The sequence below is a fragment of the Salmo trutta genome, chromosome 21 (genome assembly GCF_901001165.1).
Source record: "Salmo trutta chromosome 21, fSalTru1.1, whole genome shotgun sequence".
Classification (NCBI taxonomy): Eukaryota; Metazoa; Chordata; class Actinopteri; order Salmoniformes; family Salmonidae; genus Salmo; species Salmo trutta.
The window spans coordinates 25,744,290-25,888,468 of record NC_042977.1 but is presented as its reverse complement, the minus strand read 5'-3'; the positions used below and the strand labels follow the sequence as shown (position 1 = coordinate 25,888,468).

At 42.0% G+C, this 144,179-nt stretch overlaps 3 protein-coding genes across 8 annotated transcripts in view; 1 reads left to right on the top strand and 2 right to left on the bottom strand.

The window, feature by feature from the left end:
• The window catches only part of dlgap1a (discs, large (Drosophila) homolog-associated protein 1a), a 112,339-nt gene extending 103,532 nt beyond the window's left edge, over nucleotides 1-8,807 (bottom strand). For all 4 annotated transcript variants that reach the window (XM_029704916.1, XM_029704919.1, XM_029704918.1 and 1 more), the window contains exon 1: nucleotides 8,643-8,807. The gene's annotated coding sequence lies outside the window, so the exon portion shown is untranslated. The remainder of the gene's footprint in view (nucleotides 1-8,642) is intronic.
• Nucleotides 8,808-15,699: 6,892 nt separating this feature from the next.
• Nucleotides 15,700-22,342, top strand: cahz (carbonic anhydrase). The gene is made up of 7 exons (XM_029704915.1): nucleotides 15,700-16,037; nucleotides 16,382-16,579; nucleotides 17,156-17,274; nucleotides 17,378-17,470; nucleotides 17,590-17,652; nucleotides 17,779-17,934; nucleotides 21,303-22,342. Exons 1-7 carry the CDS (start codon nucleotides 16,004-16,006, stop codon nucleotides 21,420-21,422), a joined length of 783 nt encoding a protein of 260 aa, XP_029560775.1. The 5' UTR covers nucleotides 15,700-16,003; the 3' UTR covers nucleotides 21,423-22,342.
• Nucleotides 22,343-56,949: 34,607 nt separating this feature from the next.
• On the bottom strand, nucleotides 56,950-136,874 carry cdh18a (cadherin 18, type 2a). 3 transcript variants are annotated; one of them, XM_029704913.1, is made up of 13 exons: nucleotides 136,716-136,874; nucleotides 115,167-115,269; nucleotides 94,553-95,070; nucleotides 79,481-79,775; nucleotides 78,944-79,063; nucleotides 67,717-67,884; nucleotides 67,037-67,224; nucleotides 66,444-66,697; nucleotides 66,137-66,273; nucleotides 64,727-64,848; nucleotides 63,254-63,368; nucleotides 58,087-58,362; nucleotides 56,950-57,727 (listed from the first exon to the last, which is right to left on the bottom strand). In XM_029704913.1, the coding sequence occupies exons 3-13, from the start codon at nucleotides 94,784-94,786 to the stop codon at nucleotides 57,201-57,203; spliced, it is 2,436 nt and encodes an 811-aa protein (XP_029560773.1). In that variant the 5' UTR covers nucleotides 94,787-95,070; nucleotides 115,167-115,269; nucleotides 136,716-136,874; the 3' UTR covers nucleotides 56,950-57,200. The 3 variants fall into 3 exon arrangements, with proteins under 3 accessions (XP_029560773.1, XP_029560774.1, XP_029560772.1); XM_029704914.1 differs by lacking the exon at nucleotides 115,167-115,269; XM_029704912.1 differs by lacking the exons at nucleotides 115,167-115,269; nucleotides 136,716-136,874 and adding an exon at nucleotides 115,328-115,439.
• Nucleotides 136,875-144,179: the final 7,305 nt, after the last annotated feature.

The window sequence follows — 144,179 nt, the reverse complement described above, 5'->3', positions numbered from 1 at the left end:
ATTAAAACGTCAAGCCATGGCGTAATTCTGTGACAGCTAAAATACGGCAACACATGTTGTAATTAAAACGTCAAGCCATGGCGTAATTCTGTTACTGAAGTTACACCACAGGTTGACGTTTTATTTGTAGATTGGGTTCCAGCTCCTCACATAGGCTACTGTTGTGTCACCACAGACGTCTTTAACCATCCCTACCCAGAGTAAAGTATTTAGTCACTTGGGTTCCTCAGCATGTCCTGTTGATTATGTGTGTCAGAGCACACAGTTCCCCAAGTCCTGATAAACAGGTTACAGTCACCACTGCTGAGGCTAAGAAAATGACAAAATGATCCAATCCCTCCACCTCCAGTGCTCTTTCTCTTTGTCTCTTTGGTTGGGGTCCTGGGGTTTACAGATACAAACCTGTGTTGTCTGTGTGACTCAAGACCATGATAGCCCACGGAGCTACAGTCGAGGCATGTCGCTCCGAGGCATGAGATGGGGGCTAGCATGAGTCTTCAGGTCTCAGGTAGGTTTACTCATCATGTTCACACAACCACCTCTGCCACAATTGCATGCTTTCTTTTCTGAAGAAAATTAGTTCCTGGTCAAAACATGTTTGGGGAGACGAAAATACTGTATGGGAAATGAGGCATGAAGAATTTCACAAAATAAAGTATACACATCATTTAACTAAAAGATAAAAAGCTATGACACATTTGAGTCAAGACAGTGAACCTCCTCTTCCTTATCACATGCTCCAAAACAGACAGATAATGGAATGTAAGTAGCCTTCTCACAATAACACCAAGTCGTTGGAAGAGTTAACATCCCCCGAGGTGACTTGACACAAAGCTGGAACAAATCAAATAAAACTCCAACTGGGTAAGGACACCTCCTCTAAGAATAGCAATGTTGATCCGAATGAGCATATTTTTCAAACAGATCCACAAGGTACAGTAGATGGATGTTATTGAACCATAAGCAGATTTGGCTCATTAATCAATACGGTCCAAATAATGATGTTCCATGCTTCTTTGAAAATATATATAATAATTGATCAAGCCTAATGTACAAGCAATACAAGACTCTATTATCTTGGTGGAAGATTATAATACGGTTTTAAATACCTAAATGGACTGTAAAGGAAATCACACTACAAACTATCACCCTCATGTACTTAAAGAAATCACGAATATTATGGATATAATGGAACTAGTGGATATATGGAGGCTTAAATATCCTGACCTAGTGACATATACATGTCGGAGGCTCAATCAAGTTACTCGTCTTGACTACTTTCTTATGTCATTGTCGTTGGCACCAAAAATACAAAAAAGTGTTGATAGGGGACAGAATGCGGTCGTACAATCAAATAATTGGCATATATGGCACCAGTCAAAAGTTTGGCAAATAGAAATCGAAACTGGATGGTGTTCAGAGATAGATGGGAATGGTTGAGTGGAGCTGAAGGACGTGAGATGTGCTGTGTCTGTAAACTATATATAGTGTGTATAGGCTGGAAGTGGAAGCCTAAGAGTAGTTGTCCATTAGTTTACTCCATTTAGGGGAGGGATGGTAGGGCTAGGGGAAAATAATAAAGGAAAATATATCAAAGAAATATATACAGTTAATTCGGAAAGTATTCAGACACTTTACTTTTTCCGCATTTTGTTATGTTACAGCCTTATCTAAAATGTATTATAGTTTTTTCCCCACATCAATCTACCTACAATACCCAACAAAGCAAAACCAGAATTTTTTTTTTTGCAAATGTATAAAAAATACAAAACTAAAAATAACATTTACATAAGTATTCAGACCCTTTACTCAGTACTTTGTTGAAGCACCTTTGGCAGCAATTACAGCCTCAAGTCTTCTTGGGTATGACGCTACAAGCTTGGCACACCTGTATTTGGGGAGTTTCTCCCATTTTTCTCTGCAGATCCTCTCAAGCTCTGTCAGGTTGGATGGGGAGTATTGCTGCACAGTTATTTTCAGGTCTCTCCAGAGATGTTCGATCAGGTTCAAGTCCTGGCTCAAGCTGGGCCACTCAAGGACATTCAGAGATTTGTCCAGAAGCCACTACTGCGTTGTCTTGGCTGTGTGCTTAAGGTCGTTGTCCTGTAGGTGAACCTTCACCCCAGTGTGAGGTCCTGAGCGCTCTGGTTTTCATCAAGGATCTCTCTGTACTTTGCTCCGTATATCTTTCCCTCGATCCTGACTAGTCTCCCAGTCCCTGCCGCTGAAAAACATCCCCACAGCATGATACTGCCTCCATCATGCTTCACTGTAGGGATGGTGCCAGGTTTCCTCCAGACGTGACACTTGGCATTCAGGCCAAAGAGTTCAATCTTGGTTTCATCAGACCAGAGAATCTTGTTTCTTATGGTCTGAGAGTCCTTTAGGTGCCTTTTGGCAAACTCCAAGTGGGCTGTCATGTGCGTTTTACTGAGGAGTGGCTTCTGTCTGGCCACTCTACCATAAAGGCCCGATTAGTGGAGTGCTGCAGAGATGGTTGTCCTTCTGGAAGGTTCTCCTATCTCCACAGAGGAACTCTGTAGCTCTGTCCTTGTGACTATCAGGTTCTTGGTCACCTCCCTGACCAAGGCCCTTTTCCCCCAATTACTCAGTTTGGCCAGGCAGTCAGCTCTAGGAAAAGTCTTGGTGGTTCCAAAACTTCTTCCATTTAAGAATGATGGAGGCCACCGTGTTCTTGGGTCCGCAATAAATGTTTTGGTACCCTTCCCCAGATCTGTGCCTCAACACAATCCTGTCTCGGAGCTCTACAGACAATTCCTTCAACCTCATGACTTGGTTTTTGCTCTGACATACACTGCCAACTGTGGGACCTTATACAGACAGGTGTGTGCCTTTCCAAAATCATGTCCAATCATTTGAATTTACCACCGGTGGACTCTAATCCGAGATGTTTAAACAACTTGGATTGGAGTCCATTGAAGGATGATCAATGGAAACAGGATGGGAAGGGGTCTGAATACTTTCCGAATGTACTGTATATTTACAAAAAAACATATGGTGAATTGGAAATGAGGCAGACAATTACATTGATGGGAGCCACAATCTATCTGCAATGTTAAAACTGATCTACACCCCCCCACACCCCACAAAAATAAAAGAATAGCGACATTCTAAAACATTAACAAGACACCTGATTGAGAAAGGCAACTTGGCAAGGTGCCAATGAACATTGTGAAGTCATACACTGGCGAAAGTCCAGCTATTAATGAAAAACAAAGCAAGCTCCAGCGGTAAGTCGGTTCCTGCCTGGCAGATCAACTAGTGTGGCGTGTAGGGACCACGGGAAGGATTCAGGCCATGCCTTTGGCACATCCAATTACAAAGTAAAGATGAAGGCATGCAGTGCAGTGGGGAAAGTCGTTTTACTAAGACACATTAATAAACTATGGTTCAGACATCTGGGCGTGAATAAATTATGACTCAAAACGTTTTTTTTTTATTAACGCAGGTTTTGGTCATTTCAATTCAAATTACATATTTATTAATGAGCCAAAAAATGATAAATTTGCTAAATATTGAAATTCCTTGAAATGATCATCACAATTGGTGCTGTGAAGTGTAATAACATATTTAGCATACTTTACATTATATTATAAACTGGGTGGTTCGAGCCCTGAATGTTGATTGGCTGAAAGCCGTGGTATATCAGACCGTATACCACGGGTTTGACAAAACAGTTCTTTCTGCTGTTCTAATTACGTTGGTAACCATTTTAAAATAGCAATAAGGCACCTCGGGGGTTGCGTAGCGTCGTGCATAAAAACAGCCTTTAACCGTGGTATATTGGCCATATACCACACCCCCTCGGGCCTTATTGCTTAAATATGTCATACTTAGGGGAGTGCCTTGAATAGATCTCTTCAGTGCAATATGACTCATCCATGTCTTTGAAAGCCACGCATTAGTGTGACTTAATACAGAGAAATGGTCATCAACATTTTCCATGCACAAGCAGATCCGTTTCATGATAGTAGATCCAGCTTGTTAAATGTGAAACATGACAAGGTGTTCAACTTCGATTCACTTCTTATGGGGTGAGATCCCGATGCAAAGCATGTTAGACAACATACCATGATGTTTTCCCTGATTCCCTCACAGCCCTATGGACCTTCTGCACTCAATGCAATAGTCTATTATTCCATTTCTATCCTATGGGATGCAAAGCTTGATATACCACAGCTTGCTATACCCCAGTGTTTCCCAAACTCAGTCCTAGGGGCCCCAAGGGGTGAACATTTAGTTTTTTTCCCCCTAGCACTAGACAGCTGATTCAAATAATCAACTAATCATCAACCTTTAATTATTTGAAATCAGCTGTGTAGTGCTAGAGCAAAAAACAATACCTGCACCCCTTGGGGTTCAGCGGACCGAGTTTGGGAAACACTGCTATACCACATATCATGATGTTTTCCCAGACTCCCTGGACCTTCTGCAATCAATGCAATGGTCTATTATGCCCACATAGGGTCAACAGTACGCCTGGTCACCGTGGAAACTGCACCACACACAAAAAGGTGCTATCTGGATACTAAAATGGTTCTTCGGCTGTCCCCATAGCAGAACCCTTTGAAGAACCCTTTTTGGTTCCACAGTGGTTCTACATGGAACCCAAAAGAGTTCTACCTGGAATCAAAAAGGGTTCTACCTGGAACCAAAAAGGTTTATCCTATGGGGACAGCCGAAGATCCCTTTTGGAGTGTACAGTGCAATGTGTAGAAACTCATTTGCATTCCCAGATAGACCATTGAATTTATAAACCAACCAATCTCACAATCAACATTCAAAATGGCTGAGGATTATGTAGGTATGTTGTAAAACGTTCTGGATGTATTTACATATTTTCTTAATCCTCAAGCAAATACTGTACGTCTCAATTTCAGCTATTTAGCCGGTTTGATGAATTTTCCACTTAAATCAAAGAATACTTTCACTTCAGGAACCTCTTTCCCAGTGTTAGATTAAAATGATTTTCTTTTTTTTGACACCGGCATTCCCCACATTTGTAAACATCATCACGTTTTAGTCTCTGTTAATCCAAAGTTATACCAACCAGACCACCAGGCCCAGCATTGATTAAAACACCATCCTCAGAGAAAACTGTGCCAAAGGTTCAGCAGCACAGAGTGAATGCCTCTGTGGGTGTATAGTCCAACACAAGCAGGGGGAAATCATTAATAATATTGAAAACACTTTACTACATGTTTTGCAGGTAAACTTTTCACAAAAACCTTTTATACTATTCCATACATGATTTGTATGTTGTTTGTTGTTACATACTTTATGAAAGAGTCAAATATTATGGGAAAGATGGCTCTTCTTCTATACAACCATTTCCTATTTATAGAGATGCACTCTATTGAAAGGTCAAATCTGGGACAGGTAAACAGACAACTTTGGGGGCAGTCAATCAAATACCCTTTTCGCACCCTTTTAGTGCAGATCTGAAACACTATGCTTGCTTGCTTATTTTCCTTTCACCTGGTTCTTTCCAGCAGGATTCCAGCAACTATGGTGGAGGGGTAACCAGGACAGCACAGCACAGCACAGCTTGCTTTGGCTTGGCTTGGATTAGAAGTGTGACAAGGGTCAAACTGTCCTGATAGATTGTGGCTTATACCTGACCTAATGTAGTATGATGCTCCCCAGTGGTTGAATGGTTTAGATGATAAGCCATTGGAAGGGCTCTCTGGGGACTAGTGGAGCAGGAGGACGTTTGAGAGGAATAGGCTGACAGATAAACCAAGGCTAGCTATCATGAGGTGGATATAAACCACTATTCTTACCTGTCTATTGAGTTTGTTCAAGAATCTACAAGGCAGTGATTGTTACAAGAATACACAACTGAGTGTGTACAGCAGTTTGTGTTCCAGGAGTGTTTGTCCTTTAGATCCATACAGAAATCTGTCTGGAAGACCACAGATCGTGTCAGTCAGTCCCAGACAAAGGTCTACCACAGAGTCGACTACAGAGTACCCAGCTTCCTACTAGCTATCACACCTCATTCCAATTGAACCTAAGCCTTACTAACAGCTTTAATCAGAGGAAATGTGTTGTCTCGATAACAAATTACAACATAAAACACCACACTGATTCAACTCCTGATTTGGACTCTCTTTTTCGTTTCTGCTCCAGCCCTATACAATAGAATCCCATGTATTTGATAGTGATAGAGACAGAGCTGGCTGCAGTTCTAAAAGCAAAGCCACGGCTGGAGTCTATTTCTGGCTGTGTGGAGCCGACGCTGTTCAGAGATGAAATGACATAGCGCCAGTTCACTTGACACAGTGGACTAGCTGTGCTCTAATGAATCTGATTATGCACCCTCCTCCGCAGTCGGACTGGCCTCTCTCCTCCCTCCTCCTCAGGACTCGGTTGTCATCTATCCCCACTGCATGATGATGACAAACCACTGGCTGAAACAAACTGACCAGCCTACACTGACAGGCATTAGGCAGCCAGACCAAATGTTAAGCCTCCTCTATCTTTTACCCACTGTGATGACGTCGGAGTACTAGTCAGACTAAATGTTAGCCTAAACCTCCTCTGCTTTGTACGCAACTGTGATGACATTAGAGAGAGTACAAGTCAGATGTGCTACACTTATAGATGTCAGATTTCCGTCAAGTTGTCACTATTAATCTACACGTCAGATTTCCTTCAAGTTTATCTGAATGAAACATCTAAGCATCTCATTTTCAGCAGTGGCAGTCTGCGGTAGGATGAAGAAACATCTAAAAGAGCGTATTGGTTGTGGGGGTAGAGTATGTACGTACATATGCTCTATCTTTTATATAGAAATGACATCTCTGTAATCCTGTTATAGTTCTGACACAGTGAGAGGGGGACTGTGATGTGGAGGATGCTTGGCACTTGACGATTGGTTCCACTGTGTGATACTGTGACACTGCAGCCCTTGATGTTAAGACACATTGACACTGCTACTTTATCTACAAACTATATAAAACTAATGTTTAGGAATACAAACAGTATATTTTTGGTCCTAACTCAATTGAAATACAATATCTATCTTCCCCCCAGAGTGTGTGGCATAACGAAGTTGACAACCAAATGTCTCTAAATTGATTAACCCAGTGTTTACTGCTGTTGCTGCCAAATAACGAGACATAAATGGGTATACTGATCCAGTGAAATTGATAAAGGGCTCAAAAGAGACCGAGGATGATAGTAGCCAAGCCTAACATATTTAAGGCCTTTCTTTCAACATAAAATAATTGTGACACCTTAGTAGATTTACAAACTATAAAGAAAATGGCAGAAAATGGCAGTCTGACAGAAGCCAGTTAAGTCAACATCGATATGAAGTATTTGTGTCTGGACCAATTTTGACCTTTAATCAGATTTAGTGCCTTTTGTCGCCTCTCAAACAAACACCAATCCAAGACTGGAAGAGGACCATCTCAGACAATACATTCCAGTTACTGTACGACAAATCTTGCTCCAATGCCTCTGAGAGAGAGAGCGAGAGAGAGTACATTTCTGAGCAAAGATAAAGGCACTGTGACATACAGACGATGAGAGAGATGCACAAATCACAATAGCCTACTTATTTTGTCCTGTCACAGTAAAAGGAGTGTAGGCTATTGCAGTGACAGTGCCAACTGTACCTATGATCCCAATAATATCAGCTTAGCTCCATGAAAACATCAGTAGTATTTAGTATTTAGGTACTAAATATTTAGGTAACCGCAGCAGTTAAGAGTGTTGGGCAAGTAACTGGAAAGTTGCTGGATTGAATCCCTGAGCTGACTAGGTGAAGAAATCGGCAGATATCTTTTTGAGCAAGGCACTTAACCCTAATTGCTCCTGTAAGTTGGATAAGAGTGACTACTAAAATGTAAAATGAGGAGGGCAAAAATCTCCCGATGCCTGCTTAGTTAAATAGGTACATCTGCAACACTGATGTTCTCTTCTCTCTCTGTCAGAATGATGATAAACGTCTATCTCTCTCTATAACACTGAACACAGCAGCGCACATTGAGCAACAGTATCCGTCTATGTAATACTACATTTGTCATATGAATGGTAGGTTATTTGATATGCGCTAATGGCAGAAACGGTCGTTTAATTGAAAGCACTACAATGACAATAGCTAAATCTGCTACAACTTGTTTGAACTTAGATGATTCACGATATATTGACCGCGTCATGCACTGCATTCCAACACCAGGAAATAATATAATACTGTATTAAGGAAAACATGAATGCATTCATCAATAGGTTTATCTCGAATAGCACAGAGACTATTCACGACATGTGAAAGAGCAGTAAGTAGGGATTGCCTTTTGTCTTCATCAAGCGTCCTATGGTGCGCTGCTGTGTGCAACTGATGTGGGCTGCTGTATCGGCGCTAGAATGATGGTATTTCATATCTAGTGTGATGCAAGTCTTTCTGAGACAACCGTCATCTTGGTGGTTACAATGTAGCCTCATTGAAAACAATGGCTTTTGGTCAACAAACAATTGTCAAATAAGGCAGATAATAGTAGGCTAATGATGTGGTTCATTCCTCAGCATCAGTATTGGAAAAATGTACCAATCAACCACTCGCTATTGCTATAGAGGAAAACATGCAGCTTATAGGGAAAATATTGAAAGCTTACCTTCAGTCTTCTCAAGTCAGAATTCATGAGTGGAGTGACATTCGATAAATCCTAAATGAAACGATATTTGTTTATGAGAAATAATAAGAAAGAGCGACTGGTGGTGGCTGTATAGCTGGGTATCAAACCGCACGAGCCTCTGTTCCATGCACATGACAGCTCGCTCTGTTGCTGCAGCGCAGAGAGGACGAAAACCCACATAGTGGAAAAATGAGGATGCCAATAAGACCCGGCATGGAGAAGGACTAAGGACAGGGAAACAAATTAAACTGCTGCTCTGTTGCAATAGAGACGATTGCGTTGGGAATATACAATAATTTTATAGAATAGAATTGAATAGAATATAGTTATATATTATAAATTAAAATATGTCATTATAAAATGTGCCTTTTCCTTCAGTGCATAACAAGAGACATAAAACAGACTTAATAACAATTATTTGCTCTGTCATATTTTCAACAAAACGTTATTTTTGAACTGGTAAAAAAAATGGCATTTGAAGTCAGAAATACAAATACTTGTGCCAAAAACAGGTTTATGTACAGCATACATATACACATAACAAATGCAATTGTGTACGGCTATTAATAGCCTAATTATTTAGCATTTCCTAGAGTTTTGGTCAACATGATCCCTAAAAAGCAACAGCAGATTGTTTCCCTTCATTGCCAATAAACCAGCATCACAGGAAGAGAGGAGCAGTATATCACGTGTTAGGGGCCCTTATAAAATAAAATAATTAGAAACAATTGTGTCCAATTTTTCGTATCAATATTCTAATTATCTCACACACAGTGTAGCTGTGTTAGTAACTAATGTGGCAATGATTGTGTTATTGAAAGTCATTTTAACATGCTACAGTGAAATGCTGAGGGATTACTTTCAGGACTATCAGGACTATTCAGGAATACTAAACTCAGTGTCCTCCAGCCCTAAATAGTACAGTATTGAAAGTAGAGAACTACTGACATAAAAGTATCATACAAACATTCTTTACTGTTAATGTACAATCTGTGCTATATCTTTACCTGTCTTATATCTCACACATTTTTATAAAGAAACATCACATACTATAACTTTACTATGCTCACACAGCTCAAACTACTGTGGGTTGGCCTATCATAGCACTACTAGACAGTAAGAGACTCTCCCATCCCATCCTGTGAGGTATTGTAGGGATTGTGCATGCAGAGTGGAGGAGAGGAAAATGCAGGTTATTCAGTGAAGATCAAATGAGAACTGGCATCTGCTTTGAAAACAGAGTGGTCTTGTCCACATCTGTGGCTCATTAGCTACGCTGCTGTCACTACAAACAGAGGGGGGACATGAAGAAAACCCATGACAGATGCAATTTAGTTTGCCAAAAAATTCTGCTGATCAGCCAAAACTGTGAGGAACGACAGCAAACTAGTTTGTGAAAATGATGTAATAAAGTTTTTAAGTTTGGGACTGAAGACAGTGAAATAAAATCTTGCTTTTTGGAGAGATGGGCTTTCATTTTGTATGAACTGACGGATTATGCTATTATACACTTTGGATCTAAATATTTCCTGATATAAAAAAAATGACATGGATCTTCAGTACCAGTCAAAAGTTTGGACACGCCTACTCATTCAAGGGTTTTTCTTTATTTTTACTATTTTCTACATTGTAAAATAATAGTGAAGACATCAAAACCATACAATAACACATATGGAATCATGTAGTAACCAAAAAAGTGTTAAACAAATCAAAATATATTTTAAATTTGAGATTCTTCAAAGTAGCCACCCTTTGCCTTGATGACAGCTTTGCACACTCTTGGCATTCTCTCAACCAGTTTCATGATGTAGTCACCTGGAATGCATTTCATTTAACAGGTGTGCCTTGTTAAAAGTTAGTTTGTGGAATTTCTTTCCTTCTAAATGTGTTTGAGCCAATCAGTTGTGTTGTGACAAGGTAGGGATGGTATACCAAAGATAGCCCTATTTGGTAAAAGATCAAGTCCATATTATGGCAAGGACAGCTAAAATAAGCAAAGAGAAATGACAGTCCATCATTACTTTAAGACATGAAGGTCAGTCAATGGGAAAATGTCAAGTTGAAAGTTTCTTCAAGTGCAGTCACAAAAACCATCAAGCGTTATGATGAAACTGGCTCTCATGAGGACCGCTACAGGAAAGGAAGACCCAGAGTTACCTCTGCTGCAGAGGATAAGTTCATTAGTTACCAGCATCAGAAATTGCAGCCCAAATAAATGCTTCACAGAGTTCAAGTAACAGACACATCTCAACATCAACTGTTCAGAGGAGACTGTGTGAATCAGGCCTTCATGGTCGAATTGCTGCTAAGAAACCACTACTAAAGGACACCAATAATAATAAGAGACTTGCTTGGGCCAAGAAACACAAGCAATGGACATTAGACCGGTGGAAATCTGTCCTTTGGTCTGATGAGTCCAAATTTGGGATTTTTGTTTCCAACCGCCGTGTCTTTGTTAGACGCAGAGTAGTTGCACAGATGATCTCTGCATGTGTGGTTCCCACCATTGAAGTATGGAGGAGGTGTGATGGCGTGGGGGTGCTTTTCTGGTGACACTGTCTGTGATTTATTTAGAATTCAAGGTACACTTAACCAGCATGGCTACCACAGCATTCTCCAGCGATACACCGTCCCATCTAGTTTGCGCTTAGTGGGACTATCATGTGTTTTTTAACCAAACAATGACCCAGCACACCTCCAGGATGTGTAAGCGCTATTTGACCAAGAAGGAGAGTGATGGAGTGCTGCATCAGGTGACCTGGCCTCCACAATCACCCGACCTCAACCCAATTGAGATTGTTTGGGATGAGTTGGACCATAGAGTGAGGAAAAGCAGCCAACAAGTGCTTAGTATATGTGGGAACTCCTTCAAGACTGTTGGAAAAGCATGTCTTGTGAAGCTAGTTGAGAGAATGCCAAGAGTGTGCAAAGCTGTCATCAAGGCAAAGGGTGGCTACTTTGAAGAATCTCAAATATAAAATATATTTTGATTTGTTTAACACTTTTTTGGTTACTACATGATTCCATATGTGTTATTTCATAGTTTTGATGTCTTCACTATTATTCTACAATGTAGAAAATAGTAAAAATAAAGAAAAACCCTTGAATGAGTAGGTGTGTCCAAACTTTTGACTGGAACTGTATTTATTTGGATCGTTGTAAAAAACTTAAAACATGAGAGGGAAAGCGTTTCACTTCGCTGTCTGTGAAGGTCAAACTGTTCATCTTTTGTTAAACTGCTGATGCCATTTCTTGCAATTCAGAGAAATCAGAGTAGGAATCAAGTATATCTGGAGGAAAACAGCTCACTTCTTACAACTCTACACATTTTGCCATGGGTCAGATAGCAAAATATTCTGCTAGTTTCTGTCAAGGTTGTGCGCTACTGGTGGAAAAGTCAGGTGCAGGAGAGCAGAGAGTTGTGAACAGGCGCACACTTTATTTAGGCAGAGGCAATAAAACAGACAGACGCCACTGCGTCAAAACCTTCAGCCAAAGGTAAAAAGTGCAAGGCGCGAAACAGTCACAAAAATAAGCAAATGTTTAACAATTAAACATCCTCGTGAAACACCATGGAATACAGGAGAAAGACCAGCCTGGCGCGTAACACGAAACACGTAACAAAAACATGGGGGGGAACAGAGGAATAAATACATGCAGTGTGATTAGGGAATGTAAACCAGGTAGGTGTGCAGGGAACAAGACAAAACAAATGGAACAATGAAAAAATGGAGCGGCGATGGCTAGAAAGCCAGTGACGTCGACCGCCGAACGTCGCCCGAACAAGGTGAGGAGCCGACTTCGGTGGAAGTCATGACAGTTTCCTTTAATTCTAAACATGTTGCCATGGCTTATGACACATTCCCATACTATCTAATAATAATAGCTTTATATTGGTTTGGGTATCCCTAAAGCTCACCACCCCACCCCGCCGTGCCTCCTGCTCCATTTCCCATAAACAGGCTTACTCTTCCATCTGAAACTGTGGACAAAAACACACATCTGGCATGAAAAGAGGCTAATTCACACCCCGGTCAGAGCTGACATTCTTCCTGAACGATTTTGTTCCTCAGATTAGGTGTTTTTTGGTAAGATCAAAAAAGAAGCATGCAGTAGCTGAATGGATGAAATGAAGATAAAAATGTATTTGATATCCTTAAAATGTAATCATGCTCATTCAGTGTAAGTAAAATCGTATCCTCAAATGGCTGCATGAAAAATGGAAAGAGAACTAGGCTAAATACTCACTACTGAATATTGGATTTGCAGTTATAGGTTATAGGTGCACTCATTCTGCAATGCCATTTTATGCCATTTTATTTTCATTCTATTCTACCTTAACTAGGTTTTGTTTACTATGTTGTCTTTACAGTCTATGGGCACCTGCATAGTAAGATCTTTGTCCCAGTCATCTGAAAATCATATTTTATTTTAGTTATCTGATTTATACGTGGTGCTACCCCATCCTCTCTCCCACTATAAAGCCAATAAGGCATTGTCATTTGACCCCTTGCTAATAGTTGTGAATACTTCCCTAAATCAATGTGGAGTCTATAATTCGAAATTAAGCCATTCTTTCTGTGGCCATTATGAGATCTCTTCTTTTCACTGAGACTTTGTCTAATAGTACTGAGTAGCTTTAGGCCACTTACTAAACTGGAGGGCTGAAGTGTGTGGAGGTCATATCAATACAAGTACAACTAATTACAGAGGAGAGCCTCTCTTGTATGTTAATGTATTCACTCAGCCTTTGTGTCACGTTCTGACCAGTAAAGGGGTTATTTGTTATTGTAGTTTGGTCAGGACGTGGCAGGGGGGTGTTTGTTTTATGGGGTTTGTTGTTATATGTGTTTATGTAGAGGGGTGTTTGTTTAGAGTATTCCGGGGTTTTGGTCTATGTTCTATGTTAGTGTATTTCTAGTCTATTTATTTCTATGTTTAGTTAATTGATTTGGTCTTCAATTGGAGGCAGCTGTTCTTCGTTGCTTCTGATTGAAGGTCCTATATAGAGGGGTGGTTTTTGTATGGGGTTTGTGGGAAGTTGTGGTTGCATAGCTGTGTTTAGCCTGTAATCCTGTTCGTGCGATTGTGTTCTTGTTTTGTGCTCAATAAAAGTCACTATGAGCACTCAACCCGCTGTATTTTGGTCCCCTCCATACGACGACCGTTACACTTTGACTATTGCTGCCTTTCTTAGGATGGAAGGTTAAGCCTTATGCAGGCCTTTTGTTTATTTGTTTGAATAAGATGAGTCACAGTATGATTTGCACTAATATGACTTAACGATGTACATGATACTGATTGTACAGTTAAAAATATCTACAATTGCTGAACCTTCTATCCCTCTGTGCCGCAATCCAACAGAAGTGTCTGTATTATGTGCACATTGCAGTGAAAAAAGTTTGGCAAACAAAAAAACAGTTAAAGAATATTGAAGCATAATTAAAATAGTATTTTCTTAAAAGAGACATTCTACTGCCTCCTTCCAAGATGTTCTGTACTGTGTGAATCATGGATCATCTCATCCAGCCTTTGCAAATCAAAATGCACAAAGGGATGTGTGGGCATTGAGTATGTGTGCCAGTGATGAAAAACGATATAAATGTTGAGAAGCAACTGTCAAATATGGGGATCCAATCAGGGCTTACATAAAATGTTGAGAAGCAACTGTCAAATATGGGATCCAATCAGGGCTTACATAAAACACATCAATGTGTTTATAAATAAAGAGCTAGCTGGGCAGATGTATGATTGTGTCAAAATATGATGAAAATGCTAATTTCCATTCACCACAAGTAAATTGGTTATTATTAAAATTATATGAAATGTTTTATTTATTTTCTGATTGAGTTTTTCTGGTATAGAAATGACACGGAGATGTACATCTCCAATCTATATGCTTACTGCACAACTGGTAAAATCCCAAACGTTATCCCATATAGCCTATTCATGACTATTTAATTAACCTGCACCGTCTTGTTAAAGTTTGGGAGGAATTATCTGAATCAAGAATCAATAACCAGCAACTGCCACATGGTGTAGTCATTTGTAGAAAATGGTATTAGAAAGAAAACGTCTGTGTTAGCTTTCATCATTGTACCAGTAGATGGAAGCAAATGGCTGTGTTAGCTTTCATCATTGTACCAGTAGATGGAAGCAAATGGCTGTGTTAGCTTTCATCATTGTACCAGTAGATGGAAGCAAATGGCTGTGTTAGCTTTCATCATTGTACCAGTAGATGGAAGCAAATGCACATAACATTTTCTTGGACTTGTAGCATTTTGCCATTATCCACATCCATTAATGAATTAAATATCCAAACCTTAAAAAATAGAATTTTAAGGAATATTTTGTATTACCAAAAACTATGCATTACATTACCAACAAAATGTAATCCGTAATTCATCAGCACATGTTTGATTTAAATCCACTCATTCCAAACCACATCTCTCATTAGCCTAAAGTGACCAATAAACTGGTCGGTACATAACAAGATTTTCCTATTTATTCATGCAATCTAGGCAAATCTAGTTAGCTGTACTACCCTACTGGTGACGAACAGCACAGTGCAGTCTATTGTCGTGGCCCCTTTAAAAGTACGCACTGGAGGGGAAGAGGCGATTGCGTTTAAAATATTAGGTTTTTACGCTGACGCAGGCTGCAAAGGGACATAGGCAATTCAAGGAAAAATATAGCCTACAATGCATCACGTTTTGATTTGCATCCTTGCTTTCCTTCTTGTTCATTCTGTTCTTAGAACATTTGCACATCTCATATGCTATACAGTAGCCTACTTCTACTACAGACGCAGGCTACGTTGGAAGAACCCAAGGTCAGTGAATCTGGCATGCCTTGCTCTCAGAAGAAAAAAACATATATTTCGGGATGTCACTATAAAACGTTAAAGGAGACACCGCACATAACATGTGTGTAATGTTAGTCTACGAACGCCAAATCGGCAAGGCTATATTTGGCAAGACTATATTGTCAGGAATGCACACGTTTTGAGTGTGAGCTCTCAACAGGGTCTGCTTCATTCTCACCATCCGATAGAAGGTCGACCGATAGAGCGATGCGCTCCACAGTGAATGAGACCAAATGAACATGGAGGTGTGACTCGGATCGTCTATTGATGGGTGCTTGATCACCTGCAGTGATGACTAGACTGCGCTAAAACCAAGAGGCCAAACCCACCCACTTGATTTAGGTCTACTGTCAGGAGGGGAAGTCTATATAAACCCTGACACTTGTTATTTCAAGGTTAGCACAAACTGGATCCTTGTATCTTGGTTTTACCATTGAAAGGGATTATATTCGCATAGGAACACAAGTCAATAATCATGTCTCACAGCTGGGGATATGGACCGTCTGATGGTGAGGCATTCTAGAATCTATTCTACATTGTCATCTGATGCTGACTCCACTTTTGGAACTACTAGTTGAAACTGTACATTTCAACAGTTCCATGATTTTGTTGCATGAGTAACTCAGTACATTTCTTATGGGAATAAAATAATTTTTGTAAATAAGTGTTAATATTTTCTGATATGTTACTGTTAATAAATCCATAATTAGCCCTACATTATTAGGTTATTATCATACATTTACACATGTATACGTGAGAACACAGATATCATCGGACTGTTTAGAATAGAGAGAATACGATACATTTGCGTTTTTCTTCTGTTTGACTCTGTCCCATGTTTTTTCCATCATAGGACCTGAGAAGTGGTGTGATGGCTTTCCCATCGCTAATGGACCCAGGCAGTCTCCTATTGATATTATTCCTGGTCAAACCTCCTACGATTCTACCTTGAAGCCACTCAAACTGAAGTATGACCCATCCAACTCCACAGAAATTCTGAACAATGGCCATTCCTTCCAAGTTGGCTTTGTGGATGATGTTGACAGTTCAAGTAAGCCTTTGAATTCATATATAATGATATACAGCTAATATGTCAATAAATTATTATCTCCATTTCTCACATGGGTTCTGAGGTGAGCATTTAGTAAGGTGAGGAGTGGAGTAGAAAGGGGGAAGCGGCAACAAGAGAACGAGTGTTGCGGCAAACTGGTTACATGTTAACTTCAGTGGATTTGCGTAAAACAAATATCAAACACAGTGGTGAATTCATTTCCTTGATGCACTGTCTTTGTCCATTGTGCACATAGGCTGCTGTACAGTTGATAACATTGATGATAGGTGACGTTAGAGCAGGCTGGCAGGTGTTCATTCTGAAGGTTTTAGTATCTTTGGGCTGAAGTACGCTAGTTGTCAGGTCGTTGTCTTTTGTTGTGGTGCTGGGAGCAAGCACATCAGTCTGCAGACTACATTGTTAAAAATGAATGTTTCCTACCCAACCCTATCATTGCGTGATGGCAGTAATCATGTCATTTGACTGCATTTGGACACACGCAGATGCTCATAAACATAGTTAATTTTGAAAAGCAACATTAAAAGTTTGTGTGTGCCTGTATGTTCCTATCCACAGCACTGACCGGAGGCCCCATCACCGGCACATACAGGCTGAAGCAGTTCCACTTCCACTGGGGCGCCAGTGACGACAGGGGCTCTGAGCACACCGTCAATGGAATCAAGTTCCCCTGTGAGGTAGGCAGTCCTAAACCTAGATTATACAACAGGACAAGCCATTTGGCTTCAGATCAGACTTTTCATTGGCGACCTGAGTTAAACCTGACTTTGTTTTTTCAAGCTCCATCTGGTGCACTGGAACACCAAGTACCCTAGCTTTGGTGAGGCCGCTAGTGAACCTGATGGACTCGCTGTGGTTGGTGTGTTTCTGAAGGTGCAGATCTAATACGGTTTATATGTTTGTTCATATACTGTTTATTTGTTTCCCTCTAAGTGCATTCTGAAAGTAGCATGATTCCCTTGGATGGCTGTGTGAATTCTTGTTTCTTATAGATTGGTGCTGCAAACCCCAGACTGCAGAAGGTTCTCGATGCTCTGGGGGCCATCAAATCAAAGGTGAAATCAAATTGATCTTAAATGGTATTTAGACATTTTGCCTCGAATGACTAGAATTGGTTGGGAATATTGAGTAAGACTTTGTTTAATCATTGTGTATTCAATCACAATTTGTGTATTCTTTAGGGAAAGCAAACTACATTTTCCAACTTTGACGCCAAAACTCTATTGCCTTGCTCACTGGACTACTGGACATATGATGGCTCCCTGACCACTCCCCCTCTGCTGGAGAGTGTCACCTGGATCGTCCTGAAGGAACCGATCAGTGTCAGCCCTACCCAGGTACAATCATTTTATACACTATCTTCATAACAAGGAAATGTGTTCTCCTTTCACTAATCAGCTTTATCAGCCCCAGTTAATTGAAAGAGGTCTGTTTGAGGTCAGACGTCATAGGACATCTTTTAGAAAATAATCAAATGTTTTATGAAGCTAGAAGTACTGTATGTGCAAGTACTAAAAATAAAATGCTTTCTTGGCAGTAGAATACAGTAGAAAGGACTTGTTTGTGGGTACAGTAGGTTTCTGCTTTCCATCTTGTCTTTGTGAGCATTGCTACAAAGTTTGTGTTTACCAAGAAAGTGTTTTAGTAGAAGTTTCAGCCATTCACTGAAAACAGGGAGGGTCAAGACTTTTGCCTGTCACTTTAGATTACATTATCTGAGTGGCCCACAACGCTTCTTTAGTAACTCCTGCTAGTATCATATTTGGGAAGCTTGCCTCTTCCAACGATAGCAGCCTACACCCACATTAACCTCTTTTGGATCCGCCCCTTTTTTTAAATTTTCGCCTAAAATGACATACCCAAATCCAGCTGCCTGTAGCTCAGGACCCGAAGCAAGGATATGCATATTCTTGATACCATTTGAAAGGAAACACTTTGCAGTTTGTGGAAATGTGAAATTAATGTAGGAGAATATAACACGTTAGATCTGGTAAAAGATAATACAAAAAAAATACATGATTTTTGTTGTTGTTGTACCATCATCTTTGAAATGCAAGAGAAAGGCTATAAGGTATTATTCCAGCCCAGGCGCAATTTAGATTTTGGCCACTAGATGGGAGCAGTGTATGTGCAACGTTTTAGACTGATCCAATTAACCATTGCATTTCTGTTCAAAACTTTTTTATCAAGACTGCCCAAATGTGCCTAATACATTTTCAAGTTCAGAATTGTGCACTCTCCTCAAACAATATCATGGTACGATTTCACTGTAATAGTTATTGTAAATTGGACAGTGCAGTTAGATTAACAAGAATTTAACATATCTGTCAATACCAGATATGTCTATGTCCTGAAAGTAACACTTTTCTTGTTACTTAAGTATAGTTCATGGACTAAATATGTTTTTATTTCTCTATGTTTTCTCAGAAGTTTCTGTGACTGTCTAAATAATTTACACAGAAAATGATTTGTCCTACCATAAAATAACAACCAAATGTACACAAATTACAGTACATAGCTATTGTAAGCTACTATAAACAGCTGACACATCCCCTTATTTTCCATGCTGAGCCTTTGGGGATATCAAATCCCCAAGTTCAATTTCACCAGCCAGCGTTTAAATGGGACCCCAAGGATGCTTGTTTAGTGAAAGCTGCAGTCGAAGGCACTGTCCCACATATGTCATGACGAAAAGAAAGTGTACATTTAGGGAGGGCTACCTCCAACCATATGCATTGTTAAGATAAGTTAAGCAGTAGTGCAAGGCAGCAATACAGTGGGTGGAGAGAGTTTACTGTTCTGACAGAGAACTGATGCAATGTTGTGTTGGAAAAGCCTTTCACCTACATGCAGTAGGACCCATGTCTAAATCTGTGAGTGTTAGCAACCGCAGAAAGCCTTTGTAGTTGATCTTTGCAGATTGTGAGATTATAGAATGAAGGAAATTAATGCACTTTCAGAAGTGTTTCAGTTCTCGCGGTAAATGAGAATAAGTTGAACAGTGTGTCAATTGATACTGTTGCTCTAAACCTATTTTGAACCTTGGAAATGAGACTGTACAGAGTCTTGAATGTCTAAAGGTCACTGAAATTATGGAGCCGGTCATGCATATTAATAGTCATTTAGAGAAGACATTTTTCATGCTTATAGCAACATTCATTTATACTCTCTATGCTTGCTTATGGCTGTCCATCGATGTTGATGGACAGCCGTTGCTCCCAATTGTGGGTATTGCAGGGGGTTGTTTTTATTTTTATTTATTTATTTCACCTTTATTTAACCAGGTAGGCTAGTTGAGAACAAGTTCTCATTTGCAACTGCGACCTGGCCAAGATAAAGCATAGCAATTCGACACATACAACAACACAGAGTTACACATGGAATAAACAAAACATACAGTCACATACAGTAAAACAAAGGAAAACAAAAAGTCTATATACAGTGAGTGCAAATGAGGTAAGTTAAGGCAATAAATAGGCCATGGTGGCGAAGTAATTACAATATAGCAATTAAACACTGGAATGGTAGATGGGCAGAAGATGAATGTGCAAGTAGAGATACTGGGGTGCAAAGGAGCAAGATAAATAAATAAATACAGTATGGGGATGAGGTAGGTAGATAGATGGGCTGTTTACAGATGGGCTATGTGCAGGTGAAGTGATCTGTGAGCTGCTTTGACAGCTGGTGCTTAAAGCTAAGCTAGTGAGGGAGATATGAGTCTCCAGCTTCAGAGATTTTTGCAGTTCGTTCCAGTCATTGGCAGCAAAGAACTGGAAGGAAAGGCGGCCAAAGGAGGAATTGGCTTTGGGGGTGACCAGTGAGATATACCTGCTGGAGCGCATGCTACGAGTGGGTGCTGCTATGGTGACCAGTGAGCTGAGATAAGGCGGGGCTTTACCTAGCAGAGACTTGTAGATGACCTGTAGCCAGTGGGTTTGGCGATGAGTATGAAGCGAGGGCCAACCAACGAGAGCGTACAGGTCGCAATGGTGGGTAGTGTATGGGGCTTTGGTGACAAAACGGATGGCACTGTGATAGACTGCATCCAGTTTGTTGAGTAGAGTGTTGGAGGCTATCGGTAGGATAGTGAGTTTTACGAGGGTGTGTTTGGCAGCATGAGTGTAGGATGCATTGTTGCGATATAGGAAGCCGATTCTAGATTTCATTTTGGATTGGAGATGCTTAATGTGTGTCTGGAAGGAGAGTTTACAGTCTAACCAGACACCCAGGTATTTGTAGTTGTCCACGTATTCTAAGTCAGAGCCATTGCATGTGGCTGTGCAGGACAATGCGAGACCCACATGGTTTACAACGAGGCTCAGGTGAATTTTTGACCAGAGAAAGATGCACCCGCTACACGCCGGTGTCGTTGCACACACCATTCGATTCTCCTGTACTCTCTATATTCATTCAAATAAATTTAAAACTTCACTCTACATTATGATCAGTTAGACCTCTATATTAACATTGGTACTAAATTGGTATTGTTTCAGGGATTACATTTCACATCCTGCTCATTGAGTGATCTAAATATGGGATGTAAATACTGGAACACAGTAAGCCACAGACACTCCTTTAACATGAGCCACAGACCACAGTTGCACCGAGACACTATGATTCTAACCAGTCTCTTTTTGGTCTCTTTCTCTCACTCTCTCTCTCTCTCTCTCTCTCTCTCTCTCTCTCTCTCTCTCTCTCCTGACAGATGGGTAAATTCCGCAGCTTAATGTTCAGTGGTGATGGAGAGGCACCTTGCTGCATGCAGGACAACTACCGGCCCCCTCAGCCTCTCAAGGGACGCAAGGTCCGCCGGTCCTTCAAGTAAACAGCTATGCATCACGCCATCCCCCATCCCACCATTGCCGATCCCCAACCTTTCCCCTAGATTATATATATATTGTGTGCCATTTTATATGCATTGCTATCAGAATCTGCAGATTGTTAACCCCATAGACAAAACAATCAGTAATCAGAAAACAGAAAGGAAACCTAAACCTAAACCAATGCAGTTTAATAACAAGAGCCAGTGTAGATGAGATTATTGCGCTGATATGGATGGACAGCACTTTATACGCCTGACCTGCCTGCCCCTCCTGTAATCCCTGACGATAAACCTCAGGATCACCCCAGATTAACGTAATTTAGCTGCCTGCCACTCTGCCTGCCACTCAGTCAGTCAGTCAGAGATAGAGGCCTTTTATATTATAATACTACTGGGCTTCTACTCTCAATAAGCACAAAGAGAGATGGAATCTTGAATTACATGCCTTCCATTTTTGGATTGTGTCTCTACATCGTCATCAGTGTTTTTACTTTAGATTACAGGTCAATACTGAAAAGAAGAGATCCAATTCAAGTGATAATTTCTTTTTAACGACTCATAACTTACTACCTACCTACTATCACCCCAGTGCATTATCATTGTGTCTTAAAATCATGAGAGTGAAAGATGTTGTGTGAGATGTCATATCATCCAAGTCCATCCATTGAAATGAAATCACTGACTGAAGGACTAGAGTAATGTGAGTTTTTTTGAGTTTTTTTTTTATATATAAATGTCATATTGAAAAATAGAATATTGAAGTATGTTTCAAATGTTTTTGGAAGTACCTGGAATGCCCTTTAAGCCTTGCCTATAATTATTGTTAAACCTTAAAATGGGAATGGAAGGTTTGTGTGATTCGTTCATGTCAAATTTGATGGATGGGAATTTGATCAGTGAAATAAATGGTATAACTGTACCTACATGTGCATCCTGTGTTTATTTGCAATATTTTAGATATATTGAATGACCACACTACAGAAATGTAAGCTGTGTGGGATCAACCTTACCCAGATAGGGAGCCAGAGACCCCACTGTTGATGGTCAGACATCCCCATTTTAAGTACAGATAGAAGGCCTCTTTTGCAGTCATGTGCCCTTAACATGGGACCATTTACCTTTGGTTCATCAATCAAGTTCTGTGGTACAAACAACATTCACTTCAAAAGAAATGCCTTTACGTCAATAAGAAACCTATATAATTAAAACAATATTTACTATTTCCTCAGTTCTTTGTATTTTATGTCAATACTGTCCCAATGAGGGTTATAGTCACACTCAAATTCGAAGGAAAGAAAAAAGGAAAACAAGTAAACACTTCTTTGTCTGCCACTGCCGCAGCGATGACAGAAGAGTTGGATGCCAGTTCACATCTCATTACTGCTTTGAGACATGGATGATTGCTTGTTGTCTATGTTCATGCTTATGTAAGCCGTTCTGTGTTTGTGGGTGCCTTTGCCAGGCAGGCACCCTTTGTCAGTGAATTTCTCTGGATCATTATAGGTACAGTCAGCTCATCGCCCCATCCATGCTCTGATGGAAGGTACAAAAGCCCACTTTAAGATTGTGGAGCTCTCGTAATACCATTTCTGTAAATCATTTTTGAGACCATATTTCAGGTTGATAATTCAATATCAGTTAGTATCTACAGTACCGGTCAAAAGTTTGGACACACCTACTCATTCAAGGGTTTTTATTTATTTTGACTATTTTCTACATTGTAGAATAATAGTGAAGACATCAAAACTATGAAATAACACATATGGAATCATGTAGTAACAAAAAAAGTGTTAAACAAATCAAAATATATTTTACATTTGAGATTCTTCAAAGTAGCCACCCTTTGCCTTGATGACAGCTTTGCACACTCTTGGAATTCTCTCAACGAGCTTCATGAGGTAGTCATCTAGAATGCATTTCAATTAACAGGTGTCCCTTGTTAAAAGTTAATTTGCGAAATGTTTACATTTACATTTACATTTGAGTCATTTAGCAGACGCTCTTATCCAGAGCGACTTACAGTAGTCTTTCCTTCTTAGTGCGTTTGAGCCAATCAATTGTGTTGTGACAAGGTAGGGTTGGTATACAGAAGATAGCCGATTTGGTAAAAGATCAAGTCCATATTATGTCAAGAACAGCTCAAATAACCAAAGAGAAATTACAGTCTATCATTACTTTAAGACATGAAGGTCAGTCAGTACGAAAAATGTCAAGAACTTTGAAAGTTTCTTCAAGTGCAGTCGCAAAACCATCAACGCTATGATGAAACTAGCTCTCATGAGGACCGCCACAGGAAAGGAAGACCTACAGTTACCTCTGCTGCAGAGGATAAGTTCATTAGAGTTACCAGCCTCAGAAATTGCAGCCCAAATTAATGCTTCACAGAGTTCAAGTAACAGACACATCTCAACATCAACTGTTCAGAGGAGACTGCGTGAATCAGGCTTTAATGGTCGAATTGCTGCAAAGAAACCACTACTAAAGGACACTAATAAAAAGAAGAGACTTTCTTGGGCCAAGAAATACGAGCAATGGACATTAGACTGGTGGAAATCTGTCCTTTGGTCTGGTGAGTCCAAATATAAGATTTTTGGTTCCAACCGCCGTGTCTTTGTGAGACGCAGAGTAGGTGAACGGATGATCTCTGCATGTGTGGTTCCCACCATGAAGCATGGAGGAGGAGGTGTGATGGTGTGGGGGTGCTTTGCTGGTGACACTCAGTGATTTATTTAGAATTCAAGGTACACTTAGCCAGCATGGCTACCACAGCATTCTGCAGCGATATGCCATCCTGTCTGGTTAGTGCTTAGTGGGACTATCTGTCACGACTCCTACCGAAGGTAGCTCCCCTTCCTGCTCAGGTGGTGCTCGGCAGGCGTCGTCACCGGCCTACTAGCTGCCACTGATTCCCTTTTTTCCCCTTTCTGTTTATTGGTTTCACCTGTTTTGTGTTAGGCTGATTAGTCGGGTTATTTTAGCCAGTAGGCCCTCCTGCTCTGTGTGCGGGATTGTTTGTGTGTCGCATCTGTGCACGCTCGTGTCTCAGGTGTTTCGGTCGTGGGTTTTCTCCGGACTGTTTCAGTCCCCAGTGTTTGGGGCATTTGTTTTGTGTGCTCCCTGAATCTTAGTGGGGTGGCTTATGTTCGCCGTCTGTGCAAATAAAGCACTACCCTGTACTCTCTGCTTCCTGCGCCTGACTTCGCACCCACTACACCCAGAGCCTTACACTATCATTTGTTTTTCAATCAGACAATGACCCAAGAAGGAGAGTGATGGAATGCTGCATCAGATGATCTGGCCTCAACAATCACCCGACCTCAACCCAATTGAGATGGTTTGGGATGAGTTGGACCGCAGAGTGAAGGAAAAGCAGCCAACAAGTGCTCAGTATATGTGGGAACTCCTTCAAGACTGTTGGAAAAGCATTCCGGGCGAAGCTGGAGAATGCCAAGATTGTGCAAAGCTGTCATCAAGGCAAATATGGTGGCTGCTTTGAAGAATCTCAAATATAAAATATATTTTGATTTATTGAACACTTTTTTGCTTAATACATGATTCCACATGTGGTATTTCATAGTTTTGATGTCGTCACTTTTATTTTACAATGTAGAAAATAGTAAAACTAAAGAAAAACCCTTGAATGAGTAAATGTGTCCAAATCTTTGACTGGTACTGTATGCATAACCAACCACAGCAAAATAATATATGCAATGAATATACAAATGTTTTTTGCCCATCCATAACAGAAATTATCTGTGTGCCCCAATTGCATCATGGTTGATTACTAGTAATATTCCTGTCTCCACACTGATTTGTTTACAACGTTAGAGCTGGTGAAATTAAATCTGTCTCTATGTAGAGGAATGAGGATGAGAATGCTTCCCAGAGAACAGAAATGTAGAGATAAGATGAGTGGTGTATGGGGAAGGGAGGAGAATGGGAGGGAATGGAGGGAATCGAGGAGAGAGAGTAAATGGAATCATTGAGAGCATGTACAGAGAGAATAAAGCATAGAGAATATATTTGAAATAAAGAGATGGAGGAGTGTCAGACAGTATGGATAAAATGAGAAAGTTGGGTATGTGTGAATGCAGAACTGAAAATAGGAATTGGCAGATAAAAAGAGATTTCAAGGTTTTCAAATCAAACATTATTTGTCACATGCGCCGAATACAAGAAGTTGTAGACCTTACCGTGAAGCCCTTAAAACTCTTAACCAACAGTGACTATGCATAGATAATAAACAGCGCGTAGCAGCAGTGTACATAACAAATAGGGGGGTCAATGTAATAGTCCAGTGGCCATTTGATTAATTGTTCAGCAGTCTTATGGCTTGGGGGTAGAAGCTGTTAAGGAGCCTTTTGGTCCTAAAGTGGCACTCTGGTACCGCTTGCCGTGCGGTAATCATTTAGGCAGGTTACCTTCGCTTCCTTGGGCACAGGGATTATGGTGGTCTGCTTGAAACATGTAGGTATTACAGACTCAGTCAGGGAGAGGTTGAAGATATCAGTGAAGACGTGCCAGTTGGTCCGCGCATGCTTTGAGTACATGTCCTGGTAACCCATCTGGCCTTGCGGCTTTGTGAAAGTTTAAAGGTCTTGCTCACATCGGCTACTGCGAGCATTATCACACAGTCATTCGGAATAGCTGGTGCTCTTGTGCATGCTTCAGTGTTGCTTGCCTCGAAGCGAGCATAAAAGGCATTTAGCTTGTCTGGTAGGCTCGTGTCACTGGGCAGCTCGCATCTGGGTTTCCCTTTGTAGTCCATAATAGTTTTCAAGCCCTGCCACATCCAAGCCCTGCCACACTTTGCTTGTTTAATGGTTCGTCTGAGGGCATAGCGAGATTTCTTATAAGCATCCGGATTAGTGTCCCGTTCCTTGAAAGCGGCAGTTATAGCCTTTAGCTCAATGCGGATGTTGCATGGCTTCTGGTTGGGAAATGTATGTACGTCACTGTGGGGACGACGTCGTCAATTTTATTTTCCAATGATTGCATGTTAGCAAGTAGGACGGATGGCAGTGGGAGTTTACTCGCTAGCCTACAGATTCTCAGAAGGCAGCCCGATCTGCATTCTCTTTTCCTTCTTTCTTTTCTTCATGCAAATGACGGGGATTTGGGCCTGTTCCCGGGAGAGCAGTATATCCTTCTCGTCGGACTTGTTAAAGAAAAAAGCTTCTTCCAGTTTGTGGTAAGTAATCGCTGTTCTGATGTCCAGAAGTTCTTTTCGGTCATAATAGACGGTAGCAGCAACATTATGTGCAAAATAAGTTCGAAAATAAATTACAAACAATGCTCAAAAACTAACAAAATAGCACAATTGGTTAGGAGCATGTAAAACGTCAGCCATCCTCTTTGGCGCCATCTTGACAATGCACCATCTTTTCCTCTACCCTGATTTCATGAGGGCAATATAGACAGAAACAGCTTGAGAGGAGGAATCTCTATACTGTCTTAACTTTCAGTGCTTACTACCCACAAATACCACATTTGAATTTAATTAATGTTAATAGTTGGATGTTCACTGTAGGTTTCTTTACAGTATGTGGCCATTCAGCAAATCAGTAATCAGCTGTATGAGATGCATTTTATAAGATTCACGGTGATCATTACACTGTATAAGGTTGAGTTTGATTAACACAGAAGTTGTAAAGCTAAAAGAAGATGAGATAGAGCCAAATAAGGTGAGTAAAATGTACAAATGAGCAAGACAACAGACTCTAAACTTGAGCTGCCAAGATACAAACTTGATTAAATAAAAAGTAGTCTGATTCAGGGCTTTTTTCTAGCAGTAGCCACTAGCCAGTGCCGAACAGACGTGCCGTTGAGTTCAGTAAGGGATTTAATTAAAGATAAAGATCAGATTCAGTTTCTTACAAGTAGATTGAAATTAACTAGAAGGAATTTATTCATCTTTATTAATCTTCACATGGCACATATGCCTACACTTATCTAGAAATGTTCATGCAAGTTTCCAAACTACAAACACATTGTCCAGATCAAAGGTGGCACCACCAACCTGGTCTCAGAGTATTTCATATTATTCTGTATGTAAATGTAAGACACCCCATTTAGTATGATATGTTATATTTTGAATCATATGTACTAATTTGTGGATGTCCATCACCCATTTCATATGATATTTTATAAATTACAATTCGTACGAATTTGCAAAACCTACAATATGTTATGAATTTGTAAAACATACAATATGTTTAGGATTTTTCAAAACATTTGCTATGTTACGAATTCCAGCATACCACCCCAACACGATCTGTCGTATATAACCATACCAAACGTAACATACGGGGCGGCAGGTAGCCTTGTGGTTAGAGCATTGGGCCTGTAACCAAAAGATTGCTAGATCGAATCCCCGAGCTGACAAGGTAAAAAACTGTTGTTCTGCCCCTGAACAAGGCAGTTAACCCACTGTTCCCTGGTAGGCTGTCATTGTAAATAAGAATTTGTTCTTAACTAACTTGCCTAGTTAAATTAGTACAGTATACATATATTTATTTTATTTAAGTGTCCCGGATTTATGATATGTCTAGTCTATGAGACCAGGCTGGCACCACAGGTCCCAAAGTGGTGGGGTGACTTTTTTTTCTTCTGGTGGTAACCAGGTAAAACTATGGAACCTAGCTGTAGCAGGGACCATAATAGTTGACCTACTGTCTGGTGCAAGTGAACTGAGCAATTTTACAACAAAATTGTAAAGAATTCCAGTGAGCCTAAAACTGATATTTTACACCCCCATTGTTTAAGTGTTTGTTTAAGACAGACAATTGTTTGACAGACAATTCATAGCATTTATGGCAGCCTGGCAAGTTGAGTCTGCTCTGTGGTTTCCCCATTAGGCAGGGGATTTTTGAAACTAAAAACATCCAAACTGCAAAGAATTCCAGTAGGCCAACATAAGAGCTACACTGGGCCGTTGCAAAACCAGTAGATTTTGTAACATGTGGCATTTTAGCTCACCCTATCACTTTCCTCACCTTAACCTAATTATCCTAATCTACTACGCTAATTCTCCTAACCTGCTACATAAAATCACTATTGACCGTAACTGTACTCCATCTACCCAAAACCCTGCAGCACGCCGATGAGAAGGACATAGGCTACTAATTGTGCGCAAGCTAACAAATCATGAGGCAAGACAAGTCAGTAAAAAAAACAGTACTTTGACTCTCTTTTTAATGTTTTTGTGACAATAAAATAAAAATAAAAAAACATCCCTGCTGAATAGTGCTGGGGCAAATGCCTGCTCGCCATACGTTTGCTGGCGGCCCTGGTCCAGATGTCTACTGCACAAATTGGTTACAGAAATCTTGCCGCTGCAGCCTGTTTCACCAGTCATCAGTGACCATATGTGGGATAAGTCAGAACACATTGACAATATATTACAGGTTTTCCTGTCTTAAGCTAATAAGCTTATTCAAGCTTCACCAATGTGCTGAGCGTGGAATACAAAGAATCCTTGGAGAAATTTTACAATATTGTGTGTCCTTGGATGAATGTCATCAACTTTGAAGGGAAGTAAAATGCAGCTCTAAAGGGGCCATATAAATTCCATATTTAGAAAATAAACAAATGCAGGACCTTACTGTTTTGTGTATAGCTGAAAGTGGCTTAGTCTCTTATTTAGAGGTCACAGTCACTGTCTTGAACACAGCCTCCTAAAGTCACATACTACATGTAACTGTTTCAACCAACAACTATTTCTGTGTGTGAGATGCATTAAAAAGTGACAACTCATGACTCGATAATCTAAGTTTAAGTTCATTGCTATTTCCTGACTACCTGAGGACATGCCTACCTCCATTCCCATGCAGAGTCAACAAGTGTACATTTTTGAAAAATTCAATACATGGTGAAGATGGCATCTCTCCTCCCCTGACCCTTTAGACTTGACCTCAGTCTGCCTGCCTGTCAGTCTATTAGGTCTGAATCAGAGGGTGGGGTCTCCTCTCTACTCTAATCTCCTCTCTGCCATGGTGTAGAGGGAGGTTCTCAGAACATTATTACAGAGAAGCCAGTGTTATCAGCTGACAGGGGGAGAGGGAGCATGGCTAGTGGGACTAGTACTTTAACTCCTCCAAATGGATTTGATGCAACTGGTTTGAATATCTTTTTAACAAAATGAACACGCTCTGATTTCATGTCAAAATGTTAGATTATCAGAAGTAACGACACTGAAACAGGCACATAGTTAGCCCATTGGAATGGAACTAACATTTCCTTTATTTACACTGTAACCGGGACTTCATGCATGCCCCTGAGAGAGAGGTGTGTTTGAAAAGCTGCCAAACACCACTTCACACCTGGTCCTGTACTCAAAATGAGCTTCTAATGAACCACAACATTTGTCTTATTTACCAATAAACATACCAAATCAACAACATAGACAACAAGCAAAAGACTGTGTTTTAGCTAATAAGCTTCCGTGGGGTTTGAAACGTAATTGTTTTGAACAGAAATCCCTCTGTGCCTGACACAGGGGAGGGTTATGTGATGTGTATTCTAAATGGTTGTGTAATGCATGTGCATGCATCATCATTACATTATCCTATACAACAGCACGCATTATTGTAGCACCGTCCAATAACATCATAAGGTATTACCCTAATAATACAAATGATGCATTATCTTAAAGATGATAGGGACCATTTGGAATAGCAAACCATTTGGAGTTTTGGTGGGGAGCTGAGAGAGTTCACTTGCTCTACAGTATGTGAATTATAGTCTCTCTCTCTTTAAACAGAGTTGGCAGGGTGCTCAGGAAGAATTTCCTTTGGATGGCCCAGAAGGAGAGGATCCCTCATTAGAAGAACACTGTGGTTGTGTGAGCCTTTGTCAGACAATAAAAGGAGCATTGATGGGGCCTCTGTCATTCTATCTGTCTGCCCTGCTCTCCAGGCCTGGCTGGCACTGGGATGCCCTGAGAGTGTCACTGTGAATCAACACACTTCACCACATTCAGCATGATGGATGGATGGATGGACAAGAGAGACCCCCGAGCAAGGCAGGCGAAAAATGCCCTCCATAACCCCTCCCCGCTGTGCTCTCGCTCTTTATCTCTCTTTCTCTCTCTCTCTCTCTCTCTCTCTCTCTCTCCCCTCTCTCGTTCTCTCTCTTTCTCTCTCTCGCTCTCATCTCTCTCTCTCTCTCTCTCGCTCTTTATCTCTCTCTCTCTCTCTCTCTCTCTCTCTCGCTCTTTATCTCTCTCTCTCTCTCTCTCTCTCTCTCTCTCTCGCTCTCTCCCCTCTTTCGCTCTCTCTCTCCTCTCTCTCTCTATCTATCAATCCCACACTTTCACCACCATGGCTCAGTGAAGATGGTAGCCATGGCAACTGCAGGTTCATATTTCATCATGAGTCAAAACTTTTCACAGGACCTGCAATAACAGGATTGTTGTTCTACTGTAATCAACAGATTTGTGGAGTAGCTTGCTAGTATAGCTGCAATGTCATTTATAAACTTAACACTGGTTTTGTAACCTAATTATACAGACATGTCTGTCCAATATCTAGTTATAATCAACCATTCATCATTATCAAGATCCCCAGTTGTGGACTAGTAATCACCCATTCCTCTCCTCATCATATTCCTGTGTTTCTCACCAATTCTTAGTGATTCCGTACATCTTTATGAATGCGCATGTTCATTTCTATCCATTCTACCTGCATTCTGGGATACATGACAGGCGTTCTCCAGAGGCATGGTTGTGACCTGGATTACAGATGACCAGTTTAAAGGCATGATTTAAATGGCTATACAGTACAACAGTTAGCTGGGACTATAGTAGGTCTGCTAGATAATAATACTATCATTTCTACAGCATCAGATCTCAGTTAAGGCAAGTAAATGTATTCTAATATGATCATCATTCACAGACCCATTGGACCTGGTTGCCAAGTAAACATACTGGGTAACGAAGACTTGAAGAGTACAGTTAGTCACAAACAGCCTGTGGTTTTGCATGTTTTTTTGTTTTTTTACAACTGACTGGCTGTTTACCTTGGATCCCAGTTGTCTCTTGCAGCTGTATTATACATTCTGTATTCTGTGCATGGTGGAACAGATGATCACTTCACAAAAAATGAATATTATCTACTTTAAACTTGATTAAGTGCTTTTTTGTTCTTTTCAACCATTTCCCAGTTCCTACTATATAGTCCTTTAAACCATTATCCTCTTGTGATTTCACAGGAAATTGTAGTGTTGTGCTGCAATCTCACAGTGCTCATGAATGTGACACTGGTGGCAGATGCTGCAGTGTGCAGCTGGGGGTGTGGTAGGGGTTTGATAGGGGTCAGGGTCCACACATGTGTTCCTGGTTAGGCCGCTCACCAGATCCCCAGACACGAATAGTACTCTGAGCCTATGCAGCTGGAGACTTCCTGTGATTTACTGCCTCTGGCCAGTGGTCACCCATAATGCTCCTTTCTATAGAACTCAATCGGCTTCAACATTCTACTCTATTCTGTCATCTTTACATGATGTAATTCCTACTATCAACAACCTTGACAGAATATAAACATTACCTCTTCCCACTATAAAAGCTTACGGGGCTAGTTCCAACATGCACCATAAACCATATTAATCATAGTTGTTCATGCAGATATTAATTGTGAAATTAATTAGGCTAGTCGAGTTGAACCCTACAACCTTGGGGAAATCATCACCTGCTCTGAGTGCTTTTGAAGGTGATGACATTAGCAGGTAACGACAATAAATCAGCCAATGTTAATACAAGAGGTCGATCCACTCACATGGTTGGGAAGATGACATACGCTACTGTACAAGACCAGAAATGGGAAAAGAGTGGTACAGGGTTGGATTGATCAGATACAGTGAATTACTGTGAAGTAATCTTTCTTATCTTTCACATCAAGTGATCCATCCATGCAGAAAAAGATGAAGAAGAAGCGTATCTGGTAATAGTTCTGATTTATCAACATAATAAGGCCTAAATTGGAGGCCATTATGTAAGATGGGGCTCACACTTAGAAGCCAAGTCATTTCTGTGTGATCATACTGTAATTGCACCATTTTCTGGGAAATGTATTCCCTTGGCTGTCCAGAGATGATATACTCCAGCTAAAACAATGTTCAGACATATTCTACCTCTCAATGACCTCTCAGTGACCTCACTGTTGTTCCAGACTGGCAGTTGATGGTTTACAATTGATCTCAACTACGTCCCCCTAGACCCAGTAGTGAGATCTGTAACTTTTACGATGTCGGAAATATAAACTGTTGTGAAAGCATCGCACTGACTGTAAGCACCTCCTCACCAAGGGAGCTAAAATACGCTGCAGTACAGTGAAAGCAGGGGAAGATCATCCGTCATTGTGAGAGGTCAGCTTTCCTATAGGAGTAGCTGTAATTTGGAATATACTGTAAGTGTGCTGTATCTAAAGTAGATGTGTTTTAGGGGTTCTCACGATGAAATTCATCAAAAGGTAATAGAGATTAATAGCATCTTCTACATATTACATAACCATGCAGCCTCTAAGAGGAAGTTAACGCAGCCGTTTTTATTTCAATATCAAATTAATAAAGTACCTTACTGTGTTTTCAATTAAAATGGTCAAAAAGAAACTAAAATAGCTTCCTAACAAAGAGGAATTTCTTAAACAAGAATTTTGCTAGGACTGTCTGGGAGTGGTCTGAGTGGGGAGGGGAAAACTGAAAACTAGCTGTTGTTGGCAGAGGTTTGGAACCGTGTTTCTTATTGGTCTATTAACTAATTTACCCCCTGATGATGTAACCAAGCAGGCCAAAAGTCCATCCCACCACAACAGACTGAAATGTTGGTCTTTCCAAGCAACTTTTACATTAAAGGGCATTAGCATAATTTTCTGAGGACGTCGGGAGATGACGTGGAAACCAGCCACTAGGGGCAACGGTGAGTGCTGTCACCTTCAGGTAGTTTACAGTTTTGCTAGGGCGTTGCGGACGGGGATGGTGGATGGACTTAACCATCTGCCTCTGATTCAAAAGGTTGCAATTTCGAAACGAGCGATATTAAGTCGTTATTTTAATTTTTGTTTTAAGCTTATCCCAAACCTTAACCCTTCGGAGTTACTGTTAACAGTCTGCCTCTGATTCAAAAGGCTGCAAGTTGAAATCAAGCGATAGAAAGTAGATGTTGAGATTTTTGTTTTAAACCTATCCCAAACCTTAACCCTTACCTTAACCATTCGGAGTTAATGCCTAACCTTAACGTTATACACTTTGAAATTTGATGTTTTCAACAACTTTGAAATGTGATGTTTGAGATACATATATGAACGTCTAATTCTGACATGAGTCTGTGAGAGCTAGTTGCATTTTCACGGTATTATTCCATAGTGTGGAAATATATATAAAACACAGCAAAATCATGTTTTTGACTGCACTGGGCCTTTAAAGAGGTTAGTTCTAGGTCTCAAGAGTATTATGTATTTTACTATCAGAAATGGAGTTAACAAAGGAGAGAGAGGTTACCTAAAATGACTTATCCAGTGTTCAAAGGTTTTACTTTTTCAAGATTAGTCGGGCATTTTACTTAACTTTGAATGTAAAATAAAGAGTCAATCTGATATGAACTCTAAGAAAATGCATTCATGTCCTATTTATTCCATAATATCTCTTCTTGCCAAGTGACACAATAATTTTAAGAGATACGCCAAATATATACTTATTGTTTCATTGTGACACCACTGCTCATGCCCCATGGGTGGCAACCCTGGATATGGGAGTGGGTTAACATTAGTATGTGAATTCAAGATAACGTTACATAAACTGATCCCATAGACAAGGCCACAAAGAGCAGGCCAGCAGACTGTGAGTTCAGGATACAGGGGCTACGTGTGGACTGTAAGGTTTCCCTCAGTCAGACAGACCACCACACACTCCCCACCCACTTCCCCCATGTTGGGTGTGTTATCCTGCAGTGGCCATGCAGACTACTGTAGCACTGTCACACTATCTATAGATCAAACATTATGGACTTGGGCCTTCGCTGTCTTTCTCTTCCTTACTCTCCTCTCTCTTTCACTTATCCCTCTCTTGCTCACACCGATACATGTCATCAATGAGGCATGCGCACCTGTCTGGTACACAAAGCATCCATTTTTAAGAGATATCCACTTACATACACACTACCTTTCAAAAGTTTGGGGTCACTTAGAAATGTCCTTGTTTTTGAAAGAAAAGCACATTTTTGAGTCCATTAAAATAACATCAAATTGATCAGAAATAAAGTGTAGACATTGTTAATGTTGTAAATGACTATTGTAGCTGTTAACGGCAGATTTTTTTATGGAATATCTACATAGGTGTACAGAGGCCCATTATCAGCAACCATCACTCCTGTGTTCCAGCGGCACGTTACCCGCAAAACACCAGTCTCAACATCAACAGTGAAGAGGTGACTCCGGGATGCTGGCCTTCTAGGCAGAGTTGCAAAGAAAAAGCCATAAGCCTCAGACTGGCCAATAAAAATAAAAGATTAAGATGGGCAAAAGAACACAGACACTGGACAGGAACTCTTCCTAGAAGGCCAGCATCCCAGAGTTGCCTCTTCACTGTTGATGTTGAGACTGGTGTTTTGTGGGTACTATTTAATGAAGCTGCCAGTTGAGGACTTGTGAGGGGTCTGTTTCTCAAACTAGACACTAATGTACTTGTCCTCTTGCTCAGTTGTGCACCGGGGCCTCCCACTCCTCTTTCTATTCTGGTTAGAGCCAGTTTGCGCTGTTCTGTGAAGGGAGTAGTACACAGCGTTGTACGAGATCTTCAGTTTCTTGGCAATTTCTCCGATGGAATATCCTTCATTTCTCAGAACAAGAATAGACTGACGAATTTCAGAGGAAAGTCTTTGTTTCTGGCCATTTTGAGCCTGAAATCGAACACACAAATTCTGATGCTCCAGATACTCAACTCGTCTAAAGAAGGCCAGTTTTATTGCTTCTTTAATCAGGACAACAGTTTTCAGCTGTGCTAACATAATTGCAAAAGGGTTTTCTAATGATGAATTAGCCTTTTAAAATGATAAACTTGGATTAGCTAACACAACGTGCCATTGGAACACAGGAGTGATGGTTGCTGATAATGGGCCTCTGTACGCCTATGTAGATATTCCATAAAAAATCAGCCGTTTCCAGCTACAATAGTCATTTACAACATTAACAATGTCTACACTGTATTTCTGATCAATTTGATGTTATTTTAATGGACCAAATATCTGCTTTTCTTTCAAAAACAAGGACATTTCTAAGTGACCCCACACTTTTGAACGGTAGTGTAGGACTGCACTTCTGTGTCCTTCCCCAGACAGTGCTCTTTCCCTTGTAAATTGTGCAAAGACTGTTGCTACAGTACATTTCTAATTGTGCAATCACAATATAAATAGGAGCAGAATACATTATTCACACAGATGTGGCCTCCCCATTGCTTAGCAACACCAACACTGCATTTGCAGGACCATGTTAGACTCCGATCTATACGCTACTTGAGTGATTCTGCAATTAGTATAATCACCTGGGAGAGAAAAGTCAATACCAAGATCTATGAAGTGTGTTATACATAATACAATATTCCTGTTTCTTGAATACTAATTATGCACCACCAGTAAATTAAAAGTTTATTTTCAAAACGCTGTATCTACCAATTTTTCACATTTGTGTTTTTTCATCAGAAATTATTGCTTATGCGTACCTTCATGTATGTGTAAAATATTACTGTTCTCAGATTTTTTATTCATAGATTTTAGATGTGTATCAAAATGTGTTTTTTTTGTTGCAAAATGCTGTACACTGAGTGTACAAAACATAAGGAACACCTTCCTAATATTGAGTTGCACCCCCTCAGAATAGCCTCAATTCGTTGGGGGGCATGGACTCAACAAGGTGTCGCAAGCGTTCCACAGGGATGCTGGCCCATGTTGACTCTTATGCTTCCCACAGTTGTGTCAAGTTGCCTGAGTGTCCTTTCTTGATACACACCATTCTTGATACACACGGGACACTGTTGAGCATGAAAAACCCAGCAGCGTTGCAGTTCTTGACCCACACAAACCGGTGCGCCTGGCACCTACTACCATACCCCGTTCAAAGGGACTTAAATCTTTTGTCTTGCCCATTCACCTTCTGAGTGGCACACATACGCAATCCATGTCTCTCAATTGTCTCAAGAAAATCCTTCTATAACCTGTCTCCTTCCCTTCATCTACGCTGATTGAAGTACATTTAACAAGTGACATCAATAAGGGATCAAAGCTTTCACCTGTATTCACCTGATCAGTCTTTGTCATGGAAAGAGCAGGTGTTCTTAATGTTTTGTGTAGTCAGTGTGTAGTCAGTGTGCTGTGGTACTATCTGGATGATTTCCTGCTGTTCACCAGATGATAGTGTAATACCTGGCACTGCTACTTATTTCTCAGAGAGTGATGCGGATGTGTAGCATTTTGCAAAAACATGATTATTTGACTCTCTGAAATGAAACCACCAAGTGATATGTTTCAAACAAACATATTTAACAACCCCATGCCATGATTACAGCAGATAGTGAAAAAACACACCAATCTTTTTAATAATTTCTTTAAACAATTAAAGTTAATTTACCAACATTTCAGAAAATTGATACAGAGCATTTTGGAATGAAACTCTTCAAATATATAGGCTATGCCATGTATCGCACAATAAGATTAGAGTATGTCTATGGTACAATATCACGAGGAAAGGTCACGTCAAGATAAAGAAAAATAACCTCACTGAAATGTTTACAGTACTAATATTGACAGTATGACAATCAGGTGCAGAAATACAAACAGGTTAAGGTATCACAAGATGCCAGACTTTAAGGTGAGAGCAGTCTTCAAATAAACCAATGCATAATTTTACATTTACATGCCACATTGTTCTTAAACCCCTATTTCAGGATTTTCTGAAATGGAGGGAACCAATGTTCAAATCTAAGGTAGTCAAGCCTTTAAAAATATTTTACTAAAGTGATATTATTAATAATTTTCTCACAATGTTATTTCCCTTCATTAAATTAGTTAACACCAATTTACACTTTGGATTTAGACTCACCAAATTATCAATGGAATCCTCAAATTGATGACATACTAAAATGATGACATACTAAATTATTGGCTAATAACATTCTTTAATGTAGACCCCTACCCCGATAACAGGTTGCCACTGCAGAGAATGCTCTATGTCCTTGTATATCTTTGTAATCAGTGATTTTCAAGCTGATAACACCAAAGCCATACAACTGAGGGTCACACATTATGCTAGTACATTTGTATTTATTTAAATAGCCTTTTTTGTTTTTACAATATACAGCGCCTTCGGAAAGTATTCAGACCCTTTGACTTTTTCCACATTTTGGTACAGTAGGTTACACCCTTATTCTAAAATTGTTTAAATAGTTTTTTTCCCCTCATCAATCTACACACAATACCCCATAATGACAAAGCAAAAACAGGATTTTAGAAATGCTAATTTATAAAATATAACTTTATATAATATCACTTTTATATAAGTATTCAGATCCTTTACTCAGTACTTTGTTGAAGCACCTTTGGCAGTGATTACAGCCTCGAGTCTTCTTGGGTATGACGCTACAAGCTTGGCACACCTGTATTTGGGGAGTTTCTCCCTTTCTTCTCTGCAGATCCTCACAAGCTCTGTCAGGTTGGATGGGGAGTGTTGCTGCACAGCTATTTTCTGGTCTCTCCAGAGATGTTCGATTGGGTTCGGGCCACTCATGGACATTCAGAGACTTGTCCCGAAGCCACTCCAGCATTGTCTTGGCTGTGTGCTTAGAGTCGTTGTGCTGTTGGAAGGTGAACCTTCACTGTGGAGCAGGTTTTCATCAAGGATCTCTCTGTACTTTGCTCCATTCATCTTTGCCACTATCCTGACTGGTCTTCCAGTCCCTGGTGCTGAAAAATATTTGCACAACATGATGCTGCCACCACGTGCTTCACCGTAGGGATGGTGCCAGGTTTCCTCCAGAAGTGATGCTTGGCATTCAGGCCAAAGGGTTCAGTCTTGGTTTCATCAGACCAGAGAATCTTGTTTGTCATGGTCTGAGAGTCCTTTAGGTGTCTATTGGCAAACTCCAAGCGAGTGGCTTATGTCTGGCCACTCTACCATAAAGGTCTGATTGGTGGAGTGCTGCAGAGATGGTTGTCCTTCTGTAAGGTTCTCCCATCTCCACAGAGGAACTCTGGAGCTCTGTCAGAGTGACCATCAGGTTCTTGGTCACCTCCCTGACCAAAGCTCTTCTTCCTTGGCCAACTCTAGGAAGAGTCTTGGTGGTTCCAAATTTCTTCCATTTAAGAATGATGGAGGCCACTGTGTTCTTGGGGACATTCAATGCTGTAGACATTTTTGGTTCCTTCCCCAGATCTGTGCCTCGACACAGTCCTGTCTCGGAGCTCTACAGACAATTCCTTCGACCTCATGGTTTGGTTTTTGCTCTGACATGCACTGTCAACTGTGGGACCTCATATAGACAGGTGTGTGCCTTTCTACATCATGTCCAATCAACTGAATTTACCATAGGTGGACTACATCAGGTTGTAGAAAAATCTCAGTGATGATCGATGGAAACAGGAAACACCTTAGCTCAATTTCAAGTCTGATAGCAAAGGGTCTGAATTTATTTGTAATAAATTTGCAAACATTTCTTAAAAACCTGTTTTTGCTTTGTCATTGTAGAGTATTGTGAGTAGATTGATGAGGATTTTAAAAAATTATCCATTTTAGAATAAAGCTGTAACACAAAATGTGGAAAAGGTTTTCAGTGAATTTATATAAATCAGGAAGCTCATCTGCATTTCCAGCAGTGAAGGAAAATTCTCAGCAACAAAATGTCAAATGAAGTACATCTGTACTTAAAACAATGTATAAACAAAGTTTTGCATTACAAAAGGACTTGCATTATGCTTCATGATTGATAAAGAATTCGATATAAACAAAAACATGTATGACGTTTAACTATTTGTCATTTTAGTGTGTGTTTCATGGTTGCAAAGGCAAGGAATGCAAATGCCACAACATTTCAAGAACGACCTGCCTACAATTCAGTCCAAAACTGTGAGATGTAGATGTTTTGTCCATACACCTGATTCTCCCATGTGTTGAGGCCATGGATGATGGTATCAAAATCTAAAACTGTATATTTTAATGTACACTTGTTTGACACTATGCTGTCAAACGTTTTGGACTGAGTCACCAATTTACATTTGACTTTTTATTGTATCTAATGTCCCCATCTTGTGGCTACTTTGTGCACTGGTTTTATGAGCATTTTGAAATCATCATGAAGCCCTCTGGTGTTCTCTTGTGGTTCAATTCTGACAACACAGTTTGGTTTTCTGCAGTTAAAGGGAGTTTTCCTTATGAGATTTCATGGTGAGGAAAAAAAACTCTTGGTCCTACTTATGACAATTCTGTGGAATAGGAAGCAGGATGCCAGAACTCTGTTCCAGAACAACATATTTCTCCACACACAGCCTGAAGTATTACACTGAACAAAAATATAAACGCAACATGCAACAATTTCAACAATTTGAACAAAATGTTCAGTTAATATAAGGAAATCAGTCAATTGAAATAAGTTCAATAGTAGGCCCTAATCTATGGATTTCACATGACTGGAAATACAGATATGCATAATTTATGTTGGTCACAGATACCAAAACAAAATTAGGGGCATAGATCAGAAAACCAGTATTTGGTGTGACCACCATTTGCCTCATGCAGCGCGACACATAGAGTTGATCAGGCTGTTGATTGTGGCCTGAGGAATTTGTGTTTCCCAAGTTGCTGGATATTGGCGGGAACTGGAACACGCTGTTGTACACATCGATCCAGAGCATCCCAAACATGTTCAATGGATGACATGTCTGGTGAGTATGCAGGCCATGGCAGAACTGAACATTTTCAGCTTCCAGGAATTGTATACAGATCCTTGTGACATGGGGCCGTGCATTATCATGCTGAAACATGAGGTGAAGGCGGTGGATGAATGGAAAAACAATGGGCCTCAGGATCTTGTCACGGTATCTCTGTGCATTAAAATTGCCATCTATAAAATGCAATTGTGTTCGTTGTCCGTAGCTTATGCCTGCTCATACCATAACCCTCCCTGTACCGGGCACTCTGTTCATAACGTTGACATCAGCAAACTGCTGGCCCGAACGATGCCACACACACTGACATCTGCCCGGTACAGCTGAAATTGTGAAAAGCACACTTCTCCAGCATTCCAGTGACCATCGAAGGTGAGCATTTTCCCTCTGAAGTTGGTTGTGATGCCGAACTGCAGTCAGGTCAAGACCCTGGTTAGTACGACATTGACACAGAAGAGCTTCCCATAGACAACTTATGACAGTTTGTGCAGAAATTCTTCGATTGTGGAAACCCACAATTTTGTCAGCTGTCCGGGTGGCTGGTCTCACACAATCCCGCAGTTGAGCCAGAAGTGGAGTTCCTGGGCTGGCGTGGTTACACATGGTCTGTGCATGTGAGGCCGGTTGGATGTACTTCCAAGTCCTCTAAAATTACATTGGAGGCGGCTTATGGTAAATGAAACGCTCATTACGGAAGTGGTCAGATGACCCGGATGCTACGGTACAGGACCATTTTGCTAGCACAGACTGGAATAAGTTCCAGGATTCATCCAAAGGCATTGAGGAGTACACCACCTCAGTCATTGGCTTCATCAATAAGTGCATTGACGACGTCATCCCCACAGTGACCGTGCGTACATATCCCAACCAGAAGCCATGGATTACAGGCAACATCCGCATCGAGCTAAAGGCTAAAGCTGTCGATTTCAAGGAGTGGGACACTAATCCGGACGCTTATAAGAAATCCCGCTATGCCCTCAGACAAACTATCAAACAAGCAAAGTGTCAATACAGGATTAAGATTGAATCCTACTACACCGGCTCTGACGCTCGTCGGATGTGGCAGAGCTTGAAAATTATTACGGACTACAAAGGGAAACCCAGATGCGAGCTGCCCAGTGACATGAGCCTACCAGACGAGCTAAATGCTTTTTATGCTCACTTCGAGGCAAGCAACACTGAAGCATGCATGAGAGCACCAGCTATTCTGTATTACTGTGTGATAACGCTCTCTGTAGCCAATGTGAATTAGACCTTTAAACAGGTCAACATTCACAAAGCAGCGAGGCCAGATGGATTACCAGGACGTGTACTCAAAGCATGCACGGACCAAGGGGTAAGTGTCTTCACTGACCTTTTCAACCTCTCCCTGACCGAGTCTGTAGTACCTACATGTACCAAGCAGACCACCATAGTCCCTGTGCCCAAGGAAGCGAAGGTAACCTGGCTAAATGACTACCCCCCTTAGCACTCACATGCTTTGAAAGGCTGGTCATGGCTCACATCAACAGCATCCTCCCAGAAACCCTAGACCCACTCCAATTCGCATATCGCCCCGACAGATTAACAGATGACCCAATCTCAATCGCACTCCACACTGCTCTTTCCCACCTGGACAAAAGGAACACCTATGTGAGAATGCTGTTCATTGACTACAGCTCAGCGTTCAACACCATAGTTCCCACAAAGCTCATGACTCAGCAAAGGACCCTGGGACTAAACACCTCCCTCTGCAACTGGATCCTGGACTTCCTGATGGGCCGCCCCCAGGTGGTAATGGTAGGCAACAACACGTCTGCCACGCTGCTCCTCAACACTAGGGCCCCTCAGGGGTATGTACTTAGTCCTCTCCTGTACTCCCTGTTCACCCACGACTGCGTGGCCAAACACGACTCCAACACCATCATTAAGTTTGCTGATGACACAACAGTGGTAGGCCTGATACCCGACAATAATGAAACAGCCTATAGCGAGAAATAAGCTTTTTGTGCGTATGGAACATTTCTGGGATATTTTATTTCAGCTCATGAAACATGGGACCAACACATTACATGCTGTGTTTATATTTTTGTTCAGTATATATACACTGCTCAAAAAAATAAAGGGAACACTTAAACAACACAATGTAACTCCAAGTCAATCACACTTCTGTGAAATCAAACTGCCCACTTAGGAAGCAACACTGATTGACAATACATTTCACATGCCGTTGTGCAAATGGAATAGACAACAGGTGGAAATTATAGGCAATAAGCAAGACACCCCCAATAAAGGAGTGGTTCTGCAGGTGGAGACCACAGACCGCTTCAGTTCCTATGCTTCCTGGCTGATGCTTTGGTCACTTGAATGCTGGCGGTGCTTTCACTCTAGTGGTAGCATGAGACGGAGTCTACAACCCACACAAGTGGCTCAGGTAGTGTAGGTCATCCAGGATGGCACATCAATGCGAGCTGTGGCAAGAAGGTTTGCTGTGTCTGTCAGCGTAGTGTCCAGAGCATGGAGGTACTACCAGGAGACAGGCCAGTACATCAGGAGATGTGGAGGAGGCCGTAGGAGGGCAACAACCCAGCAGCAGGACCGCTACCTCCGCCTTTCTGCCATTAGGTACCGAGATGAGATCCTCAGACCCTTTGTGAGACCATATGCTGGTGCGGTTGGCCCTGGGTTCCTCCTAATGCAAGACAATGCTAGACCTCATGTAGCTGGAGTGTGTCAGCAGTTCCTGCAAGAGGAAGGCATTGATGCTATGGACTGGCCCGCCCGTTCCCCAGACCTGAATCCAATAGAGCACATCTGGGACATGTTATGAACCGGCTCAGAGTTTGCAAGAAAAGGGAGACAACGTGGAGACAAGGAGTATCAAAAATATATATTTTATTAGATACCACAACTAGCACAACCAAAAACAACAAGGTGTCTGCATGGAGAGAGTCTCCCCAATGACTGTGGAAGAGGTCTGTTTATCCTGGGACACAGCCGGGCCCAGGTGCTTCCCATTTAGCTGACGACCCTTCCAACTCCGCCCACCGGCATCCTAATAAGGAACAAGAGCAAAGAAAATATGGCAGACAGAGTGGGAGGGTCGTCACACCCCCCCCCCCCCCATAATACCGGGGACCAACAAGGGCCCCGGAACAACGTACCAGCCTCTGCGTCCCAAATGGACACAGGCCTCTGCGTCCCAAATGGACACAGGCCTCTGCGTCCCAAATGGACACAGGTTACATGTTCACCTTCCACTTGCCCCAGCCAACCTCCTCAGACCTCAGCAACCTTTGAGCACAGGAAGCAACATTTAAGAGGAAAGAAGAACACAAGACCAGGAGGGAACAGACAGGAAAGTTAGAACATGACAAAACCAAACAATGGTCAGTCACATAACACTCAGGAACAGGGCACACAAGAGACCGTATCTACAAACGCAAACAACATCTCCCAACGATTCATAGTCACTCCAACAATTCATAGTCACTCCAACAATTCATAGTCACTCCAACAATTCATAGTCACTCCAACAATTCATAGTCACTCCAACAATTCATAGTCACTCCAACGATTCTGCAGAGCACACCAGACCACAACAAGAGAAAATACAATCACACCGGGCACCACAGAAAAGAGATGAGAAATGGAGCTTCCCCAAAACCTACAATAACTCAACCCTAGTCTTCATGCAGATTTGCGGTGGGTAATTATGCACTGTAGCCCGCTGGCAAGGAAGTAACCCCCCAGCACGCTGGTAGATTCCACCAAGCCACGGATGTGCCCCCGAGACAACTGCTCAGTCCACAGACACCACACAAAAATAACAAACATTAACAATGCCCAACATATTCCAAAATGAAACACGTCGCTAAGCCTATCAGGGGAAAAAGGCTATAGCTCCGGGTAGTAAGTTTCACTACCCTATCCAAATCTCCCACCGAGGTACACAGCTGATTGTACTCACCTCAGACCGATGTCCCAACAGCGAGTAGAACAAGCGTTTCCAGGCTAGGCAGGACCTGGAAACTAACCAATGTACTCTCTCCAACGCAGCACACAAACCAAACAAACAAAGGCAACCAGTACTGAGCACCAAACTCAAACTAACAAAATATACAAACAAAGCACCTACAGAATTTAACATACCTCCACGTTTTCTCCCAAACACAAGTTCAAGATCCCGGACGAGCTCCCACTTGTTATGAACCGGCTCAGAGTTCGCAAGAAAAGGGAGACAACGTGGAGACAAGGAGTATCAAAAATATATATTTTATTAGATACCACAACTAGCACAACCAAAAACAACAAGGTGTCTGCATGGAGAGAGTCTCCCCAATGACTGTGGAAGAGGTCTATTTATCCTGGGACACAGCCGGGCCCAGGTGCTTCCCATTTAGCTGACGACCCTTCCAACTCCGCCCACCGGCATCCTAATAAGGAACAAGAGCAAAGAAAGAAAATACGGCAGACAGAGTGGGAGGGTCGTCACAGACATCATGTCTCGCTCCATCCACCAACGCCACGTTGCACCACAGACTGTCCAGGAGTTGGCGGATGCTTTAGTCCAGGTCTGGGAGGAGATCCCTCAGGAGATCATCCGCCACCTCATCAGGAGCATGACCAGGCGTTGTAGGGAGGTCATACAGGCACGTGGAGGCCACACACACTACTGAGCCTCATTTTGACTTGTTTTAAGGACATTACATCAAAGTTGGATCAGCCTGTAGTGTGGTTTTCCACTTTAATTTTGAGTGTGACTCCAAATCCAGACCTCCATGGGTTGATAAATTGGATTTCCATTGATTATTTTTGTGTGATTTTGTTGTCAGCACATTCAACTATGTAAAGAAAAAAGTATTTAATAAGATTATTTCTTTCATTCAGATCTAGGACGTGTTGTTTAAGTGTTCCCTTTATTTTTTTGAGCAGTGTATATACACATTGTCATAATGCTTATTTGACAATGTGCTTATTGAAGTTATTGTATAGGCCAAATAACAAGCAACATATTTGTATCATAATATGTTGTTTCATGTAGTAATGTTATTCTAAATGTGTTCATAATTCAATAATTCATCGATTTTAATGTATTCACCCACTCATATCTTTTGATTGATTTTGACTGATTAGCCACACACAGTGCAAGCGTTCTATTGTACTAGAGTTTAATGAAAGAACTGGCATTCTGTCCTATACCTCACAGGGAGACTATATTCCCACAATTGTCAATTTCATGGTTGATGGATTATAATTACAAGGCAGGAGACAAAAAGTGAAAGATGATCTGAGCTGAGAGGGACACCTTTGGCCTCTAGGCCTGCCACTCACTGATTTGTCTGTGTGCTCTCCCCATCAGTGGTGTGATGGTATGATCTGGGTGACACTTGACACTTCAGACACGGGCATGCTCAGATGGTCCTGCTTGCAGAGTGTGAGAGCAGGGTCAAAAACAGTGTCCATAGATCGGCTTTGGATTCTCTGGATCGCTGTAAAAAATCACTCAATTGTAAAATGTGAGGGGTAGAACATGATTTCCAACAGATCACTGCCAATAGGAAATTCCACACCCAACCATCTTCACATAGTATATGGGCCTTGCACAGTGCGACAGAGGCATGACACTCATATGCAGTTGCTCCTAACATACACTAGATGGTGGAATCTTTCTGCTTAAGTATGTAGAGCAGGTGAGACCATGGCCCATATCCACAAACCTTCTCAGAGTAGGAGTGCTGACATAGGATCATGTTTTAAAATCGAATAGATATATCAGAGAATTTGTCATACAAGACATCTTTTAGTTTTACACAGTGGAGTAAATGATAGACTAACTTTTAACATCTCATTTCTAATATTTGGAAATCCATTTCAGTTTCTGATTGATTACACATAAAACCACTTGGATGAATCACACAATATAGTATTACACAAATGCAATATACAATATTCCGATCTGTTGTCTATGTTCCATTTATTGTAAACCTGTCTCCTGAGAACACAGTGTGGTGGCCTGCTGGTGGAGGTAGATAAGGTTTAGTATTCAGAGGGATTGGGGAGGCAGACTGAACAAGCTCTGCTGATCCATTGTGGAGATTGAATCAGGTGTTGGGATTTAACACAACACTTGAACATCAGTACAATCCTCCAGTGACGTCTTTAGACTGTGCGTTTCTGTATAATTGTGACACAAGTGTACTGCTTTTAACAAGTCTGTCTGGTGGCAGCTTCCTGAATGTCTTTCTTTAACAGGTTGAATAAATGGTTACTTCAATGTGCTAAAAGGATCCTGGACAATGCCTTTGATAAAGTTCCACTTTCATGTATGCTCAGTCATTGTAGTATGCTGGTGGTGTATTACAGTACACACAGTGCACACACAGTGAAAAAGGTAAAGCTACGACCACGAAACTAACCGCAAGGGAGTTTCTACAAACAACAGACAATTCTGTTCTTCATCGAAGTACCAAGTAGTATTCATGCATCCTCAGTTAAACTTTCATAAGCACCACAATGCAGATGACAAGGTGAGGGTCGATTCAATTTACATTCCTGTCAATTCAGAAAGTAAACAAAATTCCAATTCCACATTGAAGATAATTGGAATTTCTTATTACATTTGACATTTTTTCTCCCCAATTCCATGATATCCAGTTACAATTACAATCTTGTCTCATTGCTGAAACTCCTCAGCAGGCAAAGGCCGAGTCATGCGTCCTCCGAAAGATGACATGCTTCCACCGAAACACACCACAGTTCAACTGATGATCGAAGTGAGCCTCCCCACCACAAGGAGTCTCTAGAGCACAATGAGCTAAGTAAAGCCCCAGGCCAACTACCCAGGAAACGCTGGGACAATTGTGCACCGCCCTATGGGACTCCCAATTACAGCTGGTTGTGACACAGCCTGGGATTGAACCCAGGTCAGTAGAGACACCTCAAGCACTGCGATGCAGTGCCTTAGACCACTGCGCCACCGAGGAGGTCCCTGAAATTGGAATTTCAGTATATAGTTGTGGCCAAAAGTTTTGAGAATGCCACAAATATTCATTTTCACAAAGTCTGCTGCCTCAGTGTCTTTAGATATTTTTGTCAGATGTTACTATGGAATACTGAAGTATAATTACAAGCCTTTCATAAGTTTCAAAGGCTTTTATTGACAATTACATGAAGTTGATGCAAAGAGTCAATATTTGCAGTGTTGACCCTTCTTTTTCAAGACCTCTGCAATCCGCCCTGGCATGCTGTCAATTAACTTCTGGGCCTCATCCTGACTGATGGCAGCCCATTCTTGCATAATCAATGCTTGGAGTTTGTCAGAATTTGTGGGTTTTTGTTTGTCCACCCGCCTCTTGAGGATTGACCACAAGTTCTCAATGGGATTAAGGTCTGGGGAGTTTCCTGGCCATGGACCCAAAATATCGATGTTTTGTTCCCTGAGCCACTTAGTTATCACTTTTGTCTTATGGCAAGGTGCTCCATCATGCTGGAAAAGGCATTGTTTGTCACCAAACTGTTCCTGGAGGGTTGGGAGAAGTTGCTCTCGGAGGATGTGTTTATTCATGGCTGTGTTCTTAGGCAACATTGTGAGTGAGCCCACTCTCTTGGCTGAGAAGCAACCCCACACATGAATGGTCTCAGGATGCTTTACTGTTGGCATGACACAGGACTGATGGTAGCGCTCACCTTGTCTTCTCCAGACAAGCTTTTTTCTGGATGCCCCAAACAATCGGAAAGGGGATTCATCAGAGAAAATGACTTTACCCCAGTCCACAGCAGTCCAATCCCTGTACCTTTTGCAGAATATCAGTCTGTCTATGATGTTTTTCCTGGAGAGAAGTGGCTTCTTTGCTGCCCTTCTTGACACCAGGCCATCCTCCAAAAGTCTTCACCTCACTGTGCGTGCAGATGCACTCACACCTGCCTGCTGCCATTCCTGAGCAAGCTCTGTACTGGTGGTGCCCCGATCCCACAGCTGAATTAAGTTTAGGAGACGGTCCTGGTGCTTGCTGGACTTTCTTGGGTGCCCTGAAGCCTTCTTCACAACAATTGAACCGCTCTCCTTGAAATTCTTGATGATCTGATAAATGGTTGATTTAGGTGCAATCTTACTGGCAGCAATATCCTTGCCTGTGAAGCCTTGCCAATGATTCCAAGCACCACCCTCCTTTTGAAGCTTCCAGTCTTTTATTTGAATTCAATCAGCATGACAGAGTGATCTCCAGCCTTGTCCTCGTCAACACTCACACCTGTGTTAACGAGAGAATCACTGACATGATGTCAGCTGGTCCTTTTGTGGCAGGGCTGAAGTGCAGTGGAAATGTTTTGGGGGGATTCAGTTCATTTGCATGGCAAAGAGGGACTTTGCAGTTAATTGCATTTCATCTGATCGCTCTTCATAACATTCTGGCGTATATGCAAATTACCACCATACAAACTGAGGCAGCAGACTTTGTGAAAATTAATATTTGTATCATCCTCAAAACTTTTGGCCACGACTGTACTTCCTGAATTGACTGGAATTGAAATGGAATTGACCCCAACCCTTGTAGGAACCCTCTAAAAGAGGCTGTAGTTCCCTTGGGGATGTCACCTGCTGGGGAAACAAAGGGAACAATACTGCTGTGATGCATGTTTTACATCCACCTCTCTCTCTACATTCTTTAACCACACATTCAACATTTACCATTCTGGAAGAGACAGCTTAACGTTTGAACATAGACATACCACCAACTCCCAATGCCTTTACCATATCCCATATGCTCAGTACGTTGGGTAGTCTGTTATTTTTGATTGCCCTACTACAGCAAGCTGACACAAACTCCAAGATAGTGCACTGTACAGTGTAACGGTAACTAGATGTCAGATATTTTTACTGACATAGCTATCTGAAACAACTTCAACATAGTGGAAGGTTTATATTTTCCTTCTGCTAGGTTAGTTCACATTAGAAAAGAAAAAGTTAAAAGAACACTTTGGGTTTTATGTTTGATGAGGGAACTTTTTCTATTTAGGCTCTGATTAGCTGTATAATATAATATAATATAATCCAATTCCATTCCCAGACGTTCAGTTGGGGTGAAAAACTGCCTCGCTCCAAAATCTGCAGGCACTCACTGTCACTACACACCACACAGAACACCACTAGTAATATGACTTTGCCACCAGGAAATAACCCTGATGTGAAACTTTCTTCAGTCGTCCTTTAGGGCTAGTGGGGGCCCAATAATTAGTCATTAGCATTGAGACAGATAGCTGAGCGTGATGATAGTCTCACTCTCATTTCCCAATCGCAGAATCTGCCATGGAATTTAATTATGCCTACATGAGGCCTAATGGAGCTTCCGTCTGAGCACATACTGAAAGTAATTAAAATGTAACTGAGACATGCTTAAAAGTTAATCACAGATATCAGGACTTCATCCTAAATGTATCATGGATAAAAAAGCAAGTCACGGAAGGTGGGTCAGGTGTGGGGTGTCAGAAAGAGAATATTAAATTAGAGGAAGAAATGGTGCAGTCAACAGTGAACTTAGGCTATCCAATATCTGCACTACACCCATCCATCAAATCCTCAGGCCATATTCTCTCTGCTATGGGGTATATTGTGGATTTATGTTTCTTGTGAAAGTTGGTTATACTGAAAGTGTAGGTTCATAATATCATAATGAGGTTTCGTGAATTTACATTCTTTCCACCTCTTAACCTTATGAAATAACGTCTGAATGATTCCATGATACTGCCCCTTCACAGTCAGTGTGGATGCCAGAGTGGACAGCATTTGTATGCAAAGCAATAGATCCGGGTAGTCCCCTGTGGAGCATAACTGCTCATCTCATCTGTGAAAGTGTAAGTATTTCTATTGATCAGTGAAGGGAATTAAAATGCACCGCCTTCCAGTCTGCTACAGCACAGCAGCATGCGTGGCCCAGTGCAACGCAGACTCCTCCTGTGCTTAGCACTTGGAAGCTGGTTCTCTCTGCGGTATTTAATGCATTGAATGTATTTAATGCAGTATCAAACAATACCTACACCCTGCAGTATCTTAGCTCAACCTACATGTAGGTTACTGTAAGAAGCAGTGGAGGAGCAGGAAATACAAGACTGCATAGTAGCCTACACAGTGTTGCAGAGTACTGCTGGATCCGACCAGTCAATAATGAAGTCACAACAAAACTGCTCATTGTATAAAATTCAGGCACTTCATTATACATTGCCATTATACACTTTGGACTGTTGCTTCAGAGTGTATAAGTGCATCTACTTATACCATTTCCTTTAAAGACATGCAATCAAAAATATCCTAAGTGGAACATGAAAGCACATAGGCTACAAGAGTTAAGCGTTTGAGACTTTTAATGTGACTATCGCTCCATATAGTGTTCTTTCAGTGTCTCCAGATTTCCTGTGGAGACAGTGTAGGTGGTCATGGCAGGCTCCAATAGAACAACTGGCATTTGGAAGCCCCCTGATGTGCATATGATACAGTCAAGGATGAAATTGTTCATACTAATGGAACCGCTTTTTTTCCTTTTCTGGCGAAATGTTAATCATGTACAAAAGTGGTCCACTCTCTAAAATGTCAATCCAATACTTTCCATTACCTTCCATAATTAAGAACTTGTTATGGATTTTTCTATTCCCAGCACTCAAGATATCCCAGCTAAATTCTTCTTAGTGCAGTTAGTGTAGTTCATCATTTGGCTTCCTTCTGATATCGATTCAGACCTCTCTTGTTCCCTTAGGAGACTCATCAGTCCTCCTTAGACATAAGAGACAACAGGGGAAAAAATGTGTAAAGATAGCAAAAACAAAATCAGAATTTATACACTTACTGCACCACCTGTCAGAATTGATTTTGTAAAGTCTAGGTTCCTTTCATCAACTTTCAGGAAGTTACAGTAGTGAAGAGAGAGAGAGAGAGAGAGAGAGAGAGAGAGAGAGAGAGAGAGTGAAAGTTGTGCTTCTGAAAGTGTAAACTACAACACTTCCATGATAATGAGATCAATTATGTTGCTTCATTGCATTGCATCCTTCCGTTCCCCATCGATTCCTTAGACATTTCTCTTTGAAGTTGTTGCCGCTCAGTTTCCAGAGCCATTCTGGTATTTGTCCTTGACTTCACTGAGGTATGTACATGGTAAAAAAATCCCAGGGGTTGGAATGAAAACAAAATCTGGAATCCTTTGAAGGCTGTTTGAATCACATTTTTTGATTTTGCACAAAACTAAAATTATGATTTTTTTCTCCTTCTCTTTCCCTCCCATCTTCTTTTGTGTCAGACATACAATAGACTGGGAATGGCAATGGGTCTTTAAGTTTAGGTATTAGCAGGGAGCCACTATAATCCTGTATTAAAAGATAATTGATGTTTGTTATTTTCTGTTTATACAATGTTTAGACTAGAGCAGTCTGTGTAAACTATGTACAGGTAGAACTCAAATCATAATCAAAGTTTATTGGTCGAATACCCAGATTTGCAGATGTTATCGCAGGTGCAGTGAAATACTAGTGTCTAGCTAGTAGTATGTACACCCTGGTATCAATGAGCTCATATCAGTCAAAAGTACAGGTATCATCAATCTTTCCAGGCAATGGCCAAACAAAGCTTGAAGATTTGTATCAGATAGACAACATCTCATGTTAGAAACCTAGCCTTTGGCTATTTGTAGTCTGGTTTAGAACCATTTTACTTTACCCTTTGAAATTCCTGAGCCTGCTATTGTGATGTATCTCAGAGCCTGCTATTGTGATGTATCTCTGAGCCTGCTGTTGTGATGTATCTCTGAGCCTGCTATTGTGATGTATCCCTGAGCCTGCTATTGTGATGTATCTCTGAGCCTGCTATTGTGATGTATCTCTGAGCCTGCTATTGTGATGTATCTCTGAGCCTGCTATTGTGATGTATCTCTGAGCCTGCTATTGTGATGTATCTCTGAGCCTGCTATTGTGATGTATCCCTGAGCCTGCTATTGTGATGTATCTCTGAGCCTGCTATTGTGATGTATCTCTGAGCCTGCTATTGTGATGTATCTCTGAGTCTGCTATTGTGATGTATCTCTGAGCCTGCTATTGTGATGTATCTCTGAGCCTGCTATTGTGATGTATCTCTGAGCCTGCTATTGTGATGTATCTCTGAGCCTGCTATTGCGATGTATCTCTGAGCCTGCTATTGTGATGTATCTCTGAGCCTGCTATTGTGATGCATCTCTGAGTCTGCTATTGTGATGTATCCCTGAGCCTGCTATTGTGATGTATCTCTGAGCCTGCTATTGTGATGTATCTCTGAGCCTGCTATTGTGATGTATCCCTGAGCCTGCTATTGTGATGTATCTCTGAGCCTGCTATTGTGATATATACCTGAGCCTGCTATTGTGATGTATCTCTGAGCCTGCTATTGTGATGTATCTCTGAGCCTGCTATTGTGATGTATCTCTGAGCCTGCTATTGTGATGTATCTCTGAGTCTGCTATTGTGATGTATCCCTGAACCTGCTATTGTGATGTATCTCTGAGCCTGCTATTGTGATGTATCTCTGAGCCTGCTATTGTGATGTATCTCTGAGCCTGCTATTGTGATGTATCTCTGAGCCTGCTATTGTGATGTATCTCTGAGCCTGCTATTGTGATGTATCTCTGAGCCTGCTATTGTGATGTATCTCTGAGCCTGCTATTGTGATGTATCTCTGAGCCTGCTATTGCGATGTATCTCTGAGCATGCTATTGTGATGTATCTCTGAGCCTGCTATTGTGATGTATCCCATGTGATCTCTCCATTATTGATTTTTTTTTCAACATTTATTTATAAGAACTTTGCAGACACTCTTATCCAGAGCAACTTACAGTAGTGAGTCCATACATTTTCGTATTTGCTCGTACTGGTCCCCCACGGGTAGCTAACCCTAACCCTAACCCTAACCCTAACCCTAACCCTAACCCTAACCCTCATACTAATGGAACCATCCTGGCATTGTAAGTGCCATGCTCTACCAACTGAGCCACACAGGACTGGGGCTGGACAGGTGCTGTCTTCTTGTCATAGCGTCAGTCTCCATCAAAGACTCCAACAGCATTCTGTCTGAACCACCTGACTTGCTCCTGTGCCTGCCTCCCTCCCTCCCTCCCTCCCTCCCTCCCTCCCTCCCTCCCTCCCTCCCTCACCTAGTGTGGAGAAAAGCCAGAGAGTAATCCTTCTGATTCCTCCTCCAGATGCACCTGTGTCTGTCTGTGTTCAGGCCAAGCAGCAGGAAACCCTGCACAGTGCACTCGCTTCCATATCAAAGAGCCAAAGCCCCCTCAGAGAAGACTACTCCTACCTAAGGATTCCCTGTAATCAACAATGTGCAGATAATTTGAACTATTGCCCTCGCCTAGATCTGCAATAACTTCATTGGAGAAGTTGAGCATGAGACAATAGCACTAATATGATCCCTGACTGCACATGCTGCTGCAAAAATATTTAATTCTGTGGGATAAAATTGTGCACATCCCTTATAGTGCATCTTAGTGGCTCGTATCCTTTTCTGCACTTCTGTACATTCTACTTTGATCATTGAAAATATGTATACAGCAGAAACATCTTGCCCACCCAGATGGTGTTTATGGTATCGATAGATGTTTTCCTCGGCCAGGGTGCCTTAGGGATGTGTGAGGATTATGCAAAGGTTTACTGCGGTGTCAAACTTGTCAAGATCATGAGGTCCATTTGTGCTTCAAACAGCCCACCCCAGGGTATTCCATATGATGAGGAAAGGAATGTGGGTGTTGATGAATGGAATTCACAGATTGAGTATGACGGTTGGAATACAAACAATCCTGAAATGAATTACCTCGCTGAAGACTGATGGCATGGCAGAGTCAACATTTAACAGCAAAATATTTTGTCTGGAATGGTGGGCCAGACCCAATTATTTAATTTTGCATTTGTACATTTTAGTTATTTAGCAGACGGAACAGGAACAATTAGGGTTAAGTGCCTTGTTCAAGGGCACGTCGAAGGATTTTTCACCTAGTTAGACCAGCAACCTTTCAGTTACTGGCCCAACGCTCCCGCTAGGCTACCTGCCGCCTAGTTTCCACCACTGTATTCAGTTAGGAACACAATCATTCCACGTAAGTGTGTCTTATTAGATCATAGAAAGACATGATCATTATAAATGTTAATTTTCATGAATTATAGCTTAATATATCATATATTTTCAGGTGGTTCTGTCAGTTGTTCAACAAAATGATGGAGAAACACAACATTCCCCAAGACACAGTGACCACCCCTGTATCTCCAGAGAAGGATAGTGTTTCCCTCTCATCCATCAATAATGATGGCCAATTATGTAGTTCATTATGTCTGATACCAGCAGTCATGTCTATCAGAGCATGGAGAATGTCTATGCCTTAGCTCCTGCACCGCTGTTGCTGTCAAACGCAGCATGGGAGATTACAGCACACCGGCCCTGGTCTGTGTAGTAGAACAGCTCATCACTGTTTAATTCCCCCAACTATTTATGCAGAGGGGGATCAAACGCCATGTGACATTCTGCATTCGTTTACGGTCTACTTTTGTAGCTATTAGCACGTCTAATCAATTTTGCACAATAGGAGGGTGTGTAGCTACAGTGTACAGCGCAGTCTGAAAGAAAATGATAGAAATTCTTCATATTTTTTCAGCCAGACAGGATTCAGGAGCAACAGTAGCTAGTCTTATGAGAGAGAGGGAGGTAAAGTGACAGGTGCTGTAAAGCAGTGTACATTTCTAAATTCCCCTAGGTAAGCAAACTCAGAAACTCTGACTATTTTAAGCTTGTGGCAACAATGACAAGTTCTGTTCAATGCAGAAGTGAATTTCTATAGGATTTGTAACACCTTGCCTTTATCAAGCTAAACATTTGTTTTGGCTTAAGATTTTATTTTCTACATGAATTATTTAACAGTAGGCCTATTAAAATAATGGATACTTTTATACTGATTGGAGCTTATGAAACAGCCACTAGAGCTGTAGTATGGCAGGGAAGCTGGGTGAAAAAGAGCAAAAGTACATTCTTTCCTGCAATAATTATGTTTACTTCCTAAATGTCAGTATCTTGAATGCTAATTAAGATTAGCATTAGCATTGGTTGTTAAGTCCAAATCAAACAGTCTGCTTTCATGTTTTATGGAGAGAGGGTACAGTAGATGACTGGTATGGGGGCTTCATTCTACTATCTTCATTGGGATGGATGGACATACTGAAATAAAACATAGGTATGCTTTTTACATGTAGCAACTGGATTTGTTTTGTTTCTCCTCGATATTGAATGATAACACGCCAACATCCAATCGATGACAACTATTATGTAGTCTCTAACTGTAACAGCTGTATGTATTTTTAATGGCCAAATGAATACAATCATTAATTCATGAGGGAGTATATAGCATAAGATAACACTGAGATGCAGGATGTATTTGAATATATTCACTGGGACTTACCAGGATTTTCCTTTTATCATTGGCTCTGTTGATCCCACAACTTTAAAACCAAATTGTCATAACAGTTCATTGGGTGGGTTTCCTTTTTCCTTTGTGGGACGTAAGTAATCAAATTTGTTATGGTGGCCGCAGAGATGCTATTTACCCTCCATAGCCTTTAAACATCCTTCTCCGATAGAATGCAATTATATAGTAATGCATTATTCATCATTTCACCACCACTATGGCAACAGAATGATTATCTATGTTGGGGTCACAGTTGTTTTCAAAAAGGAATAAGTACACACACATCTCCCCTAATTACCTTGCTGTGAATAAGTGGCACAATAAGAATGTTTGCAATGCAGCATATGTTGTACGTGTATTATTGTAGGTGGGTGTGGAATGGTGTTCTGGACTGTATGGCTGTACTGTCATATTCAAAGACGTGATAGACGTGGGAGTCACACGTTATCATTTCAATAGGATATATAAGACATGGTGTGAGTAAATGGATGAGCTCTGAATTGATGATCATTCTTCCTGTTTCATGTGTATCATCAGAAAGTTTAACATTGATTAATATTGTCTGTAATTCAAATGAGATTCCCCTCATCGCCTGTTATTATAAAGACATTAAGGAACAGTTTATTGTTCCTTTATTTATGGAGCCGGGCTCTCGTGGGAATTCATCAAGTCTGAGCAGGAAACAAGACCGTTTCACAACTGGTTTATAAATCCCAGTGCCGAAATAAAAAGCTGTACACCAAAGCATTTGGATCCAATTATCATTCATAGAATTGTGTTGTTTCCCAATTAAAAGTTTATCTGCTCCTGTGATGTAGTTTTTCTTTTCGTACACAAATGTATATTGGTTAACTTAAGAATAAGTTGAAAGACCTTGGAAGGTTAGTGTAGTACTTGAAGACTGTGGGGTCAGCAAGCACAATGACAAGAACAGGGCCCGTATTCATAAAGCGTCTCAGAGTTGGAGTGCTGATCTAGAATCAGTTTTGCCTTTTAGATCATAATGACTACAATCATACGGACAGAGAGGACGTGATCAAAGATCAGCACTCCTGAGTTGGTTTATGAATACTGACCCAGATACTTACCACAACGGTACAAAGGAGACTCCTATGGGACCAGACACATTATACAATATGACACAAGACTTGCACATAAATTCAATTATCTGAAATCACTGCACTTTATTCATCAATAAAAATATACACTTGGGAAAATCATTTTTTTTGTTATACCAACTTCATGATTTGCTTTTCTAAAAATGTTTAAATAGTTTCCTCCACTCCACTTGACAGAGACCAGTGTTAAATGACAGTCAATTCCACACAAAAAAAGGAACAAGTTGTACAACTCAAATAGCTTTGTATCGCTAGGTTAACCTTAAACTGGTTAGAAGAGGAGAGATGTTTTACATTAGGGGGTTATGGTCTGTTCTGTCTCAGAGAGTTCTGTCCCAAACAGTCTGGCCTGCATGTGGCCCTCCGGCTCCCAGTCCTCCAGGTCACTGTAGCTGAGTTCAGGGGGCAGGACCTGGGCCAGCCCCAGAGAGCTGACTGACCCCGTGGGGGAGCCGCAGCCCTCATACGCGTACGTCTGGAGGGAGTCATAGGGCGGTCCGCTGGTGTCCTTGTCAGCGTCTACTACTCTCTGTCTGATGACGTGGTGCATGTCCTCTGTGTCGAGCAGCACAAGGGACGGGCTCTGGGGCCCGCAGGCCACCAGCCACCCCTCCTCCCCAGACCTTACCTCCCGCCGCAGCCTCCTCTGTTCTGCCCCGGCGGGGTTCCGCAGCGCTGCAATGTCAAACGCCTCCGTATCCTCCTCGCCCCCGCCCTCGTCATCGTAGGTGACCACGTTCTCCCGGATGTCCTCCTCAGAGATGATCAACGGCTCCTTCTTGCCCTTTTTGCTCCGCAGGAGGACAAATAGCACCACGATGGCTACAGTACAGGACATGTCAGAGGAGAGGGGACAAGACCACAGCAACTTACAATATGTCATTACACTGCACCAGTCTAAAGGTTCAAAACACACACCTGATTCTCTGATGGCAACGACCTGCAAAGTGATTTGAGAGTGGACTTGTGGCCTTCTGCTGCTGGAAACAAATCAGCCAGAGGTACTCCTTCAGCTGGTGTGAAGCCTTTCATTATTTCTACCTCAAGGCAAGATAGAGCTTCCTCTCACGGTCTCTGTCTCTCTCTTTCCCTTTCTCTCCCTCCCTCTCTTTCTCTCTCCTATCTCGTCTCCTCCACGTGCCCCCTACCTCCCACCTCCTTCCACTTCTCTTGTCTCTTACCCAGCAGGATGATGATGCAAAGCAGAATTGCGATAAAGGCCCCGGTGCTCAGGCCAGCTGTGGAGAGGAAGGCCGGGACCTGGCAGGCCCTCACCCTGTTGCTGCTGCTACTGCTGCTGCTACCTCCTCTCTGGCAGACACACACCCGGAGGGTCAGGGTGGAGGTGCTGCTCAGGACGGGCTCCCCCCCGTCCCTGACAACCACAGGAAGCTGGTAGAGATCCTGCTCCGCCTGGCTGAACTGACGCCTCCGTGCCACGATGCTGGCAGTATTGTCTGGAGTGGAATGACAAGAGGTTGAAAATACACTGGATGTATTGTATTGACAAAAAGCCACTATAAGACTTGATACAGACATGACTCCAAATGCAGAGTATTTTTCCGTTAAAGCCAAAGAACAACACAAACGGAGCACACATTTTCTTTAGATTCATTAAAGAAATTGGGTAATATGATACATTCTATTCCACACTGAGTGTACAGGACATTAAGAACACCTGCTCTTTCCATGACATAGACTGACCAGGTGAATCCAGGTGAAAGCTATGATCCCTTATTGATGTCACTTGTTAAATCCACTTCAATCAGTGTAGATGAAGAGGAGAAGACAGGTTAAAGAAGTATTTTTTAAGCCTTGAGACTTTTGAGACATGAATTGTGTATGTTTGCCATTCAGAGGGTGAGTGGGCAAGACACAAGATTGAACTGCCTTTGAACAGGGTATGGTAGTAGGTGCCAGGCGCACTAGTTTGTGTCAAGAACCGCAAGGCTGCTGGGTTTTTCACAGTTTCCTGTGTGTATCAAGAATGGTCCACCACCCAAAGGACATCTAGCCAACTTGACACAACTGTGGGAAGCATTGGAGTCAACATGAGCCAGCATCCCTGTGGAACAGTTTTGACACCTTGTAGAGTCCATGCCCCAACGAATTGAAGCTGTTCTGAGGGCAAAGGGGGGTGCAATTCAATATTCAGAAGGGGCTCCTAATGTTTGGTATACATTTGTATTTATTTAGGTTATCCTTTGATATACTTTCCCAAAATACACCATCTAAGGGAACTGACCATGACCTGTTTTTACTTCTGAAATCACATACGCAACAACAGAGAACAGAAAAATACAGAAAACCAGCACAACCTTTCCCTGAGATATGAGGAGTATTCTCCAACATTGCAGAGAATGCCCATAGTTCTCCACTCATTCCCGCTGCTATCTATAAGAAAGGACTGGGAACAGATAGCGAGTGCCTCTTCAGGCTTTATTAACACTTGCCAAAAGTACTCTATCCAGGCCAGCACAGCTGCTGCGACAGCATTTCTCATTCTGAAGAGGCTCCAGCAGATTTTCCATTTTCACGGCCCAGAGCCATGCATTTGTATGCACAATCACGGGCCGCGTTTTCACAATGCAGATTCATTTTCCCCCAGGAACACAGAGCCATGATAAAGCATGTCACTTGGGATGGTAAGAGACAGGAGAAGAGAGGTGGTGGGGGGGGTCAACCCTTGCATCATTCGGGATATCAACAAATGTATTCCAACAGAGCGAGCCCATGGGAAGGTGCATAGGAGGAAGCGTTCATTTACATAGGATTCCAATTAACATGCAGGGGCCCTGGCCCAAAGGCTTCAAGTCAAAATTCATTACTTTATCTCTTTGCCCACCGCAAGGAAACAGGTAAACAAGAAAGAGACAATATCTCTCATTCATCCTCCACTTGGGAGACAATAGAATATAAAGCCACCTCCAAGATTTTTTCTTCCTCCAAATTATTATGATTACAGCAGAGAAAATCAGAGATAATTATTTCTCTCTCTAACACAACCTCACTGGAGAGTAAGCTGCTGGATGTCTGTAAGATTCTACTGCATTCACAAGGCATTTCTGGCTAAATAAATAATGTCTATCAGCTGGTGAACGGCAGGAAATCGTCCAGATAGTATCACAGCACACCGAGTACACAAAACATTAAGAACATCTGCTCTTTCCATGACATAGACTGATCAGGTGAATACAGGTGAAAGCTATGATCCCTTATTTATTTATCTTGTTAAATCCACTTCAATCAATGGAGATGAAGAGGAAGAAACTGGTTAAAGGAGGAATTTTAAGTGTTGAGACTGTTGAAACATGGATTGTGTATGTTTGCCATTCAGAGGGTAAATGGGCAAGACAAAAGATTTAAGTGCCTTTGAATTGGGTATGGTAGTAGGTAACAGGTGCACCGGTTTGTGTCAAGAACTGCAACGCTGCTGGGTTTTTCATGCTCAACAGTTTCCTGTGTCTATCAAGAATGGTCCACCACCCAAAGGACATCCAACCAACTTGACACAACTGTGGGAAGCATTGGAGTCAACATGAGCCAACATCCTTGTGGAACGCTTTTGACAGCTTGTAGTCCATGCCCCAACGAATTGAGGTTGTTCTGAGGGCAAAGATTCCACACAGCCTGAGGGAGCTAATGTATCCTACTTCCACCCAATCAGTGCACTGGAGCAGCTGTGTTCCTTTTAGCTCTATCCGAGGAGTACTACCTGGTGCTCCTGTATGTGTAAACATAGGCCTCATGACACTTCAGTGGAAATGTGGTTTCACTGAACAAGCGCCTGAGGGAAAATAGAGCCATTTGGTGAGAAGATAAAAACCAAGTACTAGGCTACACCACCACAAAGAACGCAGAGCACTGATACAAAACTCAGTGGAAGCTCTCTTCCTCTGTCTGGCATCATCCTGATTGCTGTGATCCGTCTTGGAAGTCTACCTTAATCTCGACATTCTCCCTGATCTGCCAAAGGAGCAATTGGGTTTTCAGACAAGGAAAAAATAACATAACAGTGTTCTCTCTGAATTCAGCCAAGGAGCCTTAAGCTAAAATGAGGAAGAGATAAAAAAAACATTGGCTGTTACCAAGGCAACACAACTGCAGGTCCTTCCATTTGATATTAAAACGTCTCCAGGGAGGAGAAAGTGTAAATGGGGGTAACTGTTTGACAACAAACACCACTAGATATGATTGTGTTAGCAATGACAATCCAGAGTATCTGCCACAAATATCTGTCCACACACATACAGTGAGGGAAAAAAGTATTTGATCCCCTGCTGATTTTGTACATTTGCCCACTGACAAAGAAATTATCAGTCTATAATTTTAATGATAGGTTTATTTGAACAGTGAGAGATAGAATAACAACAACAAAAATCTAGAAAAACGCATGTCAAAAATGTTATAAATTGATTTGTATTTTAATGAGGGAAATAAGTATTTAACCCCTCTGCAAAACATGACTTAGTACTTGGTGGCAAAACCCTTTTTGGCAATCACAGAGGTCAGACGTTTCTTGTAGTTGGCCACCAGGTTTGCACACATCTCAGGAGGGATTTTGTCCCACTCCTCTTTGCAGATCTTCTCCAAGTCATTAAGGTTTCGAGGCTGACGTTTGGCAACTCGAACCTTCAGCTCCCTCCACAGATTTTCTATGGGATTAAGGTCTGGAGACTGGCTCGGCCAGAGAGTGTGGAGTGTGGCGGAACCAGGAAGGAATTCTGGGCCAACTCCCCGTGCTTATGGCAGGCAGCGCAGTACTGGTCAGGCACCGTGTTATGCGGTAAAGCGCACGGTGTCCCCAGTACGCGTTCATAGCCCGGTGCGCTATAGGCCAGCCCCCCGCAAGTGCCATGTGAGTGCAGGCATCGAGCCAGGACGGGTTGTGCCAGCTCAGCGCGTCTGGTCTCCAGTGCGCCTTTTCGGGCCAGGGTATCCTGCACCGGCTCTGCGCACTGTGTCTCCAGGGCGCTGGGAGGGTCCAGTTCACCCAATGCCTGCTCTCCGCCCGTGCCGGGCCAAAGTGGGCAGTCAGCCTGGAGTATGGGTAAAGAGCGTAAAGGCTAGAACTCCAGTGCTCCCCCACAGCCCGGTTTATCCTGTGCCTCCTCCTCGGACCAGGCCTCCAGTGGATCTCTCCAGCCTGGTCCGTCCTATGCCACCTCCCAGGACTAGGCCTCCAGTGGGTCTCCCCATCCTGGTCAGTCCTGTGCCTGCTCCACGGACCAGGTCTCCAGTGGGTCTCCCCATCCTGGTCCGTCCTGTGCCACCTCCCAGGACTAGGCCTCCAGTGGGTCTCCCCATCCTGGTCCGTCCTGTGCCACCTCCCAGGACCAGGCCTCCAGTGGGTCTCCCCATCCTGGTCAGTCCTGTGCCTGCTCCACGGACCAGGTCTCCAGTGGGTCTCCCCATCCTGGTCCGTCCTGTGCCACCTCCCAGGACTAGGCCTCCAGTGGGTCTCCCCATCCTGGTCCGTCCTGTGCCACTTCCCAGGACTAGGCCTCCAGTGGGTCTCGCCAGTCCGGAGCCGCCAGGGACGCCCGCCAGCCGGGCGCAGCCATCGCTGCCCGCCAGCCGGGCGCAGTCAGGGTCGCCCACCAGACCTTCGGCGCGGCCAGGTGCGCCACCTAAGAGGGCGACGCCAAAGGTGGAACAGAGGCCACGTCCCGCACCTGAGTCGCCGCCGTAAGAAGGCCCACCCGGACCCTCCCCTTCAGTGTCAGGTTTTGCGGCCCGGAGTCCGCACCTTGGGGGGGGGTACTGTAACGCCCTGGCCATAGAGAGGGGTTTTTGTTCTTTATTTTGGTTAGGCCAGGGTGTTACATTGGGTGGGCGTTCTATGTTCCTTTTTCTATGTTTTTGTATTTCTTTGTTTTGGGCCGTGTGTGGCTCCCAATCAGGCACAGCTGAAGCTCGTTGTTGCTGATTGGGAGTCACACATAAGGAGCATGTTTTTCCTTTGGGTTTTGTGGGTAATTGTTTCTGTTAGTGTTTGCACCTGACAGGACTGTTTGGCTGTCAGTTGTTTTGTTTTGTATAGTGTTCTCTCTGCTATTAAATATTCTATGATGAACACTAACTCCGCTGCACCTTGGTCTACTCTCTCTCACGACAGCCCTTACAGACATGCGTTTTTCTGGATATTTTTGTTGTTATTCTGTTTCTCACTGTTCAAATAAACCTACCATTAAAATGATAGACTGATCATTTCTTTGTCAGTGGGCAAACGTACAAAATCAGCAGGGGATCAAATACTTTTTTCCCTCACTGTATCCTTTGTGGCGGTTCAACAAAATGCTGTGTACATTTTTAAATTGCTACAGAAAGCCACAGTAACCAGCCTACCTTCGTTATCCTTCAAGGTGAAGTTAGGATTGACTGGAAGATCACTTGGCAGAGCAAAGGAGAAGCGTCCATTTGCAAAGTTATCCATGTCTGATGGTCTCACTGTCTGGATCACCTGTCAGAGAAGAGGGAGAGGAGTGAGGGGATGAGAGGGAGAGGAAAATGGGGGTGAAAAACGTTTTACGTCACATGTATGTATATACAGTATACAGTACATCATGTACTGCTTGTATAGAGGCCTTTTGCTCTATTAGGAGCTAAATATAATAGGAATAAGTCAAGAAAGTCACTGCCCATTATTATTATTATTGTTATTATATTATAGTAATGACTATCGATCAGTACATGTGTTTTTCCTCCTTCCCTTTCTGTTTGCCATTCCATGAGGACATGTGCCATTATTTCACATGCAGCCTTGTTCCAGCCAGAAGTGTAGATCAGAGGTGGTGGATATGACCTGTCTCCAAGAGGACTGTTCCTGATATTTTGTCAGCTCATTGAAGGAAGTTGACTTCTACCGGCTGTGAGTTAAAAATTCTCATATGGACAATGCACCAATTATAGTGGATCCTAACCTGGCTACCTACACACGCTCACGTGCTATAGCATTGTCAGTCTATAAGAGGCATTCCTGAACTTGTGGTAGCGTACAGTAATACGGGAATCCTTCGAAATACAGAATTTGCAGTCAAGAGGCTATATGAATATGAATCATTATATGTCTCCCTAACAAAACAACTAGTTCTAAACAAAATGATAATTTCTTTCCTTTCGATGAACATAACAGCACATTTTACTATAAATCAAGTCAAATTCTCCGAAAGATCATTGAAGTTACTGTAATTTGTGACAGTGTTTGAAAAAGCCCCTCGACATGTCATCTTAGCATGCATCATCTGTCGCCTTTAGCCAGCTAACTGATTATATGCTGCAGTCTGTCTAGTAATCTTCATTCAATGGGGGGAAATATGAAGAGAGAATGCTATTGCGATATGAATCTGAGCAGTCGTGGTTGGCTGGACACGGGCCAAATATGAATGAGAGATGATAAACATTTTCTGCAATCCGTCTCTGTTGCGCTTAATGCAGCTCCTATCTGCTTGTGGAGACATTGGTACATGCTGAATAATTTATAGGTTCAAGAGGCTGCAAAAGTCTGCAGCACCACAGATAAATCCATTCCTGATGGTGTCAAACACACAATAAAGGCAGAGAGGGTTTGTGTGTGTGTGTGTGTGTGTGTGTGTGTGTGTGTGTGTGTGTGTGTGTGTGTGTGTGTGCGTGCGTGCGTGCGTGCGTGCGTCTGTGGGAGAATGTGTGTGAGTGCATGCATGTGCGTGATAAGAGGTTTTAAAAGACAACATAGTTGAATAAGGGAGAATATCAGTTCATGGGAGAGAAGGTGGAAGAGAGAGGGAGTAAAGTGGAAAAGAGCGGGAAAGGGGGAGGGAGGTGAAAGTGAAAGATACTCACCTGTCCTGCCCTGGAGCTTTCACACACAATGATTTCATCGTCTCTTGCTATGTAGGGAGCATTGTCATTTACATCCAGCACCTGGATTGTTACAGGAACATGGCTGACGAGACTGGGATTGTCTGAGAATAACAAACAAACAAACAAACAAAGATCAACATGTATAAAACCATGGAATTAAATAGAACACTTTTATATTGTATATTTTAACCCCCTATGTCAATTACTGCCTTAATTGTTGCTGGACCCCAGGAAGAGTAGCTGCTGCCTTGGCACCAGCTAATGGGGATCCATAATAAATCCAAAAACAAATGTAAAAATAAGTAAACAATGTCCCAAGCCATGGCATGGCATTTTCAAGACATTGTTATAGGCCTATATATTGTTCTGTCCAGGGTTCATGCCAAGCACTCATAGTGATGTACTGTACATCCCTTTTTTCTCAGAGTATCTCTCCATCAATTAAGGTCACATCCCCACTGAGCCTCTATCCATTTGTATATCTCATGTTAGTCTGTCTCCTGAGGTTGGCCATGTTGCCAGGTGAAGTGTAAATTCTCTTTGAAAGGTGACCCGGTCACTCAACTAAACTTCTGCTGCCTGGCAGCACACTACACTCCCTGACGCTGCACAGAGAAATCATGTTCCTATTAAACGTGGGATACATAAATCATATTTTCCCATTTCACGCATCCATAAATTACAGCCACAACGACCACCAACCAACAACTAGAGTCATGACAGGAGACGTACTAACCCCAAGCTACAGCAGTAGGCAGAATGTAACAGAGACATGCTGTGTGGTTGCACAGTAGTTTGTCTCACTTAATATCCATATAGCTAGCACCCAGGACATTACAAGTGACCCTTTGCTAATATACACTATGTACTATATGTATAGTGTTTATGCATGTCATGAATCCCTCATTAACACACACCAATCTCCAGAAAGGTGCGGACTGGTTTTCCCATTAATTAAGGTGACTTAACACAATCAGCACAGTGTCGGCTGGCATTTATCGATGGCTAGTTCAGTCCATTAGCTGAACACTATTGTGCAGAAAAGGGTAAAGGAAAGAGTAATTGCTTAGATAAGCGTCAGTGGGAAAAGAGAGGGAGAAGAAGAATTGATTGACTCGACCACCTTCAGCATCACACTGGGATGTTACACATGCAGCCCCGCATCAATCCCACAAGGCACTGCTGGCTGTTCATTTTCGAGAGCCATGTGTTTAATGTTGATACATATGATTAAAGTGACATCGTTAAATGCATTCGTGCAGTGTCATAAGCATATTGTATCCTCCATGTTGAAAGGCATAATGAAGTCATCGTTATTTAAAAGCAAAATGATGTTAAGGTAAGATGACTCCTAGATAAGGATCCTCCGCTGTGTGTTATGTTACTTACCAACCTCTGATGCCATCACAGTGATGTTGTGCCAGGCCACATCCTCTCTGTCCAGACTCCGGGTGGTTTTGATCACCCCGTTATTCACACTAATGGTGAAATACACCTGCTCCTCTTCACTGTGGTCTACAAAATACCTACATGTAGGAGAGGGAACAATTCAAATAGAACGAATGAAATAAAGTTGTTTGAATTGAATTGAATATCCAAAAAACATCTGACTTTCAACATGCAAAGGTCGAAGCTTTGAATCTTGTGATGGTGTTTTGGAGTCCAACAAAATGGCCGCCCCACGCATGTCCTTTACCTTATAGGGCTTTTGGTACTGTCAGGGTCCTGAGCCGTCACTGTGCCGACCTCTGTTCCCACAGGGGAGTTCTCGTACACGTCCATGATGTAATAGTCCATGGAGAAGACAGGCGGCTCGTCCACGTCTCCAATGATGATCCGGAGAGTGGTGGTGTCTTTGAAGGGGCCCAGGTGGGAGAAGCGGGAATCCAGGTGAGTGTTCTCTCCCTCTATGTGAAGCGTGTGGACTTTCCTCTTCTCATAGTTCAAAGGCTGCGGAGGAAACCGACAATCAACCCTGTTTTTAAAGCCGTGCTTTGTTTCCGGTCCTGCTTCCGTTGGTATTTGAGAGAACAGCCTATGTGGTAACAATGGGTACTTACTCATAGTATTAACACAATTAGCATTAGTGTGGCCTAAGGGTATGTAATGGTATTACTTCTTTTAATTAATCCCAAATAAATAAAAAGCATATTTATTAGGTAATTAGTATGTATAATTATCATATTCCCTTGTGGTTTCTCAGTAAACACCAACAGAACTGTAACATAAAGCACAACCACAGATGGCTTCATTTTAGCTGGAAAATGAAGTTGCGCATCTCAACAGTACCTGTCTTAGTGATATGATGCCTTCCTTCTGGTCAGTGTCTGTAGTGATGGAGAACATGGCCTTCCCCTCTGCATTGGTTATGCTGTACCTCATCTCTGCATTGACGCCCAAATCTTCATCGGTGGCTTTGATTTTACCCACAGCTCTTCCAATCTGAGCAGACTCTGGAACATACAGCTGGTAGTTTTCTGTAATGGGATGAGCACATGAATAAGCAAGAACTTATTATCTTGGCATGAATGATAAAGCATTTATGAGTAGATGGAGAAGTAATTAGCCTACTGTTCATGCATACCATCAAGATGTAAATGTGAATAAATGGGTCAATTAATCACATTTCCTGTCTGCTTGCAACTCAACAACCATCCGCACACTACATCATACATCATGTTTGTATCGCTTACAGCCACCCCTGCATTAGCAAAACATCGACTATAAGATGCACCTTGTGGAGTTTTATTTAAAAGTAACATTTGTCTGTGCAGTACACAGAAATCACTGATTCTAAGATTCTATTTCTATGTTGCATTACTTACAGTACAAACATCGTAGTGTTATAAAACCTATATAGCATTTGATATAGTGCTGTTTAAATCCGATGTTTTATTACAGTAGAGAATGAATATCTAAGGACAAACAGTGAGGTAGAAAAACAAACAAACAGACGTCTGTGTACATACTCTGGGGGAATTTGGGAGGGTTGTCGTTGACGTCTGTCAGAGTGACATTGATGGTGGTGGAGCCTGACAACCCACCCACCGAGCCGGCCATGTCTTTGGCTTGGACCACCACAGAGTAGCGCTCCCTGGCCTCTCTGTCCATGTTAGATAGGGCTGTCCTGATGACCCCTGGGGATGGCAAGACAAGAAGGCTCCTTATATCACACTAATATCCATAAATAAATGTATGTTAGGAGAGCTACTGTATGTATTGACAATAGACAATCAGAGAGATTCCTCCTCCACAGCTTCAAACCAATCTTGGATGAGTTAGAGAGGCCAGTCACTTTTATTCACAGTACTGTATGTCACAAATGTGATAAGGATGAAGGCAGGAAAAGACTGCCTGACTTGTTGTATAGGAAGAGGAACATTGATTTCCTCAAAATGGGTTTCACGTACTTCACCTAAGGAAATCATTTATAAACGGTTGATAAATTCAGCCAGAATTACAACCAGCTTTCATACCATGTCTGCCAAACCCCCTCATGTCTTCATCATCATGCTTTCACCTACAGTGCATTCGGAAAGTATTCCGAACCCTTGACTTTTTCCACATTTTGTTACGTTACAGCATTATTCTAAAATGGATTAAATTGTTTTCTACACACAATACCCCATAATAACAAAGCAAAAACAGTTTAATTTTTCCCCCTAATTTATATAAAAAAAAACAACTGAAATATCACATTTACATAAGTATTCAGACCCTTTACTCAGTACTTTGTTGAAACACCTACAAGCTTGGTTCACCTGTATTTGGGGAGTTCTCCCATTCTTCCCTGCAGACCCTCTCAAGCTCTGTCAGGTTGGATGGGGAGCGTCACTGCACAGCTATTTTCAGGGTTCTCCAGGGATGTTCGATCGGGTTCAAGTCCGGGCTCTGGCTGGGCCACTCAAGGACATTCAGAGTCTTGTCCCAAAGCCACTCCTGCATTTTCTTGGCTGTGTGCTAAAGGTCGTTGTCCTGTTGGAAGGTGAAACTTCGCCCCAGTCTGAGGTCCTGAGCGCTCTGGAACAGGTTTTCAAGGATCTCTCTGTACTTTGCTCCGTTCATCTTTCCCTCGATCCTGACTAGTCTCCCAGTCCCTGCCACTGAAAAACATCCCCACAGCATGATGCTGCCACCACCATGCTTCACCATAGGGATGGTGACAGGTTTCCACTAAATGTGACGCTTAGCATTCAGGCCAAACAGTTCAATCTTGGTTTCATCAGACCAGAGAATCTTGTTTTCATGGTCAGAGTCCTTTAGGTGCCTTTTGGTAAACTACAAGTGGGCTGTCATGTGCCTGTCAGAGTGACCATCGGGTTCTTGGTCACCTCCCTGACCAAGGCCCTTCTCCCCCGATTGCTCAGCTCTAGGAAGTGTTGGTGGTTCCAAACTTCTTACATTTAAGAATGGTGGAGGCCACTGTGTTGGAGGCCACTGTGTTCTTCGGGACCTTCAATGCTGCAGAAATGTTTTGGTACCCTTCCCCAGATCTGTGCCTCGACACAAGCCTGTCTCTGAGCTCTATGGACAATTCCTTCGACCTCATGGCTTGTTTTTTGCTCCACTATCAACTGTGGGACCTTATATAGACAGATGTGTGCCTTTCCAAATCATGTCCAATCAATTGAATATACCACAGCTGGGCTCCAATCAAGTTGTAGAAACATCTCAAGGATGATCAGTGGAAACAGGATGCACCGAAGGTCAATTTCAAGTATCATAGCAAAGGGCCTGAATACTTATGTAAATAAGGTATTTCTGTTTTTTTTTTGTTAATACATTTGCAAAAATTTCAAAAAAGCTGTTTTATTTTTTTCCTTATGGGGTATGGTGTGTAAATTGATTAGGTTTTTACTTCTATTTAATCCATTTTAGAATAAGGCTGTAATGTAACAAAATGTGGAAAAAGGGAAGGGTCTGAATACTTTCCGAATGCACTGTATGTGCTTGTTCATTACCATATTTCAGAGATCATCAACTAGATTCAGCCGTGGGCAGTTTTTTTTTCTTGAGCGGCTGGTCGGGGGGCCGGAACAGACATGGTCGGCAGGTAGCCTAGCGGTTAAGAGCGTTGGGCCAGTAACTGGTCACTGGTTTGAATCCCCGAGCGGACTAGGTGAAAAGCTGTAGATGTGCCCTTGAGCAAGGCACTTAACCCTAATTGCTCATGTATGCCGCTCTAGATAAGAGTGCCTGCTAAATGACTAAAATGTGAACATAATTACAAATAATTTGTAGAATTCAAATTGACTGCAAGAAGCCCAAACAGATATAATGTTTGACTAAAACATTATTATTTCAAACCTTGCTTGCATTTGTATACGATCACGTGTCTCTCTATTATGCTTGGGAACAGATTTCTTAAATGAAAGTATCTTCGAGCTCATTTCCTTGTGTTTTTACAGTCTATTATGTCCAATAATGAAAAAAAAATTTGTTTTTTAAAATTCATCTTTTTAGAAAACTTGGTGGGCAGCCAGTTGGGGAAGCCTGCGCTATTTGATATACTAACACATAAGTACGCTTGCCCTGCCTTGCTCATCTCTGAACTTTAAGCACGCCACCCCCCTCCTTCTCTTTCCTCCTCTCCTCTCAGCTAGACCTAACCTAAACACCGTGCTCTGGCCAGAGGCTCTGCTATGCTGCATTACTCGCTTCACAGCATTACAAAGGAGAGTGCCATCTGCCCTAATCTTACCCTAAAGACCGAACAAGGGCTAGCAGGAAAACAGAACAGATTGACCATACTGTACATCATGCACCTGTACGAGAAGGAGGCCACGGGGAAAATAGCCAGGGCATAGCTCACTCAGTACTGTAAGCAAGACGTCCTTGGTGGAACATCGGCTGGAACAACCACCGCTAAATGGTGGAACACAGGGTCTGACATGCCACAGTTAACTCTGTGTGCTGTCACTCGGTGGGGGTTCAGGGGTTAGCTAGTTCTCCTGGAACACTCAGGTTTTCGTCGGTTATTGGGATCACATGGGTCACATAGATTGCAGTAAGACGACTCGTCTCAAAGAAGGTCATTTCCCAAGCTTTTGAGATGTGATAACAATAGGTGAAAACACAGTGACATTCAGTAAACAGACATAGTCTATGTTCAACCAACGAGCAGGATATGTATCCTAAGAACATTGTGTTTAAAAGGAGTGTGAGTTTTAGAGCAGCTGTATGGATGAACACACCTTAGAACTTATTTTATAGCTCTACACATATTGTAGCGGTTTCATCAGTCTGCTTTTTACCTTATGCATCCACACATTAAAAGACCGAGGTTAACCTAAATTTTTATTGATATTTCAAGTGCTTGTACAACCATGAAGGCACTGAAATACAGCCTCCCAAGGCCGCAGTTAAATTACTGTATAATGTAAAAAAAAAAAAAAAAAAAAAAAAAAAAACAGAAAACCTTGCCAATGCTGTTGTGTATCTTATGGGCAACAATCCACAGGGTTGCCGTTCAGAAACTAAAATACTCTGCCGCTGAATGCACAAGAAATGTCTTCATGTCCTTTAACAAATGAATGAATGTGAGAAAATGAGAGAAAGATAAAAATGCTAACAGATACCTCAACCTGCCAGAAGAAATGAATACAGAAGTGTTCAGCCCCAGAGAATGTTATAGAGATTGTACCAAACACATTGTGGCCACAAACCACCTGCCTGGACAAGTCAATTCAGCTGTAAACACACCAATAGCACAATAATGCTAAAAAGCCTCTTAGTATTCAGCCGGTTAAAGAAGAAAAAAAAATAGGCTGAACATGAATAAACTGAATTTAGCCCGACCAAATTACAGAATTCAGCAAATGGATTATAGTTCTCTGTCTCTCTCCCTTCTCATTCTGTCGAGGTTAAGGCCTGACCATGGAACCAATTCCTTCAGCTTCCATTCTCATTCTAGGGAAACAATGTAGTGCAACTGTGACAAGGAATAAAAGGCTGTTAGGCCCATGTTGTTGTGTTGCTTGCTTTCCTGTTGACCTTGGCATTCCCCAGTCATTCTCCCTCAGCTCTCAGGACCAGCCAAAGTGGGTGATGTGATGTGATGTCTTTGACTTTGCTCTTGACCCAGGGACTCTCAGAGGCACAGCCAATACTGTTGTCTCTTCTCCTCTCCTCTGAGGCACAGCCAAACTACTGTACAACAGTCCTTTCTACTCTGAAGAGTAGACAATGCATGCTCTGCTCATTTAGCCAAGGCCATCCAGAGTTCAGGCATGTTGCTCATTATACAGTAACAACAACACCAATGACTGATGCAAAGTTGACATTTGATAATGCATATTCTGGTGTAATCTGATAAAATAACGCAATATTACTGTCAGACATTTGCCCATTGTTTCTGTTACAGCATTTTATATAAAAAAAGAGTTAAAACATACAGTTTAGCACATTATGGCTGTATAATACTTGGTCAGATGGCTAGCTTCATTGGAGTGGGTGGTAAATGAACTACATTTAAATAAAAAGACTGACTGTCAATCTGTTAATATCAATTACGTCCAAAAGACAGCATGCACTTCCTTCAATTGATCAAAAGTGAAAGGTTTCATGATCCCTGCTCACATTAACATTGATATATCTGTGTCAGCCTTTCAGGCAATGGGAACGGACAATATCCCGTCACAAATAAAACGACAACTAGCCTCTTTAGTAGGTAAAGTAGAAATTTGGTTTCCTCATTACTGTCTACATAACTTCTAATGGAGGATATGGAGGAAACACCAGTAGCTTACTGTAGTTATGTTAGTCAGATAAGGGATGGGTAATCAATGCCATTAAATGCAGAGTCTTATCTTAAAATATTTCTCTGTGTCTTTTATTTACTGCAGTCACCAATATTTCCTGCCATACTTTTGTTGTTTATTGGAAGATACAGGTATACTGTTTACACTGTTTAAGTATCATATCCTCTCAGGCCTTTTATTTCAGCACCTAATCGATCTCAGATTGATTATGCTAACAATGGAGCGTTTTACAGTCGTATCAGGCTGGACTGGACAGACAAGATGCTTCATATTTAATGTCCAAAAATGCTCAATACGAGGGCCCCACAAGGGTGTGTGCTCAGCCACCCCCTGTACTCCCTGTTCCCCCATGACTTCATGGCCATGCAGGTCTCCAGCTCAATCATCAAGTTTGCTGACGACACACCAGTGGTAAGCCTGATTACCAACAATGATGAGACAGCCTACAGGAAGGAGGTGAGGGCCCTCGCGGAGTGGTGCCAGGAAAATAACCTCTCCCTCAATGTCAACAAAATGAAGGAGTTGATCGTGGACTTCAGGAGACAGCAGAGAGAGTACGCCCCCATCCACATTGGGTAAAAAGCTTTGAAATGGTCCACCCACACACTGGACTCTGACATTGCTCATACTGATATTTCTTAATTTCTTTCTTTTTATTTTTGGGATTTGTGTGTATTGTTTTTTATAGTTACGTATACTGCTCTGTTGGAGCTAGAAACATAAGCATTTCGCTGCACCTGCGATAACATCTGCTAAATATGTGTACGTGACAAATGAAATTGTATTTGATTTGAAAGTAACCTACACAACCCTGCATATGTGTGTGTGTGCATGTGTGTCTTTAGGGCATTCATGTGCGCGCGCGTGTGTAAGTGATGATCATTGGTCAGGAGCTGAACACCTCACTTCCTGATCACAGACACATGGCTGTAGTGTAGAGGCAACTGGTCTGACTGTGGGCTGACTGTGGGCTGAGTGACTGGGTCTCCTGGGCCAACCTGCTGATGGGGCCCCAATGAGTTGCTGGAGAGAGACAGGAACAGCTGGCATTACCTTGGCCATGGCCCAGGATCGGGATGCACTGCAGCTGGAACAGTCACAATCCAGCCAGGCTACTTCAAAGCTATGCCTCAAATCAAATCAGCACCACTCACTCAAGTAGCCAAGCAATGCAACATGGACCTTTATTAAATATACAGTATAATGACAGAACTGCACCCCCTACAGTTAAACCTATCCAGGTTTCAGCTACGCCTTAAATCAGGACCACTCTCTCAAGTAGCCAAGCAGTGCAACACAGACATCAATGAAATCTAATGTTAATATGATAAAATGACAAAACTTGACCCATCATAATGGCAATGCTGTTTCATGGTTGCATTCATGACATGTGGTCAATGTGTGTCAATAGCACTTCAGCATATGTGACCAGAACATGGCTAGGACCATCATCTTGAGTATTGACAGATGGTACATACTACAGTGTCACAATAGTCTTACTGCCAGATTCACTCTGCTTTCTTGAAACGCATTGACATACTGTTCAAGCAAAGACATCCACTTATCTCCATCTTTACACTTTGTTCTCGTTAGCTATATACAATGAACACAAATATAAAAGAAACATGTAAAGTGTTGGTGCCATGTTTCATGAACTGAAATAAAAGATCCCAGAAATGTTCCATACGCACAAAAAGCTTATTTTTCTGAAATGTGCACAAATTTGTTTACATCCCTGTTAGTGAGCATTTCTACTTTGCCAAGATAATCCATCCACCTGACAGGTGTGACATATCGAGAAGCTGATTAAACAGCATGATCATTACACTGGTGCACCTTGTGCGGGGGACAATAAAAGGCCACTCTAGAATGTGCAGTTTTGTCACACAACACAATGCCACAGGTGTCCCAAGTTTTGAGAGATCGTGCAATTGGCATACTGACTGCAGCAATGTCCACCAGAGCGGTTGCCAGATAATTTTTTGTTAATTCCTATTCCATAAGCCGCCTCCAACGTCGTTTTCGAGAATTTGACAGTACATCCAACTGGCCTCACAACCGCAGACTACGTGTAACCATGCCAGCCCAGGACCTCCACATCTGGCTTCACCTGTGGGATCGTCCGAGACCAGTCACCCGGACAGCTGATGAAACAACTGAAGATTTTCTTTGCAAACTGTCAGAAACCATCTCAGGGAAGCTCATCTGGGTGCTCGTTGTCCTCACCAGGGTCTTGACATGACTGCAATTCGGCGTTGTAACCAACATCAGTGGGCAAATTCTCACCTTCGCTGGCCACTTGCCCACTGGAGAAGTGTGCTCTTCATGGATTAATCCCTGTTTCAAATGCCAGCATGTATCGTGTCATGTGGGCGAGCGGTTTCTGACGTCAACGTTGTGAACAGAGTGCCCCATGGTGGCAGTGTGGTTATGGTATTGGAAGGCATAAGCTACGGACAACAAACATAATAGCATTTTATCGATGGCAATTTGAATGCACAGAGATATTGTGACGAGATCCTGAGGCCCATTTACGTGCCATTCATCCGCTGCCTTCACCTCATGTTTCAGCATGATAATGCACGATCCCATATCGCAAGGATCTTTACACAATTCCTGGAAGCCGAAATGTCCCAGTTCTTCCATGGCTTGCATACTCACCAGACATTTTAACCATTGAGCCCGTTTGGGATGCTCCGGAATGACGTGTACGACAGCATGTTCCAGTTCCCGCCAATATCCAGCAACTTAGCACAGCTATTAAAGAGGAGTGGGACAACATTCCACAGGCCACAATGAACAACTTGACAAACTCTATGCGAAGGAGATGTGTCACGCTGCAGATACTGACTGGTTTTCTGATCCACGCCCCTACTTTAAAAAATAATAATATTTCAATTGACTGCATTGACTGCATGTTTCAAATTGCATGTTTTCAAATTGCATATTTCAAATTGTTGCATGTTGCGTTTATATTTTTGTTAAGTGTATTTATACTGTATCGCTGTCACACACACGCAAGCACACACGCTTGCCCAGACACACACCACAGCCACAAACATTTTGTAATTTTTAAACTAACTCTATTGATATTGAGTCGAATCCTTTGAAAAGCACCCTCACAGAAAATGTATTTTGTCATGGGTGGATGTTTTAAAAGATTATTCTAGCCTTTTTTTTATTTCTCTTCAGTCTTCAATGCAAAGAACAAGATGTGTGAGGGCCTTTTTACAATGAGAGGATGGGGGATTAAGAATGCTAGACTCAGAACAGTGGGCAGGTATCCCTTTGATACTTGATACCTTTTTGATAAAACTCTTGAACGTTACTGCAAAATGTAGATTTCCACCTAAATAGACATACCCCAAATAATGTATATTTTCATGAGAGGGCCATAAACAATAACTAGTAATGCTGCATAGTTCTAGAAAGGTCTGGAACTCACCTTTTTGGTAAAAATATTTATGAATTGCTGAGGTGTTCTTACTTTTGAGGACACAAGCTCAAGTACATAGTACAATTATTATTAAAATAGTAAAAATCATATATCATAATTTTTCTATTCAACAAAAGTGGGGGAAGAGGGCTTGAAATTATTGAAATTATTTCTAAATATAGTAACAATCAAATAGTTAATGACTTACTATAAGATTTCACCTTTCTTATCACTGTAAAACAAATTTAATCATAGTACAAATTTGGAACCATTTCATATAACTGACGACAGAGTATTTTCTGCCAAGCCTCCTCTGAATCACGCAGAGACGCCATTCGAATGTCTGCAGACTTGTTACAACTTCAGCTTTGCGCAAAAAGTGATATAGTCCCTCAGGGACCAGAAGAACATGGTTTGGCTTAAATTTTACAAAATTATTTTGTATTTTTTCATGCTGCTCTAAATCTGTCTGAGAATATCACAGTGAGATGAACCCACGATTGCTGAAATCGCCGGACTGTAAACTTTAATATGCCGTGTCTCAAATTTAGGGTGTGAAAACTGACACTTCAAGTCAGGTCTGCTGACAGAGTGGTAGCAAAAAGCATATGGATGGGGGTTTCTGGCACTTTAAAGTACTGGATCCTGTGACGTTCACATAGCACTTTGTATACCAAAATATTGCCATGAAGGATTCTAGCTTTCAAGACAGGCATGCTGTTGCTGTGTTTTTCCCTCGACTTTGTCATTTATTGTGACCAATTCAAACCCGCAGCCATCTCTAAAACTAGACACAATTTGAGTTATTGCCTCTGTAATCAGCAGTGTCGTTAAACATCCTCATAATTTCAATAAGCATTTTTCTACAGCTGGCCATGCCTTCCACCTGGCTACCCCTACCCCGGCCAACATCTCAGCACCCCCTGCAGCAACTTGCACAAGCCCCCCCCCCCTCACCCAAATCCAGACAGCTGATGTTCTGAAGGAGCTGCAAAATCTGGATCCCTACAAATCAGCTGGGCTAGACAATCTGGACCCTCTCTTTCTAAAATTATCCCCTGAAATTGTTGCAACCCCTATTACTAGCCTATTCAATCTCTCTTTCTTATTGTTTGAGATCCGCAAAGATTGGAAAGCTGCCGCGACCATTCCCCCTCTTCAAAGGGGGAGACACTCTAGACCCAACCTACTATAGACCTATATCCATCCTGCCCTACCTTTCTAAAGTCTTCGAAAGCCAAGTTAACAAACAGATTACCGACCATTTTGATTTCCACCGTACCTTCTCCACTATGCAATCTGGTTTCTGAGCTGGTCATAGGTGCACCTCAACCACGCTCAAGGTCCTAAACGATATCATAACCGCCATCGATAAAAGACAGTACTGTGCACCCGTCTTCATCGACCTGGCCAAGGCTTTCGACTCTGTCAATCACCACATTCTTATCGGCAGACTCAACTGCCTTGGCTTCTCAAATGACTGCCTCACTTGGTTCACCAACTACTTCTCAAATAGAGTTCAGTGTGTCAAATCGGAGGGCCTGTTGTCTGGACCTCTGGCAGTCTCTATGGGGGTTCCACAGGATTCAATATACGGGCCGACTCTTTTCTCTATATATATCAATGATGTCGCTCTTGCTGCTGGTGATTCTCTGATCCACTTCTACGCAGACGACACCATTCTGTATACATCTGGCCCTCTTTGGACACTGTGCTAACAAACCTCCAAACGAGCTTCTATGCCATACAACACTCCTTCTGTAGCCTCCAATTGCTTTTAAATGCAAATCAAACTAAGTGCATGTTCTTCAACCGATTGCTACCCGCACCCTCCCGCCCGACTAGCATTACTATTCTGGACAGTTCTGAATATGTGGACAACTACAAATACCTAGGTGTCTGGTTAGACTTTAAACTCTCCCTTCCAGACTCACATTAAGCATCTCCAATCCAAAATTAAATCTAGAATCTGCTTCCTATTTTGCAACAAAGCCTCCTTCACTCATGCTGCCAAACATACCCTCGTAAAACTGACTATCCTACCGATCCTCGAATTCGGCGATGTCATTTACAAAATAGCTTCCAACACTCTACTCAGCAAACTGGATGTAGTCTATCACAGTGCCATCTGTTTTGTCACCAAAGCCCCATATACTACCCACCACTGCGACCTGTATGCTCTCGTTGGCTGGCCCTCACTACATAATCGGCGCCGAACCCACTGGCTCCAGGTCATCTATAAGTCTATGCTAGGTAAAGCCCCGCCTTACCTCAACTCACTGGTCACCATAGCAACACCCACCCGTAGCACGTGCTCCAGCAGGTATATTTCATTGGTCATCCCCAAAGCCAACACTTACTTTGGTCGCCTTTCCTTCCAGTTCTCTGCTGCCAATGACTGGAACGAATTGCAGAAATCACTAAAGCTGGAGTCTTATAGCTCCCTCTCTAACTTTAAGCATCAGCTGTCAGAAAAGCTTACCGATCATTGTACCTGTACACAGCCAATCTGTAAATAGCACACCCAACTACCTCATCCCCATATTGCTATTTATCCTCTTGCTCTTTTGCACCCCAGTATCTCTACTTGCACATCATCATCTGCACATCTATCACTCCAGTGTTAATGCTAAATTGTAATTATTTTGCATCTAAGATCTATTTATTGGCTTTCCTCCCAACTCTTCTACATTTGCACACACTGTACATAGATTTTTATATTGTGTTATTGACTGTACATTTGTTTATGTGTAACTCTGTGTTGTTGTTTTTGTCACACTGCTTTGCTTTATCTTGGCCAGGTCGCAGTTGTACATGAGAACTTGTTCTCAACTGGCCTACGTGGTTAAATAAAGGTGAAATAATAAAAAAAACAGCCTGATTTCAACTATCAACCAATAAAACATAATAGAACAAAGCTATTTTATCACTTGGCAGAAACAATTCACACATGCAGTGTTATATTGCAGTAAATATTAAGTAAAAGGCTGGTTGGCTCACCGGTTTTAGGATCCACAGAGAAGTAAGGCTGTCCCTGCAGTATGCTATAAACAATCTTGGCACTGTTCCCATAGGTGGGGTCGTCTGCGTCTGTGGCTGTGACCTGAAACACTGATGTGCCTGCATGGAAGGAAAGGATATATCAGTACTGCATTTCCACACAAAATCCATACAACTAAAGTACAATGTGTCATGATTACAGTACAAACCAAATTTACATACTGTAGCACAACTCACTATATTGTCAGGGTTTTCTTACTGTAAATCTATGTGCAAAAAAGCGTTTCTGTATTGCATAAAGTGCTGCAAAAATCCATGATTTCCCAATTAATCAAAATCCTGTATCGGGACCGTCAAAATCCATTTACAGAGTTGTGCATCAATGCCTGACTGCCTCTGTGATGCAGCAGGGATCTGCAACAATACTGATGACTCAGCTAATAGTGTGACTGGTCTCACAGTCAGGGTACAAAGCTGGCTGCCGCCAGTCAAGTGCACCCAGCGCATTAAAAGTATGTTCTCAGTATTCGACCTTACCAACGTCGGCCATCTCTGGAACAGCAGCAGCAAATGGACCATCTGGAAACTTGGGCGCGTTGTCATTGACATCCTGGACCTTGATAATGAATTCAGACTCTGGCTCTAGAGATCTGTTGGTGTAACGATCGATGGCCTGGGCATGTAAGACATACTGGCCCTTCTTCTCCCGGTCCAGGCTCTTGGTGGCATGGATGTCCCCTGTGACCTCATCGATGACAAATATAGTACCAGCCTCCTCTCCAGACAGCAGGTATCTGACTGAACCATCTCCTTTGTCTGAGTTGGAGTGCAGCTGGAAAGGAATATATGTTACAATACTCATGTGAACATAGAAAACAAAACACAGGTATAGTCACCTCACCATCAGGGTTGAGGTATATTCCAGGCTCGTCAATTTAGAGGAGGAACTAAAATTGTCCATAAGGATTTCAAATGGAAGTGACACAACCATCCTTTAAAGATGGTTTACCACAGAGGAATGTTACAGATTGTTAGTGAAGGCCTACAAGTAGTCTGGGACCTGACTATTTCTGCATTGAACAACACAGTTAAAGGAAACTTCAGATAGGTGTCACTGCATAGCATTTCAGTGGTTTTTCTGTTTGTGGTGTAGACATGACTAATTCATACAAGTATGTTATGGGGAATAACCTGCACATAATTGTTGTCTGACATCTCACATGCAGTCTACATTATTCAAAGACAATCCACACTCCTCAATTATTTGGTATTAGGATAATACATACACACATATATAAATGTACTTTGTTGACATGACGTCTAAGTATTTTGGCCTCGTGTCTTAAACACGAATGTGGGATGATAGGTTGTTTGAGACAGGTGTGAAACACCCCATTAGCTTTAAAATGGATCAGATGGAATATCATAAATATAGCAAACAAAATAGGACGTATATATACACTGCTCAAAAAAATAAAGGGAACACTAAAATAACACATCCTAGATCTGAATGAATGAAATAATCTTATTAAATACTTTTTTCTTTACATAGTTGAATGTGCTGACAACAAAATCACACAAAAATAATCAATGGAAATCCAATTTATCAACCCATGGAGGTCTGGATTTGGAGTCACACTCAAAATTAAAGTGGAAAACCACACTACAGGCTGACCCAACTTTGATGTAATGTCCTTAAAACAAGTCAAAATGAGGCTCAGTAGTGTGTGTGGCCTCCATGTGCCTGTATGACCTCCCTACAATGCCTGGGCATGCTCCTGATGAGGTGGCGGATGGTCTCCTGAGGGATCTCCTCCCAGGCCTGGACTAAAGCATCCGCCAATCCTGGACAGTCTGTGGTGCAACGTGGCGTTGGTGGATGGAGCGAGACATGATGTCCCAGATGTGCTCAATTGGATTCAGGTCTGGGGAACGGGCGGGCCAGTCCATAGCATCAATGCCTTCCTCTTGCAGGAACTGCTGACACACTCCAGCCACATGACGTCTAGCATTGTCTTGCATTAGGAGGAACCCAGGGCCAACCGCACCAGCATATGGTCTCACAAGGGGTCTGAGGATCTCATCTCGGTACCTAATGGCAGTCAGGCTACCTCTGGCGAGCACATGGAGGGCTGTGTGGCCCCCCAAAGAAATGCCACCCCACACCATGACTGACCCACCGCCAAACCGGTCATGCTGGAGGATGTTGCAGGCAGCAGAACGTTCTCCACGGCGTCTCCAGACTCTGTCACGTCTTTCACGTGCTCAGTGTGAACCTGCTTTCATCTGTGAAGAGCACAGGGCGCCAGTGGCGAATTTGCCAATCTTGGTGTTCTCTGGCAAATGCCAAACGTCCTGCACGGTGTTGGGCTGTATGCACAACCCCCACCTGTGGATGTCGAGCCCTCATACCACCCTCATGGAGTCTGTTTCTGACCGTTTGAGCAGACACATGCACATTTGTGGCCTGCTGGAGGTCATTTTGCAGGGCTCTGGCAGTGCTCCTCCTGCTCCTCCTTGCACAAAGGTGGAGGTAGCGGTCCTGCTGCTGGGTTGTTGCCCTCCTACGGCCTCCTCCACGTCTCCTGATGTACTGGCCAGTCTCCTGGTAGCGCCTCCATGCTCTGGACACTACGCTGACAGACACAGCAAACCTTCTTGCCACAGCTCGCATTGATGTGCCATCCTGGATGAGCTGCACTACCTGAGCCACTTGTGTGGGTTGTAGACTCAGTCTTATGCTACCACTAGAGTGAAAGCACCGCCAGCATTCAAAAGTGACCAAAATATCAGCCAGGAAGCATAGGAACTGAGAAGTGGTCTGTGGTCTCCACCTGCAGAACCACTCCTTTATTGGGGGTGTCTTGCTAATTGCCTATAATTTCCACCTGTTGTCTATTCCATTTGCACAACAGCATGTGAAATTTATTGTCAATCAGTGTTGCTTCCTAAGTGGACAGTTTGATTTCACAGAAGTGTGATTGACTTGGACTTACATTGTGTTGTTTAAGTGTTCCCTTTATTTTTTTGAGCAGTATATATAGCTTTTCTGACAGCTGATGCTTAAAGTTAGAGAGGGAGATAAAAGACTCCAGCTTCAGTGATTTTTGCAATTCGTTCCAGTCACTGGCAGCAGAGAACTGGAAGGAAATGCGACCAAAGGAAGTGTTGGCTTTGGGGATGACCAGTGAAATATATATATAATCTACAGTACCAGTCAAAAGTTTGGACATAAGTACTCATTCAAGGGTTTTTCTTTATTTTTACTATTTTATACATTGTAAAATAGTAGTGAAGACATCAAAACTATGAAATAACACATATGGAATCATGTAGCATACAAAAAAGGGTTAAATAAATTAAAACATATTTTGTATTTGAAATTGTTCAAACTAGCTTTCCTTTGCCTTGATGACAGCTTTGCACACTCTTGGCATTCTCTCAAACAGCTTCATGAGGTAGTCACCTACAATGCATTTCAATTAACAGGTGTGCCTTGTTAAAAGTTAATTTGTGGAATTTCTTTCCTTCTTAATGAGTTTGAGACAATCAGTTGTGTTGTGTCAAGATAGGATGGTATACAGAAAATATCCCTATTTGTTAAAAGACCAAGTCCATATTATGGCAAGAACAGCTCAAATTAGCAAAGAGAATCGACAGCCCATCATTACTTTAAGACATGAAGGTAAGTCAATGCGGAACATTTAAAGAACTTTAAAAGTTTCTTCAAGTGCAGTCGCAAAAACCATCAAGCGCTATGAGGAAACTGGCTCTCATTAGGACCGCCACAGGAAAAGAATACCCAGAGTTACCTCTGCGGCAGAGGATAAGTTCATTAGAGTTACCAGCCTCAGAAATTGCAGCCCAAATAAATGCATCATGAAGTTCAAATAAAAGACACATCTCAACATCAACTGTTCAGAGGAGTCTGCGTGAATCAGGCCTTCATGGTCGAATTGCTGCAAAGAAACCACTACTATAGGACACCAATAAAAAGAAAAGTCTTGCTTGGGCCAAGAAACATGAGCAATGGACATTAGACTGGTGGAAATCTGTCCTTTGGTCTGATGAGTCCAAATTTTAGATTTTTGTTTCCAACCACCGTGTCTTTGTGAGACGCAGAGTAGTTGAACGGATGACTTCCGCATTGCTGCGGTTCACACCGTGAAGCATGGAGGAGAAGGTGCGATGATGTGGGGGATGCTTTGCTGGTGACACTGTTGGTGATTTATTTTGAATTCAAGGCAAGGCTACCACAGCATTCTGCAGCGATACACCATCCCATCTGGTTTGCGCTTAGTGGGACTATGGAGTGATGGAGTGCTGCATCAGATGACCAGATGACCCGCTCAGCATATGTGGGAACTCCTTCTAGACTGTTGGAAAAGCATTCTTTATGAAGCTGGTTGAGAGAATGCCAATAGTGTGCAAAGCTGTCATTAAGGCAAAGGTTGGCTACTTTGAAGAATCTCAATTATAAAATTTTGATTAGTTTAACACTTTATTGGTTACTACATGATTCCTTGTGTAAAGAAAAACTCTGTTCTAGAACTTTCAAAAAAAGAGAAGAAGACAAGAAGCTGCCTTGACATTTTGGGGCTGATGCATTTCCCTTGGTAGCCTAGCAGAACAAAGTCAATGCAATGTGTAAAATATGAATAAAACACTGGGGGCGCGGAACACTTACTCATTCAAACAGGTTAATCCAGCTCTATCGGGATTAGTCGTGCTACACTGAGTTGCATCATTGCAAAATAAATCTGTTGTACTTTGTTGACATGTCGTCTAAGTATTTTGGCCTCGTGTCTGCCGTGTCTGGTAAATGTGTTTTTACAAACACTTAAACACTGAATGTGGGGTGATAGGTTGTTTGAGACAGGTGTGAAACACCCCATTAGCTTTAAAATGGATCAGATGGAATATCATAAATATAGCAAACAAAATAGGACGTCTCCATTCGTAACAATACACCACTGCTTAAGAACATGGGCTGCATCCCAATAATCTCCCCTTTCTCCCAAAGTGTGCACTTGTTCATTTCCCCTCAGAGATATGAAAGGAAATTAAGGGTATACAGAAACTTCCTCAAGCCCATGCCTTTACCAATCTAATGCTTTTATATTTGTGGGGCGTAGTGAACAAGTGCACACTTCAGGAGGAAGGAGAAATTATTGGGATGCACCTATAGCCTCCATGTTGTCAGACACCTGTGGTGCAGAAGCTGTAGGGGGTTCTGTAAGGAGGGAAGTGAATGATGGATAACAAACCATTAAAGAAAAACTGTGAATCCCTTGACAGCACCGAAGCTGTGGGAGCTGGCTTGCATAATCTGTATAAGAACACAACTGGCCAGCCAATTCAGTTGTCCTATCATGAATGCAAGTGTTTGCTCTTCGGCAGAATGCTATTTCTCTACAGACACTGAGGGAAAATGTTCTGAATGAAGAATGATGCCAGAAGCTGTTGGCAGTTACAATCCTAAAGCTGTATTTTATACATTCCTCAGTGTATTGGTTTTTGTTGCCTCCGCTTTCAACCCTTCACGCGCACACACGCACACACACACACACACACACACACACACACACACACACACACACACACACACACACACACACACACACACACACACAGGCTGCTCTTAATTCTTGGCAGCGAGTGTAATCCCTGAGCAGAGAGCAATTAGCTAAGACAGTGTTCACCTCCATGCCTCTTCCCATGCCTGAAGAGGGTACACACAGCAACCCTGTTTGCTACAGAATCACATGGAGAGTATCCAAGATATATTACTGCTGCAGATTCACATGAGAGAAGACCAATATAAACCAACAGAGGATCAAATTTACCACATGTAGGCCAAGTAGTTGTCTTTATTGTCTGTTTAGGACTCTCCAAAATACAGCGTACTAGGCTACTACACAGTAATAAACATTATTGCGTAGTACAAAGTAGGTTGAATGTACATATGAATCCAAGGCTGATGTTGTCATTTAGTGGAAGTGGGTGGAACTACTGTGATGTTCTCAGTATGGCTGATGTTGTCATTTAGTGGAAGTGGGTAGAACTACTGTGATGTTCTCAGTATGGCTGATGTTGTCATTTAGTGGAAGTGGGTGGAACTACTGTGATGTTCTCAGTATGGCTGATGTTGTCATTTAGTGGAAGTGGGTGGAACTACTGTGATGTTCTCAGTATGGCTGATGTTGTCATTTAGTGGAAGTGGGTAGAACTACTGTGATGTTCTCAGTATGGCTGATGTTGTCATTTAGTGGAAGTGGGTAGAACTACTGTGATGTTCTCAGTATGGCTGATGTTGTCATTTAGTGGAAGTGGGTGGAACTACTGTGATGTTCTCAGTATGGCTGATGTTGTCATTTAGTGGAAGTGGGTGGAACTACTGAGATGTTCTCAGTATGGCTGATGTTGTCATTTAGTGGAAGTGGGTGGAACTACTGTGATGTTCTCAGTATGGCTGATGTTGTCATTTAGTGGAAGTGGGTGGAACTACTGTGATGTTCTCAGTATGGCTGATGTTGTCATTTAGTGGAAGTGGGTGGAACTACTGTGATGTTCTCAGCAAGTTTGGGCCAAGGCAAGCATTTACACTGGCCCATGACACTACTTTCCCTCACAGAACATCCTGCCTGCAGTGACGGAGTAGCATTAGTTTATCTTTCGCTATGGTGCCTTTATTCACTAGCAGGGTAATGGGTTTACAGCTCATGACTGGTGCTTACCCTAGGCCCTGCGTTTTTAAAGAGATAAAATAACAAAACATTTCTCTGTCTGGGAGCTATGGGGGGAATAGATAGATCCATATATTTATGTAACTATCCACTGTGGTAATACATCACCAAGGGCCTGGTTGCAGAAGAGATGCAGAGCATGATATGATTTCATGATATGTGCAGGCTGTGTGTCTGCTGTCCACTTTTTCCATATGGTGCGTTTCATGTCTCTCTTTGTGTAAGAATTAGTTATTGTGCTTGGCATGCCTTTTCTTCATAACATTTCCTACGAGGGAAAATGCCATATCTATAGGAAAGAAGAATAGGCTCAAGTTGCTATACTGTAAGATCCTACTGTAAAATCCTACTACTACAACCAGTAACAGACTCTAACAGGCATAGATGCTTCCAGATTTAGAAGCAGTTTTAAAATAAGAAGCAAGTGTGCAGTATGCACAGAGGCAGTAGCCTTATTCGCAAAAAAAGACACTACATAGCCTGCACATTTATTTATTTATTTTTTTACCTCTTTTTCATGGTATCCAATTGGTAGTTACAGTCTTGTCCCATCGCTGCAACTCCCGTACGGACTCAGGAGAGGCAAAGGTCGAGAGCCGTGCGTTCTCTGAAACACGACCCAGCCAAGCCGCACTGCTTCTTGATACAATGCCCGCTTAACCCGGAAGCACCAATGTGTCGGAGGAAACACAATACAGCTGACAACCAAAGTCAGCTTGCATTGCGCCCAGCCCGCCACAGGACTCGCTAGAGCGCGATGGGACAAGGATATCCCAGCCGGCCAAACCCTCCCCTAACCCGGAAAAAGCTGGGCCAATTGTGCGCCGCCCCATGGGTCTCCCGGTGTCAGCCGGCTACGACAGAGCCTGGACTCGGATCTCTAGTGGCACAGCTAGCACAGCAATGCAGTGCCTTAGACCACTGCGCCTCTTGGGAGGCAGCCTACACATGTCTATCATGGGATTTGTTTGAATTTCAACCTGAGGACACTAATATTCATAATGATGCCATTTAGAATGCACTTAAATAATGACACGGAACTGTCTGCACATACACTGCCAAGTTCACTGGTAGAGGTTTGTACAGAGGCTGATAAACTGCCTACGCTCTAAGAACCCTCAGACTGATTAAATCAGGACCCTGCCCCCTCTGCTAACCACAAATTACATGAGGCACGATGATGGAAAGGTCAATTTTATGCTGCAGCAAGAGCTCACTGACAAGATTCTTTTATAAATTGGGGAGGTACACCAAGTTTTAGTAATTTGCCATTAGTGAACCAGGGTGAAGGGTTTGATGTAATCTTTGTCTCTGAGGTCCCTTATCAGATATTTTAATCATACAATCTCACACAGTGAGAGGTGACGGTATTAGCAGCTGCCTGAGAGACTTGGCAGTACTAACGCTACTCTGCTGTATCAAACTTCTCTGGCCTCTGCTGCACCAAACACACGTCACATCCATTGGTTGATAAGAGGTTGGGATGCCTGTGGACTGGGGTTGTAACCTGTAATCTAAATCAGAGGAAAGCAAGGGTGGTTTCAACAATCAGTGTGCAGTACATGTCTAGCCTATACAGGGAACAGCTAGCTACAATATACAGTGAGTGTACAAAACATAATACCTGCTCTTTCCATGACCAGGTGAATCCATGTGAAAGCTATGATCCCTTATTGATGTCACTTGTTAAATCCACTTCAATAAGTGTAGATGAAGGGGAGGAGACAGGTTAAAGAAGGATTTTTAAGCCTTGAGACAATTTAGACATGGATTGTGTATGTGTGCCATTCAGAGGGTGACTGGGCAACATGTAAGTCCCTTTGAACGGGGTATGGTAGTAGGTGCCAGGCGCACTGGTTTGAGTGTGTCAAGAACTGCAACGCTGCTGGGTTTTTCACACAAAACAGTTTCCCGTGTGTATCAAGAATGGTCCACCACCCAAAGGACATCCAGCCAACGTTAGGCCAGTGGTCGAAAATGGGTCATTGACGAAAGAGGACAAAGGAGGCTGACAGGAATTGCGCAGGACAACAGAAGGGCTACGGTTAGTCAACTAACAGTCAAGTACAACATTGGTGCCCAAAGACCCATAAAAGAATGCACAACTCGTCGTACCTTGACACGAATGGGGTATGGCAGCTGACAACTTTACAGAGTTCCACTTCTTTCAGCAAATAACAAGAAACTGCAGATGCAGTGGGCTAAGGAACAAAAACACTAGACACTGGAAAATTGGAAAAACATTGCCTGGTCTGATGAATCCCAGTTCCTGCTGTTTCACGCTGATGGGAGGACTAGGGTAAGGAGTAAACCACATGAGTGCATGCATCCATCATGCCTCATGTCAACATTGCAAACTGCTGGTGGTGTGATAGTGTGGGGTGTGTTTTCATGGCACACATTGGGCCCACTGATAAAAGTGGATCAATGTTTGAATGCCACAGGATATCTGAACATCATTGCCAATCAGCTGCATCCCTTCATGGCAGCAGTGTATCCATCTGAAAAACATCAGCAGGATAATGCCCCATGCCACAAGGCTAGGATTGTCCAGGAATGATTTCACAAACATGACAGTGAATTCAGCTTACTGCAATGTAATGCCCAGTCACCAGATCTCAATCCAAATGAGCATCTGTGGGATGAGATGGTACGTGCTATTTGGAGTAGAGGTCCACTACCAGCCAACTTGACACAACTTTGGAAAGCATTGGCGTCAATATAGGCCAGCATCCCTGTGGAACGCTTTCAAAACCTTGTAGAGTCCATGTCCTGACGAACTGAAACTGTTCTGAGGGTAAAAGGTGCAACTCAATATTAGGAAGGTGTTCCTAATGTTTTGTACACTCAGTGTCTACAGTAGCTGTGATGAAGGAGAAGGCTATATAGCTAACTAGTCATAGCAGAGCAGAGTTGGGATCGTTCAGATAAAAATATTTTTTTATCCATTCATCACTGACACATCTGAATCTGTAAAAAGTACAGTTTTCTAGGACAGGTCTGTCTGGGTCTGGACTGCACTCTTTGTACTCCATCCTGACTGAGCCTCTAAGGGGAGACAGGAGGCAGAGAAATGTCTGTGTGGACTTTGGAAAGGTGCAAAATATGCAGGATAGTGACAGTGTCAGCATCAGGAATAAATCCCCTTTATGTACACCTGTCCCAAAAGCAATTTAAAAATACATATTTACGTATTACACGGAAAGACTTTCAGTCTAAAAAATGGGGTCATAACAAAGTGTTGGCCAACATTTAAATACATCCCATTTTCTACTGATCATATTGATCTGTGGTGCCCACTGTAACTCGTCAAGCTGATACATGTAGGCATATGTGCTGTTGAAAATGGCTACATGATACTTCATTGCCTGATGTTTTCCTCATTGCCAAATCAACACCAAGAGAGTTGGAAGACGAAACCTCAACTGTCACAGCATCTTTGAGGAGAGTGACTTAAGCTCTCAGTCCACCCCCTCAGGGGATGTATGTGTGTGTCTGTGTGTGGATTATTCATTGGAGCCATCTCTTACCAGCCTTTCATCCCACATGTCCCACAAGCCCCAGTTTAACCCTCACCTTCGGTACATAGTGTCAATGTCATACAATGTCAGTGTCACAGTGGATTAGTTCACCTGCTATAACTTGTGCATTTCAAGAAGCCACTGTTAGACAATATCACTAGATGTGGCTCCTGTGGTAAGCTGTATAATAAGGCAGTTAGGTAACACTGCTTTCAGTCCCTAATGTTGGCATGTTTACGTATTCAATAAGGATTAATTACCCTGACCATGAACATACAAACAATTTATCCAATTTATCATAACAACAAAAATGTCCATTCATATTCATAGAGAAAATGATTTATTCATATACAGTACAGGTCAAAAGTTTGGACACACCTACTCATTCAAGGGTTTTTCTTTATTCATACAATTCTCTACACTGTAGAATAATAGTGAAAACATCAAAACTATGAAATAGCACATATTGAATCATGTAGTAACCCAAAAAGTGTTAAACAAATCAAAATATATTTTATATGTGAGATTCTTCAATGTAGCCACCCTTTGCCTTGATGATAGCTTTGCACACTGTTGTGTTATTTCATAGTTTTGATGTCTTCACTATTATTCTACAATGTAGAAAATAGTAAAAAATAAAGAAAAACCCTTGGAATGAGTCTGTGTGTCCAAACTTTTGACTGGTACTGTATATACAGTTGAAGTTGTAAGTTTACATACAGCTTAGCCAAATACATTTAAACTCACTTTTTCACAATTCCTGACATTTAATCCAAGTAAAAATTCACTGTTTTAGGTCAGTTAGGATCACCACTTATTTTAAGAATGTGAAATGTCAGAATAATAGTAGAGAGAATGATTTAATTCAGTTTTTATTTCTTTCATCACATTCCCAGTGGGTCAGAAGTTTACATACACTCAATTAGTATTTGGTAGCATTGCCTTTAAATTGTTTAACTTGGGTCAAATGTTTTGGGTAGCCTTCTTGGGTAGCCTTTTTGGGTAGCCTTTTGGGTAGCCTTTTTGGGTAGCCTTTTGGGTAGCCTTTTTGTCCTAGACTTGGCACTCCGGTACCGCTTGCCATGCAGTAGTAGAGAGAACAGTCTATGGTATGGCTGGGGTCTTTGACAATTTTTAGGGCCTTCCTCTGACACCGCCTGTTGTAGAGGTCCTGGATGGCAGGCAGCTTAGCCAGCACAGGAAAAAAATGTATGAAATGTATGCATTCACTACTGTAAGTCGCTCTGGATAAGAGCGTCTGCTAAATGACTAAAATGTAAAATGTAAAATGTAAGCTTAGCCCCAGCTATGTACTGGGCCGTACGCACTACCCTCTGTAGTGCCTTGCGGTCAGAGGCTGAGCAATTGCCGTACCAGGCAGTGATGCAACCAGTCAGGATGCTCTCGATGTTGCAGCTGTAGAACCTTTTGAGGATCTCAGGACCCATGCCAAATCTTTTTAGTTTCCTGAGGGGGAATTTGTCGTGCCCTCTTCACGACTGTCTTGGTGTGTTTGGACCATTCTAGTTTGTTGTTGATGTGGACACCAAGGAACTTGAAGCTCTCAACCTGCTCCACTACAGCCCCGTCGATGAGAATGGGGGCGTGCTCCTTAGTCTTGGTTACGTTGAGGGATAGGTTGTTATTCTGGCAACACCTGGCCAGGTCTCTGACCTCCTCCCTATAGGCTGTCTCGTCGTTGTCGGGGATCAGTCCTACCACTGTTGTGCCATCTCCAAACTTAATGATGGTGTTGGAGTCGTGCCTGGTCATGCAGTTGAGGGTGAACAGGGAGTACAGGAGGGGACTGAGCACGCACCCCTGTGGAGCTCCAGTGTTGAGGATCAGCGTGGCAGATGTGTTGCTACCTACCCTCAACACCTGGGGCGGCCTGTCAGGAAGACCAGGATCCAGTTGCAGAGGGAGGTGTTTAGTCTCAGGATCCTTAGCTTAGTGATGAGCTTTGAGGGCACTATGGTGTTGAACGCTGAGCTGTAGTCAATGAATAGCATTCTCACATAAGTGTTCCTTTTGTCCAGGTGGGAAAGGGCAGTGTGGAGTGCAATAGAGATTGCATCATCTGTGGATCTGTTGGGGCGGTATGCAAATTGGAGTGGGTCTAGGGTTTCTGGGATAATGGTGTTGATGTGAGCCATTACCAACCTTTCAAAGCACTTCATGGCTACAGACGTGAGTGCTACGGGTCTGTAGTCATTTAGGCAGGTTGCCTTTTTGTTTTTGGGTACAGGAACTATGGTGGTCTGCTTGAAACATGTTGGTATTACAGACTCAATCAGGGACATGTTGAAAATGTCAGTGAAGACACCTGCCAGTTGGTCAGCACATGCCCGGAGCCCACGTCCTGTTAATCCGTCTGGCCCCGCAGTCTTGTGTATATTGACCTGTTTAAAGGTCTTACCCACGTCGGCTACAGAGAGCGTGATCACACAGTCGTCCGGAACAGCTGATGCTCTCATGCATGCCTCAGTGTTGCTTGCCTCGAAGCGAGCATAGAAGTGATTTAGCTCATCTGGTAGGTTCGTGTCACTGGGCAGCTCGCAGCTGTGCTTCCCTTTCTAGTCTGTAATAGTTTGCAAGCCCTGCCACATAAGACGAGAGTCGGAGCCGGTGTAGTATGATTCAATCTTAGCCCTGTATTAACGATTTGCCTGTTTGATGGTTCGTCGCAGGGCATAGCAGGATTTCTTGTAAGCTTCCCGGTTAGAGTCCCGCACCTTGAAAGCGGCAGCTCTACCCTTTAGCTCAGTGCGAATGTTGCCTGTAATCCATGGCTTCTGGTTGGGGTATGTACGTACAGTCACTGTGGGGACGACGTCCTCAATGCACTTATTGATAAAGCCAGTGACTGATGAGGTACACTCCTCAATGCCATCCGAAGAATCCCGGAACATGTTCCAGTCTGATAGAAAACCGGCCTGTAGTTTAGCATCTGCTTCAACTGACCACATTTTTATAGACCGAGACACTGGTGGTTCTTGCTTTAATTTTTGGTTGTAAGCAGGAATCAGGAGAATAGAGTTGTGGTCGGATTTACCAAATGGAGGGCGAGGGAGAGCTTTGTACGTATCTCTGTGTGTGGAGTACAGGTGATCTAGAATTGTTTTCCATCTGGTTGCACATTTAACATGTTGATAGAAATTTGGTAGAACTGATTTAAGTTTCCCTGCATTAAACTCTCTGGCCACTAGGAGCGCCGCCTCTGGGTGAGTGGTTTCCTGTTTGCTTATTTCCTTATACAGCTGCCTGAGTGCGTTCTTAGTGCCAGCATCTGTCTGTGGTGTTAAATAAGCAGCCACGAAAAGTATAGCTGAAAACTCTCTAGGCAAGTAGTGTGGCCTGCAATTTATCACAATATACTCTACTTCAGGCGAGCAAAATCTAGAGACTTCCTTAGATTTCGTGCACCAGCTGTTGTCTACAAATATGCACAGACCACCCCCACCTCGTCTTACCAGAGTGTGCTGTTCTATCTTGCCGGTGCAGCGTATATCCATGTCGTCATTCAGCCACGATTCCGTGAAACATAGGATATTACAGTTTTTGATGTCCCATTGGTAGGATATTCGTGATTGTACCTAATTTATTGTCCAATGATTGCACGTTGGCGAGTAGTATTGACGATAACGGCAGCTTTCCCAGTCGCCTTCTCCGGGTCCTGACCAGGCATCTGGCTCTTTGTCCTCTGAACCTGCTCGCTTCCTCTTGCAAATAACGGGGATGTCGGCCCTGTGGGATGTTTGGGGAATGTCTTGTGCATCATCCTTGGTGTAGAAAAATCTTTGTCTAATCCAAGGTGAGTGATCGCTGTCCTGATATCCAGAAGCTTTTTTTTTGCCGTAAGATACGGTTGCAGAAACATTATGTACAAAATAAGTTACAAATAACGCAGAAAAAAAACACATAATAGCACAATTGGTTGGGCGCCGTAAAACTGCTGCCATTTTTTCCACCGGGATTTTATTTATTTTATCATGCAGCAAAGCACCCCCACAACATGAGGCTGCCACCCCCGTGCTTCCCGGTTGGGATCGTGTTCTTCGGCTTGCAAGCCTCCCCCTTTTTCCTCCAAACATAACGATGGTCATTATAGCCAAACAGTTGTATTTTTGTTTCATCAGACGAGAGGACATTTCTACAAAAAGTACGATCTTTGTCCCCATGTGCAGTTGGAAACCATAGTCTGGCTTTTTTATGGCGGTTTTGGAGTAGTGGCTTCTTCCTTGCTGAGCGGCCTTTCAGGTTATGTCGATTTGTTTTACTGTGGAGATAAATACTTTTGTACCTGTTTCCTTCAGCATCTTCACAAGGTTCTTTGCTGTTGTTCTGGGATTGATTTGCACTTTTCGCACCAAAGTACGTTCATCTCTAGGAGACAGAACACGTCTCCTTCCTGAGCGGTATGATGGCTGCGTGGTTCCATGGTGTTTATACTTGCGTACTATTGTTTGTACAGATGAACGTGGTACCTTCAGGCTTTTGGAAATTGCACCCAAGGATGAACCAGACTTGTGGAGGTCTACAATTTTCTTTCTGAGGTCTTGGCTGATTTCTTTTTGTTTTCCCATGATGTCAAGCAAAGAGGCACTGAGTTTGAAGGTAGGCCTTGAAATATATCCACAGGTAGACCTCCGATTGACTCAAATGATGTAAATTAGCCTATCAGAAGCTTCTAAAGCCATGACATAACATTCTGGAATTTTCCAAGCTGTTTAAACGCACAGTCAACTTAGTGTATGTAAACTTCTGACCACTGAAATTGTGATACAGTGAATTATAAGTGAAATAATCTGTCTGTAAACAATTGTTGTAAAAATGACTTGTGTCATGAACAAAGTAGATGTCCTAACCGACTTGCCAAAGCTATAGTTTTTTAACAAGAAATTTGTGGTGGTTGAAAAGCGAATTTTAATGACTCCAACCTAACTGTATGTAAACTTCCGACTTCAACTGTATATACAGTATATAAAAAATGTATTGTTGTATAATAAGCTTACTCATTTGAATTATTTATCATAGGGAGTAGAAATGTATATATGTTTGCTGAAAGTTAACAGAGATTAAAGCTATAAGCTCAAAATCTTTTCCAAAAGAAAGGAAATTGCTCTAAGCTTTCGTAAACGTACGTCTCACTTAACCTGGTGCAACATTGTTCCCAAACTGCTGTTATTACTGTGTGCACAACCAGGTACAGTTGCAATCATGGACTTTGCATTATGCAAAAACACCTACGGAGTGCAGTACGTAGGCCTACTGTTTTCCTCTTTGCATGAAAATCCCTCACATCAAAATAATGCCATTGAAGGAGACCATGAATAGCATACCTTTCCAACATGCTGAGCTTCTGGTCCAATATGTTCCTCTAAAACGAAGAACTGGTTCCATATCCAGCCCCTCTTGGGCCGGTGGTGCACGTCCTTCTCTCCGTCTGGGTGTTTGGTTTGGTTCCTGGGTGCTCTGACGTTGGGCCTGGGCTGGGACGTCCCATAGCTCCTCTGGACAAAGCACAGGCAGATCAGCAAAGGGCAGAGGCAGGCAGTGGTGGCAGGAATTCTCATGGTAGAGAATGTATGCTTCTCTAAGTCCTCCACTGTACCTTGGCAAACAGTGTACCAAGAGGCCACAACAGCGTCTCGACAGTAAGACAGTACTAGGTGCAGATCAGACCAGTCCAGAGATTTCCATGGTCCATGGTTTATTTCAGTCTGTCCACTAGGGATTAGAACCAAGGTTAATTTCCATGTTGGACAGAGGGGAAAAGAGCTGGTTGTTCATTTGCTCAGAGGATCCTCAGGAGATTTCATGAGTGGTCTGGTCTGAGCAGGTTGCCGTGTCGTTTCCCCTTGAAAAGATAAGAAGAAACGATATTAAGGAAACAGGAATAATGAGTCATGTTTTTCTTGCTGTGAAATCCCCTAATGCAATTTGATGGAATGACTACTCCGATATTACACTTTGACTCATTTATAGAAGCACAATATTCTTTTCCACAATGTTCTTTTCTCATTTTGACCTGATTTCTGAGAGTCAATTGAGTATTTCTGTCCACTTCGGATGCAAGCCAGAGGATTCAAAACTACATTGCTGAGTCTGAGCTGAAAAGGCTAAGTTGTCTCTGTCATACTTCACAACTGAAAGACATCCATTTTAACATGGCTTTTTGAAAGCAGGAGAGCCACAACTGTATCTCCATAGGCCATAATAGCATTTTGAGGACATTATTTTCTGCAGTCTTTGTCAGAGCATATTACAATAACAAGCTGCTTAAGAGCATTTGATTCTCACAATCTATGACACTGTTACAGAACATTTGTCACTTGGTAAACACCCTCACACAAGCAGAGATGTGGTTCTAACTTCCAGTTGCTGTTAATATTGTACTTTAAATACTTTTGAATGATTCAGTTATTTTTATATTTTGTGTGAGAAAACAATCTGGAACAAAAACGTATATCACTCTGTAAAAAAAAGTATATATGCAGCACATGTGACAAGACTTGTTATGCCTCTGCCACTCAGGAAAGCATTTTGTGATTTCCTTCCCTTAGGTTTTGATTTGTTACACAACTGTGCTATTTTCTGATGCATTTCCACAAACCTTCAATCAGTCCACCTGTCAGCAGAGTACCAGCCAAGCTTAGTCGAAAAACAGTCCAACAACAAACAATTTGCAAGTGATAAATGTTTGATGTGAGGCGGCACAGAGGCTTGTCCATGGATGCAATGGTTACGTCTTCTTTGTTTCTATGTCTGCATTGCAATAAGCCAAACTAACTCTGAGATGTCAAAGACCAATAACAACAGATTATATGTGAAGCACAGTTAATTGTGCAATGACAACATCAAGGATGTGTGTGACCATCCTTGAAATGATTCATGGCTTAATTTGTGTTATTTGTCAACCTATAGCATGGGCTTGTGTTGCATGTTTTCTTGAATTATGTGTTTGTGTGTTTTTCTACAATACCACCCACGCACCATGTACAGTATAGTATTGTAGATACAAATGAGGATTTCTCTGTGATGGGAAGTGGAGAGTGAAAAGCAGGTATACTGTAAGTGCACTGCTACTTAACATCCTTAGCCTTCACAAATGCATGATCCCATTCCCAATGCATATTCCAACAGCAGTCCATGTCTATGAAATTCCATGTTATAAAAGGGTGGCTGTCCTCATTCTAACTGAATATCACTAGTACTTACTGCAATTATAAAATCATTTAATTTGACCGTTCTGCCGCTCGTGCCTTGTCTTTACATTAGGCTCAATTTGAAGCTTAATTTGTCAAGTGAGCATGAAAAGAGCACTAGTGAGTCAGTGATAGTGCCTTTCCATGTTACCTGGATGTACTACACCATTCCAGTATTTGTGTATTGCAAAAACTGCATACATTCAGAAACAGATGTTTTATTTTCTAATCATTAACTACAGAAAACAATTCATTTAAACTGGTGACACCATTAGGGTGATGTTCACATCAATCAATAACTCTCCATGCGTGCGGCTACAGCTCAGCCTTCAACACCATAGTACCCTCCAAGCTGATCACTAAGCTCAGGTCCCTGAGTCTGAACCCTTCTCTGTGCAACTGGGTCCTGGACTTCCTGACACGCCGAACCCAAGGGGTGAAGGTAAGTAACAACATCTCTGCCACGCCGATCCTCAACATGGGGGCCTCACAGTGTTGCGTGCTCAGCCCCCTCTTGTACTCCCTGTTGACCTATGACTGCGGGGCTACTCACTTCTCCAACTCAATCATAAAGTTTGCTGACGACACAACAGTGGTAGGCCTGATTATCAACAACAATGAGACAGCCTACAAGGAGGTGGTGAGAGCCCTGGCAGAGTCGTTCCAGGAAAATAACCTCCCCCTCAATGTCAACAAATCAAAGGAACTGATTGTGGACTACAGGACACAGCAAAAAGAGCACTTGCCCATCCACATTGACAGGGCCACAGTGGGGAGGGTCAAAAGCTTCAAGATCCTTAGCGTGCACATCACTGACAAACTGAAATGGTCCCTATGCACAGACAACGTGGTAAAGGCACAGCAGTGCCTCTTCAATCTCAAGAGGCTGAAGAAATTTGGCTTGGCCCCTAAGACCCTCACAAACTTCTATAGATGCACCATTGAGAGCATCCTTTCGGGCTGTATCACCCCCTGGTATGGCAATTGCAACATCCACAAACGCAGGGCTCTCCAGAGGGTGGTGCAGTCAGCTCAACGCATCAACAGGGGCACACTGCCTGCCCTCCATGACATCTACAGCACCCGGTTTCACAGGAAGGTCAAGAAGATCATCAAAGACCTCAGCTACCCGAGCCATATCCTGTTCACCCTGTTACCATCTAGAAGGTGAACACAGTCCAGGTGCATTGAAGCTGGGTCTGAGAGACTGAGAAACAGCTTCTACCTCCAGGCCATCAGACTGTTAAATAGTCACCACTAGCCAACCCTGCTTTGAACCTTAATCACTGTTCTAGCCAGCTACCACCCGGTACTCTACCATGCACCATAGAGACAGCTGCCCTATGTATACTGAACATGTAAAATGTTGGTCCCATGTTCCATGAGCTGAAATAAAATAAAAAAAGGTTCCAGATGCACAAAAAGCTTATTTCTTCACATGTCTTTTAGTGAGCATTTCTCCTTTGCCAAGATAATCCATCTGCCTCACAGGTGTGGCATATCAAGAAGCTGATTAAACGGCATGATCATTACACATGTGCACTTTGTGCTGGGGACATGAAAAGGCCACTCTAAAATGTGCAGTTTTGTCACACAACACAATGCCACAGATGTCTCAAGTTTTGAAGGAGCGTGCAATTGACAAGCTGACTGCAGGGATGTCCACCAGAGCTGTTGTCAATGTTAATTTTCTCTGAGGCGGCTTCTGGTCGATGGCATTTTAGAGAATTTGTCAGTACATCCAATTGGCCTCACAACCACAGACCACGTGTAACCATGCCAGACCAGGACCTCCACATCCTACTTCTTCACCCAGGTCACTGAGACCAGTCACCCGGACAGCTGATTCAAAATTCTAAAGGCACTCTCACATCTGAGCTATCTGTGTTGCAGGTGCATGGTAACTGTTGAATAAGATGAGAAAAAAGAAGAAACTGCTCTTTCTAGTATCACTGCTCTTTAATAAGCTTTACGTATTGGCCCCAAGGCCTTTGTCAGAGCTTTTGTGCGTTTTTTCAATTAGCCCCCTTATGTAGACATAGCTCCACCCACATCTATTCAATGCATCCATGGAGCTATGTCTACAAAAGGGAGCTAATTAAAAAAACTCACAATGGGCTCTGACAAAGGCCTTGAGGCTGATATGTAAAGCTTATTAAAGAGCAGTGATACTAGCAAGAGCAGTGAGTCGGTTTCTTATTTTTTCTGATGAAGCTGTGGGTTTGCACAACCCAAGAATTAATGCACAAACTGTTTGAAACTGTCTCATGGAAGCTCATCTGTGTGGCCACTGGCACGCTGGAGAACTGTGCTCTTCATGGATGAAACCTGGTTTCAACTGTAGCAGGCAGATGGCAGACGGCGTGTATGGCATTGTGTGGGCGTGCGGTTTCTGATGTCAACGTTGTGAACAGAGTGCACATGGTGGCGATGTGGTTATGGTATGGGCAGGCATAAGGTATGAACAACGAACACAATTGCTTTTTATCGATGGGAATTTGAATGCACAGAGATAACGTCATGAGATCCTGAAGCCCATTGTCGTGCCATCACCTCATGTTTCAGCATGATAGTGCACGGCCCCATGTCACAAGGATCTGTACACAATTCCTGGAAGCTGAAAATGTCCCAGTTCTTCCATGGCTTGCATACTCACCAGACATGTCACCCAGACATGTTTGGGATGCTCTGGATTGACATTCCAGTTCCCGCCAATATCCAGCAACTTCGCACAGCCATTGAAGAGAAGTGGGACAACATTAGACAGGCCACAATCAACAGCCTGATCAAATCTATGCGAAGGAGATGTGTCGCGCTGCATGAGATACTGGCTGGTTTTCTGATCCACGCCCCTATCATTTTTGTAAGGTATCTGTGATCAACAGATGCATATCTTTATTCCCAATCATGTGAAATTAGATTAGGTCCTAATTAATTTTAATTGCCAGATTTCCTTATATGAACTGTAACTCAGTGAAATCTTTAAAATTGTTGCATGTTGCATTAATATTTTTGTTCAGTATACAGTACATGGAGTCATTGAACATTGCTCACTTTGATAATGTTCACATACTGTTTCACCCACTTTATAATATATATATATATATATATATATATATATATATATATATATATATATATATATATATATATATATATATATATAAAATGGACAGAAATAAATACAGTGCCTTCAGAAGTTTTCACACCCCTTGACTTTTTTTTCTCACATTTTGTTGTGATACAGCCTGAATTTAAAATTGATTAAATCTAGATTATTTGTCACTGGCCTACACACAATGCCCCATAATGTCAAAGTGGGATTATGTATTTCCAATTTTTAACAAATGAATTAACAATGAAAAGCTGAAATGTTGTGAGTCAATAAGTATTTAACCCCTTTGTTATGGCAAGCCTAAATAAGTTCAGGAGTAAACATTTTCTTAACAAGTCACATAATAAGTTACATGGACTCACTCTGTGTGCAATAATAGTTTTTAAAATTATTTTTGAATGACTACCTTATTTCTGTACCCCATACAATTAGCTGTACGGTCCCTCAGTCAAGCAATGAATTTCAAACACAGACTCAACCAGAAAGACCAGGGACCAATGACTCGCAAAGAAGGGCACCTATTGGCAATTGGGAAAATTTTAAAAAGCAGACATTGAATATCCCTTTGAGCATGCTGAAGTTATTAATTAGGCTTTGGATGGTGTATCAATACACCCAGTCACTACAAAGATACAGGCATCCTTCCTAACTCAGTTGCCAGAGAGGAAGGAAACCGCTCAGGGAATTCACCATGAGGCCAAAGGTGACTTTAAAACAGCGACAGAGTTTAATGGCTGTGATAGGAGAAAACTGAGGATGGATCAACAACATTGTAGTTACTCCACAATACTAACCTAATTGACAGAGAAAAAAGAAGGAAGCATATTTGTATTATACAAATATTTCAAAACATGCATCCTGTTTGCAACAAGGTACTAAAGTGATACTGCAAAAAATGCAATTAACTTTTTATCCTGAATACAAAATGTTATGTTTGGGGCAAATCCAATATACTGAGCAAAAGGATAAAAAAGAAACGCAATGGAGCTAAGCACAGGCAAATTCCTAGAGGAAAATATGGTTCAGTCTGCTTTCCACCAGACACTGAGATGAATTCACATTTCAGCAGGACAATAATCTAAAACACAAGGCCACATCTACACTGGAGTTGCTTACCAAGAAGACAGTGAATGTGAGTGGCCAAGTTACAATTTTGACTTAAATCTACTTGAAAATCTAAGGCAAGACCTAAAAATGGTTGTCTACCAATGATCAACAACCAATGTGACAAATCTTGAAGAATCTAAAGAATAAGGGGCAGATATTGCACAATCTAGGTGTGGAAAACTCTTAGAGACCTACCTAGAAAGACTGTAATCGCTGTCAAAGGCGCTTCTACAAAGTATTGTTGACTCAAGCTAAAAGGGACAGTCAACAAGATTGAAACCAAAGTGAATGGAAGTAAAAAGGAGAACACCGTTCTGAGAGAAGCCTTATTGGACATACAAACTAGAACCATGAGAGAGAATCTGGTACTTACAGGTATCCAGGAGAAAGAAGGGGAAGTTCCTGAATCTGTAGTTAGAGAGTTCCTCCTTACAGCGCTTCAAATCCCACGCAAAGCTATCGACAAAATCCAACTTGAATGTGTACACCGCTTCGGACAGAGGCCAAAAGTATGATAGCCCAATCGTTGCCAAATTTGCTTAATTTAAAGATAAAATAATGTTTAAAAGCCTGGGTAAAAGACTTGCTGGGACCAAAATTGTCATGAATGATCAGTTTCCGAAGGAAATTGCAGAACGGCGTAAAGTTCTGTATCCAATTTTCAAAGAAAAAAGATTAGAGAGGAAACGAGAAGCTCTCGTTGTTGATAAACTATATATTGACCAGTTGTTCAGAGACACAAAGACTACTCCATGGTTATTTTAAAAATTACAAAGTTCTCATAGATGAGGAAAATAATGAAACACAATTCAAGCCCGGTTATGGATTGTAACAATACAATAAAAAAAAATGTTTTTGTATATATCTTCAGATATAACTAATTGGAACACACAAGCACTAATTCAACATGGTGAAGATAAAAAGTAAGTAAACAGAAGGCACAGTATGTGTGGATGGTGGGTGTGTGTTTATCTTTTTATTTTATTTGTTATGTTTGGGAAAGTTGAGTGAGTGAGTGAGTAATGAAATGGTTGCATATCCCAGAACCAATGTATTGTTGTGAACTGGGGTATGAGAGGGCTTTCAATGTTGTTCAGATGATGGATATACTTTTAAAATGAATTATACGTCTTATTTGTTTATTTATTTATTGTCCTATCATGGTGGAACAGTTTTAAAATAAATTATACTTTATTTATTTATGATCCTAATTTAATGGAACGGTCCACAACCCTATACCCTAGACACCCACCTGAATGACCCAGATACTAAGGAGAAGTCCCTAACTGTTTTATGTGCCTGCTGTAAGCGGTCTCTATGCAGCAAAAATGCGTTCAGAGACCAAGAGCAGCACTGCCCCCTCAAGATTCTGAGCCCGCTTGGCAGGGTTGGTCCTGCAAAGCCAAAGCCCCCTAAAGGGAGAGCATACTACACATGGAAATTCTCTAAGCTGCTAATGAGAACCTTGACGACCTTGTACCTAGCCGGTGGGGATTCCAGTGGGGTGCCCCCACCCAGGCAGTGGCAGTGCTGGCAACACTAGCTGCAGTAACCCATGGGGAGGGGGTCACACTCGGACATTCAGAGAGGAGATATATTATTGTGACCCTGGTGGCACAAAATCAAAGTCTGACTGCATGGAGATGCTTGGGAATATGGTCAATACGGGTGACCGTATGGTGGATGTTTCAGGGAAAAGATGTACATTTGACCTCCATCAATGGTGACAATGGTTAATAAAATCTCTCAATTTCTGCCCATTTTTTGCACGGTCTTGCAGGCCTTCTAATGCAGCTGCAACTGTAAGTGCATTTGTAAATCAAGACCTTTCTTGAGTTGGGCTCTGGGATGGTGCAATTGTTGAGAATGTGGAGCTTATGGTTGTGTGGGGGGAAAGGGTTGAGTGTGTGTGGGTGTATGTGTGTATCCCACAACTGTTGCGAAGGAGTAAAAGATGTTAGGGACAATAGAGGATGATCCACAGCTATATATAATACAAATAGAGGTGAGGGCGATGGAAATGCATTTGGCAATTGATTTACTTCAGTTCGGTAAATGGCACTGTGTGCTCTTTTCCAAGGATGGATCCCAGTCTGTTCAGGGCTATGGAATATGGGGGATCGAGGGTGGTCTGCTGGGCATTGGGATGACAACCCAACTAGGGATGAGGAAGGATTTTAGCGGGTGGAATAGTAGGGACCAATTGGAGGTTTCCTTAGTAGCAATGCAAATATCATGGTACAGCTATATAGACACTCAATCATCATGTTACTTTTTAATGGTACGTTTACAAACATATATTTTCATAAATAGAATTTAAAGTTGTGTCTCATTATGGTAAGTGGTGAAATAAGTATAGCCAGTTATAATTGTAATGGCTTATCAGATAATAAGAAAAGACGATCAGTATTTACCTGGCTAAAAGAGAAGGAATATAATATCTATTGTTTACAGGAAACCCATTCAACAATTTTAGATGAAGTTTTGTGGGAAAAGAACTGGGGGGTGAAATACATTTCTCCCATGGGCAAAGAAATTCAAAAGGGGTGGTGTTTTAATTAACAGTCATTTGGATCCAAATGTGCAAATTGTCCAAACAGATTATCAAGGTAGATGGATTATTTTAAATATGTTATTGGACAAAAAACAGATATGGCTTATTAACCTACACTGTCCGAATAATGATGATCCAAGCTTCTTTGAAAATATATATAAGAATTTATCAACTCTACAAGCAACACTAGACTCTATTATTATGGTGGGAGATTTTAATACGGTCTTAAATACCTCTATGGACCGGAAAGGAAATCACACTACAAACTATCACCCTCAGGCACTTAAGGAAATCATGAATGTCATGGATATATTGGAATTAGTGGATATATGGAAACTTAAATACCCTGACCTAGTGAGATATACATGGCGGAGGCTTAATCAAGCAAGTCGTCTTGACTACTTTCTTATGCCATTCTCTTTGGCACCAAAAGTTTAAAAAGTGTTGATACGGGACAGAATGCAGTCGAATCATCACATAATTGGCATATATATTACTCTTACAGAATTTCCACATGGGCGAAGATATTGGAAATTTAATCAAAGCCTACTAGATGATAAATTGTTTAGAACTAGGACAGAAGAATTTAGAACTGACTTTTTCCAACATAACATAGGTACAGCAGATCCCCTTATTGTATGGGACACTTTTAAGTGTGCCTTTAGATGCCATGCAAATCAGTACTCATCTATAAAACAAAAGCAATTTAGATCAAAAGAGTCCATATTAACAAAGGAAATTGAACAGTACAGTTAGATAACAATAAAAACGGTACAGTACAGTCCATTTAAAAAATTGGAGACCTCTTACACTTCAGTGTTGTGATGCAAAACTCCTAGCAAAATGCTTGGCGCATAGAATTAAAAAAGTATTGTCAGATATTATTCATCCTAATCAGACATGGACGATACATTGGAGATTATATAAGACAAGTACTGGAAACAATAGAATACTATGAACTATCGGGGACACCAGGCCTGGTTTTCATAGCTGATTTTGAAAAGGCTTTTGATAAAGTACGACTGGAGTTTATATATAAATGCCTAGAATATTTCAATTTGGGGGAATCTCTTATAAAATGTGTTAAAGTTATGTATATATCCTCACATGGTCTCTCTTATAAAATGGGTTAAAGTTATGTATATATCCTCACATGGTCTCTCCTATCATTGCTACGCAGACGACACACAACTAATCTTCTCCTTTCCCCCTTCTGATAACCAGGTGGCAAATCGCATCTCTGCATGTCTGGCAGACATATCAGTGTGGATGACGGATCACCATCTCAAGCTGAACATCGGCAAGACGGAGCTGCTCTTCCTCCCGGGGAAGGACTGCCCGTTCCATGATCTCGCCATCACGGTTGACAACTCCATTGTGTCCTCCTCCCAGAGTGCTAAGAGCCTTGGCGTGACCCTGGACAACACCCTGTCGTTCTCCGCTAACATCAAGGCGGTGACCCGATCCTGTAGGTTCATGCTCTACAACATTCGCAGAGTACGACCCTGCCTCACACAGGAAGCGGCGCAGGTCCTAATCCAGGCACTTGTCATCTCCCGTCTGGATTACTGCAACTCGCTGTTGGCGGGGCTCCCTGCCTGCGCCATTAAACCCCTACAACTCATCCAGAACGCCGCAGCCCGTCTGGTGTTCAACCTTCCCAAGTTCTCTCACGTCACCCCGCTCCTCCGCACACTCCACTGGCTTCCAGTTGAAGCTCGCATCTGCTACAAGACCATGGTGCTTGCCTACGGAGCTGTGAGGGGAACGGCACCTCCGTACCTTCAGGCTCTGATCAGTCCCTACACCCAAAGAAGGGCACTGCGTTCATCCACCTCTGGCCTGCTGGCCCCCCTACCTCTGCGGAAGCACAGTTCCCGCTCAGCCCAGTCAAAACTGTTCGCTGCTCTGGCACTCCAATGGTGGAACAAGCTCCCTCACGACGCCAGGACAGCGGAGTCAATCACCACCTTCCGGAGACACCTGAAACCCCACCTCTTTAAGGAATACCTGGGATAGGATTAAGTAATCCTTCTAACCCCCCCCCCCCAAAAAAAAATATAGATGTACTATTGTAAAGTGGTTGTTCCACTGGATATCATAGGTGAATGCACCAATTTGTAAGTTGCTCTGGATAAGAGCGTCTACTAAATGACGTAAATGTAAATGTAAATGTAATGTATAGTAACCCTAGGTGTAAAATGGTAAATAATGGATACATCTCAGAAAGTTTTAAACTATCAAGGTTGTCCACTATCGGCATATCTATTTATTATTGCCATCGAAATGTTAGCTTTTAAGATTAGATCAAACAATAATATTAAGGGATTAGAAATCCGTGGCTTAAAAACTAAGGTGGCATTGTACGCCGATGATTCATGTTTTCTTTTAAAACCACAATTAGAGTCTCTCCACAGCCTCATAGAGGATCTAGATACTTTTGCTATCCTCTCTGGATTAAAACCAAATGTTGATAAGTATTGGATCACTAAAAAATGCAAATTTTACATTACCATGTAGTTTACCAATTAAATGGTCTAACGGAGATGTGGACATACTCGGTATACAAATCCCAAAAGAAAGAAATTATCTCACTCCAATAAATTTTTATAGAAAGTTAGCAAAAATAGATAAGATCTTGCTACCATGGAAAGGAAAATACCTGTCTATTTGTGGAACATTCACCCTGATTAACTCTTTAGTCATATCACAGTTTACCTATTTGCTTATGGTTTTGCCTACACCTAGTGACCTGCTTTTTAAATTATATGAACAAAAAATATTCAATTTTATTTGGAACAGCAAGCCAGATAAAATTAAAAGGGCCTATTTATATAACGAATATGAATTCGGTGGGCAGAAATTATTAAATATTAAAGCATTAGACCTCTCACTAAAGGCATCAGTCATACCAAAGTTATACTTAAATCCAAACTGGTTTTCTAGTAAATTGGTACGAATGTCTCATCCTATGTTCAAGAATGGCCTTTTCCCCTTTATTCAGATTACACCTGCCCACTTTTGGTTGTTTGAAAAGGAAATAATCTCCAAAATATCTTTCTTTTTTAAACAAGCCTTAGAAAGTTGGTTGCAATTTCAGTTTAATACACTTGAAAAGACAGAACAAATAATACAACAAATATTGTGGTTAAATTCAAATATAGTAATTGATAAAAAAAACTATTTTTCGAAGAAATGTTTAAAAAAGGTATACTTTTAGTGAATGATATTATAAATAGAACTGGTGGAGTGATGTCAAACATGCAGCTAACACAGGCATATGGAAATGTCTGCTCTACCCAAAAGAGGCAAGTAGATGGGGAAAAAAGTAAGGAACTTGTATGTCGGCCCTGTATTAAAGAACATAAATGGTTCAAGAAAAGTGTGATAAATAAAAACATATACCAATTTCATTTAAGGACCAAAAAACTGACAGCTGTGCCATATAAATGGCAAAATAGTTTCGATGTACCCATTCCATGGCACAAGGTTAATGAATTGATACGCAAAACAACGCCGGATTCAAAACTTCGAATTTTTCAATTGAAATTATTATACAAAATTCTCGCAACCAATAGAATGTTATATATATGGGGGATACAATCTTCCCAGCTCTGCAGATTTTGCTGTGAGGAGGCCGAGTCATTAGATCATTTATTTTGGTATTGTCCATATTTAGCTCGTTTTTGGTCACAGGTCCAGGAATGGCTGAAGAATTGCAACATTTGCCTAGAATTAATGCTGCAGATAGCAATACTGGGTGATTTGAAAAGCCATAGTCAATCAATCAATCAATCAATAATATTATAATTATTTTAGCAAAAATGTTTATTTTTAACTTACAATCTGTAGAAGCTATGAGAATAGAAAGGTTCAATTGTTTTGTGAAGCATCACAGCACAGTTGAAAAATATATGTCAAATAGAAATCCGAAACGGATGATGTTGAGAGATAGATGGGAAGGGTCTGTAAAATGTATATAGGTTCAGAACTTTTGTGAAATAGCACAGTTACAAATAGAAATCAAACTGGATGGACATCAGAAATAGAGGAAGGACTAAAAACAAACAAAAAATAACTATTGTAAAATAGACTGTGTCTGTAAAATGTGTATAAGATGAATAAATTGAAGGTAAAAGCCGAAGTGTTTATTAGTTTACTCCAATTGGGGGATCGGTGGTAGGGTTTGCGGGGAATAATAATAAAGGTATATTCTTTAAAAAAGTATGTGTGTCTATATAGGTATGTGTATGTATATATGTGTATATGTATGTATGTATGTATGTATGTATGTATGTATGTATGTATGTATGTATGCGTGTATGGATATATATATTTACACAAAAAATATGGGGGATTGGAAATGATGCAGACAATTAGATTGATGGAAGCAATATTCTTTCCACAATATTAAGCTGATCCACTCCTAAAATAAAAAGTACAAAAATAAATTTAAAAAGTATTGACTCAGGGGTGGGAATACTTATGTAAATTAGATATTTCTGTATTTCATTTTCAATACATTTGAAAAACAAATTGTACTCAGTTATTATGTCATGGCTTTAGAAGCTTCTGATAGGCTAATTGACATAATTTGAGTCAATTGGAGGTGTACCTGGGGATGTATTTCAAGGCCTACCTTCAAACTCACTGCCTCTTTGCTTGACATCATGGGAAAATCAAAAGAAATCAGCCAAGACCTCAGAAAAAAAATTGTAGACCACACAAGTCTGGTTCATCCTTGGGAGCAATTTCCAAACGTCTGAATGTACCACGTTCATCTGTACAAACAATAGTACGCAAGTATAAACACCATGGGACCACGCAGCCGTCTTACCGCTCAGAGATTAACATACTTTGGTGCAAAAAGTGCAAATCAATCCCAGAACAACAGTAAAGGACCTTGTGAAGATGCTGGAAGAAACAGGTACAAAAATATCTATATCCACAGTAAAACAAGTCCTATATCGACATAACCTGAAAGGCCACTCAGACTACATTTTGCAACTGCACATGGGCACAAAGATCGTACTTTTTGGAGAAATGTCCTCTGGTCTGATGAAACAAAAATAGAACTGTTTGGCCATAATGACCATTGTTATGTTTGAAGGAAAAAGGAGGAGGCTTGTAAGCTGTTAATTTTTTGTTTATCTGTCGGCCCCAGCCGCGAACTCAGGCTCTGTGTGTAGTTAACCGACCCTCTCTGCCCATTCATTGCCATTTTAGCTGTTGTTGTTTTAGCTGATCAGCTGTTGTTGTCTCACCCGTTGTTGTCTAGCTAGCTCTCCCAATCAACACCTGTAATTACTTTATGCCTCGCTGTATGTTTCTCTCAAATGTCAATATGCCTTGTATACTGTTGTTTAGGTTAGTTATCATTGTTTTAGTTTACAATGGAGCCCTTAGTTCCACTCATCATACCTCTGATACCTCCTTTGTCCCACCTCCCACACATGCGGTGACCTCACCCATTATAACCAGCATGTCCAGAGATACAACCTCTCTTAACATCACTCAATGCCTAGGCTTACCTCCGCTGTACCCGCACCCCACCATATCCCTGTCTGCACATTATGCCCTGAATCTATTCTACCACGCCCAGAAATATGCTCCTATATTCTTTGTCGGCAATGCTCTAGGCGACTAGTTTCAATAGCCTTTAGCCGTACCCTCATCCTACTCCTCCTCTGTTCCTCGGGTGATGTGGAGGTAAACCCAGGCCCTGCGTGTCCCCAGGCACCCTCATTTGTTGACTTCTGTGATCGAAAAAGCCTTGGATTCATGCATGTCAACATCAGAAGCCTCCTCCCTAAGTTTGTTTTACTCACTGCTTTAGCACACTCCGCCAACCCTGATGTCCTTGCCGTTTCTGAATCCTGGTTTAGGAAGGCCACCAAAATTTCTGAGATTTCCATACTCAACTACAACTTTTTCCGTCAAAATAGAACTGCCAAAGGGGGAGGAGTTGCAATCTACTGCAGAGATAGCCTGCAAAGTTCTGTCATACTTTCCAGGTCTAAACCCAAACAGTTCAAACTTCTAATTTTAAAAATGAATCTCTCCAGAAATAAGTCTCTCACTGTTGCCGCCTGCTATCAACCCCCCTCCGCACCCAGCAGTGCCCTGGACACCATTTGTGAATTGATCGCCCCCCATCTAGCCTCAGAGTTCGTTCTGTTAGGTGACCTAAACTGGGATATGCTTAACAGCCCGGCAGCCCTACAATCTAAGCTAGATGCCCTCAATCTCACACAAATCATCAAGGAACCCACCAGGTACAACCCCAAATCTGTAAACATGGGCACCCTCATAGAGATTATCCTGACCAACTTGCCCTCTAAATACACCTCTGCTGTTTTCAATCAGGATCTCAGCGATCACTGCCTCATTGCCTGTATCCGCTATGGGTCTGCGGTCAAACGACCACCCCTCATCACTGTCAAACGCTCCCTAAAAAACTTCTGCGAGCAGGCCTTTCTAATTGACCTGGCCCGGGTATCCTGTAAGAATATTGACCTCATCCCGTCAGTCGAGGATGCCTGGTCATTCTTTAAAAGTAATTTCCTCACCATCTTAGATAAGCATGCCCCGTTCAAAAAATGCAGAACTAAGAACAGATATAGCCCTTGGTTCACTCCAGACCTGACTGCCCTTGACCAGCACAAAAACATCCTGTGGCGGACTGCAATAGAATCGAAAAGTCCCCACGATATGCAACTGTTCAGGGAAGTCAGGAACCAAGACACGCAGTCAGTCAGGAAAGCAAAGGCTAGCTTTTTCAAGCAGAAATTTGCATCCTGTAGCTCTAACTCCAAAAAGTTTTGGGACACTGTAAAGTCCATGGAGAACAAGAGCACCTCCTCCCAGCTGCCCACTGCACTGAGGCTTGGTAACACAGTCACCACCAATAAATCCATGATAAATCCATGATAATTCCTCCTGGCTACTCCAACCCCGGCCAACAGCTCCGCAGCTACTCGCCCAAGCCTCCCCAGCTTCTCCTTCACCCAAATTCAGATAGCAGATGTTCTGAAAGAGCTGCAAAACCTGGACCTGTACAAATCAGCTGGGCTAGACAATCTGGACCCTCTCTTTCTAAAACTTTCCGCCGCCATTGTTGCAACCCCTATTACCAGCCTGTTCAACCTCTCTTTCATATTGTCCGAGATCCCTAAAGATCGGAAAGCTGCCGCGGTCATCTCCCTCTTCAAAGGGGGTGACACCCTAGACCCAAACTGTTACAGACCTATTTCCATCCTGCCCTGCCTATCTAAAGTTTTCGAAAGTCAAGTTAATAAACAGATCACTGACCATTTCGAATCCCACCGTACCTTCTCCACTGTGCAATCCGGTTTCCGAGCCGGTCACGGGTGCACCTCAGCCACGCTCAAGGTACTAAACGATATCATAACCTCCATTGATAAAAGACAGTACTGTGCAGCTGTCTTCCTCGACCTGGCCAAGGCTTTCGACTCTGTCAATCACCGTATTCTTATCGGCAGACTCAATAGCCTTGGTTTCTCTAATGACTGCCTCGCCCGGTACACCAACTACTTTGCAGACAGAGTTCAGTGTGTCAAATCGGAGGGCATGTTGTCCGGAACTCTGGCAGTCTCTATGGGGGTACCACAGGATTCAATTCTCGGGCCGACTCTTTTCTCTGTATATATCAATGATGTCGGTCTTGCTGCGGGCGATTCCCTGATCCACCTCTACGCAGACGACACCATTCTGTATACTTCTGGCCCTTCCTTGGACACTGTGCTAACAAACCTCCAAACGAGCTTCAATGCCATACAACACTCCTTCCGTGGCCTCCAACTATTCTTAAAAGCTAGTAAAACCAAATGCATGCTTTTCAACCGTTCGCTGCCCGCCCGACTAGCATCACCACCCTGGATGGTTCCGACCTAGAATATGTGGACAACTATAAATACCTAGGTGTCTGGCTAGACTGTAAACTCTCCTTCCGGACTCATATTAAATATCTCCAATCCAAAATCAAATCTAGAATTAGCTTTCTATTTCGCAACAAAGCCTCCTTCATTCATGCCACCAAACTTACCCTAGTAAAACTGACTATCCTACCGATCCTCGACTTCAGCGATGTCATCTACAAAATAGCTTCCAATACTCTACTCAGCAAACTGGATCCAGTCTATCACAGTGCCATCCATTTTGTTACCAAATCACCTTATACCACCCACCACTGCGACCTGTACGCTCTAGTCCGCTAGCCCTCGCTACATATTCATCGCAGACCCACTGGCTCCAGGTTATCTATAAATCTCTGCTAGGTAAAGCTCTGCATTATCTCAGCTCACTGGTCACGATAACAACACCCACCCGTAGCACACGTTCCAGCAGGTATATCTCACTGATCATCCCCAAAGCCAACACCCCATTTGGCCGCCTTTCCTTCCAGTTCTCTGCTGCCAGTGACTGGAACGAATTGCAAGAATTGCTGAAGTTGGAGACTTTTATTTCCCTCACCAACTTTAAACATCAGCTACCTGAGCTGCTAACCGATCGCTGCAGCTGTACATAGTCCAGCTGTAAATTGCCCACCCAATCTACCTACCTCTTCCCCATACTGTTTTTATTTACTTTTCTGCTCTTTTGCACACCAGTATTTCAACTTGCACATCATCATCTGCTCATTTATCACTCCTGTGTTAATCTGCTAAATTGTAATTATTCACTCCTGTGGCCTATTTATTGCCTACCTCCTCATGCCTTTTTGCACACACTGTATATAGACTTTCTATTTTCTACTGTGTCATTGACTTGTTTATTGTGTTATTGGCTTGTTTGTTGTTTATTCCATGTGTAACTCTGTGTTGTTGTCTGTGTCACACTGCTTTGCTTTATCTTGACCAGGTCGCAGTTGTAAATGAGAACTTGTTCTCAATAGACTACCTGGTGAAATATATATTTTTTAAATAAAAGCCGAAAGAACACGATCCCAACCGTGAAGCACGTGGGTGGAAGCATCATGTTGTGGGGGTGCTATGCTGCAGGAGGGACTGTTGCACGTCACAAAATAGATGGCAACATGAAGAATGAAAATTATGTGGATATATTGAAGCGACATCTCAAGACATCAGTCAGGAAGTTATAGCTTGTTAGCAAATGGGTCTTCCAAATGGACAATGACCCCAAGCATACTTCCAAAGTTGTGTCAAAATGGCTTAAGGACAACAAAGTCAAGGTATTGGAGTGGCCATCACAAAGCCCTGACCTCAATCCTATAGAAAATATGTGGGTAGAACTGAAAAGCCGTGTGTGAGCAAGGAGGCCTACAATCCTGTTTCAGTTACACAAACTCTGTCAGGAGAAATGGGCCAAAATTCACCCAACGTATTGTGGGAAGCTTGTTGAAGGCTACCCGAAACATTTGACCCAAGTTAAACAATTCAAATGCAATGCTACCAGACACTATTTGAGTGTATGTAAACTTCTGACCCACAGGGAATGTGGTGAAAGAAACAAAAGCTGAAATAATTAATTCTCTCTACTATTATTCTGACATTTCACATTCTTCAAATAAAGTGGTGATCCTAACTGACCTAAAACAGGGAATGTTTACTTGGATTAAATGTCAGGAATTGTGAAAAACTGAGTTTAAATGTAGTTGGCTAAGGTGTATGTAAACTTCCGACTTCAATTGTATTTAATCAAATTTGAATTCAAGCTGTAACACAACAAAAGGTGGAATAAGTCAAGGGGTATGTATACTTTCTGAAGGCACTGTAGCATGGGCAATTGTTGCTATAAGCATTAGGTTCACACAGGATATTCATTCTATTGCTACATCACTCAACATGGTTGTATTAAGAGTGTCAGCAGAACTACATGTAGCTACAGATAACTGTCATTGAGATATAGTGAATATCGCTCTGCAGGTTCTCTCTCTACGCTCCATTTCAGGAAATAGGAAACTTCTACCCTGAAAACACCCACATCTGTCTTTTGCAGTGTAGCTAAACATGATTCCAGGCTAACAGCATATGAATCAAATATCCAATATTTTCCACAAATATACCAGGAAAAATTTATAGAAAATAGTTAATTGATTGTCCTTGTATGCAATTCAAGGGTAAGGGTGTTGCAACTATTCATTCTGATTAGTTGAGGGCCACAAAACAGATTAGCAATTGATTAGATTCTAATGTTGCTAATTATGATGCTAATTGGAGAGAAATACTCTGTGGACCTTGAGACTACATCTGAGGCCGTGGCTTACATTATGACGAGTTGTGTACTGTAGCTTAGACCTATGCATATGCCTCCCCCTTTTCCCCTGCACTAAGTTCAAGAGTCATGTCGGACTCTAAGGATAATTATGATTTTAATTATACTTTGGCTTAGCTGTACAGCTAAGCCAATCTGTAGCTTACAGTTAACTAGCTAAATCAGCTACTAGCCTGAAACATAGATTTTACCTATCCCAAGCCAGCACTATACAATTAGATGTATGCTAGAGAAATACAATTACTGGTCACTTCACTACAGTATCTATGATTGAGAAGGCTGGCCTTGCACTTCAATATCAAGTCACTAGCTAACACAGCTCCGGGCATGTCAGGGCATTGCCCTCAACACTAGGCTACTGGGGGATACAGTAGCTAGCTGGGCTTAACCTCAAATACACAAGCTCAGCTTGCTACTTTTATGCTCAAAAGTTTGGACCCTTGCATTGCTGTAAGTGCAGCTTTATATTTGGAAGTTTATTCTGTAGGTCTTTTCAAGACCAAGGTCTGTTGTGTTTTGTTCATCTGGCCATTTGTTTACAAAATCTGCTAACAATTACACTCAGCAAAGACAAAATCTCTGAAATGCTACATCCTGCTTGTTGTTGGAAATTTGGCAACAATGACATTTTGAGATATTTCTGTAGACAACGCATGAACTATCTTCACTGACAACGCTGGTTATAGTGGGAGTAAGACATTACAGGACCAACAGGAATGCACCACATACTGGTCAAATGAGATTAGCACAGATATGTCTTTCACAAGACTCATCTCTCAGGGTTTGAGATCTATAAAACCTAGCAGGTGGTTTTTGCTCCCCACCAAGAATCTCACTTGACTTGGCTTCCAGTATCCTCTTCCCTCTGTGGAGACTGGAGGGCAAGGAAAGGAGGAAAGACCACCCATTGTGGAGTTTTAGTAAATCTCAGGAGAGGATGGTGAGAATGATTGCTCATTACAGGATTAGCAGTATACAGAGAATGACTCAAGGGAAAGCTTGACGTGGGTCTGGCACATTGAGTCATTGACTTCCCCACTGCATAAGGCATTAGTGAAGAGGTATCTACTACTGTAGCTAGCAGAGACAGACTGTCCCAGTGAGTCTTTTAAACCTTCCCTCCTCTGGATCAAATAGAACTCAGGAGAATTCCTTTGGCATTTCAATGGAGGGAATTATGCATACATTTAGCATGGATCTCTCTAATCATAAGGTAATGAGCCGCAGCTGACATATACACTACATGACATTTTAGAATAGCAGCCTACATACACCCTTATGTATTCTATACAAATCAGCAGCTGCAGAAAATCCAACCCTTCCTCTACACATTAGGTGGATATTTTTCAGCAGAACCATCACATATTTTCCTGTTCTTTAGCCAGTTACATATTTTGAGGCACTAACACAGCCAATTGCTAGACTGCAGTGAATTGATCATGGAGCAGTGAAATTATTCCACTGCTAATTATTCCACAGGAAATTATTCCACAGGATTTCACTCTCCTGTTTAGTTCCATCTGAGAGCTGGAGCTATGAGTGCCTATGAAAAGCACTATGGTAATTTGATATATACCTTGGTGATAATAAAAAGGACACCTCCAATAAAGCTCAAACAATTAAACCATTGAAAATATGGCAGCAGTGCTCTCACTCTTGCATTTCCCTGGCCGTAGAGAGGCTCTGAAGCAGCGCGAATAAAACATAAATGAACTCACACTTTTTCACAGCAGCAGCGCTCACCACAGGCAAAAGCAGCTTCAGAGGATCCAACAGCAGAGGCAGCAGCAGTAGCACGACAGACCATAGCAGATGTGAAAGCTATGACAACAGAGAGAGAGAGAGATGGATTGAAAGTGCCTGAACAATTTGCCCTTACCTTTCTTCTCCAAACAGATGATAAGGTATGTGAACAGTGAGCTGTGAACAGATTCTCCCCTATCTGTCTACTGCTGCTCCCAATCCACCTCAGTGGAGTCATCTCCCCAATCCGCCAGGTTGCTGCCTCACTTGCCTGCTGCAGCTCTGGAGTGGTGCTCTGATTGGCCGACTAACAACACACTGGTACACATAGACACACACGGATGCTCTCACACTCTTTCTCTCTCTTACGCACACATGCATGCACACACTGTCATCTCAGCATTTTCCTCACATTTTTTACTCTCTCCCACACACAAACACACATGCGCGCACGCTCGCACACACACACACACACACACACACACACACACACACACACACACACACACACACACACACACACACACACACACCACTCTTTCTTTCTCTACATCTGCTGCCTCAGGGACTGGGCTAAGGTGTAACAAGCTCAAAGCAAAGGGGTGAATTTGCTTTAAGGAGAGTGTCGCTCCTAAAGGAATCCTGGTGAATAATATAAGACTGAGAGGGAGGGGGAGGGAAGAGTTATGTGCAGCAAAGAGCGTGAAGCCCCACCAGACCACAGGACATTTTTAACTGAGATGACAGTGAATGTGTCAGCACATAAAACATAAATGTGAGGGAAGGTTGCACATAGTATTGTGGAAGCAAGCAGAGAGTCGAGAATGTGATAAAACAAAGGGCTTACGGGAGGAAGAAACGGTTTACCTACCAAAGCCCCAAAGTCATCAAACCTTCACAGTTGACTCCCATGCCATCCATCATCTTCCCCCCACATAGTCGAAGGATAGGGAGGTGATTTATCTTTTCAGCCTCATTTATTTATTTACCTCTGCCAACATTATCAGTGGCCCTGTTGGTGGGCCCCAGGTTGAGTTATGTAAAACCATAGGGAAGACTGGGGTTGGTTGTCACACTTTTTACTGTAGTGTGTATTTCTCAGCACCAGTATATCTTACACTGATCTTTTTAATATTGGGAGAAAGACCAAGGTCTTGGGTTGAAATTCCAGCACAGAGTTATAAGCTATCAAACACACTCTGTCCACTTGTGACAACCAGCCCCATATTTGATCAAATGATATTCATAACAAAATGTAGCATTTTATGCTGTGAGAATAACAGACTGTATGCAATTTTGAGTAAATGTGTGTGTGTGTGTGTATGCATGTCTTTGCACATGTATGTGTGTGTGGGGGGGTGTGTGACAGAAGAAATATGTGTGAGAAGATGGCTGATGTTTTATGTGCTCCGAACCAACTGTTTTCTTTTCATTTTTTGTTGTTGTTTGTAACTTATTTTAACTGATTTTGTACATAATGTTGCTGCTCTGTAATTACTTGTTCCTTTAATTATTTATTCTTATTCATATTTTTTTAAACTGCATTGTTGGTTAAGGGCTTGTAAGTAAGCATTTCACTGTAAGGTCTAAACTTGTTGTATTCGGCGCATGTGACTAATAAAATGTAATTTGAAGGGAGCTTTATAAAGCACAAGCACAAAAGAGCTTGGGATTCATTATAATGGAGTTGATGGCAGGGGCATACTAGGGTTGAATAGTGGGAATCCGGTTATCAAGATTTACCATGATTTACCGCCCAAAACCAATCCCTTTCCCAGAAACTGGTAAGTTCTAACAAATTATTTATATGAACAAAATGGGGTGAAATGGAACTGCTAAATTACAGTATATGCAATGTCTAAATCTGACTTCTCTACAACCTCTGCATGATGAATCAACGCTCAGGGTGGGGACAGACCCATTTCAGTATGGAGCACAGTTCACAATGCATGTAGAGCTATCATTTCATCATGGTACCTTCTTGTGACAGGTATGCCAACATTTGATGCAGCAAAGCCTATGCTACTGTAATATAAAGACCGAATGCGCGTCTAATTTACTCATCTCCATCTGGTTTTCGGGGGTCACCTTGTTTTTTAATTATACATTTAGCTAATGAATGATGGGTTATGCATAATAAGCTTCTAACTTTATAGCCTCTGTCTCTTGCGCAATACGCAAGCACCTGTGCTCCGCTGGCCTCTCCTTAAAAAAACGCTCCTTAGCTCTTGGAGTAGCAGCAGAAAAAGTGGCGTGTGTCTCTCTCCATCGCCTATTCTTCTGTTGTTGTCTCTGTGTCTTGTCTGGTGTGTCTCTCTCCATCGCCTATTCTTCTGTTGTTGTCTCTGTGTCTTATCTGGTGTGTCTCTCTCCATCGCCTATTCTTCTGTTGTTGTCTCTGTGTCTTGTCTGGTGTGTCTCTCTCCATCACCTATTCTTCTGTTGTTGTCTCTGTGTCTTGTCTGGTGTGTCTCTCTCCATCACCTATTCTTCTGTTGTTGTCTCTGTGTCTTATCTGGTGTGTCTCTCTCCATCACCTATTCTTCTGTTGTTGTCTCTGTGTCTTGTCTGGTGTGTCTCTCTCCATCACCTATTCTTCTGTTGTTGTCTCTGTGTCTTGTCTGGTGTGTCTCTCTCCATCACCTATTCTTCTGTTGTTGTCTCTGTGTCTTGTCTGGTGTGTCTCTCTCCATCACCTATTCTTCTGTTGTTGTCTCTGTGTCTTATCTGGTGTGTCTCTCTCCATCACCTATTCTTCTGTTGCTGTCTCTGTGTCTTATCTGGTGTGTCTCTCTCCATCACCTATTCTTCTGTTGCTGTCTCTGTGTCTTGTCTGGTGTGTCTCTTTAGTTTTGCAATTCAAAACGGCCAAAGGGATACTGGGGTAGCTTAACTTGTTTTGGGCCTGTGTCTGGGTCACCTAGCCATCCTCCTCCCTACAAGTTGCCCCTGGCTGCTGATGTTCTAAATGCTCCACTGGCCTGCTGTTCTCATCTGTCCTCATCCTTGTCTCATCTGCATGATTTAGTTTAAAGTTACTACCTGGGCAAACATGACAGATAAGAATCAACATAACCCCTAGGCTATATGAATAGACATAAGCCCCCCAAAAATACATGTAGAATGTAATAATTTATAAGACCACTAAGATTAATTTAATTTGATCAGTTCTACCAGCTAATGGTAGATTACATATCATTTGAGGACACATAGCTTAAGGCGTCTGTATTTTCAATATGTTGTTCACCTACAATCTAACCACAAAGCTGGCAATCTTTTCCCCTCTCTTTCTGGCTGCCCTCCCCGTCACTTCTATGTTCAAGTTCAAGTTTGTATATTTGTCATATACAGTGCATTCGGAAAGTATTCAGACCGCTTGAATTTTTCCAGATTTTGTTACGTTATAGCCTTATTGTAAAATGTATTAAATTGCCTCATCAATCTACACACAATACCCCATAATGACAAAGCAAAAACAGGTTTAAAGAAGAAAAAAAATTCTAGCTACAGAAATGAAACCCATCAAATACACTCGCTAATAGGTTATAAGACCTAACATCCTTGGCATGCTCATTCACTAAATATACTGTTAAATAACTCTAAGTGACACCCAATAGGTTAAAGATGCACTATGTAGAATTCGCTCTGCCATTTCCTGGTTGCTAAAATTCTAATAGTTCACCTAATTTCAGTTTATGTGACAAAACAAGTAAGTACAGGGTAGAGAATAGTTTTACCACCTAAATCACTGTGAAATATATTTTCCATAACCAAACATATTGTATTTTCAGCTGTTTGAAGTTGTAAAACCATAGGGAAGACTGGGGTTGGTTGTCACACTTTTTACTGTAGTGTGTATTTCTCAGCACCAGTATATCTTACACTGATCTTTTTAATAACCTCTTACATCTAGACGTTCCGCTAGCGGAACACCTGCTCCAATATCCAATGATAGGCGTGGCGCGAAATACAAACTCCTCGAAAATCCGAAAGTTCAATTTTTCAAACAGATGACTATTTTACACCATTTTAAAGACAAGACTCTCCTTTATCTAACCACACTGTCCGATTTCAAAAAGGCTTTACAGCGAAAGCAAAACATTAGATTATGTCAGCAGAGTACGCAGCCAGAAATAATCAGACACCCATTTTTCAAGCTAGCATATAATGTCACAAAAAACAAAACCACAGCTAAATGCAGCACTAACCTTTGATGATCTTCATCAGATGACACTCCTAGGACATTATGTTATACAATACATGCATGTTTTGTTCAATCAAGTTCATATTTATATCAAAAACCAGCTTTTTACATTAGCATGTGACGTTCAAAACTAGCATTCCCACCGAACACTTCCGGTGAATTTACTAAATTACTCACGATAAACGTTCACAAAAAACATAACAATTATTTTAAGAATTATAGATACAGAACTTCTTTATGCAATCGCGGTGTCCGATTTTAAAATAGCTTTTCGGTGAAAGCACATTTTGCAATATTCTGAGTAGATAGCCCGGCCATCATGGCTAGCTATTTTGACACCCACCAAGTTTGGTACTCACCAAACTCAGATTTACTATAAGAAAAATTGGATTACCTTTGCTGTTCTTCGTCAGAATGCACTCCCAGGACTTCTACTTCAATAACAAATGTTGGTTTGGTTCCAAATAATCCATAGTTATATCCAAATAGCGGCGTTTTGTTCGTGCGTTCAAGACACTATCCGAAGGGTAAATAAGGGTTACGCGCCCAACGCGTTTCGTGACAAAAAAATTCAAAATATTCCATTACCGTACTTCGAAGCATGTCAAACGCTGTTTAAAATCAATTTTTATGCGATTTTTCTCGTAAAAAAGCAATAATATTCCGACCGGGAAACCCTGTTTTCGTTCAAAGACTGAAAATAAAAACATGGAGTCGTCTTGTGCACGCACGCACCAGTCTCATTGTTCTCAGATCGACCACTTACCAAATGCGCTACTGTTTTTCAGCCATGGCCTGCAAAGTCATCATTCAACGTTCTGGCGCCTTCTGAGAGCCTATGGGAGCGTTAGAAAATGTCACGTTACAGCAGAGATCCCCTTTTTTGGATAGAGATGATCAAGAAGGCCAAGAAATGGTCAGAGAGGGCGCTTCCTGTTTGGAATCTTCTCAGGTTTTGGCCTGCCAAAGGAGTTCTGTTATACTCACAGGCACCATTCAAACAGTTTTAGAAACTTTGGAGTGTTTTCTATCCAAAGCTAATTTAATTATATGCATATTCTAGTATCTGGGCAGGAGTAATAATCAGATTAAATCGGGTACGTTTTTTATCCGGCCGTGAAAATACTGCCCCCTGGGAGAAAGACCAAGGTCTTGGGTTGAAATTCCAGCACAGAGTTATAAGCTATCAAACACACTCTGTCCACTTGTGACAGCCAGCCCCAGATTTGATCAAATGATATTCATAACAAAATTCTGCATTTTATGTCGTGAGAATAACAGACTGTATGCAATTTTGAGTAAATGTGTGTGTGTGTGTATGCATGTCTTTGCACATGAATGTGTGTGTGTGGGGGTGTGTGACAGAAAAAATATGTGTGTGAGAAAATGGCTGACGTTTTACGTGCTCCGAACCAACTGTTTTCTTTTCATTTTTTGTTGTTGTTTGTAACTTATTTTAACTGATTTTGTACATAATGTTGCTGCTCTTTAATTACTTGTTCCTTTAATTATTTATTCTTATTCATATTTTTTTAAACTGCATTGTTGGTTAGGGGCTTGTAAGTAAGCATTTCACTGTAAGGTCTAAACTTGTTGTATTCGGCGCATGTGACTAATAAAATGTAATTTGAAGGGAGCTTTATAAAGCACAAGCACAAAAGAGCTTGGGATTCATTATAATGGAGTTGATGGCAGGGGCATACTAGGGTTGAATAGCGGGAATCCGGTTACCAAGATGTTCTAAGTGCTCCACTATATAGCCTGCTGTTCTCATCTGTCCTCATCCTTGGCTGATCTGCATTATTTAGTTATTTAGTTTTCCAAAAGGAAAGTAAAAGATGCAAAAACGAAACTTAAGAACAGGAAGCATAGAAGTAGTCCACATAGAACCGATCTACTGCTTCATAGTTTTGCTTTCAATGAGAATGACAGATCTATAAAACACATTTCTATGTGCATTTAGTCAGGTCACCCAAAAAGTTACCAATTGCAGATTTAATTAAGGATGCAGAGCGCTAACACTGACTGATTATCTTTAGCCAACCCTTATGCTGAGCGAGAGTAGCTAGTTAGCTACCACCAACCCTGTACAAACCTGTGGCTAACTCCACTGCTGCTGCACTTTTACTTTCTGGCTGTTCTTTCCTCTGCACCTCATTCACTGCTGCCAGCTCAACCTGCTTGCTTTTTTCCCCTCTCTTTCGGGAGAAGTTCTGAATATTAATTTGCTCTGTGCTATGCTCCAGACTTGAGTGACGGGGATTTTGCTGAGTGATGACATTGACATCTAACAGGTGCTGTAGGAGTGGGATCAATGGACGTGAGTGGTCCTAAAGATTGTCTATTATATTGACAAGATATTGACGAGATAGTCAAGTGACCGCTCTAACAATACTTATCCTCAAAGATGGAAGGCAGTTGGGAAGAGGCGAGATGAGGTCGGACCTTTCTAGCCAATGAGAGGGATGAGACGCGTGTGAACAACAGAGATAGATAGAGGACTCATCTCTGTATCTGTGCCATTAATGTGTCTGTGACAGCATGGGGAGTGCCATTGAGTCGTCAGTTTTCTTCTTCTTCATTGGCTGATTGCTACCAACTCATATGAATCCCCACCCAGTTGACTACTTTAAAATGGTGGAAGCCCTCAATGACAATGTACATGCTAAAACAAGTTATATCCATGATGAGTCCTCTATCTATCTCTATGACAACAGACACAACTCTGATATAAAGTCATTTTATCTTGATTTTGATTAAATGCCACGTGCGTCCACTTATATTAGTGCATTCCAAACAACCTAACCATTACGAAACTTCTATTCGATCAAATAAGCCTCACGTAGCAAATTAGCAATTACATTTTTTGTTGACTTCCATGCAAAAATTCCTCACTCGTGGGCTTATTTTCGTGGAGAGATTTTGGGCCGAGTAAAACCTTTCGCTTCGGCTCTTCCTCTCTGGCAGTCCACTGCATTGTGAAATCTCGCCCAATCACAGCAGGCACCGTGTCGATCCTTGGGATGTCCCTACCCTGAACCCTACCTCTAACCTTAAACCATACCCTTGCCTAAACCTTAACCATAACCATAACCCCAACCTAACCTTAACCCTTACCTAAACCATTTTAAATTTGAACTTCAATGCGGTAGGGACGTCCCAAGGATTCTGGATAGCAAGGAACCTGCAGTGTCTGCTACTGCCTAGCGCAGTATATTGTATTGTTTTTGTCAATCATTTTATACTGCCTAGTGCAGGTTATGTGTGGTTATGGAAACTCATAACTGAAATCATTATAATTATTTATAAAATGTTTTAACATCTATATGTTCAGGGCTAATCGCCCGGGCCTAATGAGACCCCTGGGTGATTTCTTTCACCTATGAAAAACACAGAAATTCTCCTCAACTCGGTGTTTTGTCATACTGACATGAATTGACAAGGTGGATGAGTTCTACGAAAGAAGTCACACATTTTAACCTTAAAAATATTTCACAGTGCCATTTGGATTGGGAGTAATAACAAACAACCCGTGAGTCAATCAATCCTGGTCTTCCCTACACATAAAACAAAAAATGATAGCAAAGAGCACCTGTTGTACTGTGCCTGTCACGCTAGTTGATATTTGAAAGACAATGACGAGGCTTTAGGATATAACTGCAACATATAATTGAATGAGAGGGTTAGAATGTACTATTGGGAGGTCCTTTAAAAGCATTTTTCCAATGTATGGCAACTACATCAGCATGTCACATAGAATGATCGCTCATCAAATAAATCAACATTTAATGCAAACTTGTTTAACTAAACCCTTGAGACACAGTAATTCCTTAACAATGAGTGGACCTGACAAGGTCCCATTATCCACTATCAGCTTAGTTCGGCATTACTGTTACGTGCTGTCAGGGCATATTTAGAAGGAAAGAAGACATAAATTACACGACCTGACTTAAATAGGTAGGCCCAATCACAATTACATATCATTTAAGTATGAGAAGTCAAGATATGAAGAAGAGAGAGGATATGTAATATCTTCAAAGTGGAAAATTGGTATATTACGTGATATTAGCACTGTAGGGCCCCATAGTTTTACCTGGTCACATAGTCAGCAAAACTCCTGGCCTTTGTTATTATATGCAATATGCCTGTGTATCCAAATTATGATTCATGTATTATTTGTCTAAGCTTTCACAATGTCTTTTAGTAATTTAAATTAATAAATTGCAGTGGGTTTAGTGATGAAAGCTTTTCATCATGCACATGTTCCATGCTTTCCTTCCAGTCAGCTAGGCAGCTGGCAATTTAGAAGAGGGGGGCATGCACATGGTGGAGCCTTCTCTTATCTTTTGAAATTGTGTATAAATGTCACATTGAAATTCCACAGTTGGGCATTAGCCAAAGATAACGGATGGGCACTGCTACTGGTAATTTATTGTCATGGTTGAGGCAGTGGTGGTGTGTGACTGAGATTACAAAAGGGGTGTCAGAAAGCACAAGCTGGGGCCTGATATAAGGTCCAACAAGACAAAAACGATATGATAAGAAATCATATCTGTATTGACTTTATAGCATAGCACTGATAATCTTCATTTGAATGGCAAAGTTGTGCAGGGCAATACATGCATTATTGAAGGCAATCTTGGAACTGTCCTTTTTATTCTCTACAAAGTTGAAAGGAGTTCAATTTATTTTACTCTTCCTGTGTTAAGACACAAAAACAGCTCTGGATAAAGGTTTACTACAGTATCGTAGAACCCAACATATCTTAGATGTCATTGTAGTGTAAAAATTGGTCTAAATGTTCCAATTTACCCTTCCCAGAAGTAGGTTCAAATCCAAGATAATTTCCTGCCCCACTCTCTCTCTGTCTGTCTCTTTCAAGCTAAACTAGGAAACGGTATCAGCCATTTGATGGAAACTTCTTTTTAAGTTTTTGTCTTTCTTTCTTCTCCTCCCCTGGCTCAGAGCACTTGAGTGTGCCTCTTACATCATATAGAGTTCCCATCGTACGTTTCTCTCTTTCTTCTTCACTCAACTTCATATGCTTTGTACTTCTCTACACATAAAAGTGTACTCACTCTAGGTTTCTCCTCAGGAGCTGGCTACCCACTTATAACCCTTCTGACACCTTCCGAATCCCCCTTTTCCTCCAAACTGCTCTCAACATTTGGGGACTGTTAAAGTACTTCCAATTTCCTGTCACCCTACTTCGCTCATTCTCTAACACTGGGGTGTCAGATGAATTACAAATGGAGAAATGGGCCCTTACAGAGACTGGACAGTCTTTATCTCATGAGCGTGTTATTTCTGTGGCCAAAGTTGAATCGGTGTCTGGGATCACCGGTATAGGTCCATCAAATATTCCTGTGGACATTCTCAGTGACAGGGCGCCTTTCTGAGTAAGTGATAGAGTGGCTAAAGAGCAGATAACTGGCAAGTGTCATCAGCATCAATCTCTAGTTATTCTGACTGGTTGCTGGGGAAGCTGGGGAGGTAGTGGAGGTGCTGAAGCAAGAGAAGGTTGGTTTTCTTGATGCTCTATTATTCTCAATATGCTCTCACAGAATGACATGATGTGTTTTTTTTTACAGTTTGTTTTTGAATTTGATTGGTAGCTGTGTAAGTTTTGTTAGACCTGTCTAAAACATGAGTGCTAATCAACATCATTCTAGTAGAAAATCATTCTAGTAGATGTGTCAAGATGTGCCATAGGGAGATGAGTCATAGTTTTGGGACTATGTGAATGAATATAATCATGCATACCTCTATACACCTGTACTTCCATGAATCTGTTCTTGAGTTATTTATCTCTTGAAGCAGCCAAGGTGCATATGGCACAGTATTTATTCTTACACCACACCACTGATGGTTTCTCCTAGGGAATGGGAAAGGTGTGTTAAGCAAAACCCAATTTTAATTGTGGCTGAAATGACAAGATTTATTTGGGATTGGCTTTTGTAAATGTTCCCTGTGGATATTCTATATTTTGCTGAGCACACTACTGGTAGGCCATAATTGCCTGGAATACTCTGGAGTTCATCCCTTACTATAGAAATGCCAGTGGAGCTGCCAATGCTGGACAAAAGAGGGGGCCACAGTAAGAGGTCATATACCAACTACAGCAGTACAATACCTTATACAGAGGACAGAATTGTACATATCTGTCAATATCAAGATGGTCTAACGCTTTAGGTAACGTATCCCATAACAGCACTTTATAGTTATCCACTGTATGGCATACCTCTCATGTTATGACTGATGTGTTGCCATAGCCTGTATGTTAGTATTGTCCTTTAAAGTTATTTTGGTTTGCTGTCTCTTTTTTGTCTCCTTTATTTTTGTTGTTGTAGTTCCATCCCCCTTATTGCTCACCATGGCAACCAGCACACTTGGGAGCTACCACACCTGAGCCTGATGAGCTTAAAGAGGCATGGGCAACATTTAAAAAGGAGCACCCAGCTCACTTCCTTGATTCTGGTTACTCACAGATCCTGTTGTTGATCTAGCCTTGGTAGACAAAAGGAAAGATTGGTCATAAGTCCATAATATAGGGAAACTGGTTGACAATTACATTGGTAGAAGTTGTTATGCTTTATTACCGCTTTTCACAGATGGATCCAAGGACCCTGAATGTGATGTGCAGATATGTAGAAGACTAACAGATGAACTGTCAGTAAACTCAGTTTAACTTTTTGCGATAATAGTTGCCCTCCAATGGGTGGAGGACACATAACCTGTCAGAATTATAGTATGCTTAGATTCTGAAGGAAATTATAGACCAGTTAGCCAAAAGAGCTTTGAAATTAGATATTGGTATTAATGTTCGACTGGGTGGAGGTGAGGCAACATGTAAGCTCAGAGCCATTTTGATAGATGTGTGGCAGAAGAGATGGGACTCTGAGCCCAAGGGACGGTATTTATATGCCCTCCACAGGAAGGTTGATGGACCAAATTCAAAGGTCAGATTAGGAAGGGAGAGGTGGTGATTGCGTTTAGGACATTGTACATTGAACTTGTCATTACATCTGATTGGCAAGCATGTGAATGGTTTGTGTTTGGTCAATGACACGGTGTAACATTGTTTTTAAATATGTTGATGAAGGAAAGTTTGAAGTGTAGGGTCATTGAGGTTGGGGGGGGGGTTGAAAGGGATATTGGGGAGGGTCTGTTAGTAGGGCTGTTTTTTTTTCTTCTTTTTTTTCTCAGAAGTACTCAGTTACGTAGGAGGATTTAGAAATGTTGTAAAGTGTGATTATCACACACTCCAGCACAGTAGGTGGTGGCATGCACTGTTAACTTTGGTTTGCGAAATTCCATTATATCATAGAAGAATTTCTCCCTTCTGCTGCTGGTGAGAACATGACTGGGTATGAGTTCGCCACCGCTGCCATGGTATGTTCCACAACCAAACCTTGTTGCCACCTGGACAGAGCTGAACGATGAGTGCTTCGATATACAACGTCTGCTATTGACCAGATTAGGGGCAGTCACTGAGTGAGTGACTGCTTGTTTCTGAGAATGCTGACACTTGCTCTGTTCTTCCCCCTGTGCCAGTGGCGAGGCAACATGTGCCAACAACGGACCTATAAGCGACTGGATGGAAACATACTGTTGGGCATCCTACCGGGGGTGGTGGCCGTCTTGCTCACCAGTAGCTAGGACTTAAGTCTGGGGACTGTGTTGTGTTTTAAATGTCAACCCCAACTTATTAATAAAGACTGTCTGTCAATTAACCACAGGTCATGATGTTGACATTATGAAAGAGTCTAGCAATTATCCCAACTTCCTTTGGTCATTAGGGTTTAGGGCTTGAGTACATTGCCAGTCTGAGCCACATCACACAGTCAGTACTCAACTGCAGACCCTGATGACAGTACTGTAAGGATGCATGTCTGCATATCAACATACTGTAATATTAAGATTTCCTCTTTTGTGGAAGGGCTTTAGACTGCCCTCTGCTGAAGGACGGCTTCTGAGCTACACTGTGGGTTAAATGACGGTGAAACTATAAACATTTAAAATAGATGTATATCAAGACGGCTGCTTGATGGGTTCTGGATAGAAGGGACTGTTTGAGACCTACATAAAATGTTGCTAATCTGCAAAACTAGTTAATGGTGGGTATTTCTCTGCTCTGTCAGTCAGTTGGTTGCATTCCCCATCAGATGTCAGAGATTTACATTAAACCGGCATGCTGAAATGCTGCAACTGAAGTCAAATCAACACAAGATCAAACCCACAGTACTTATAATGAAGGCTACCCATTGGGCACAGATGTCATTTCAATGTCTGTTCCACATTGGTTCACGTAAGTGAATAGAAATCATGTGGGAAAAAGATTGATTCAACCAGTTTGTGCCCAGTGGGTGACTTCATTAATGTCAGGCCAGAGAATCATCACTCGAGGCTGGTTTGAGTGAGGTGTTGGACTGTTCTACATCTTCATCCCAAACAGCACCCTATTAGCTATATAGTGCACTACTTGGGGGCAAAAGTAGTGCACTATATAGGGAATAGGGTGCTACTTTGGACACCACCCAATCTCTCACCTTCTACCTATAACAGGACTGAGTAAGAACATTACAGATGAAGTGATTTCCCTGCACATCCTCTACATTCACATGTCATTTGAGATTCTGTTGTCTGTCTGAGGTATACTGCCTGAGGCAGTGTGAAAAGCCATTCACAAGCCCACTGTCAGTGCTGGTGCATCCAATTCAACAACATCAACAGACAGAGGAGCACTCCATACCTGTTTAGAATAGAGGTTATTGATGTCCCAATGAGTCATACCTGGCTGCACCATTACCACTTAGGCTACACTTTACTCCACAGTGGCTGAGGTATATTCCACAGTAGCTGAGGTATTTTTTATTTTTTTTACAGTAGACAAGGTATAATTCCAGCAAGACATTGCTGAGAAACCAAGTCTGCATAATTAAATGTTGCCTAGTCCCAATGGTTGGTGCAATATGTACTAGGGATGAATATTTTCCCGAAAATATACCAAGTCTCAATACCGGGCATAATTCATATTTATCACGAGAGTCCTGGGAAATTCTGCAAAAGTCGAAAGTGCCCATTTAAAGCGTTTAAAACTATGTGCCACTGTGTAAAGATTTCAGAGCAACTTAAACAGATATTTAGTCATATGTTCCTCAATTAATTCAGCGCATTTCAGCAGTAGGCTATCTCGACACAGAACGTGCTCAGAGTGCACCCCGAGCATAGCGTTGTCGAATCACACAAACTTTGAAACGGCAGTCAAACAAAAGTAAAATGACCAAAGTTGCTAAGCTTGCTAGATAATCTCCTTCAACGAACGACAGAATATATCCTATATTTGGCAAAATTGCGTTGATGATTATACAGATAGCAGATAAGCTCATGAATAACAGGGAGATGAAGAATGAAAAAAGCTTAAATATCAAGGTACTGTATCTTAACGGGGACCAACTCTGTTTTAAAAATATCCATATCTACTCTCATACTGTTTGTTGAACACACATTCTTTACCGAAGAGCTCATATGGGCAGCAAGTACAAGACGTAGGAATTGTTATAGGGTATTTTGACATGCTGCCATAGCTTCGAATAGTCCCGCGATATGCAACTGTTCAGGGAAGTCAGGAACCAATACACGCAGTCAGTCAGGAAAGCAAAGGCTAGCTTTTTCAAGCAGAAATTTGCATCCTGTAGCTCTAACTCCAAAAAGTTTTGTGACACTGTAAAGTCCATGGAGAACAAGAGCACCTCCTCCCAGCTACCCACTGCACTGAGGCTAGGTAACACGGTCACCACCGATAAATCCATGATAATCGAAAATTTCAATAAGCATGTCTCTACGCGCGGCTGGCCATGCTTTCCTCCTGGCTACTCCAACCCCGGCCAACAGCCCCCCCCCCCCCGCCCCCCCGCAGCTACTCGCCCAAGCCTCCCCAGCTTCTCCTTCACCCAAATCCAGATAGCAGATGTTCTGAAAGAGCTGCAAAACCTGGACCCGTACAAATCAGCTGGGCTAGACAATCTGGACCCTCTCTTTCTAAAACTATCCGCCGCCATTGTTGCAACCCCTATTACCAGCCTGTTCAACCTCTCTTTCGTATCGTCCGAGATCCCTAAAGATTGGAAAGCTGCCGCGGTCATCCCACTCTTCAAAGGGGGTGACACCCTAGACCCAAACTGTTACAGACCTTTATCCATCCTGCCTATCTAAAATCTTCGAAAACCAAGTTAATAAACAGATCACTGACCATTTAGAATCCCACCGTACCTTCTCCGCTGTGCAGTCCGGTTTCCGAGCCGGTCACGGGTGCACCTCAGCCAATCTCAAGGTACTAAACAATATCATAACCGCCATTGATAAAAGACAGTACTGTGCAGCCGTCTTCATCGACCTGGCCAAGGCTTTCGACTCTGTCAATCACCGTATTCTTATAGCCTTTGTTTCTCTAATGACTGCCTCGCCTGGTTCACCAACTACTTTGCAGACAGAGTTCAGTGTGTCAAATCGGAGGGCATGTTGTCCGGACCTCTGGCAGTCTCTATGGGGGTACCACAGGGCTCAATTCTCGGGCCGACTCTTTTCTCTGTATATATCAATGATGTCGCTCTTGCTGCGGGCGATTCCCTGATCCACCTCTACGCAGACGACACCATTCTGTATATTTCTGGCCCCTCTTTGGACACTGTGCTAACTAACCTCCAAATGAGCTTCAATGCCATACAACACTCCTTCCGTGGCCTCCAACTGCTCTTAAACCCTAGTAAAATCAAATGCATGCTTTTCAACTGTTCGCTGCCCGCCCGACTAGCATCACCACCCTGGATGGTTCCGACCTAGAATATGTGGACAACTATAAATACCTAGGTGTCTGGCTAGACTGTAAACTCTCCTTCCAGACTCATATTAAACATCTCCAATCCAAAATCAAATCTAGAATCGGCTTTCTATTCGCAACAAAGCCTCCTTTACTCATGCCGCCAAACTTAGCCTAGTAAAACTGACTAACCTACCGATCCTCGACTTCGGCGATGTCATCTACAAAATAGCTTCCAATACTCTATTCAGCAAACTGGATCCAGTCTATCACAGTGCCATCCGTTTTGTTACCAAATAACCTTATACCACCCACCACTGCAACCTGTACGCTCTAGTCGGCTGGCCCTCGCTACATATTCGTTGCCAAACCCACTGGCTCCAGGTTATCTATAAGTCTCTGCTAGGTAAAGCTCCGCCTTATCTCAGCTCACTGGTCAAGATAACAACACCAGCCCTTAGCACACGTTCCAGCAGGTATATCTCACTGATCATCCCCAAAGCCAACACCCCATTTGGCCGCCTTTCCTTCCAGTTCTCTGCTGCCAGTGACTGGAACGAATTGCAAAAATCGCTGAAGTTAGAGACTTTTATTTCCCTCACCAAATTTAAACATCAGCTATCTGAGCAGCTAACCGATTGCTGCAGCTGTACATAGTCCATCTGTAAATAGCCCACCCAATCTACCTACCTCATCCCCATACTGTTTTTATTTACTTTTCTGCTCTTTTGCACACCAGTATCTCTACTTGCACATTATCATCTGCTCATTTATCACTCCAATGTTAATCTGCTAAATTGTAATTATTGGCCACTATGGCCTATTTATTGCTTACCTCCTCATGCCTTTTTCACACACTGTATATAGACTTTCTTTTTTTGCTACTGTGTCATTGACTTGTTTATTGTGTTATTGGCTTGTTTGTTGTTTATTCCACGTGTAACTCTGTGTTCTTGTCTGTGTCACACTGCTTTGCTTTATCTTGGCCTGGTCGCAGTTGTAAATGAGAACTTGTTCTCAACTAGCCTACCTGGTTAAATAAAGGTGAAATAAAATAAATAAAAAATAAATGCATAGGTGAGAGACGTGCTTTGATAATGTAACCTATGGATTACATAATAAAGTTAGGAATTTGCATGCGAGACAGGAGTCAGGGATTGGAACTGGATAAGAAAATAGCCTAGGTCGTAGGACAGGACTGCTTATTTGTGACAGAGACGTCAGTGATCTTCAGGTCGGAAAGTCAGAGCTCTAGGAATAGGCCCGAGTTCCCGAGTTGGATGACCGTTCAAACCGATTTTTCCCAGTTGGAGCTAGTTTTTTTCTGAGTTTCCAATTGTTTTTAACACGGCAAAACTGTTGTCCATTTCTCTCCAACCCTGTTCCTGGAGAGCTACTGTAACAGTGTAGGTTCCGTCCCTCTCTTCGCCCCAACCCGGGCTCGAACCAGGGACCCTTGCACACATCAACAACTGACACTCACCGAAGCATCATTACCCATCGCGCCACAAAAGCCGCGGCCCTTGACACGCAAGGGGAAACCCTACTTCAAGTCTCAGAGCGAGTGACGTCACTGATTGAAATGCTATTAGCGCGCACCACCGCTAACTAACTAGCCATTTCACATCGGTTACACTCACCCCCCCTTTGACCTCCTTTTCCGCAGCAACCATTGATCCGGGTCAACAGCATCAATGTAACAGTGTAGGTTCCGTCCCTCTCTTCGCCCCAACCCGGGCTCGAACCAGGAACCCTTGCACACATCAACAACTGACACCCCACGAAGCAACGTTACCCATCGCGCCACAAAAGCCGCGGCCCTTGCAACGCAAGGGGAAACCCTACTTCAAGTCTCAGAGCGAGTGACGTCACTGATTGAAATGCTATTAGCGCGCACCACCGCTAACTAACTAGCCATTTCACATCGGTTACACTACCCTCACGTAGACTTTGCTCCAAACCAAGTTGTAACTAACCAGATTCAGTGGATCAACCAGCTAATTATTAGAATCAGGTGCGCTAAATTAGGGTTGGAGTGAAAACCTACAGGATGGCTGCTCTCCAGAAACAGGGTTGGAGAACCCTATTGTAGGGGTTTCCTCTAGAGTTTATTAAATGTATTCGGGTCACGTGTGCAGTCCGGCAGTGCCAATTATGTGTGTGCTTTGAATTGATGGTGACTTTGTGTGAAGTAAATAAGCTAGGCTAAAGGCTTCCATGCGACAACCTGTTTTGATAATGTTGCATAACATTTTTTTGCTAATCTGCTGCTGCGCATGTTGTGTATTTTGTTGAATTTTATTAGTGCGACATTGGGGACATGTTTTATAATTTCCCGGTTCTTGTCATTGTATTTTTTCGGGAAATGTGAAGTGTTCCCGGAGAGTGAACCCAGTTATGTTAATCACTAATATGTATTTAATGAATGTAAGCAATAACGAATATTCACCAATTATTTTGTGTATTCACACTGTGAATGAAGATGCCCTTCTATTTAAATACGCACATGCATACAACATAATGAAATACCCTGCCAATATACACACATGCCTGCTCTCAAGCATTTACGCACGCTCGCACGCATGGACGCGCACACACACACACACACACACACACACACACACACACACACACACACACACACACACACACACACACACACACACACACACACACACACACACACACACACATACCTATCAGTAGCCTCAAAACCTTGACGTTATCCAGCCATGCAAACTGAAATTGAATAATGTGAGCTGTCTGCTTTTTAGCCTCTGATGTTTGGTTGTTGATGTGCGCTTCACTAGTCTGTCAGTTCATGGATTTATACTCTAAATGGCTGCTTTCACTTGAATTGCTTCATCACAAAAGCCCCTCATTTTGCAGAGATTGTACACAGGGCTGCAAAAATACCTTTTACTGTGTCTGCTGAATTTCTCCCTTACGTGGTAAGGGTTTGATATTGTCTCTGTCTTCTCTATAGAGATCCTATTAAATTACTAGAGGGATTTGTCATAAACTCTCAAAGTACCATAATGGGGGCGAAAATGGCAGACATCTTGGTCAGGGAGAAATCCAAAACCAGTTTAATTGGAATGGATGGCAGTTGAGGCATAGATTATGAATTTTCTGCTTTTTACTTATGCAGAAAAATAAAAGTAAGGCATGTGATGTATCAGAAAATGTGCAATGGAATTATAGTCAACGTAAAATATTGTCATATATACTGCTGAAAAAAATGAAGGGAACACTTAAACAACACATCCTAGATCTGAATGAAAGAAATAATCTTATTAAATACTTTTTTCTTTACATAGTTGAATGTGCTGACAACAAAATCACACAAAAATAATCAATGGAAATCCAATTTATCAACCCATGGAGGTCTGGATTTGGAGTCACACTCAAAATTAAAGTGGAAAACCACACTACAGGCTGATCCAACTTTGATGTAATGTCCTTAAAACAAGTCAAAATGAGGCTCAGTAGTGTGTGTGGCCTCCACGTGCCTGTATGACCTCCCTACAATGCCTGGGCATGCTCCTGATGAGGTGGCGGATGGTCTCCTGAGGGATCTCCTCCCAGACCTGGACTAAAGCATCCGCCAACTCCTGGACAGTCTGTGGTGCAACGTGGTGTTGGTGGATGGAGCGAGACATGATGTCCCAGATGTGCTCAATTGGATTCAGGTCTGGGGAACGGGTGGGCCAGTCCATAGCATCAATGCCTTCCTCTTGCAGGAACTGCTGACACACTCCAGCCACATGAGGTCTAGCATTGTCTTGCATTAGGAGGAACCCAGGGCCAACCGCACCAGCATATGGTCTCACAAGGGGTCTGAGGATCTCTTCTCGGTACCTAATGGCAGTCAGGCTACCTCTGGCGAGCACATGGAGGGCTGTGAGGCCCCCCAAAGAAATGCCACCCCACACCATGACTGACCCACCGCCAAAGCGGTCATGCTGGAGGATGTTGCAGGCAGCAGAACGTTCTCCACGGTGTCTCCAGACTCTGTCACGTCTGTCACGTGCTCAGTGTGAACCTGCTTTCATCTGTGAAGAGCACAGGGCACCAGTGGCGAATTTGCCAATCTTGGTGTTCTCTGGCAAATGCCAAATGTCCTGCACGGTGTTGGGCTGTAAGCACAACCCCGACCTGTGGACGTCGGGCCCTCTTAACACCCTCATGGAGTCTGTTTCTGACCGTTTGAGCAGACACATGCACATTTGTGGCCTGCTGGAGGTCATTTTGCAGGGCTCTGGGAGTGCTCCTCCTGCTCCTCCTTGCACAAAGGTGGAGGTAGCGGTCCTGCTGCTGGGTTATTGCCCTCCTACGACCTCCTCCACGTCTCCTGATGTACTGGCCTGTCTCCTGGTAGTGCCTCCATGCTCTGGACACAACGCTGACAGACACAGCAAACCTTCTTGCCACAGCTCGCATTGATGTGCCATCCTGGATGAGCTGCACTACCTGAGCCACTTGTGTGGGTTGTAGACTCTGTCTCATGCTACCACTAGAGTGAAAGCACCGCCAGCATTCAAAAGTGACCAAAACATCAGCCAGGAAGCATAGGAACTGAGAAGTGGTCTGTGGTCCCCACCTGCAGAACCACTCCTTTATTGGGGGTGTCTTGCTAATTGCCTATAATTTCCACCTGTTGTCTATTCCATTTGCACAACAGCATGTGAAATGTATTGTCAATCAGTGTTGCTTCCTAAGTGGACAGTTTGATTTCACAGAAGTGTGATTGACTTGGAGTTACATTGTCTTGTTTAAGTGTTCTCTTTATTTTTTTGAGCAGCGTAATTATGCAGACAGTTTATAAAGGTTTTTATACCAATTTTCTGTATAAATGGCCTTTAAAATATATGTAAACAGACCATAAATGTCTCAGATTTGATTCCTGGAAAGCTGTGAGTGCTAGTATATGATATAATATCAGTACTTACACAACAGGTGGTTCTAATCCTGAATGCTGATTGGTTAAAACTGCATTCCAGCCGGTGTCTATTCCACAAGTTACCACCAGCTAAATCTACAGTATGATGTTAAAATGGCTTTTTACTTTGTCCCATCTGACTGTGCAATCCACTGGCTCATCGGCCCAGACAGGCAATTTATACATTTGATCAACACTATAAAAAGCATCTCGACATTATCTCACATTTCTTTTAGACTAACATTTAGTTTTCAACAGCGGAGATTTGTATAAACCTTGCCGTCTGTTTCTCCTACATTTGCAACATTGTTTCAATATTCAAATTCAGCATCATTTCATGAATATAGACAAAGAAATGTCAATTGAAAAAAGGTCAAACGGAAGTGCAGTATTTCCTGCTTCAGTTTGAAGTGATTGTGTTAGCTGTGTTGTTGGCTAGCTTCTCTGAACAACAATGTCTTGACGAGAGAGAGCCCATTTTCTATGCCAAGCGATATCAGGCCTCATTAGCTCATTGTTATGGATGTATCCAAATACATGTCACTAGAAAACAGCTTAAACAAATGCAAATGCAGCTACTTTGTTGTTATTCTGGCTGCACTGTTTGACGTGAATGTACAGTAAGTTAGCAGTAGTTGGCTAGCTAGCAAGCAAGGGATAGGAACGTTGCCAGCCAGTATGGCAATGGAACATTTAGAACAAAAGATTTGTTTGTGTCCGTAGATGCAGAACAAAAACACTGATCAACTGTCTCGCGTCTCTGGCAATCAAATTGATAGAATGAACAACCAGCTTGGGTAGCAACCCTAGATTTGTGTTGGGACTATATCATGTGGAAGGATGAAATAGTATGAATAAAATCATCAAAATAACGTTTTCTATGAAAATATGTCAACCATTATTGGAATATGTTGGTAACCCGTAGTATAAAAGTGATAATGCACTCGAAGTCGGTGTTTGTAGGATATATTGACAAGGATATATTGACTTCGTCTCCGGCCTAACAACACCCGTGCCAATATATCCTACAAACACCGTCTTCTCTGGCATTATCACTTAATTGTTGCATTTACGACTTGTCTAAGTTCTATCATCAACTGATTTGAGCCAGTGTATGACTAGGGATTGACTGCACTGTTAGAATGGAATGTTGGCATATTTACAGTTCATTTTTATAATTAATGGAATACTTTCTCTAAAACTGTCTGGCCAGCTAGCTAACACACATACAGTTCAGATTTTATTTTCACATTCATTGTTTTAAACATTATCTTATCACAGCACTGGGAAACCATGGTTGACCAACTCCCTGACCAACATGGCTGACCTTTTGACTGTCATAAGAAGGTTCATGTCCATTCTAGTCTCCTACACCACATCCTCTGAACATTCTCTCAAAATCTCTCATTAGACAACACAACAAAATGCTTCCCTTATGAGTGAAAATTCCCTAAGCCGGAAATGGCTCTCTTTAAAATCACACACAAAGCGTTCTTTAAAAAGCAACTGAAAACAACATTTTCTATCAACTAGAACATCTCAGAAGTGTTCCATCCTACCTGTTTCACTTTCAGTTAAATCTCAGGGCTCCATTCTCAGGGCTCCATCTCAAAGCCACGTGGATCAGGTAAAGAAACCACATGCAGAGGGGAATGCAATGCATACGCTCAATTCCAGATGGCGTAAAGAATGAACAACTCCAGATCCAGTCACCCACGAGACCTAGGGATGTGCATTGTCCTCATTTCAGCACCGTTGAGAACAGCTCCAAGGAAAAAAATGTCCATTACAAGAAAAAAGATAGAGAAAAAGCTGGGGGAAAGGAGAGAATGCCAGCTCAATACTCTCTCACTCTATCTTTATCTCTTTCTCGGTCCCCCTCTCTCCACTCTCTCGATCGCTCTATTTCTCTCTCCCCCCTCTCTCTCTCTCTCACACTTTCTCTCTCTCTCTCACACACACACACACACACACACACACACACACACACACACACACACACACACACACACACCCACACCCACCCACACCCACCCACACCCACCCACCCACACACACACACACACACACACACACACACACACACACACACACACACACACACACACACACACACACACTCTTCTGTGCTCTTGCTCTCACAGCTGTGTAATCAATTGGGTCTGATAGAAAATAATGGCACTCGATTTAACAGGACAATCAATACGATGTATTGTATCCGCCTGACTCTACCCCAGGCTGCTGCGACTGTACTGAATGGATTACAACACACCAATTAGACATTTGGCAGAGTGCAACAGACACACTATATTCCAAAAGAAAAAATGAATACATCTGCAGCATTGTAACATCGGGAACACTCAAATTGATGCAAAGTATGAGCTAATAGAACATTACATTTTAAATCCAAAGGGTGGGAAGGGGACTGACTGGCACCTTCCTTAGGGAATACTGTAGTACTCCTTGGGGAAAATAGTCTTTACAATTTTCACTGTTTGATAAACGTAATGGAACTCCCCACTGTGTGTCTTCTGGTCAAGTAGAAATGCAGCTAAGTATAATAATAAACACAGGCTAACATTGATGCGCCGTACCCCTTGACTTTTTCCACATTTTGTTATGTTGCAGCCTTATTCTAAAATTGATTAAATAGCTTTTTCCCTCATCAATCTACACACAATATCCCATAATGACAAAGCAAAAACTGTTTTTTAGATTTTTTTGCAAATGTATTAAAAATAAAAAACGTATCATTTACATGAGAATTCAGACCCTTTACTCAGTACTTTGTTGATTACAGTCTCAAGTCTCCTTGTGTATGAAGCTACAAGCTTGGCACAAATGTATTTTTGGAGTTTCTCTCATTCTTCTCTGCAGATCCTCTCAAGCTCTGTCAGGTTGGATGGGGAGCGTCGCTGTACAGCTATTTTTTGGTCTCTCCAGAGATGTTCGATCTGGTTCAAGTCCGGGCTCTGGCTGGGCCACTCAAGGACATTCAGAGACTTGTCCCGAAGACACTCCTACATTGTCTTGGCTGTGTGCTTAGGGACGTTGTCCTGTTGGAAGGGGAACTTTAGCCCGAGTCTGAGGTCCTGAGCATTCTGGAGCAGGATTTCATCAAGGATCTCTCTGTACTTTGCTTGGTTCATATTTCCCTCGATCCGGACTAGTCTCCCAGTCCCTGCCTCTAAAAACATCCCTACAGCATGATGCTGCCACCACCATGCTTCACCATTAGGATGGTGACAGGGTTCCTCCAGACGTGACTCTTGGCTTTCAGACGAAAGAGTTCAATTTTGGTTTCATCAGACCAGAGAATCTTGTTTCTCATGGTCTGAGAGTCCTTTAGGTGCCTTTTGGCAAACTCCAAGTGGGCTGTCATGTGCCTTTTACTGAGAAGTGGCTTCCATCTGGCCACTACCATAAAGGCCTGATTGGTGGAGTGCTGCAGAGATTGTTGTCCTTCTGGAAGGTTCTCCCATCTCCACAGAGGAACTCTAGAGCTCTGTCAGAGTGACCGTTGGGTTCTTGGTCATCTCCCTTTCCAAGGCCCTTTTCCCCCGATTACTCAGTTTGGCTGAGTGGCCAGCTCTATGAAGAGTCTTGGTGGTTCCAAACTTCTTCCATTTAAGAATGATGGAGGCCATTGTGTTCTTGGCAACCTTCAATGCTGCAGAAATGTTTTGGTACCCTTCCCCAGATCTGTCCCTCGACACAATCCTGTCTCAGTGCTCTACGGACAATTCCTTCGACCTCATGGTTTGGTTTTTGCTCTGACATGCACTGCCAACTGTGGGACCTTATTCACTGCTCAAAAAAATAAAGGGAACACTAAAATAACACATCCTAGATCTGAATGAATGAAATAATCTTATTAAATACCTTTTTCTTTATATAGTTGAATGTGCTGACAACAAAATCACACTAAAATAATCAATGGAAATCCAATTTATCAACCCATGGAGGTCTGGATTTGGAGTCACACTCGAAATTAAATTGGAAAACCACACTACAGGCTGATCCAACTTTGTCCTTAAAACAAGTCAAAATGAGGCTCAGTAGTGTGTGTGGCCTCCACGTGCCTGTATGACCTCCCTACAACGCCTGGGCATGCTTCTGATGAGGTGGCGGATGGTCTCCTAAGGGATCTCCTCCCAGACCTGGACTAAAGCATCCGCCAACTCCTGGACAGTCTGTGGTGCAACGTGGCGTTGGTGGATGGAGCGAGACATGATGTCCCAGATGTGCTCAATTGGATTCAGGTCTGGGGAACGGGTGGGCCACTCCATAGCATCAATGCCTTCCTCTTGCAGGAACTGCTGACACACTCCAGCCATATGAGGTCTAGCATTGTCTTGCATTAGGAGGAACCCAGGGCCAACCGCACCAGCATACGGTCTCACAAGGGGTCTGAGGATCTCATCTCGGTATCTAATGGCAGTCAGGCTACCTCTGGCGAGCACATGGAGGGCTGTGCGGCCCCCCAAAGAAATGCCACCCCACACCATGACTGACCCACCGCCAAACCGGTCATGCTGGAGGATGTTGCAGGCAGCAGAACGTTCTCCACGGCGTCTCCAGGCTCTGTCACGTCTGTCACGTGCTCAGTGTGAACCTGCTTTCATCCGTGAAGAGCACAGGGCGCCAGTGGCGAATTTGCCAATCTTGGTGTTCTCTGGCAAATGCCAAACGTCCTGCACGGTGTTGTGCTGTAAGCACAACCCCCACCTGTGGACGTCGGGCCCTCATACCACCCTCATGGAGTCTGTTTCTGACCGTTTGAGCAGACACATGCACATTTGTGGCCTGCTGGAGGTCATTTTGCAGGGCTCTGGCAGTGCTCCTCCTTGCGCAAAGGCGGAGGTAGCGGTCCTGCTGCTGGGTTGTTGCCCTCCTATGACCTCCTCCACGTCTCCTGCAGTACTGACCTGTCTCCTGGTAGCGCCTCCATGCTCTGGACACTACGCTGACAGACACAGCAAACCTTCTTGCCACAGCTCGCATTGATGTGCCATCCTGGATGAGCTGCACTACCTGAGCCACTTCTGTGGGTTGTAGACTCCGTCTCATGCTACCACTAGAGTGAAAGCACCGCCAGCATTCAAAGTGACCAAAACATCAGCCAGGAAGCATAGGAACTGAGAAGTGGTCTGTGGTCCCCACCTGCAGAACCACTCCTTTATTGGGGGTGTCTTGCTAATTGCCTATAATTTCCACCTGTTGTCTATTCCATTTGCACAACAGCATGTGGAATTTATTGTCAATCAGTGTTGCTTCCTAAGTGGACAGTTTGATTTCACAGAAGTGTAATTGACTTGGAGTTACATTGTGTTGTTTAAGTGTTCCCTTAATTTTTTTGAGCAGTATATAAACAGGTGTGTGGCTTTTTTCAAATCATGACTCCAATCAAGTTGTAGAAACATCTCAAGGAGGATCAATGGAAACAGGATGCACTTGAGCTCAATTTCGGGTTTCATAGGAAAGGGTCTGAATTTCTTTTGTAAATAAAGTATTTCTGTTTTCATTTGTAATACATTTTCTACAATTTCTAAAAAAACTGTTTTTGCTTTGTCATTATAGGGTATTGTGTGTAGATTGATGAGGGAAAAAAGCAATTTAATCAACTTTAGAATAAGGCTGTAACTTAACAAAATGTGGAAAAAGTCAAGGGGTCTGAATCCATTCCGAATGCACTATACAGTAGGCTAATGTACTGTGTATGTGTACTGTAGCATATGCACATCCAAAAGCACTCAATAAATGTCTTGTCTAGGTTATTATTTTTGTTCATTCAGAGGACAGGATTTGACCTGAATGTAATCATACTTCAAATCTCTGAAAATAACTTTCAGTTTATAAATCAAATTCATCAAATTAGAGTATCTTAAAGAAAACCTCAGATGTAAAGTATTATAATTGGCTGTATCATATTAAAAATTGCCATATGTTAGAGACAGAGAAACAAATAGGTTCTTCTAGGAATTATCATGGAGTACTGATGCGTTCTTCAGTTTATAATGGACTACCATTAACAATTAAAAATCCTTATAGCACTAAGATATTAAGCAACTGTTAATATAAGGCCACATTATTTAAGATACTTTATCGGATGGTGAATCATCCATGTGAAGATTAAAGTCGCACTCCAGTCTCCTTTTCACCTCCTTTATGAGCTGATTTACTTAACCATTTATTGAGATGTGCCTTTTGTTAAGGTATCCTCATGACATGGCACAAGTACGGGGGTGGGCCTTTCCTCTTCTGTTCTCTATTGTTCCTCTATTGTTCCTGCAAGCAAGGCGGGAGGCCGATGACATCAGAGGGCACCATAAGACCTACTCCTTATTCATTTGGCCTACTCCTTGAAGTTTGCAAAAAACTACTTTGCTCAAACATATTTTTGTTCCCCGTAAGTGTGTGTACAGTACCGTATTCATACGTGGGATATTGTTTCTCAACAGGAAAAGTACAAAAATAGCTGGAGTGCGTCTTTAAAGAGAAATCTAAAAACATGTTTTACTTCATATTCATCATCTCCAGCACCACTTCAACATCAACATATACTACCATTCAAAAGTTTGGGGTCACTTAGAAATGTCATTGTTTTTGAAAGAAAAGCCTTTTTTTTGTCCATGAAAATAACATCAAATTGATCAGAAATACAGTAGAGACGTTGTAAATGTTGTAAATTACTATTTTAGCTGGAAACCACAGATTTTTTATGGAATACCTACATAGGCGTACAGAGGCCCATTATCAGCAACCATCACTCCTCTGTTCCAATGGCACGTTGTGTTAGCTAATCCAAGTTTATAATTTTAAAAGGCTAATTGATCATTAGAAAACCCTTTTGCAATTATGTTAGCACAGCTGAAAACTGTTGTTCTGATTTAAGAAGCAATAAAATTGGCCTTCTTTAGACTAGTTGAGTATCTGGAGCATCGGCATTTGTGGGTTCGATTACAGGCTCAAAATGGGCAGAAAAAAAGACCTTTCTCCGGAAACTCGTCAGTATATTCTTGTTCTGAGAAATGAAGGCTATTCCATCTAAGCCATATCTCAGACTGGCAAATAAAAGATTAAGATGGGAAAAAGAGCACAGACACTGGACAGAGGAAGATTGGAAAATAGTGTTATGGACAGAAAAATCTAAGTTTGAGGTGTTCGGATCACAAAGAAGAACATTCGTGAGACAAAGAAAAAATTAAAAGATGCTGGAGGAGTGCTTGACGCCATCTGTCAAGCATTGGGGAGGCAATGTGATGGTCTGTGGGTGCTTTGGTGGTGGTAAAGTGGGAGATTTGTACAGGGTAAATGGAATCTTGAAGAAGGAAGGTCATCACTCTATTTTGCAACGCCATGCCATACCCTGTGGACGGTGCTTAATTGGAGTAAAAAAAAAAAAACATTATTTATACTCTTGTCAACTTCTTGACTATATTTCCTATTCATTTTGCAACTCATTTCATGTATGTTTTCATGGAAAGGACATTTCTAAGTGACCCCAAACTTTTGCGCCGTAGTGAATATATAAAAAATTGCGTGTTTTCATGTTTTGCACTAAAAAAGATGGAGGAAGATAAGCGTATCCAATGACATCATTAACCAATTAGTAGACAATGACGACTCATAATTGGTTAAAATCATACAATGCACATCGATGATGTCATATCTTGCTCTATCTTTTTTACTACAAAACATAGAAATGGGCAGTGTTCACATATGTTGATGTTGGGGTGGTGCTGAAGATAATGAATATGAAGTTGAACAATTTAGAAATTTCCCTTTAAAGCTGCAATATTTAACTTTTTGGGTGACCTGACGAAATTCACATAGAAATGTGAGTTATATATCGGTCATTCTCATTGAAAGCAAATCTGTTCTATGTGCGCTGTATCTATGCTTCCTGTTCTGAAGTTTAGATTTTTTACGTTTTTTACTTTCAGTTTTGTACACCAGCTTCAAACAGCTGAAAATACAATATTTATGGAAAATATATTTCACAGCGGTTTAGATGGTACAATGATTCTCTACTCTATAGTTGCTTGTTTTGTCACAAAACTATTATAATTTTAGTGGAGTGATTTGATCAGTCCCTAGAATGTGTGGCCCTGGTGGAGACATGGATCACCCCAGAGAACACTGCTACTCCAGCTGCTCTTTCTTCATCTGACTATGTGTTCTCTTATAGTCCGAGAGCATCTGTCATCGAGGTGGTGGCACAGGGCTACTTATTTCTCCTAAGTGGAGATTTTCTTTTTCTCCCTCACTCTCCTGTTCACCTCCTCATCTGAATTCCATGCTGTCACTGTTACTTGTCCACTTAACCTCAGTAGGGTAGGGGGCACTATTTTCACCTCCGGATGAAAAGTATGCCCAAAGTAAACTGCATGCTACTCAGGCCCAGAAGCTAGGATATGCATATATTAGTAGATTTGGATAGAAAACACTCCAAAGTTTCTAAAACTGTTAAAATAATTTCTGTGTGTATAACAGAACTGAAATGGCATGCAAAAACCTGAGGAAAACCCATTCAGAAACTGCCATTATTTTGAAATGGCTGTTTTTTCCAATGAAAGCCTATCCACCATTTAAAGGGATAGGACCCAGATTCCATTCCCCATGGCTTCCACTAGTTGTGGAAAGTCTTTAGACATTGTTTTAGGCTTTTATTCTGAAAAATGAGGGAGAATGACAACTTTGAGTGAGTGGATAGTGGGATGTCCCCAGAGCTGTTTACTGCAAGTGACCGAGAGCGCCCCTTTCTTGTTTTTCTTTTCTATTGACAACACTATTGTCCTGTTGAAATATTATAGATTATTTAGGCTACAAACCACCTGAGGATTGATTATAAACATTGTTTGACATGTTTCTACAAACTTTACGGATACTATTTGGAATTTTCGTCTACCTGTTATGACCGCATTCGAGCCATAGGATTACTGAACAAAAAGCGCCAACAAAATTGACGTTTTTGGATATAAACTATCGAACAAAACAAACATTTATTGTGTAACTGGGAG

What these genes read in the sequence shown, in the direction of transcription:
- cahz (XM_029704915.1), top strand. Translation starts at nt 16,004, where the DNA reads ATGTCTCACAGCTGGGGATATGGACCGTCTGATG. An exon ending in GAATCAAGTTCCCCTGTGAG is followed by an intron (nt 17,275 to 17,377) that starts GTAGGCAGTCCT and finishes TGTTTTTTCAAG; the next exon opens with CTCCATCTGGTGCACTGGAA. An exon ending in TGGGGGCCATCAAATCAAAG is followed by an intron (nt 17,653 to 17,778) that starts GTGAAATCAAAT and finishes TGTATTCTTTAG; the next exon opens with GGAAAGCAAACTACATTTTC.
- cdh18a (XM_029704913.1), bottom strand. Translation starts at nt 94,786, where the DNA reads ATGAGAATTCCTGCCACCACTGCCTGCCTCTGCCCTTTGCTGATCTGC. An exon ending in CTCTGTGGATCCTAAAACCG is followed by an intron (nt 67,885 to 78,943) that starts GTGAGCCAACCA and finishes TGCCATCCCCAG; the next exon opens with GGGTCATCAGGACAGCCCTA. An exon ending in TGTGATGGCATCAGAGGTTG is followed by an intron (nt 64,849 to 66,136) that starts GTAAGTAACATA and finishes TGTTATTCTCAG; the next exon opens with ACAATCCCAGTCTCGTCAGC.